Source organism: Salvelinus alpinus, chromosome 18, assembly GCF_045679555.1.
Source record: "Salvelinus alpinus chromosome 18, SLU_Salpinus.1, whole genome shotgun sequence".
In the NCBI taxonomy this organism is placed as follows: Eukaryota; Metazoa; Chordata; class Actinopteri; order Salmoniformes; family Salmonidae; genus Salvelinus; species Salvelinus alpinus.
Genome location: NC_092103.1, coordinates 19,262,533 through 19,406,711, shown reverse-complemented (window position 1 = coordinate 19,406,711; position 144,179 = coordinate 19,262,533). Strand labels below are relative to the sequence as shown.

The 144,179-nt window shown below is 44.5% G+C and overlaps 4 protein-coding genes and 1 long non-coding RNA gene across 5 annotated transcripts in view; 2 read left to right on the top strand and 3 right to left on the bottom strand.

The window, feature by feature from the left end:
* Positions 1-41,213: 41,213 nt before the first annotated feature.
* LOC139543417 (probable GH family 25 lysozyme 3) lies at positions 41,214-42,820 on the bottom strand. The gene is made up of 3 exons (XM_071349526.1): positions 42,675-42,820; positions 41,692-42,027; positions 41,214-41,487 (listed from the first exon to the last, which is right to left on the bottom strand). The coding sequence occupies exons 1-3, from the start codon at positions 42,818-42,820 to the stop codon at positions 41,214-41,216; spliced, it is 756 nt and encodes a 251-aa protein (XP_071205627.1).
* Positions 42,821-47,124: 4,304 nt separating this feature from the next.
* On the top strand, positions 47,125-78,726 carry LOC139543947 (stomatin-like). The gene is made up of 7 exons (XM_071350543.1): positions 47,125-47,296; positions 47,956-48,065; positions 60,263-60,335; positions 64,395-64,477; positions 64,664-64,867; positions 65,942-66,076; positions 77,127-78,726. Exons 1-7 carry the CDS (start codon positions 47,233-47,235, stop codon positions 77,316-77,318), a joined length of 861 nt encoding a protein of 286 aa, XP_071206644.1. The 5' UTR covers positions 47,125-47,232; the 3' UTR covers positions 77,319-78,726.
* Positions 78,727-78,733: 7 nt separating this feature from the next.
* Positions 78,734-95,535, bottom strand: LOC139543946 (gelsolin-like). Its single transcript, XM_071350542.1, has 16 exons — positions 95,398-95,535; positions 88,621-88,818; positions 87,999-88,153; positions 87,597-87,758; positions 87,192-87,341; positions 86,908-86,997; positions 86,627-86,759; positions 85,384-85,688; positions 84,695-84,828; positions 84,519-84,609; positions 81,141-81,311; positions 80,847-81,021; positions 80,625-80,752; positions 80,458-80,535; positions 80,066-80,126; positions 78,734-79,878 (listed from the first exon to the last, which is right to left on the bottom strand). The coding sequence occupies exons 2-16, from the start codon at positions 88,811-88,813 to the stop codon at positions 79,709-79,711; spliced, it is 2,196 nt and encodes a 731-aa protein (XP_071206643.1). The 5' UTR covers positions 88,814-88,818; positions 95,398-95,535; the 3' UTR covers positions 78,734-79,708.
* Positions 95,536-119,906: 24,371 nt separating this feature from the next.
* LOC139543945 (uncharacterized) lies at positions 119,907-122,009 on the top strand. Its single transcript, XR_011668775.1, has 3 exons — positions 119,907-120,046; positions 121,114-121,249; positions 121,511-122,009. It is a non-coding gene; the product is annotated as an uncharacterized lncRNA (long non-coding RNA).
* Positions 122,010-127,970: 5,961 nt separating this feature from the next.
* The window catches only part of LOC139543416 (polysialoglycoprotein-like), a 104,446-nt gene continuing 88,237 nt past the window's right edge, over positions 127,971-144,179 (bottom strand). The window contains exons 3-4 of the mRNA XM_071349525.1: positions 133,480-135,211; positions 127,971-128,002 (exon numbers count right to left, since the gene is read on the bottom strand). Coding sequence (XP_071205626.1) covers positions 127,971-128,002; positions 133,480-135,211 — 1,764 coding nt within the window. The remainder of the gene's footprint in view (positions 128,003-133,479; positions 135,212-144,179) is intronic.

Sequence of the window (144,179 nt, the reverse complement as noted above, 5' to 3'; positions counted from 1 at the left end):
CAGGCCAAACACATAGAAAAGGACAACATAGAACAAAACATAGAATGCCCACCCCAACTCACGCCCTGACCAAACCAAAATAGAGACATAAACAAGGAACTAAGGTCAGGGCGTGACACCATCCATGTTCCTGAACACAGGCCCTCCTGGCCTCCTCACTCCGGGTCCTCCTGCTCTGTATGCCCAGTGTGCCTCTACAAGCCAGTGGTTTATTATTCTTGACAGAGTTCAATGAACACATCTGGTCTGAGGCAGAGAGGGGATGGAGAGAAGGTGCCAACAGGGAAGAGATGAGCGAGAGGATGGAGGCCGAGGATGGAGGAGAGTCTGGAGGACGAGGTGCTCCAACCATCCATCATATCAGCCTCTAGTGAAGAAAGCCAACTCCCCTAAACTATCCCTGACCCTCCTTTCCGTTACTCTTGACCCCACAGTCATGAGGCCAAGGTCTGAGCCAGCACCATCACAGAGCTCATTACCACATAGAAACTACAGCTTTTACTTTGATCGAGAAGGATTGTTGAGATGGTGAACAATTAGAGTCGTCAGCTTCAAAGAGTGGTGTAGGTATACGGGGCATGATTGTAATATGGGACATTATTGCATACAATATTTACAATGAACCTAATTAACCCCAATGAGTACCTCTCTTGTAAATGGCTATCGCACAGTAGAATGGAAATACAAAGCTGAGGCGATTTGGAGGTAGAGAGTGAGGACATTTTTTCTGTAAGGTGCCATAGTTCAGTGTTAGCTTGTCGTCCGAGTGGCGGTGGGTCGGTGAGTTCAGGATGGGCCGGAATCCCTTCCAGCTGCCACGGGGAGACGCACACAAGCTGGCGGACAGCAGAGATGCTGCCCCTCTAGCCCCCAGGCCTCCAGGGGGTAGAGAACCAGGGTTGCCCCCTAGCCTCTAACCCGCCATCGGAGACAGAGCCAGGGCTGCACCCTTACCCTCTTCCCTCCATGTGGGGGGTTGTGGCTAGGGAAGCTACTCTGATGTCAATGAATCACCGCATACGTGTCAGCAGACAGGACACATTCTCCTCACAAGACTAATGACTTATGTGTTCAGCTAGCTGGGTGAATGGATACCTTGGAAGTCTATACAGTATGTTGAATTTAATGACCTTGTTAGATGGATAACATTGGCTTAATGTCAACACAGTGATGTAGTCGTATATGTGAAATTCACCATCTTTTATATGTTTCTAGTCTATATATAATACGCTAAGCCTTCTAAGTGACGGGAGAGTCTACTCCTTTTTAGCGCCGAGGTTAAAAAGAAATGCATCGTCCTCTTACATGACAAGCCTACTGTCAACTTTATGTTCCGCTGTGTTTTGTATTTTAGTTTATTTTCCAGTTTTCTTGTGTTTGGAATGGCAGGGTTCGGCTACTACGGGAGAGTCAGCTGTCATAATGCAAATCATGTAAGAAGATCACTATTGTGTCATGTCAATGCCATTATGACGTAATTTCGCTCCCAAGGAAAAGCCTACAAAATCGCAGGTCCAGCTGCTCAGTGGGTAAATTCTATAAAAATAATAAAGTACGGGAAGATAATGAAATTCAGAATGACATATACTGTACAAACACATACACATACGTGACACACGCACACACACGACACACACACACACACACACACACACACACACACACACACACACACACACACACACACACACACACACACACACACACACACACACACACACACACACACACACACACACACACACACACACGTGCAGCTTGGCATTGGTTCCAGCATTCAGTTCTTCTCATAATGTGGCCAATATGCAGGTAATATGTGGGGTCGCAACATCTCAATTATCACACCTCCTGTCAGTGGTTAAACTGGGCTCCCAATCCTCCAGTTATATCCACAACCCCTCCCTCCCTCACATCCCACCCTCACTCTCGCCCCACCCGCCGTGACTTTTATTGCTTCATTAGTAGGCTCCACATGCTCCAGGGCACACCCACGCTCCACAAGCCTGCAAACCCTAACAAGTTTGGGCAGACTAGGGGACGATGAGCGGACCCTTGCCCACTGCACCACACGGCACTGTCCTGGCCCGCATTGCCTGCCTGCTCCTGGGATAAAGATGATGGGAGTAGTGGGGTGCATGGGGCTCTTTGACCAAGCCTTAGAACAGTCTACATGAATCCGTGCATATTATCCTGCCTGTACCCTCACAATCCTCTGTACTGTAATCTTTACATATGAGTAGAGATCGATGGATTGCTTTTCAATACGTTCATGTTTTCCATTGCAAAATACATTACACTGAGGAGGTACAGTACATGTATGCATGCCATAAGTGTTCGAATGTGTGCACACGTGTACCTATGTGTGCGTGTTAGGGGGGGTTGGAGAATAAGACCCCAGAAAATGCTCATTAGAGTTGACCTTGGCATTTCTGGTCGGCGTTTGATAGATGGGGTACAGGGCCAAACAAGCCCCTGGGGAGCCATGATCATATCTTATATTGTACACACACCTCCCTCCTACTGACCCCAACCCCCCGTCCCCCCGTCCCCACTCACTCACACTGCTCTGCTCTACACGCATCACAGGCAGAATAAATCTGTTTCTGACACACCGAGCAGAGAGAGAGAGAAGAAGGGGGAAAGGAGGGAGGGAAGACCAGAGGGAGTACGGTGAGACTGGATGGAGGGGGTCTTGGCGAGAGATGGAGGATTTTAAAGAGAGAGAGAGAGAGAGAGAGAGAGAGAGAGAGAGAGAGAGAGAGAGAGAGAGAGAGAGGAAGAGGGAGGGAGAGGTGATGGGCGAGAGAAGAAGACAAGAGTAGAAAAACACACAGAGGACCCAGAAAACCCAACAGCTCACTGAGGTGTCATTAGCTACATAAGTCAGCTGTGGTTTTCCACTGTAAGTGTCTGCAAGACACAAGGAGCGTAAAAGGGAAACTGAGGAAATGGCTGTGTGGGGAGGGAGAGAGGGAGGGGGAGAGGGACAGAGGGAGAGGGAGGGGGAGAGGGAGGAAGAGGGGCATCAGTGCTGGAGCAGTGATGATGATGAGTCTGAGATGAAAGACATTCATTCTCAGGCGTCTTAGTGGTGTGTGCGAGTTTGGTCTCTTTTACCTGTCCCCCCACCTCACAACACACACACACACACACACACACATGCACGCACACACACACGTTATGTTCTTCTGTCCTCTTGGGGACCTAAAACTAATTTCCATTCAAATCCCATTTTCCCTAACCCCTAATCCTGAACCTAACCTTAACCTGTAACCCTAACCCTAAACCTAAACAGAACTCCTAACCCTAACCCTAAACCTAACCACAAACCCCTTACCCTAATTCTAACTAACCCTCAACCTAACCCCTAAACATAAAATAGCCTTTGTCCTCAAGGGGAAATGGGAAATGTCCACACGAGATGGAATTTTCCTTGTTCTTCTATCCTTGTGGAGACTTTTGGGGATTTTAGGTCCCCACAAGGATAGAAGAACCCCCCCCCCCCTCACACACACACACACACACACCCTCCTGTATAACCCTAGTCCCAGTCGGGGGACCCACCAAACACAGAGGCATGAGGCAACATCCACCTCCAAGATGGAAAGTTTTCACCCTGTCTGGAAGCTCTATCCACAGGGGTGGCTTCACATACTTCTGGCTCTTTGCGTCATACTCCTCTCCACTCTCCATGGGGAGAGTCCCACTCCTAATTGAGCTTTACTCCAAAGTATGTTTACATGCACACCAATAATTAGATATTAACGTGATTATGGCAGTAGGCTGAGTATGGCATTGATCATGTAAACACCTAACTTATCTAAAATCGTGAAGGTTAAAATCTGAGGAAGCATACGCCGATTAAAACACCTGGTTTTCTGAGCAATCTTTCGAATGATCGAAAAATAACGTGTGGTAGAACGTTTGATTTTCTGCATTTATCAAAGTCCCATCAGGTAGCCTGATTTCAGATATGTCCATGTAAAAATGAATATTAGGGAAATTGTTCTTCTTGCAAAGCATGTGAATGTTTAAATCAAACTATTATATTAATCTGACTATTCACAATAATCATATTATTATGTGCTTGTAACCATACTGTTTCCTGGGTTGTTTGTGATACATTAGTCATAGCTCAATCGTCAATTTTACAAGGTCATACTCATAAGCCTATATTAAGGGTTTTACTTGAGGTATTGACAGCTTCAAACATTCACTTTTGACGTTTCGGCTGAGCATTTGATTGAATATCAGTGAATCTCTACTAGATGCTATCATCCTTAATGTCAGTCAACAACCCAAAGCCAAACCTCTAGATTGAAAAAAAACGGTGCACTCTGAAACAAAACAAAACAAAATATGGGTCAGAAAAGCACAATTTGCGGCGTCTTTGGAAATATTTTCAACACTTCCCCTGTAAAAGATAATATTTAGTTTCCCCTTCTCGATCCTCTCAGTCTGTCTATCTGTCTGCCTGTCCGTCTATCTGTGTGTGGAGGGCTGGGAGGGCCTGATGTCTTACCTGCTGTGTTCTGACAGTTACGGCAGCAGCACACAGCGCAAAGATGTTGCTGTAATTGCACCTGGTTGCGTCATGAAAAAGTAACAATTTGCTGTCAAGGACGTCAAGGTGTCAGTGTTCAGCAGGAGCTGATAATGTATTGACTGCCTCCAGTGCACACACACACACACACACACAGCACACACACACACACACACACACACACACACACACACACACACACACACACACACACACACACACACACACACACACACACACACACACACACACACACACACACACACACACACACACACACACACACACACACACACACACCCGCTTCTCAAAGTTCCAGAAGTAGAGTCAAAACGGTGAGAGAGGGTGGCGAAAGACAGAAGACGCCAAACTCTGAAATATGAATTGCCTTGTATCACCTCACAAATCTACATCATTTATTATACATGGTCTTAGTAAGTTAAATATTACACAATTACCACCTGGCTGCCTTTGATTTCTGTGACTGGTGTCATGACCATCTATTGGCTAGTAGTCCCAGGCTGGAATAACAGACGGCTGTTCCTGTTCTGAAGTGGACACGTCTAGACCCCTCTACTCCTGACTGACTCTGTCTGATGATGAACACAAGGCCTCAGGAGAGGGGCCAAACTTCTCTAGTCCGAACTGAAGGAATGCTATATACTTTGAGAGGGAGGGAGCGTGTGGGCAGAGGGAGCAATATCAAAGGGTGGAGGAGAGAGTAGCACGTATGACAAGGGCACTGGGGAGAGCACTGCACACACATCAGTGGAGCTCACCTTTGATCCAAAGCAGGCCCTCCAAAGCACGATGGACAGGGGCGTAGGAGCGACTCTGGCATTGGGGGGGGGCACACATTTTGCTGCGAGGGTCCGGGGACATGCTTACAAAAAATAAAAAAACATTTCTGGTGACTTTTGAGAAAATTCTTTAAAAAATGTTTTTACTTACAAATGGGCAAACTTACAAGGCTAAGGGGGCCTTGCAAGAGGGTGCTTACTCTGGTAGCCCAATCAGTCTAAAAGCCATGGCCTTCCATTCTGTACTAAATACCAGTGTGACTGTTAATGTGGATATATTCAAATAAACAAGCATGTTCTACTCTTTCTCTGCTACTGTATGATTCATTTCCTAGTATTTCTCTCACTGGTACTCGTAATATTTTCAATTTATAATACAGTCATTTTACTGTTACAATAACCAACAACATACACAATTAAACAGTTTATTTTATTTAAAAAAGGTAGGCATAAAGGTCAAACTGAAATGAATCAATTCCCATTCCATACAATTATCCAAAACGTAATACCATCATGGCTGCCGCTCTCCTGCATGAAGTTACCACATGCATTACATCCTCTAGACTTTTCATCAGACATCATATGATCATTCTGATTGTTTCACACTATTACAGATCATCAGTCTATGAACTCTATGGGCTTGGAGAGGCACCTCTGACTACATTACCTGTTGGTTTGTGTCGTCTCTCTCTCTCTCCCTCTCTGCCTGTCTATCTGTTCATAGCTGTCGCTCTCCTGCCATGATCATGATAGCACCAAACAAAGTCTTAACACATGGTGCTGACCTTCATGACCCATAATCACTGGGATGAAGTTAGACTAAGCTGAAAGCACTCAAATTTGCGGACTAGTTTGCCAGGGGTGGTGTGCACACCTTTGAACAAAAACGTTTATTTCCTATTTTTTTATCTTCTTGACTGGTGGCACATCCATTGCTAACTTGCTGACCCTATGTTGAAGACTAAAGACCTAGATTCAATTAGATCAAGCGTTAACCGGCGATAGCTGACACCCACATAGTTGATGTTTTGGCGGTGTCAGAGGTGTAACTGTGTTGGAGATGTCAAATCGGTGCAGCTGCTCTTGATCGTTGTCACAAAGCCACATCCCTCCCACTCACGTTAGAAGTTCAGAACGAGAAAGTGTAGGCTATATAGAAATAATGACGCTCCAACTGAAAATCATTAAACTAAATAATGAGGGTTTCTATCATTCTAATGGAGGAGTAGATTACATCTCACATCCCAAGGCTGCTTGCGATTTGTCTTAATGCGACACCATGCAGCCAATGGCAATGTCCGCTTTAGCTATAATGCCAGGAGCCACTTGTGGATTGGATTTGACAGCTCCAACGCAGTTCCACCTCCGACACAGCCAAAACAATAGCTATGCGGATGTCGGTAAAGCGCCCTAAGACAGTGATTTTGCAAGTAATCCTGTAGCTAGAAAGTATTCTTAGCTTCAAAACATTCACTATCAGTTTTTCACACAACCAGAACTACCCAGAGTTAGCTAGTAAGATAAAACAGACACAGCTAAAAATGACTAAACTGTTAATGTAAAGCTAACTAGCTACTAGCCAGGAGAAAGCTTATAGTTGCTCACATTCAATTTATTTCCATTCATACACTTTTTACTTAAACTTACTTTAACTTACACAGTGCTTTTTCTCTCACTCACACACTGCCACATTGCATGCAGCAGCCGAGAGTGAGAACAAAGCAGTCAGTGGGGGCAGGGGGAGTAACTCATGTTCCAGCAGCAGGGGCCTTTTCAAATGAAAAGTCCCTCGATGAATCTGGTGTCTCGTTTTTTTTTATTGGGGGGGAGGGCATTTTACCTGCCTCTAAAATTGGGGGAAACATGTCCCCCCTGTCCACCCCAGCTCTTACGCCCTTGAAATGAGTGCCCAGAAAGAAAGCCCCAGCTCAGGCATAATTTCCGGAACATCCCCCTTGCTCAGCTCCCTCTTCACAGCGTCCAACTATATGATTATCTGTGGGAGATTAAATGAAGGATGATGATGTGTCTGGTTCCATCAAGACTAGTCAAAGCACCTAAAGAGTTTTTTTACATCTAACTTGGAAGGGTGGGAATTGACTCCAAGAAAATACACTGATCTTAATATCTGTGGTTTTTAGTACTACAAAGACAAGGGAGAGAATGACAAGAGGCACACAATTCCTGTCTCAAATGGGAGATGAAGTAAGTTTAAAGCCTCCTAAAGTTAAACTAAAAACGTTCTATACTCCCATTCAGCAGTTATATGTTCTCATTGTTGTTTAATGAACCATCAATAGACCAGCCTGGAGCAGCTTAGAGGATGGGGATTGTTGTGGATGCGCTCCCAGGGTTGAGTCTCTGTGTAGGGGTCAGGGTTTGTAGAGCTCTAAGCTGGTTCCCTCCGATGGTTCCCAGAGTTCTAAAGGCATCCATCCTAATCTGCTCTCCTGTCATGATCTCCCTGGCTGATCATCTTCTCATGGGCCACCTCTATCATCCTTTACCAGCAGCTCCAAGCACTTTTGTTCCTTTCTCTGGCCGTGTGTGTGTTTGGGATTGGCCAAGTGGCCCAGATTAGCTGCCCTGACCTCAGAATGGTTCCACTCTTCTTCTACTCTCTCTCTTCATTAAATCTTTGTCTTTCACTCTCTCTGTCTCCACCCCCTTTATGCACATGCACACAAATGCTAATGTAAAGAATGCGTCCTATTTGTTCCCTCTTCACTACACATCATCATCCAATGTGTCATAGACATTTCAATAATCGACAGCGGCTCTTTAGGAGCCAATGGATCTCTCTAACCCAAACCCATAGGTTTAAAGTCGACTGGCCATGGACCGATTCACCCCATATAGGGATACAGTAATTAAGCCTGCTGTCCTTATTTCTCTTGATTCACCTTGCATGTATTTCCCCCCTGATGCCCCCTCCCCTCCCATCCCCCAGCCGCCTTCCCTCCCTAAACTGATTACCTCTCTCTCTCGCCCCCTCAGTGGCATTTAGCTATTCTCATTTCCATGTACATGCCCTTGCTGTGCGGCCTGCGAGCTGCTGAGATTGATCAAGAACGCCGCAGTGTGTTTTATTACACGTCAGTCGGAGGCTGCTACCAGACGCAGTGGGCACACACATGCACACCAGCCCACGCAGCCGGGTACACTAGTGGGTCAACATGTTTTCTTGATCATCCACGCACAAGCACATGCATATGCGCACGCACACAGGCACACAAAACATCCACACGTACTGCACAAACACTCATCTTACTGTAAATACACACGTTAAAGCCTGTGGATATGCTCACATTGCACAGATATACTTATGAGTCAGAAAAATGCATTTAAGCATTTGGTCTGTATATCTTCTTGTCCAGTGAGGGTAAAGGATGGTTAGCATGCAGATTGCTATCACTCAGAGGAATGGTGATTTTACTGTAAGATCTTGGCAGTGATCTATCCTTTCCTCTCTTAGGCCTACTGAGCTGACAGATATTAATATGCAAAATAGGAGGATGCTGAACAAAATGATGATAATTAAGCGAAGATGTTCTGGGTAGTGTCGCGCTTAAGAACGTGCACGTGGGACCCAGCACATGGTAAGCCATATGCCTCCGAGCAGTTAGTGCTGTGCTTTGGGGTGGGGGTGAAGGTCTGTTCTGCACAGGCACTGTCAAAATAGAACCTCAGAGAGTTTAACTGTATGCTTACGCCACTTTATAGAGTCATTAGGAGGGAAGGACTGCATCTTAGGTCTTTTTATTTAGGCTATACCAGGAAGCGAGGGAAGGGATCATGGATGACCCGAATCGAGTAATAGCTGCAAACTTATGGTAGGTAATGCAGTATGCGGGCATGAAACCACATATTCTTTGACACAGGTCAAAGGTTACAGTGCATTCTTCCCGTGCCAGGGTCCTTCCTCTCTTTAAGTAATATTCCTTCTATAGATAATGTCTTATAAAAATGTCTCCTCTAGATAAGGTTGGTTGCCTTAACCCTCTAGGTGGCAATCTCCTCTCTTTCCTCTCCCCCACCCCCAGCTGATCTCACTCTGTCCCTGAGGAGGTGAGGCGAGCGGGAGGATTCCATGCTGCCGGGGGCGACAGGCAGGCTCTCTCTGCCATCCTCTTACACAAACGGCAGGATCAGTGCTCCACACAAGAATAATTAGAAGATAATGGGGAGTAATGCGGCCCGATCTGTCCCGATTATCTCCTGGCACCCACCAGGCACAGCGCCATCTGGTGCCTGATCTGGGGACAGCAGCTCCTGTGCTATCTGAAAAGAAGGCAGGCTTAGTATTAATCTCACCCCCCGCTCTGTTTATTGACTGTCTGTTTTGGTGTGTATGTGTATATATGTGTGTGTGTGTGTGTGTGTGTGTGTGTGTGTGTGTGTGTGTGTGTGTGTGTGTGTGTGTGTGTGTGTGTACGTGTGTACGTGTGTCACAGTCACAGATGAAAAGTGAGTTTGAATTTATGAATGTCTGTCAGAGTACCGTTGCTGAGAGACTGTCCCTATATGGACAAGTGTCCACCATGCTGCTTTCTCCCAGCTTAACTCACGCCCTGCTCTCTTCTTAACCAGACAGTCTCTCCCCCAGGCAGCATTGGGCCAATTCAATAAAGCACTCCATTGTATGGGCAGTGTGGCCTGTTGTTTAGAGAGTTAAGGCTCTTTGTGCCGTGTGTTTACAGATGCTTTACATACCCGTCAGAATTCAGGGCTCTCTTTCTCTCACCCACCGTCACACACACTCAGCAGTCTAATCCCCATAATGCCAAAGCCATTACAGATATTAGATCCCACAGAGAGACGCTGGTTTACCGTAAGACATAAAAAAGATTGCCGTCTGTAATGTCAAGTATATAGAAAGGAGTTATGTGTATCAATATCATCTGAAGAATGGTATGCTTTGTAATAAATGTTATTATGCAGCCGGGGATGGACAACCAATTTGCTTCAACCTCACATCAAAATACACCTTGTAAAATCCACTGACAAAGGAGATCTTTAGTAACACACATATACACACGATCTTCAGAACTTCCAGCCACAACATTCTGCCTGTTTCTACTGTATATGCCACCCCCTCCCCACCAACTCCCCCATTCCATAGCCACCACTTCCACCTCTAGTCTACAACCCCCTCATACACCCCTCATCTCTCCTCCTGTCCCACTAATTTGCTCTCCATGCACAACCTGGCTGTTTATTGAGATGCTAACTCTCTTTATGAGCACCTAATCCCGGAGCAGGGGGGATAATTTATGAAGCATTTACATGAAGAAGGCCAGCTAATTGGGAGCATGTGTCTGAGTAAGCCTTGGCGACGCCTCCATACTGCAGATGAGCAGGCCAGGATTCTGACTCTTTGCCTGCCATACCGTACAGTATAGCCTCATAATCACCATCTCTTTCTGGTTATGATACGTCATATCCATCCTTCTTCAATATATCACTCCCCTCAACAATTTAGCCCTTAAAACGTCATCTCTGTGATATATTGGTGTAACAATTGAAACATTTTTATTGTGTGTTTTCAGAGTGGTAGCTAGTCAGTCATGGTAGGTCTACAGCAGCAGCATACAGGGACTCCAAATCCTCCCTTTGTTTGCTTGGACACGTACGGTAGCCACTCTGCAAGCAGCTGTCTTCTCCGACTAACTTGCTCCATTCAGCGCCCAAATGACCCGCCCAAGAGATACTCAGCCATGACTTTCAAGGCCTGACCTCCAACCTGCCGTGTCCAGAGGGTCAAAGGCCAGGGCGGACAGTTCTCTCCCCGCCAGCCGAGAGAGCAGTGGCCATTTTTATGTCAGATAACACATATCTCACATAACTTCCACAGTTTTTACGTTCCTCTTCGCTCCATCCACCGCCTTCCTCATTTACATCAGGTCGTTTGTTATTACTTTATGGTTATATATGGGGCTTTGTCTGGATGTGCATGTACCTTCACCACTCCCAGCTGGTCCCCATTAATAACTGGGCCCTGGCAGCGGGCGGCAGGCGGTGGGGAAAGGCAGGCAGAGGCAGGGAGACAGAGAAGCTTGTTAGCGTCATAGCCGAGCATAGAGGCCCAGCGTGGGAGAGGGGACGGGAGTGGATGGGTGAGTAGGACTAGAGAGGAAACAGGAGGGAGACGTACAGTCCAGTACACACACCAGGCAGAAGCCATACATATAAACACTACAAACACATTCCAGACCAACACACAACTCAACCACAGTCCCAAGGTTGATGTAATGTGTCAGCGATCAGCCCATTGCAATCACACAAAATGTATCGTCGTTGGCTACATCTCTGTGTAAACATGTTTGTGTTATTCCATATGTCTGGCCATAGTGTCTGTCTGTGAGCCACCAGTCAGACGTGTTGGGGTGAAAGCGTAATGAGGCTGCTGAGTGGACAGAGCAGGCCATACACGATGCAGACAGGCTCCATTGTGGGTCACACACAGCAGGCAGAAGAATCCCTCAAATCTGCCTGCCTGATCAGCGCTGTGGGAGCCAGCAGGGAATAAAGGCGTGGAAATAGGATTTATTTAGCACGGCTCATCAAAAGGGAATTAGCAGGGTTTGGAAGGGAAGACGGGGTCTGTTTAGGGCCAGGATGAATAGTAGGATGATCTCTATAATCCCAGACCCCCCTTTACTCCCTCCCCAAAAATCACTCTTTATGACTTAGCTCTTATGTAGCCTCACTCAATCAGTCAAACTAAATGCAGGCCAAAGTAACACATATTTACGAGATTAGATCTTCAGAGCAGATGTAAAGATCTAATCTCGTACATTTTTGTTACTTTGGCCTACATTTAGTTTGACTAAATGGCCCACATGGCCCAGATGTAAGGCTGTTGTGTCTGTTGTTCTGTTCTTTTTTGTAATTCTTCCTCCTCCCTCACAACATGGCTGTTGTGAGCTGTCAGCCTCGATCATGGCAGTGCTGATGGCATAGAGCTGGCTGCCGAACACGCCACAAACAACGAGTGGCAGTGTGTAAACTAAAGCAAACACAAGCCCTCTCCGCTCCTCCAAAGGCAGGATCCCTCCCAACTGCCACCTCGCCAACGCTGATGAAACACACTGAAACAGAGAACGTCCATTAAATAGGAAAGCAACGGGAAACACTGTACTGTAAAAGCCCGTATAATACAACGGAGCTTGTTCAGGCTTCCCCATCACACTTACTGTGGTTCATTATCCCTGGCAGGCACCGTTGAGTTTGTGTTGTGACTTCTCAGGCTGAGCATCAGACAGAGACACAGAGACACACGTGTGGCGGTGCTTATCACAAACAGCTGCAGAAGTGACAGGGTGACTGGCATTCTCACTCTGACAATGTGCTGACAGACAGAGGCTACAGTGCAGCATATCTTGCTGGAGTTTCTTCATCAATATTCACACTTTTACCATAATCAAATTCTTAAGTAATTAGTAATGCATAGCCAGTCTGACTGTCTCGAGTTGGCCTAAAGATGTAAGCTGTAAATGCTTACTGAGCAGCTTCGTTAAACGCTTCTCTTAATTTCCCTCTCTATACCAAGCCATCCTGGGCCTGTATCCACAAAGCCTCTCAGAGTAGGAGTTTTGATCTAGGATCAGTTATGCCTTTTAGATCATGATGAATACGATTATATGGAAAGATCCTATATCAGCACTTCTACTCTGAGACTCTTTGTGGATACGGGCACAGGGCTTAAATGAGGCTAAAATCCACAGATTTATACAAATGAAGTTTTAATTGTGTTTAATGTATTCAATGCTATTTACCTGCTTTTCCATCCCCCAGGGGCGATCTCCCTCCTCCACCCTCCTTCTTTCTCTCTCTCTCTCTCTCTCTCTGTTCTCTAGAGTAGTTCTATTAGAATGGCTTGGCCAGAATAAGCAATGCTGAGCCCATATTTTTCAGCGCAAAGGTAATTCCTGTCACCTCCCCCAGTTTATGTGTCTTGGAGGCTTCCTGTGTCCCCCACAGAACCATAACAGACCCATAGCTCCTTTATGTAACACCCGGGGGATGCTCACTCTACCCCCTGCACAGGTACAGCTCTGCCTCTGAGAAACCAACACCATCAGTAACCTGTCTGATGCACGCATGGCGCTGCACTGCATCGTGCCGGAGCCCACGCTTTCCCTGTCCCCCATCTCCTCCCTTCTTCCTGCTCCTCTCCGATCCATCTCTCTGCTCGCTCTCTAACTCTCTCTGCGCCCCGCAGCCCAATCATCGGCGGCCCCCATTTCCCGTGATTTATCGCTCCCTCCTCTGGTGAAAACCAATAGATCAGCCATGCAGCGGGGGGCCTTGGAGGCAGAGAGGGACCAGAGATGGGGGACAGGGATGGGGACAGGGACGGGGACAGGTAAGGGGACTGGGGACTCTGGGGGGGGGGGGGGGGGGGAGACCCCACCTATGATGAAGTGCTTTGAGAAGCAGAGGAAAAACCAACGGCAGCATTGTGCTCACAGCCGGCGTCCTGCTATCATAGAGTGTCCACTGAATACATGTCATACAGCACAACATACACACACCTCTCTGGCTTATCGCACTCTCTTTCACTCTCCCTAACTCCTACATCTCTGCAGCTATGATCCTTTTATCTTATCTTGTTTTTTATATCTTCAATTCTCCACCTATCCCTCTCTCCTTTATCCCTTACTCTATTAGGAATTCAACAACCAACTTGAGAGCTGTGATAGATCAGCTGTCCAAGATAGACAGGCAGACAAACAGCGAGCGGTGAGGGAGGCAGACGGACAGTGAGGGAGACAAACAGTGAGGGAGACAGATATACAATGAGGAAGACAGACAGACAGTGAGGGAGACAGACAGTGAGGGAGACAGACAGACAGTGAGGGAGACAGACGGACAGTGAGGGAGACAGACATACAACGAGGAAGACAGACAGACAGTGAGGGAGACAGACATACAATGAGGGAGACAGACAGACAGTGAGGGAGATAGACAGACAGACAGACAGACAGTGAGACAGACAGACAGACAGACAGACAGTGAGACAGACAGACAGACAGACAGACAGACAGACAGACAGACAGACAGACAGTGAGACAGACAGACAGACAGACAGACAGACAGACAGACAGACAGACAGACAGACAGACAGACAGACAGACAGACAGACAGACAGACAGACAGACAGACAGAAAGAAAGAAAGAAAGATAACTGATGTGGTGGTCATCAGATCATTGACATGAGGGAGCACATTGGAGGGATGTGTGACTGCTTGACCCTGACACGAAGCACCCCAAAAGAGCCCTGTCAAAATGGTAATTATGTTTTATAGAGACGTGTTCTCTCTCTCCTAATCTATTGGAAATCTTTTTCTACCTCTCATTCTACCTTCACCACCACTTCTTGGGGAGACAAAACAATGAAATTAAACTTTGCTATTGGGAGGGCAGTTGAAGAGTCACACAGGTATGACCAAACAGCTGACTCACTGGCTTACTGGACACATGGCCTCTTTTGCCAAAATGGAGCTGGGAGGTGGAGCTGGGAGTCCTTTGGGTGTTCATTTCACTGCAAGCATCAAATGGATTTAGGACAGACTGAGCGTGTCTAATCAGAGCAGTGAGGCTTTCAACATTCACCTTGGTCTGGACTGGAGAAGGGTGACACACACTTGAGTCCTTTGAGGAACTGAAATTGAGGGGGGGCAGAGGGAAATGAGAGAACAGAGAACGAAAAAATATTTCAGATAACATCCTTATTGCAACTAGGAGCAGGACAATGGCGCTTAGCAAAACTGCTAACAATGAGCGCAAGAGAAATCCCCTATCCTACAGGGGCCCGACAGCACGCTTTCTATTTCCATAGTCATTTAAATACAGTAATCTCATTTTCTGCATCAGCTGAAGGGGCATGCTAAATTTCCCTGTGTGAGGATGGGGGCAGGAGGTACGTGGGTGTAGGATTAGTGTATTTTTTTGTGTATCTCTGGGGTCGGTCAGATTCTGGGGGGGGAGTGTGTGTTGGGAGGAGAGAGGAGTGGGTAGCTACGGGGATGTCATATCAGAGATCTGACAACAAAGGGGGGAGAGGAACAAAAGCTGTTTCAAATCTTCTCCTCTTCCGGTCCAATGGAACAGTTGATGAAGTTTAAATGAAGCAGAATTAGGAGATCAAGCAGACAGCTAGTGTTGGTGGTATCTGTGAGGCCCCCTGGGCTCCAGGCCAGGGCTTGGGGAATTTGGCAGGGGTTAGCTGACCTGGATGGAATCGAGAGGGAGGATGGAGAGAGAGGGGAGGGGTAGGAGATAAGGGAATGAAGTATTCCCTAAATGTGATAATCTCCAATCACCTCAAACATCAATTCTGTCAAGGCTTCGGTTAATGAGCTCACAGCCGATCGAGCATGATGCTCCCCTTCCTCTCCTCCTTCCCCTCTGATTCTCTCTTTCTCTCCCTTGCCCTCTCTCATCATCACTGTTGTTCTTTTGATTTAATCCCTCTCACTTCAGCTGATTTGAGCAAGACGGTAAGGAGGGATGGAGGGATGGAGGGTAAAGCCTATTACCCAAGCCTCTCTGCTCTCGTCTATCTAAATGCTAACGATGTGAGGGAGCGAGTGAGAGAGAGAAAAGAGAAGGAGAGAGAGAGAGAGAGAGAGAGAGAGAGAGAGAGAGAGAGAGAGAGAGAGAGAGAGAGAGAGAGAGAGAGAGAGAGGGGGGATATGTTGGTGAGGGAGGACACGATGCGGCAGAGGGGGGCTAATCTGCAGTTGCCTGGGGTCCCAGAGAGGGGTTTGGTTATTTTGAAAGTGGGTTAGCTGAGGAGAATCACAACATCCTGTATGCTGACCCTTCATCCCCAGGGTCAAAGCACCTGATCTGTCCTCTTACTTCCACTCGAGCTGCTCTGACACACCGCAGCTGCCCAGAGCCCTGCTCCGCTCAGCCAGGCTCTCCACCAGGGCTTGGTGTGCTCATTTGTACCTACTTTAACGCCACTATTGATTAAAACCTGGGTATTCTTTTACTGCATGAAATTAGATGCTGCAGATTGATTCGGCTTTGGCTGGTGTAGTTGGTCGGAAAAGACTGGGGTAAAAGCTGTGGGTCACCTTGAACTGAGAGTAATGTCTGTTTCGATCTGCTTGGAGCGCTGCATCTTGGGACCAGAGGTATCTTCTATTGTTTGGTATGAGTTTTCCTGCTCCCTCTGTCTCTGGAATGTTTTTTTTCTAGTTAGTTTTTCGTTTTGCAGTGCCCTAAGACCCATGAAATGATAGATGAACACAAGACAACAATTTGAACTTAAATACCTGTAGTAGTTGCGTCCTGCAGCACCAATTTCAGCTGCAGCTGCTGTGCTTTGGTGGCTCTTTCAAGTGACAGTAGACCTGAATATAGATGACGCACAAATCTATACCTTAATAAACATACATTTTCAAATGCCATTTCACATGACATTTTAAGTCATATTTTAATTATATTTGATGTAGAGGCCACTACATCAATTTGATCTCTCACAACATAATTACCATCTAAGTACAATTAGTCCTCTGTTCTGCTTTAATGCACTGTTATTGTCCTTTTCATCTTGATTTGTTATCACTGGACCCAGCATTCAATTAATATTCAATACACAAGAAGAACAATGGTATGAATTTCCTGGAAACACACACAGGCCTACTAAGTCTGTCTTTACACTTGGCAGAGGTAGCCACTTGTTCTCTGCATTATTCTACCCTTCCAATTGCCTTGTTTCAAGAATCCCATTTGATTTCATATTGGCCAATGAAACAGCAGTGGGTGAGAGGCAAGTGAGCAATCAATCTTTGTAATGTGATACTCGGATGGAGTACGGTGAGTAAATGTTTGCGCAGGCAGCCATCCAAGCTCTGCAGTCAAACGAATTGAGGAGAAAGAGAATCTATCCATGGCAGGCCTCTCTCTTTATCTCTGCCTCTCTCCACAGCAGCAGGGTATCAAGAACATTATATTCCAGCGCTCTGTGCATTTTTTATATAGGCCCGGCTTTTATGTTTTATGTACGCCAGCTCAGGGGAGAACAGCTGTGTGGGCGCTGCATCCTCTGTAAGTTGAGAGAGAGAACTCATTTCACTGGAAGAAGTGGAGCAGAATGCCAAACACAGGCAGGCAGGCACCTCGCTTGTCAAGGCAGCAGCACACTACCTGGATACCAACAGGAACAATGGAAAGTAGAGGTTGCCTGGGCTATTACATTATCATAATGCTCAGGAACAGCAGTACACATAGTTGTATTGCAGGAAAAACACAAAATAGTACATGAAATGCAAAGGTTCTTGGGTTATCAAGTAGTGACTATATGATAGGGTGAACAGATGTGAGCGCTGAACGTGTTATGTACAAGCGATTATGTTAACACAGTGAGCATGTTTTTTTCATCCTGCTGATTTTTATATTTACAAAGACAGTACAGAATGTATTGCTGTAATAAGAGGAAACTGTACTCATTTAGTATACAGCATTTGAATTGAATACATGACATGTCTGATCTTCAGACTACAGTGAATACAAGTGGGGACTGTGTTAACACCTATTATATTATTCTATGTGTATTTAATACATGTGTATTTAATACATGGAGAACAGTGTGATCTTCAGACTACAGTGAATACAAATGTGAACTGTTTGAAGACATATTCTATGACTTACTTAGTCTTCTTTATTCCTATGTGGAACATAAGTGTCTGTTTCAAACCCTAAATGATGTAGAACAATTGTGCCCCATTAAAGGTTGAAATGTTTCCGCTGATATTTTTTGCAGGCATACCTCCTATAAAACGTGCTAATGGATTACTAGAGCTGTTAAATGTGTGTCCCAGCTTCCAGGCCCACTCTTTCCTCACTCTGCTCTGTCCATCTCCCAGTTGTTCTACATGGCATGCACCAAGCTGACATTATCTTGTTTGGAGAGCAACACTGCTCTCTAGTGTTCAGAACCTTTCACCAGTACAGGCTTCACAACTAAATCATCCACCAGCAGTGACACATATCACAGGCCTTGATACTGCTGCGACAGATTCACATAAAGAATAACCACATTTTTAACAAATTAGTCTGAGAATATCACCCAAAAGACAATGTTTGTATCCACCACTAATGTTCTAGTATTTCTACGAGGCTGCCCATAGGTTGCAATACTGCCATGATTGTCAGGTTTTGGCCAGGACTGTTCTTGTTTTTTGTCACTAGATGTCCCCATTGCACCTTTTTTGTACCTTTTGTTTTTGCCCTTGCTCTAATTATTGTTTGCACCTGTATGTCGTTCCCTTGTTAGTATTTAATCCCTGTGTGTTCCTCAGTTCCTTGCTCAGTGTTTGTATGTTAGCACCCAGCCCCAGCCCAAGCCTTGTTGTGAACATATATTTTTCTCTTGTTGGATTTTCCAGAGGTTCTCTGGTTTTGTTATTTTGTATTAGTCTTTTGAGGTTTGTTTTTCCCTTGCTGTTTTTACCACTTTGTGGATTTTCTTTGTATTTTGGAAGATATCTATTTTTTATTAAACCACCATCTCTAGTACTGCTGTGTCTGCCTCATCTTCTGGGTTCTGCCGATTTAGTGACTGTTTCTCGCACCGGGTCCTGACAGAAACACTGAGCCATTAAAATGAACCCAGAGGCAGCCAGTACCCAGGACTTTTTTCCCATGCTGTCCCACCACGAGGGGACTGTCCAACGTCACGAAGCTGCTCTGGTTCAGCAAGAGGCCTTAATGGCTGGACATTCTCAACTTCTGTCGGAGATGATGACTTCCATAAAGCAGATTTCTGATCAACTTTCTCCTGCAACCGCTTCTGCTCCAGTTCATCAGATTCAAGTGCCCGTGGCAGTTAACCCCCTGGCTGAACTTCGTCTGCCGCCTCCCCAACGGTTCTCAGGTGATCCGAGTGGTTGTAAGGGGTTTTTCACCCAATGTTCTCTCTCCTTCGAGCTGCAACCCTCGTCATTTCCCACCGACCGGTCCAAGATAGCATATATCATCACCCTGCTGTCGGAAAAAGCCCTAGCCTGGGCTACTGCTGTGTGGGATGCCCAAAGTCCCTGCTGTGCCAGCTACTCTACCTTTGCTGAAGAATTCAAGCGAGTGTTTCAAGGTCCTACCAGCGGTCCTGACTCAGCCAAACAGCTCCTGACTCTCCGCCAAGGTCGGCGCAGCGTGACGGACTATGCCATCCAGTTCCGCACGGTGGCAGCAGCGAGTGGCTGGAATGACGAGGCGCTCACAGTGTGCTTTTTGAAGGGTCTTTCCGACACCATCCAAGATGAACTGGTCACTCGGGAACCACCGGACAACCTCGAGTCCCTGATCAAGTTGGCTTCACGCATAGACCAGCGTCTGAGAGAGAGAGAGCTCAACCGTAGATCTCTCACCCTAGCTCCTATCGGTCCCAGCTCCGAGTCTCCACCTTTATCCCCGCTGACTCCACCGGAACCCATGCAGGTTGGACGCATCTCCCAGGCTGAGAGAGACCGCCGGATGAGGGAGCGATGCTGTCTATATTGCGGCAAACCGGGCCATTTCCTCTCCACGTGTCCCGGGCTCCAGGGAAAACGCACTCTCCTGTGCAGGCCTGGGAGGACGGTAACGGGAAACATAACCTCCTCTCATCCATCCAACTCCCGCCTGCTCATTCCAGTTACCCTTTCCTGGGACAACCACGAGCTTCCCCTTCAAGCCTTGGTAGACTCTGGAGCCGCAGGTAACTTCATGGATGGTGTCTGGGCGAAGGAGAATGGCGTTCCCTCTGAACCTCTAAGTGACCCCATAAGGGTTACTACGTTGGATGGAAGCCCTTTGGGATCTGGACTTGTCACTCGTGTCACTACCCCCTTGCGTCTTTCAGTTTCCCAACACCAGGAAGTGATGAACTTTCATCTGACCTCGTGTTCCGAGTTCCCTCTCGTCCTTGGATACCCCTGGCTTCACAGCCATAACCCTCACATCGACTGGTCTGTGGGCACTATCAAGCAGTGGGGTCCTACGTGCCAAGCCACTTGTATCTTCCCAAGTTCCCCGAGTTCCCCTCCCGAGTCTCTAAAATCCATCGACCTGTCCCGAGTTCCCGAGTGTTACCATGACCTCAAACCGGTATTTAGCAAACAGAGGGCCACCAAACTACCACCCCATAGACCTTACGATTGCCCCATCGACCTGTTTCCGGGCACCTGCCCCCCCAGGGGTCGGATCTTTTCCCTATCTCCTCCCGAACGAGCTGCTATGGATACCTACATCAAGGACGCTCTGGCAGCAGGCCTCATGCGTCCATCCACCTCGCCGGCGGGAGCAGGGTTTTTCTTTGTGGCCAAAAAAGACGGGGGATTACGTCCTTGCATCGACTACCGGGGACTTAATGCCATAACCGTCCGTAACCGCTACCCGCTACCCCTTATGGCCACAGCCTTTGAGCTGCTCCAGGAAGCAGTGGTCTTCACTAAGCTTGACCTGCGGAACGCATACCATCTTGTGCGGATCAAACCCGGTGACGAGTGGAAGACCGCTTTCAACACGCCTACTGGTCACTACGAATACTTGGTGATGCCCTTCGGCCTGACCAACGCCCCGGCTGTGTTCCAAGCGCTCATAAACGATGTGCTTAGGGATATGCTTAACATTTTCGTGTTTGTTTACTTGGATGACATCCTCATCTTTTCGAGCTCCCTTCAAGAACACACTAAGCATGTCAGACAAGTGCTCAAACGCCTCCTAGACAGCCATTTGTACGTTAAGCCGGAAAAGTGTGAATTCCATTCCTCTCGAGTACAGTTCCTGGCATTTGTAGTGGAACCCGGTCGAGTCCAGATGGACCCCAAGAAGGTAGGGGCGGTAGCAGATTGGCCCACCCCCAAGTCCGTTAAGGAAGTTCAGCGTTTCCTGGGCTTCACTAACTTCTACCGCAAGTTCATCAAGAACTTCAGCTCGGTGGCAGCCCCTCTCTCAGCTTTAACCAAGGGTGGCAACACAAGGTTTCTGTGGGGAAGAGAAGCTGAGACGGCCTTCCAAGGACTCAAGCAGCGCATCCTCTCTGCTCCCATCCTGACACTACCGACGGCGGATGAACCTTTTGTGGTGGAGGTAGACGCATCAGAGGTTGGTGTTGGAGCTGTCCTGTCTCAGAGGGGTGAAGACAAGAGGCTTCATCCTTGCGCCTTCTTCTCTCACCGGCTTACCCCGGCCGAGAGGAATTACGATGTGGGGGATCGTGAACTCCTAGCGGTTAAGATGGCATTGAAGGAATGGAGACACTGGCTCGAGGGGGCTTCTCAACCGTTTCAAGTGCTTACGGACCACAAAAATCTGGAGTATATCCAGCAGGCGAAGCGGTTGAACTCCAGACAAGCTCGATGGTCTCTTTTCTTCAGCCGATTCCAGTTTATTCTCACCTATAGACCCGGGTCGAAGAATCTCAAACCGGATGCATTGTCACGAGTCTACTCTCCTGCCATTCGAGAAGATACTGACATGACTGTTCTTCCTGCCGCTAAGATCGTGGCTCCGATCTCGTGGCAAGTGGAGGATACCGTGAAACAAGCTCAAGCCATCGAACCGGGCCCTGGAGGAGGTCCTGCTAATCGGTTGTTTGTTCCCAAGGCAGCAAGGTCCCAAGTCCTTCTGTGGGGGCACTCCTCTCGCCTCACCTGTCACCCGGGCGTAGGTCGCACCTTGGAGTTCATCCAGCGTAAGTTCTGGTGGCCCACCATAAAAGAAGACGTTGCCACTTTCGTCAAGGCCTGTTCCGTGTGCTGCCAGGGCAAATCTTCTCACCTCCGCCCTCAAGGACTCCTTCACCCTTTATCTATTCCCCACCGACCCTGGTCCCATATCTCGCTGGACTTTATTACTGGCCTTCCTCCGTCCCATGGTAATACTACGATCCTAGTCATCATCGACAGGTTTTCTAAGGCGGCCAGGTTTGTTCCCTTGACCAAATTACCTTCTGCCAAGGAAACAGCTGAGTTGGTGATTAACCATGTGTTCCGAGTCTTTGGCATCCCGCAAGATATGGTTTCCGACAGAGGTCCCCAGTTCGCCTCAAGGTTTTGGAAGGCCTTCTGCCAACTCATAGGGGCCACGGCCAGTTTATCTTCAGGGTACCATCCGGATTCCAACGGCCAAACTGAGAGGATGAATCAGGAGCTGGAAACCACCCTCAGATGTATGGTTTCCAACAACCCATCCACATGGTCATCCTTCATTGTTTGGGCTGAGTACGCGCACAACACCTTGTGCTCCTCCTCCACTGGTATATCCCCGCACGAGTGTCAGTTTGGCTATGCTCCTCTATTGTTCCCGGACCAGGAGGCAGAAGTCAGAGTGCCTTCAGCCTCGAGGTTCATCAGACGCTGTCGGCTTACGTGGAAGAAGGCCCGTCTTAATCTTCTGCGTTCCTCACAGCAGTACCAACGACAAGCCAACAGACGTCGCCGTCCCGGTCCTACCCTGTACCCCGGCCAGAGAGTATGGCTCTCAACAAAAAACTTACCGCTACGGGTGGAGTCTCGCAAGCTGTCCCAGAGATTCATCGGACCCTTTAAGATTGCCAGGAGAGTCAATCCCGTTACTTTTCGCCTGCACTTACCCAGATCCCTTAAAATCAATCCCACATTTCACATTTCTTTATTAAAACCTGTTGTTTTTTCTCCCCTTATTCCGGCAGGCAGACCTCCCCCTCCGCCCCGTGTCATCGGAGGCCAGTCGGCTTATACCGTCCACCGGATACTGGACTCCCGCCGGGTGCAGCGGTCCTGGCAGTATCTGGTGGACTGGGAAGGCTACGGTCCCGAGGAGCGCTCCTGGGTTCCTGCCAAGGACATACTGGACCCTGACCTCATTCGTCAGTTCAGGGCCCTCCACCCTGAGAAGGCTGGTAGGAACGTCAGGAGCCGTTCCTAGGAGGGGGATTCTGTCAGGTTTTGGCCAGGACTGTTCTGTTTTTTTGTCACTAGATGTCCCCATTGCACCTTTTTTGTACCTTTTGTTTTTGCCCTTGCTCTAATTATTGTTTGCACCTGTATGTCGTTCCCTTGTTAGTATTTAATCCCTGTGTGTTCCTCAGTTCCTTGCTCAGTGTTTGTATGTTAGCACCCAGCCCCAGCCCAAGCCTTGTTGTGAACATATATTTTTCTCTTGTTGGATTTTCCAGAGGTTCTCTGGTTTTGTTCTTTTGTATTTTGTATTAGTCTTTTGAGGTTTGTTTTTCCCTTGCTGTTTTTACCACTTTGTGGATTTTCTTTGTATTTTGGAAGATATCTATTTTTTATTAAACCACCATCTCTAGTACTGCTGTGTCTGCCTCATCTTCTGGGTTCTGCCGATTTAGTGACTGTTTCTCGCACCGGGTCCTGACAATGATGATATTTAGAGAACCAGAAGGGCCTTTTCTTTGTGGACATGTGATTGGTTCAAGCATCCTTTTGTCCTCAACCCCTTACTCTCATGAAGGGTTTCTCACCTCCATTATAACTGTACAGTGAAAACAAAGAAGGGCAGAAAAAAAGAGAAAGGGAGGAGGGGATGGGGAATTGAGGGGGAATTGAGTGGGATTTGGGAAATAGGAGAGTGAAAATAGAGTGAGAGAGTGACATGGGAATAGAAAGGGAGAGAATAATAGGGAGAGAGAGGGAGAACAGATAGACCAAGAGGGAGAAGGGGGGAGAGAGAGATATTGGAAAATGACTGAATCATATTCTGTAACTCATCCACCAGGCCCACCAGAGACCAAAGAACCTTTAGTATTAGAGGAAAAGGTCAAATCCCAGGTAGCCGCTGGGAGAGGGAAAAGCATTTTTTCACGCCTGAGTGGGCGTTGGCGGGCCCTAACTGGCCACTGCCAGCCAGTCCAGTGCACTGGTCCCAGCTTGGTGCTTTGTCAATGTGCTGTGACTAATCCAGGAGGGTTCCCAGATCCCATCTCCTTACCCTAATTAAAAGAGGATTAGCTGGCATGGAGTTTTCCCGGCCACTCCAACACACGCAGGCAGCCTCCATCCCCTTGCTTTCCCAGGATAATCACACCTTCAGGAATTGCAGGGCTTTTTTGCCTGGAAAAGGCAGGCCCAGTAGAATGGTTGGCAGTGGGCCCGGGTCACATTGAACACACAGCTGTAGTGTGCTGTGGACTGGGCTAGGTGAACTGGGTAGTTCACCTACCTCTGCCAGCCAGTGGGCTATTAATTTGTCAATAGGCATATCATTGACCAGGCAATTTTTGCTCATTTGCCTACCTGTGTGAAATAAGAGAGTGCTTCACATAAAGCACTTCCGTGTTCTCTGCGGACTCAGGGAAATCGAGAGGGGGTTTGCCTCTTCATCAACACCAAATGGTGTGCCGACTCGAGCGCAGTGGAAGTCTCGACCCATTGTTCACCCGTCTTGGAATACCTGGCGGTCAATTGCCAACCCTTCTACCTCCCGAGGGAGTTTTGAGCTGTTATCATGACTGTTGTATACATTCCACCTAAGGCCAAGCTGGCACTTAATTAACTATACGAGACTATGAACAAGCAGGAAAACTTGCACCCTGAGGCTTCTTTCCTTGTTGCCGGCGAATTTAACACGTGATGCCCAACTTCCATCAACACGTCTCTTTCGTCACTAGGGGCAATAAAATCCTAGACCAGTGTTACTCTACCCACAAGCAAGCATACAGGGGCCTCCCTCGTCCCCTCTTCAGCAAATCAGATCATGACTCCGTACTCATGCTTCCTGTTTACAAGCAGAAGTTCAAACATGAAGTTCCCGTGACTGACACCATTGAGAAATGGGCTGCAGTCCAAACACATTATTTTTACCACCTAAGCCCTTGTGCTATCCACTTTCCCTCGGGGAATCCCTGTCGAAACTGGATGCAGTTTGATTGCCATCTTAAATGGAGGTCCAATTCACTAACGTTGCCCCCTTGGCCCTCGATTTAGCTCCAAGGAGCGAGTGAACTTTGCTCACTTGCGGGTTGATATGACCCATGTCATGACGTGGCCCTTTCTGGGTATAGATTGTGGCTTCCCCCTCTCTCTCACTCTCTCCTACACCTAGGTTCTGTTCTCTGCTCTCAGCTGTTATCTCAGTTTCCTGGCGGAAACTCTCTCTCCCCTGGCCATGCAGTATATAGAGAGAGAGTTTCACAGTAGAAGAAAGGAACTTCTACTACATCACATCATTTGAGAACTGAACAATATCCATGTTTTGGAGATTGTGTAAATGGTCGGTGGAGAAGCCAGCTACGACCCGGTCCGTTTTGTTTCATGTTTGTGACGTCATGAAAGACAATACAGAAACATTACCATAACTCTGTTTATACAGGTGCCTCCGTGAGGTTTGCATCTAATTATTGTATAAAATGAATGAGTAAAGATGAAACTATTTGTGAAATGATGTAATGTGATGTTAAACCTTTAATGTGAGAGAATTGTTTTCCCTTTAGAGTTTAAGTCATTGGTCTGCACCGGTGAGCACAGACATGATCAGGCATCATAGAACTGCCTTTTCTATTGGTACGAATAAAACCCCCTCCTGAGGAAATCCTCTTCAGACCACGCATACCTCAGTGTAAACTGGGGTGGCACAGGTTTGAGTACCAAGACTGAGCAAACCCACAGCGTGAGCTGTGATTGCGAATAGTTTAGACTAAGCAAACCCACAGTGTGAGATGTGATTGCAAATAGTTATTGAATTCCTAACCATACCACGTGGAGCATTGCCTACCCGGCTGGAAAGGGTTCAACTCTGAGACTATCGATCCCTACAGAAGAAGAACATATCTTAGATACTAATTACTAGTCTGCAGCTAGAAATTATGTAAACCTGGGATGCAAATACAGACAACCGCCGAAACAACTATTATATGAGAACATTTCTGAATGGTACTCTGAAGTATCCATTCTAACCACGAAAGACTTTGATCTTCAGGGAAACAGAAAGAGAGAGAGAGACTCGGATGAACTCTCCAGCAGACGGACCGGATTCCAACAGAAAAGAGCACGACACATGGGCATAAAATATATATTGATTGCAATTATTCCCGAATGAATGAGCATTCATGTGCAAAGGATTAGCATTTCAGTTAATATAGTTGTCAACTGTGTGTAGTGATCCCTTTTGTCTTTCCCGCTCTTTCTCAGTCCACACCCACTTCCCTTTGTCCACCAAGCCGTCATATCAGCTTAGCCTACTAGGGAATCTTCCGAATCATTTGTTAGTAACATATCTACTGTTGTTTATGCATTTCTGTGATTATGTAGTTAGTTAGTAAATAAATGATTACGCCAATTGGTGTATGGATGATTTATAGTAAAGGTTGGGTTCGTGCAGATTGGGTTGGTGTCACGATCGTCTTCTTGTGAGAGATTGGACCAAGGCGCAGCGTGTGCAAAATACATCTCTTTATTGTGGAAGAGAGAAAAACACGAAAACGAACACTATACACAAACTAACAAAAAAACAACAAACGACCGTGAAGCTAAATAACGTAAGTGCACAGACAAGCAACAAACGTTCAACATAGACAATTACCCACAAACACATGATGCCCATGGCTGCCTTAAATATGGCTCCCAATTAGAGACAATAAACCACAGCTGTCTCTAATTGAGAACCAATCTAGGCAGCCATCGACATACAAACACCTAGACAAGACATTTCCCCATTTCCCCATAAACCTACAAACCCCTAGACAACCCAAAACACATACTTCCCCATGTCACACCCTGACCTAACTAAAATAATAATGAAAACAAAGATAACTAAGGCCAGGGTGTGACAGTTGGGTTCGTGCAGACCAACAATTTACGACGTTTGGTATGAGACTGATGTGAGGTAAAGAATAATTAATGAATAGAAGACTAACTAAGAGTTATACTCGGAAAATTATAACTTTGTAATCTGAAGATTTTCAGTGGTGCCCCGACTTCCTAGTTAATTACATTTACATCATTAGTTTAATCCCGTAATAATAATTACAGAGAATTGATTTGACACCCACAATTCAATGAAACCTGTAGTTACATGTCATACTCTGGTGGCCATGAAGTGTCAAATGTAATCAACAAGGCTGCAAAAAATATATATATATACATTGATTTTAGTGTTGGCAAATTGGCTTAGTCTCGTAGTGATAAGCCTATAAAACGTTGGTAGATTCATAAACAGACTTTTTGCAAATCTGAAATGTATTGGAATAAATCACCAAACTATTAAACCAGCTAGCCAGCTATGAGTAACTGTAGCTAGCTACCTGACAGGAGTGCTACCTAGATACGTTAGCTTATTAGGTACATCAATCAACATTTTATTTGTCACACACACCGAATACAACAGGTGTAGACCTTACAGTGAAATGCTTACTTACAAACCCTGAACCAACAATGCAGTTTTAAGAAAAATACATAAAAAAGTAACAAATAAAAGTAACAAATAATTAAAGAGCAGCAGTAAAATAACAACAGCGAGGCTATATACAGGGGGTACCGGTACAGAGTCAATGTGCAGGGGCACCAGTTAGTCGAGGTAATTGAGGTAATATGTACATGTAGGTAGAGTTATTAAAGTGACTATGCATAGATAATAACAGAGAGTAGCAGCAGCATAAAAGAGGAGGAGGCAATGCAAATAGTCTGGGTAGCCATTTGATTAGATGTTCAGGAGTCTTATGGCTTGGGGGTAGAAGTTGTTTAGAAGCCTCTTGGACCTAGACTTGGCGCTCCGGGACCGCTTGTCATGTGGTAGCAGAGAGAACAGTCTATGACTAGGGTGTCTGGAGTCTTTGACAATTTTTAGGGCCTTTCTCTGACACCGCCTGGTATAGAGGTCCTGGATGGCAGGAAGGTTGGCCCCGGTGATGTACTGGGCCGTACGCACTACCCTCTGTAGTGCCTTGCAGTCGGAGGCCGAGCAGTTGCTATACCACGCAGGGATGCAACCCATCAGGAAGCTCTCGATGGTGCAGCTGTAGAACCTTTTGAGGATCTGAGGACCCATGCCAAATCTTTTCAGTCTCCTGAGGGGGAATAGGTTTTGTCGTGCCCTCTTCAAGACTGTCTTGGTGTGCTTGGACCATGTTAGTTTGTTGGTGATGTGGACGCCAAGGAACTTGAAGCTCTCAACCTGCTCCACTGCAGCCCCATCAATGAGAATGGGGGCGTGCTCGGCCCTCCTTTTCCTGTAGTCCACAATCATCTCCTTTGTCTTGATCACGTTGAGGGAGAGGTTGTTGTCCTGGCACCACACGGCCAGGTCTCTGACCTCCTCCCTATAGGCTGTCTCGTCATTGACAGTGATCAGGCTTACCACTCCTCTGTTCCTCGGGGGATGTGGAGGTTAACCCAGGCCCTGCGTGTCCCCAGGCGCTCTCATTTGTTGACTTCTGTAACCGTAAAAGCCTTGATTTCATGCATGCTAACATCAGAACACTCCTCCCTATGTTTGTTTTACTCACTGCTTTAGCACACTCTGCCAACCCTGATGTCCTTGCCATGTCTGAATCCTGGCTTAGGAAGGCCACCAAAAATTCGGAGATTTCCATCCCCAACTACAACATTTTCCGTCAAGATAGAACTGCCAAAGGGGGAGGAGTTGCAATCTACTGCAGAGATAGCCTGCAAAGTTCTGTCATACTTTCCAGGTCTATGCCCAAACAATTCGAGCTTCTAATTTTTAAATTTAATCTCTCCAGAAATAAGTCTCTGTTGCCGCCTGTTATAGACCCCCCCTCAGCTCCCAGCTGTGCCCTGGACACCATATGTGAATTGATTTCCCCCCATCTATCTTCAGAGTTCGTTCTGTTAGGTGACCTAAACTGGGATATGCTTTACACCCCGGCAGTCCTACAATCTAAGCTAGATGCCCTCAGTCTCACACAAATTATCAAGGAACCCACCAGGTACAACTGCAAATCCGTAAACATGGGCACCCTCATAGATATTATCCTGACCAACTTGCCCTACAAATACACCTCTGCTGTTTTCAGTCAGGATCTCAGCGATCACTGCCTCATTGCCTGCATCCGCTATGGGTCCGCGGTCAAACGACCACCCCTCATCACTGTCAAACGCTCCCTAAAACACTTCTGCGAGCAGGCCTTTCTAATCGACCTGGCCCGGGTATCCTAGAAGGATATTGACCTCATCCCGTCAGTAGAGGATGCCTGGTCTTTCTTTAAAAGTAACTTCCTCACCATCTTAAATAAGCATGCCCCTTTCAAAAAATGTAAAACTATGAACAGATATAGCCCTTGGTTCACTCCAGACCTGACTGCTCTCGACCAGCACAAAAACATCCTGTGGCGGACTGCACTAGCATCGAATAGTCCCCACAATATGCAACTTTTCAGGGAAGTCAGGAACCAATACACGCAGTCCCTCTTCCTAGGGGGTGACACTCTTGACCCAAACGGTTACAGAAATATATCCATCCTGCCCTGCCTTTCTAATGTCTTCAAAAGCCAAGTTAACAAACAGATCACTGACCATTTTGAATCCCACCGCACCTTCTCCGCTGTGCAATCCGGATTCCGAGCTGGTCACGGGTGCACCTCAGCCACGCTCAAGGTCCTAAATAATATCATAACCGCCATCGATAAAAGACAGTACTGTGCAGCCGCCTTCATCGACCTGGCCACGGCTTTTGACTTTGTCAATCATCGTATTCTTATCGGCAGACTCAACAGTTTTGGTTTCTCAAATGACTGCCTCGCCTGGTTCACTACTTCTCAGATAGAGTTCAGTGTGTCAAATCGGAGGGCCTGTTGTCCAGACCTCTGGCAGTCTCTATGGGGGTACCACAGGGTTCAATTCTCGGGCCGACTCTTTTCTCTGTGTACATCAATTATGTCGCTCTTGCTGCGGGTGATTCCCTGATCCACCTGTATGCAGACGACACCATTCTGTATACGTCTGGCCCTTCTTTGGACACTGTGTTAACAAACTTCCAAACAAGCTTCAATGCCATACAACACTCTTTCCGTGGCCTCCAACTGCTCTTAAACGCTAGTAAAACTAAATGCATGCTTTTCAACCCTTCGCTGCCCGCACCCGCCCGCCCGACTAGCATTACTGCTCTGTACGGTTCTGACTTAGAATATGTGGACAACTACAAATACCTAGGTGTCTGGCTAGACTGTAAACTCTCCTTCCAAACTCATATTAAACATCTCCAATCCAAAATGAAATCTAGAATCGGCTTCCTATTTCGCAACAAAGCCTCCTTCACTCATGCTGCCAAACATACCCTTGTAAAACTGACTATCCTACTGGTCCTCGACTTCGGCGATGTCATTTACAAAATAGTCTTCAACACTCTACTCAGCAAACTGAATGCAGTCTATCACAGTGGCGTAAGTTTTGTCACCAAAGCCCCATATAACACCCACCACTGCGACCTGTATGCTCTCGTCGGCTGGCCTTCGCTACATATTCGTCGCCAGACCAACTGGCTTCAGGTCATCTATAAGTCTTTGCTAGGTAAAGCTCCGCCTTATCTCAGCTCACTGGTGACGATAACAACACCCACCCATAGCATGTGCTCCAGCAGGTATATCTCACTGGCCAACACCTACTTTGGCCACCTTTCCTTCCAGTTCTCTGCTGCCAATGACTAGAACGAATTGCAAAAATCATTGAAGTTGGAGACATATTTCCCTCGCTAACTTTAAACATCAGCTATCTGAGCAGCTAACTGATCGCTGCAGCTGTACATAGCCCATCTGTAAATAGCCCATCCAATCTACCTACCTCATCCCCATACAGTTTTTTTATTTACTTTTCCGTTGTTTTGCACACCAGTATGTCTATTTGCACATCATCATCTGCACATCTATCCCTCCAGTGTTCATTTGTTAAATTGTAATTACTTCGCTACTATGGCCTATTTATTGCCTTACCTCCTCACGTCATTTGCACACACTGTATATAGACGTATTTTTTTTATATTGTGTTATTGACTGTACGCTTGTTTATTCCATGTGTAACTGTGTTGTTGTTTGTGTCGCACTGCTTTGCTTTATCTTGGCCAGGTCACAGTTTTAAATGAGAACTTGTTCTCAACTGGCCTTCCTGGTTAATAAAGGTGAAATAAGAAAAAAATATATATATAAACCCACTGTTGTGTCATTGGCAAACTGAATGATGGTGTTGGAGTCGTGCCTGGCCCTGCAGTCATGAGTGGACAGGAAGTACAGGAGGGGGCTGAGCACGCACCCCTGATGGGCCCCTGTGATGAGGATCAGCGTGGCGGATGTGTTGTTACCACAGGCGGAAATCCCAGGGGGGACGGGGGGGACACGACCCCCTCATCCTGGGAAAAATATGATTTGTCCCCCCCAATATATCATTGGAAACATAACTATGTAATTTCAATAATATTAATAATACGCAATGAAAGCACTTGTGCTGATTATAGACACTTACTAGCATGTTTTTAAGTTTCAAAAGAGTGCGATCCCCGCCCTTTGCCTCACAATGGTTTGATCCACTGCCTCCAGCAGTGGCACATGATGCAGGTACTGTGCATGTGTGGGAATCTGACAGTGTCTGTCGTTGATGGCTGACCTCCAGTAAGTAGTTCAACAAAGGATATGTTAGACCTTTCTTTAACTTCTACCACTCAATACAAGAAAACACATTTAATAACCGTCACCAGTCTTCATTTTCGCTGCGTTAAATTACAGGTCACACTATGTTAGCTAGCGGTTAACTGATGTTTGCTAGCTAGCTACAGTAACATCAACCAGTGTTTGCAGCTATTTGAATTTGAGTCAATGAGAGAAACTAGCAATGCAATGTTGTGTGTTCCTTAACTGGCAAGGTAACAGAGGGTTTGTGTGTACCGTCTGAAAGGCACTCAATGCACGTAACTAACGTGAGGTTAATCCAGTCAATCGCACCACAACGATGTTGTTTTATGTTGGCAGGGTTCACACACAATAGCTGAATTTGCACAGCCAGCAAGCAAACTAGAGCAAACATTAACTAGCAAGCCAGCTAGTACCTATTCCATTTATGTGGAATCGTCAAATATGGAATATTTGCTATCGTCTGTTTATTCCAAGATCAGCATGCAGCTGTAGTGCTTCAAAGTCCCTGTGATAAGGTTAGCGATACACTGAACTCCAAACTGAACAGAACTACACTCTCTTCTACCAGTGTCTTAAATATCTTTAATGGTCTCGTTGCAAAGGCTAAATTGTTGCTAGGGGACTTTGAAGCACCTGTGTGCCAATCTTGGAGTAAACTGACGATAGCAAAGATTATACCAAACGCCACCGAAACGGAATTGGTGCAGGCTAGCTCTGCAAATTCAGCGATTTTTGGAAGCCAGCCAATATAAAACAAACTATAATACAATTTCAAAAGTTTGTAGCATACGTTGTGTAAATGGTGAACTCATACAGCTGTCAACCCTTGTCACTGCAATCCGTTTCACATTTGCTAGCTGACTAGCTAGCTACCTTTTAGATCAAGCCCTTCTAGAATGAAAGATGATAGAAGCCCATCTCCTACTGTAAATAACCTGCACACTGTGTGTAGCCAGCCAGGTAGAAAAATGGCATCAGAGTATTTTTCAGTACACCAAAACGCAAAGTAAGTAAGAACCCTATCAACTATCTCAAAGACTAGTTGATAAAATGTTCATAAGAAAGTTAAATGCTATTGGAAATGTTTCACAATGATGTTATTAGGCAGATCAGGCAACAGATGGCACACAGACAGCAGAGCTGGGGACAGATGGACAGGGAGTCTCAGGTAAGTTTGTTGAGTCTTTGTTTGGCAACATCATGAAAGGTTCTCTCTTTTTTAGACTTGTAAAATAGGGGCATAATTGGAAAATGCCATGGATACCCCCACTCTCAACTTAAACTGGTGACTGAACTAAAATGTGTTTAAGGCAATGGTATTGCTGTTGTGATTAATTGTGTAGTTTTGGGTACCGGTAGTTAGGAGTATGGCAAACACCTTATTTATTTTCTAGGAGACAGACTGTGAGTCAGTGAGGGTGGTGAAAGGGAAAGGGCCAGGGAGAGATACTTCAGTGTGTCACAGCCACGGCAGGACCAGGTTTCAACCTTGTTGCCAGCAGCACCAGTACAGGGGACAGTGGCACAGCATTGTCCAGTTACCTCAGTGATGGCACAAAACCATATCAGCCACACCCACAATTTATAGAACCGCAAACTCTTGCCAACAGAGTGTTGACATTTCAAGAGAGATGGTTTTGCAATTTCCCCTGGCTACATTATAATCCATCAATAAAAGGAGTGTTGTGTTTTCACTGTAGCCAAGGGTTATCAAGCTAGCCATCTATTGGCCAAAGTGCGGATGCTGCCTTCATTAGTGCAGGATTTAGGAATTGGAGAAAAGCCATTGTAAAATTCACAGCATATCAAAACTGCCAAACCCACCGCCACTTTATAACTGTAACAGCACACCAGCGAAATCCAATCAGTGCCCAGTTATCCAGTGCATGGGGTAAACAGCAGAAATGATGAAAGCTACCTTGCACTGTTTGAGAAAGCAACAACATTGATTGACTCCATTGAGACACACTCAAGACGATTTGCTGGCAAAGCAGTGGATCACTATAGGGCCGAATTTTTTAAAGTGTTGGATGGTGTGGAGGTACCGTTTGGCGACCGTTTTGACCAGGACAGTCTAAATGTCCTGCAAAAGTTGGAAAGAGCGCTTCTCACGGTGGAGTTGGATGAGTCCCTAGATCAGTACCCTGAGCTGAACATAGATACTCTTTCATTGCAGTTGCCTCTCTTTTTCAACAAATACCCCTGTAGCAGCAGTGGAGAGGCAGCAGAGGTCCTCATGAGGCTTCCAGTGGAGGTGTGGTGTTTGGTTGACCAAGTTGAGGTGCTGATCAGAATTTTTGGTTTGTGGTGCCAGTGTCTTCATGTGAGGCTGAGAGGAGTTTCAGTGCACTCTGCGGGTTAAAGACTTGGCTACGGCTAGCATGGGCCAAGAGAAACTGAATGGCGTAGTTGTCTCTAATGTACATAAAGACAGGCTGGACAGTCTCGAGGGAAAATATCTGCCAGCAATTTGTTGGATCCATTGAAACCCGCAAACATATGTTCGGTTCTTTTGTTCAGTAGTGTGTATAGCAGTGGTTCTCAACCTTTTTTGGGTACTGGAACCCCTGCATATTTTGAGGCAAGGCATGCAAGGTTTTGAGTGGTCCTCAGGGACCTCCACCCCCTCTATATTATATGTAAAGTTATTGGAATCCTTGTGGTGATGAATACGTTCATTAAACTTTTTTATTTCACGGACCCCTTGCAATTACACCAGGGACCAATAGGGGTCCACGGACCCCTGTTTGAGAACCTCAGGTGTATAGTATATTTGTTTAGTAGTTTTTAGTACATGACAGTACACTTACTAATTATTTATTTTGTTATTTAAAATTGCATACTTTGTGTGACATACTTGTCCATAGGTGCTGTTTGAAGAGTTGAGACACTGACTGAACAATAAATCTGTATTTTTTAAGGATATTTTGGTTTATTTTTTGGGGTTATTCATTGAAGTAGTTCTTTCACTTTTAGAACTGTACTTATTTTGAGCTTTTTGTTCTTGTACATCTATTGTAGTAGACTCGGGCCAGTGGCACATATTTAATGACTATATAAATGTATCAGAAAAAGTCCAAATTAAAGGTCAATTCAATACGGAGACCAACTTTGATGGTTCTCAATGGAGATTATTTTAGATGAGATCACACCATGTTCATTGTATTTACAAAAACTGCACCCATACACAGTGTACAGTACCATTGCCACCTACTGGCCTTTCTTGGTATTGCTGGTTGTAAATACAAATACCTGCATACATACTGGACTGATAAGGAACACTGCTATAACTATTATTATTATTAGTATTATAATGATTTGAACAAGTTGGGACAACCCTTCAGTTAACTACTATACCTATCAATTATCCAGTTGTAGTAATTATGGTTCCTCAATATACATTTAACATATTAAAAGGTAGGCTATGTGTTACAGCACTACTTTTGGTGTTCCCCTCTGGAATTGCTCTTGAGAAAATGTCACGTAATTGTCCCCTCCAAAGTTGATATCAGATTTTCGCCCCTGGTTGTTACCTACCCTTACGTGAGTGCTACGAGTGCTAACGATTGGTATTCATTTAGGCAGGTTACCTTAGTGTTCTTGGGCACAGGGACTATGGTGGTCTGCTTAAAACACTTTGGTTTTACAGACTCAGACAGGGAGAGGTTGAAAAATATCAGTGATAACACTTGCCAGTTGGTCAGCACATGCTCGCAGTACATGTCCTGGTAATCTTTCTGGCCCTGCGGCCTTGTGAAAGTTGACCTGTTTACTCACATCAGCTGCAGAGAGTGTGATCACACAGTCTTCCGGAACAGCTGGTGCTCTCATGCATGTTTCAGTGTTATTTGCCTTGAAGTGAGCATAGAAGTAGTTTAGCTCGTCTGGTAGGCTCATGTCACTGGGCAGCTCTCAGCTGTTCTTCCCTTTGTAGTCTGTAATGGTTTGCAAGCCCTTCCACATCAGACGAGCGTCAGAGCCGGTGTAGTAAGATTCAATCTTAGTCCTGTATTGATGCTTTGCCTGTTTGATGGTTCGTCGGAGGGCAAAGCGGGATTTCTTATAGGCTTCTGGGTTAGAGTCCCGCTCCTTGAAAGCAGCAGCTCTAGTCTTTAGGTCAGTGTGGATTTTGCCTGTAATCCATGGCTTCTGGTTGGGGTATGTATGCACGGTCACTGTGGGGACGACGTCATCGATGCACTTATTGATGAAGCCAATGACTGATGTGGTGTATTCCTCAATGCCATCGAAAGAATCCCTGAACATATTCCAGTTTGTGCTAGCAAAACATTCCTGTAGTTTAGCATCTGCTTCCTCTGACCAATTTTTTATTTGACGGAGTCACTGGTGCTTCCTGCTTTAATTTTTGCTTGTAAGCAGGAATCAGGTGTCATGCCCTGACCTTAGAGAGCCTTTTTATGTCTCTATTTGGTTTGGTCAGGGTGTGATTTGGGGTGGGCATTCTATGTTTTTGTTTTCTATGTTTTGACCGGGTATGATTCTCAATCAGGGACAGCTGTCTATCGTTGTCTCTGATTGGGAATCATACTTAGGTAGCCCTTTCCTTCCTTTCAGTGGGGGAAGTTAACTTTGTTTGTGGCACATAGCCCTTAAGCTTCACGGTTGTTTTGTATTGTTTGTTTTTGTTGGCGTCGCCTAAATAAAGGAATATGTATGCTCACCACGCTGCCCTTTGCTCCAGTTCTTTCGACAGCCGTGACAGAACTTCCCACCGCAAAAGGACCAAGCAGCGTGGCCAGGAGTATGAGACAACCTGGGAGGAGGTAGAGAGGTGGTCGGTCGACCCAGGGAGAGTGCCAGAGCCTGCCTGGGATTCAATTGAGCAGTGCGAGGAGGGATACCAGAGAATGGAGTCGGCGACACGTACACGGCTAGCGAGGAAGATCGAGAGGCAGCCCCAAAATATATTTTTTGGGGGAGGCACACGGGGAGTTTGGCTGAGTCAGGTTGGAGACCTGAGCCAACTCCCCGTGCTTACCGTGGCGAGCGTCGTACTGGTCAGGCACCGTGTTATGCGGTGGAGCGCATGGTGTCTCCTTACCATACTTAGGTAGCCCTTTTCCCTCCTTTCAGTGGGGGAAGTTAACTTTGTTTGTGGCACATAGCCCTTAAGCTTCACGGTTGTTTTGTATTGTTTGTTGTTTTTGTTGGCGTCACCTAAATAAAGGAATATGTACGCTTAACACCCTGCACTTTGGTCCAGTTCTTTCGACGGCCATGACATCAGGAGGATAGAACGATGGTCAGATTTGCCAAATGGAGGGCGAGGGAGAGCTTTGTATGCGTCTCTGTGTGTGGAGTATAGGTGGTCTAGAGTTTTTTCCCATCTGGTTGCACATTTAACATGCTGATAGAAATGAGGTAAAACGGATTTACGTTTCCCTGCATTAAAGTCACAAGGAGCGCCACCTCTGGATGAGCGTTTTCCTGTTTGCTTATGGCGGTATACAGCTAATTCAGTGCGATCTTAGTGCTAGCATCGGTCTGTGGTGGTATGTAGACAGCTACGAAAAATACAGATGAAAACTCTCTACTGTAGGTAGATACTGTGTTCTACAGCTTATCATGAGATACTGTACCTCAGGGGAGCAAAACCTCAAGACTTCCTTAGATATCGTGCACCAGCTGTTCTTTACAAATATAGTACATAGACCGCCACCCCTTGTCATGCCAGAGGCTGTGTTACGTCCGTCATTGAATGAATGAGACCAAAGCGCAGCGTGGAAAGTGTTCATGATATTTAATACTGAAACACCGACAAAACAACAAAATATAAACGAACGTAAAGTTCTGCAGAGCTAGACAGCAACAGTGCAAAAACAAGATCCCACAAACTAGAGTGGAAAACAGGCTGCTTAAGTATGATTCCCAATCAGAGATAACGATAGACAGCTGCCTCTGATTGGGAACCATACCCGACCAACAAAGAAATAGAAAACTAGAATGCCCACCCAAATCACACCCTGACCTAACCAAATAGAGAAATAAAAAGGCTCTTTAAGTTCAGGGCGTGACAGGCTGCTGTTCTATCCTGCCGATACAGTGTGTAACTCGTCAGCTGCATGTTATTCATGTCGTCGTTCAGCCACGACTCTGTGAAACATAAGATATTACAGTTTTTAATGTCCCGTTGGTAGGATATGCGTGCCTTTAGTTCGTCCAATTTATTATCCAGCAATTGTACGTTGGCCAATAGTACGGATGGCAAAGGCAGATTAGCCACTCGTCGCCTGATCCTCACAAGGCACCCCGGTCTCCTTCCGCAAAACCTCTGTCTCTTTCTCCTGCGAATGACGGGGATGAGGGCCTGTTCGGATGTCTTGAGGAAATCCCTTTCGTCTGACTCATTAAAGAAATATTCTTCATCCAATTCAAGGTGAGTAATTGCTGTTCTGATGTCCGGAAGCTCTTTTCGGTCATAAGAGACGGTAGCAGCAATATTATGTACAAAATAAGTTACAAACAACGGGAAAAAACCAACAAAATAGCACGGTTGGTTAAGAGCCAATAAAACGGTAGCCATCCTCTCCGGCGCCATTACATTACAATAGCTTTAGGTTGGTTGTTTTTAAGCTCAATTTAAAGATTTCCACTAAGGACGTTGCCTCTCTGATCATCACTCCCTCGCTTGGGCAAGGGACATTTAAGGTATGCTTGGATGTAACGATGTAAAATGTCATTCAAGGTTTGAGGGTTTAGGGCCGAGGGCAGCCAGAGGGCAGCCAGTGTCATCAAAATCAGAGATTATGCTACAGGACTGCTTTGCTAGAGCTGATTGGAATGTGTTCTGAGACTCTAACATTGACGAGCTAAACACCTCCGTCACTGGTTTCATTAGGAAATGCATCAGCGACGTTGTCCCCACAGTGAAGATTCGCTGCTTTCCCCCCCAAAAAAACCTGGATTAACACTGAGGTTGGCGCTAAACTAAAGGACAGGGCTACTGCACACAGGGCTATTGCAGACAACCCTGAGGCTATGGCTGAGGACAGGAACAAGTACAAGAAGTCACACTATGACCTCTGCACAGTCATCAAACAACCAAAAGGACAATATAAGAATAAGGTGGAATCATATTACACAGGTTCCGACGCCCGCCGCAAGTGGCAGGGGATACAGTCCATTATGGATTACAAAGGAATACCCAGCCGTGATCTGCCCAACGATACCACTCTTCCATGCCTCTCGAACGCAATGCATTTTACCAGACAAACTCAATGCATTTTATGCACGCTTCAACAATAACAACACCGTGCCATGCGTGAGGGCCCCTACCGACCCAGAGGACTCGTGATCTCGCTATCCAAGGCTGACGTGAGTAAGGTCTTTAATCAGGTCAACACTTGCAAGGCTGGGGGGCCAGACGGTATTCCTGGGCGCATTCTCATAGCATGCATAGAACAGCTGGCAGGCATATTCATGGTAATTTTCAACCTCTCCTTGTCTCAGTCTGTAAACCCCACATGTTTTAAGCTGACCACCATAATTACTGTTGCCAAGAATTCTAAGGCTTCATGCCACAATTATTACCACCCTGTAGCACTCACATCTGTAATCATGAAGTACTTTGAAAGGCTGGTTATGGCACACATCAAACTATACAAAGTTAAAAGGCAGACTCCTTTTGTCTATAAAAGTAGTGATGACCATACAGTGAGTGGGATTGACAGATCAGAAGAGATCAGTCAGGAAGATGCATTTGGTTGCTACTAAGCCCTTCATTCCATTTGTAGTAAAATACTATCTAGACAACAGTAAGGTATGTTTATGCTATAAAAAGTTTAGACACATTTCAGATGCTTGCCAGATATCTTGCTAAAGCAGGCTTCATAGTGTTCAATTGGAGTGGGTCACCCCAGACCCTAGACCCACTCCAATTTGCAGATCCATAGACAACACAATCTCAATTGCACTCCACACTGCCATCACCCACCTAGATAAAAGGATTACCTAAAGTATCAGTCAAAAGTTTGGACACACCTACTCATTGAAGGGTTTTTCTATATTTTTACTATTTTCTACATTGTAGAATAATAGTGAAGACATCTAAACTATGAAATAACACGTATGGAATCATGTAGTAACCCTAAAATATGTTATATTGTATATTCTTCAAAGTAGCCACCCTTTGCCTTGATGACAGCTTTGCACACGCCTGGCGTTCTCTCAGCCAGCTTCACCTGGAATGTTTTTTCAACAGTCTTGAAGAAGTTCCCACAAATGCTGAGCACTCGTTGGCTGCTTTTCCTTCACTCTACGGTCCAACTCATCCCAAAATACCTAAATTGGTTTGAGGTTGGGTGATTGTGGAGGCCAGGTTATCTGATGCAGCACTCCATCACTCTCCTTATTGGTCAAATAGCCCTTACACAGCCTGGAGGTGTGTTGGGTCATTGTCCTATTGAAAAACAAATGATAGTTCCACTAAGCGCAAACCAGATGGGATAGCGTATCGCTGCAGAATGCTGTAGTAGCCATGCTGGTTAAGTGTGCCTTGAATTCTAAATAAATCACTGACGTTGTCACCAGTAAAGCACTCCCACACCATCACACCTTCTCCATGCTTCACGGTGGGAACCACACATGCCGAGATCATCCACTCACCTACTGTACTCTATGTCTCAGAAAGACATGGCGGTTGGAACCAAAAATGTCTCATTTGGACTCATCAGACCAAATGACAGATTTCCACCGGTCTAATGTCCATTGCTCGTGTTTCTTGGCTCAAGCAAGTCTCTTCTTCTTATTGGTGTCACGCTCGTCATACAAAGGAGACCAAGGCGCAGCGTGATTATAATACATCTTCCTTTTAATAAAGAAGAATACTGAACAAACTATACAAAATAACAAAAACGAACGTGAACGCTATAAGCAACGACTACAGACATGCAACATCACATAGACAATAACCCACAAAACCAAAATGGAAAATGGCAACCTAAATAGGATCCCCAATCAGAGACAACGATAAACAGCTGTCTCTGATTGGGAACCAATTCCGGCCACCATAGACCTACATTACCTAGACAATACCAAAACCCCATAGATATACAAAAACCCCTAGACAAGACAAAAACAGCCATAACACCCTCGTCACACCCTGACCTAACCAAAATAATAAAGAAAACAAAGATAACTAAGGTCAGGGTGTGACAGTACCCCCCCCCCCAAAGGTGCGGACTCCCGGCCGCAAACCTAAACCTATATGGGAGGGTCTGGGTGGGCATCTAACCTCGGTGGCGGCTCCGGTTCTGGACGCCGCCCCCCTTCTTTACACTGAGTCCGCTCTTATAGCACAGACCCGTGGATCATCGTCGGAGGCTCTGGACTGCGGATCCTCGCCGTAGGCCCCGGGCTGAGGACCCTCGCTGCGTGGATCAACGCCGGATGTTCTGGACTGGGGACCGTTGCTGGAGACCCCGGGCTGGGGACCTTCGCTGGAGACCCCGGGCTGGGGACCTTCGCTGGAGACCTCGGGGTGGGGACCGTCGCTGGAGGCCCCGGGCTGTGGACCGTCGCTGGAGGCCCCGGACTGTGGATCGTCGCTGGAGGCCCCGGACTGTGGATCGTCGCTGGAGACCCCGGACTGGGGATCGTCGCTGGAGGCTCCGGACTGGACGGCGTCGCTGGAGGCTCCGTACTGAAGGGCGACGCTGGAGGCTCCGTACTGGAGGGCGACGCTGGAGGCTCCGTACTGGAGGGCGTCGCTGGAGGCTCCGGACTGGAGGGCGTCGCTGGAGGCTCCGGACTGGAGAACGTCTCTGGAGGCTCCGGACTGAAGGGTGTTGCTGGAGGCTCCGGACTGACGGGCGTCACTGGAAGCTCCATACTGGAGGGCGTCGCTGGAGGCTCCGGACTGGAGAACGTCTCTGGAGGCTCCGGACTGGAGGGCGTTGCTGGACGCTCCGGACTGGAGGGCATCGCTGGAGGCTCCGTACTGGAGGGCGTCGCTGGAGGCTCCGGACTGGAGAATGTCTCTGGAGGCTCCCGACTGGAGGGTGTTGCTGGAGGCTTCGGACTGACGGCCTTTGTTGGAGGCTTCGTGCCATGACTCCTCACTGGAGGCTTCGTGCCATGGATCAACACTGGAGGCTTCGTGCCATGGATCATCACTGGAGGCTTCCTGCCATGGATCAACACTGGTGGTACCGGGCTGGGGACACGCACCTCAGGGCGAGTTCGAGGAGGAGGAACAGGACGTACTGGACTCTGGAGGCGCACTGGAGGCCTGGTGCGTGGTGCCGGAAGTGGTAGTATCGGGCTGAGGACACGCACCTCAGGGCGAGTGCGGGGAGGAGGAACAGGACGTACTGGACTCTGGAGGCGCACTGGAGGCCTGGTGCGTGGTGCCGGAACTGGTGGTACCGGGTTGAGGACACGCACTTCAGGGCGAGTGCGGGGAGGAGGAACAGGATACACTGGGCCGTGGAGACGCATTGGAGATCCAGAACATAGAGCTGGCTCAATATGTCCTGGCTGGATGCCCATTCTAGCCCGGCAAACGTGAGGAGCTGGAATAGAGCGCACCGGGCTAAGAATGCGAACTGGAGACACCGTGCGCATCTCTGCATAACACGGTGTCTGACCAGTTACCCGCTCCCCACGGTAAGCACGAGGAGTTGGCTCAGGTCTCCTACCTGACTCAGCCAATCTCCTCGTGTGGCCCCCCCAAAAAAGATCTTGGGGCTGCCTCTCAGGCTTCCGTGCTAGCCGTGTACCTATATATCATTGCCGTTCCTCTATTCTCTGGTATTTCTCCTCGTAGTATCGCCGTTCCACTTTCGCTGCCTCTAACTCCTCCTTAAGACGGCGATACTCCCCCGGCTGTGTCCAGGGTCTTGCTCCATCTAATATCTCCTCCCAGGTCCATTTCCCCATTAAGCGCTTTTCCTCCTTTTCACGCTGCTTGGTCCTGTTATGGTGGGTTATTCTGTCACGTTCGTCATACGAAGGAGACCAAGGCGCAGCGTGATTATAATACATCTTCCTTTTAATAAAGAAGAATACTGAACAAACTATACAAAATAACAAAAACGAACGTGAACGCTATAAGCAACGACTGCAGACATGCAACATCACATAGACAATAACCCACAAAACCAATTGTGGTTCTCTGATTGGGTACCAATTCCGGCCACCATAGACCTACATTACCTAGACAATACCAAAACCCCATAGATATACAAAAAACCCTAGACAAGACAAAAACACCAATACCACCCTCGTCACACCCCGACCTAACCAAAATAATAAAGAAAACAAAGATTTCTTAGGTCAGGGCGTGACAATTGGTGTCCTTTAATAGTGGTTTCTTTGCAGCAATTTGACCACGAAGGCCTGATTCACGCAGTCTCCTCTGAACAGTTGATGTTGAGATGTGTCTGTTACTTGAACTCTGAAAAAATGTTTTGGGCTGCCATTTTTTGAGGCTGGAAACTCTAATGAACTTATCCTCTGCAGCAGAGGTAACTCTCTGTCTTCCTTTCCTGTGGCGGTCTTCATGAGAGCCAGTTTTATCATGGCGCTTGATGGTTTTTGAGACTGCACTTGAAGAAACTTTCAAAGTTCTGGAAATGTTCCGCATTGACTGACCTTCATGTCTTAAAGTAAGGATTGACTCTTGTTTCTCTTTGCTTATTTGAGCTGTTCTTGCCATAATACGGACTTGGTCTTTTACCAAATAGGGATATATTCAGTATAACCTTGTCACAACACAACTGATTGGCTCAAATGCATTCAGAAGGAAAGGAATTCCACAAATTAAATTTTATCAAGGCACACATGTTAATTGAAATAAAGATGGTTGAGAGAATGCCAAGAGCGTGCAAAGCTGTCATCAAGGCAAAGGGTGGCTACTTTGAAGAATCTCAAATATAACATATATTTTGATTTGTTTAACACTGTTACTACATTATTCCATATGTGTTATTTCATAGTTTTGATGTCTTCACTATCTACAATTTAAAAAATAGTCAAAATAAAGAAAAACCATGGAATGGGTAGATTGACTGGCACTGTATGTGAGAATGCTGTTCATTGACTACAGCTCAGTGTTCAACACCATTGTCCGCTCCAAGCTCGTCACCAATTTTAGGACGCTGGGACTGAACAAGTCCCTCTACAACTGGATCCTAGACTTCCTGATAGGCCGACCCCAGGTAGGGAGGGTAGACAACATCACCTCCGCCACACTGACCCTCAACACGGAGACCCCACAGGGGTGTGTGCTTAGTCCTCCCCTGTAATTCCTGTTCACCCATGACTGTGTGGCCACGCACAACTCCACCACCATCATCAAGTTTGCTGATGACACGACGGTGGTAGGCCTGATCACTGGTGAAGATGAGACAGCCTACAGGGAGGAGATCAGTGACCGGGCAGTGTGGTGCCAGGACAACAACCTCTCCCTCAACATCAGTAAGACCAAGGGGCTGATCGTGGACTACAGGAAACGGCTGGGCGAGCACGCCCCCATCCACATCGACGGGGCTGCAGTGGAACGGGTCGAGGAGCTGTCACACCTTCTTCACAGCACCTCTTCCCCCTCAGGAGGTTGAAAAGATTTGGCATGAGCCCTCAAATCCTCAAAATGCTGCACCGTTGAGAGCATATTGACAGGCTGCATCACTGCTTGTTATGGCAACAGCACCACCCTTAATTGCATGTGTCGTGCGGACAGCCCAGTATGTCACTGGGGCCGAGCTCCCTGCAATCCAGGGACCTGGCGGTGTAAAAGGAATTCGCGGAAAATCATTAAAGAATCCATCCAGCCAAGCCATAGAATGTTCTTTCTGCTTCCGCATGGCAAGCAGTACCGGTGCATCAAGCCTGACACCAACAGGCTCCTGAGCAGCTTATATCCCCAAGCCATAAGACTGCTAAATCACTAACAAAATAGCTACACTGACTATCACACACACACACTTAATTTAATCACACACACATAACGTGCATATACACATTTATACTGACTCTACACACAAGCACACACTCACATACAATCATCATATACTCTGGTAGTACTCTGTTTATCATATATCCCGAAGCCTGGTCACCTTACTCCTATACATATCTACCTCTACCACTCCATTTTAAATAGGGTATTGGAACTGACCCTGTTGAAGTCAAAAGTTTACATACACTTAGGTTGGAGTCATTAAAACTCGTTTTTCAACCACTCCACAAATTTCTTGTTAACAATATATAGTTTTGGCAAGTCGGTTAGGACATCTACTTTGTGCATGACATAAGTAATTTTTCCAACAATTGTTTACAGACAGATTATTTCACTTATAATTCACTGTATCACAATTCCAGTGGGTCAAAAATGTACATACACTAAGTTGACTGTGCCTTTAAACACCTTGGAAAATTCCAGAAAATGATGTCATGGCTTTAGAAGCTTCTGGTAGGCTAATTGATATCCTTTGAGTCAATTGGAGGTCTACCTGTGGATGTATTTCAAGGCCTACCTTCAAACTCAATGCCTCTTTGCTTGACATCATGGGAAAATCAAAAGAAATCAGCCAAGACCTCAGAAGAAAAATGTGGACCACCACAAGTCTGGTTCATCCTTGGGAGCAATTTCCAAATGCCTGAGGGTACCACGTTCATCTGTACAAACAATAGTACGCAAGTATAAACACCATGGGACCACGCAGCCGTCATACCGCTCAGGAAGGAGACGCGTTCTGTCTCCTAGATATGAACGTACTTTGGTGCGAAAAGTGCAAATCAATCCCAGAACAACAGCAAAGGACCTTGTGAAGATGCTGGAGGAAACAGGTACGAAAGTATCTATATCCACAGTAAAACGAGTCCTATATCAACATAACCTGAAAGGCCGCTCAGCAAGGAAGACGCCACTGCTCCAAAACCACAATAAAAAAGCCAGACTACGGTTTGCAACTGCACATGGGGACAAAGATCGTACTTTTTGGAGAAATATCGTCTGGTCTGATGAAACAAAAATAGAACTGTTTAGCGATAATGACCATCATTATGTTTGGAGGAAAAAGGGGGAGGCTTGCAAGCCAAAGAACACTATCCCAACCGTAAAGCACGGGGGAGGCAGCATCATGTTGTGGGGGTGCTTTGTTGCAGGAGGGACTGGTGTAGTTCACAAAATAGATGCATCATGAGGCAGGAAAATGATGTGGATATACTGAAGCAACATGCCAAGACATCAGTCAGGAAGTTAAAGCTTGGTCGCAAATGGGTCTTCCAAATGGACAATGACCCCAATCATACTTCCAAAGTTGTGGCAAAATGGCTTAAGGACAACAAAGTCAAGGTATTGGAGTGGCCATCACAAAGCCCTGACCTCAATCCTGTAGAACATTTGTGGGCAGAACTGAAAAAGTGTGTGCGAGGAAGGAGGCCTACAAACCTGACTCAGTTACACCAGTACTGTCAGGAGTAATGGGCCAAAATTCACCCAATTTATTGTGGGAAGCTTGTGGAAGGCTACCGGAAACGTTTGACCCAAGTTAAACAATTTAAAGGCAATGCTACCAAATACTAATTGAGTGTATGTACACTTCTGACCCACTGGGAATGTGATAAAAGAAATAAAAGCTGAAATAAATCACTCTCTACTATTATTCTGACATTTCACATTCTTAAAATAAAGTGGTGATCCTAACTGACCTAGGATAGGATATTTTTACTTGGATTAAATGTCAGGAATTGTGAAAACCAGAGTTTAAATGTATTTGGCTAAGTTGTATGTAAACTTCCGACTTCAACTGTAGCTTACTTACTTCTTTTGTTTTTCTTATTTTATTTATTGTGTGTTTTTGTTCTACCTTATGTTATTTTTAGTACTTCATTGCTGTTGATTACTGCATTGTTGGTTTTAACGCTTTCAAGAAAGGCAATTCACTGTACTTGCGCAAGTGACATTAAAACTTGAAACTTGATATATTAAAACCCTCCTAATTCTTCTGTGTGTAAAACCCAAATGAGGGACCGAAGCGCTTAAATTATGTTTTTTTAGCAACTGTCCTCCAAGAGTTGCCAAATAATGCAGCTGGGTCATTTTCCTTTTCAGTAAACCAAATTATCGGTCTACATCATTTGTTGTTATAAAGCCACGTCATCATAGATTTTTTTTGTGTGTGTGCTTGACCCAGTAGGGGGTGACAAAGTACATGAAAATTAAGTAAGATATGTCAGTACATCCCCCCAGAGTACGTCTTATCTTGTGACACAAACATGCTCATTTTCATCAACACACATACTCGACTGAAGCGACAGTACTGAGATCAGTGACTGAACTGTATTTTACAATGGAGGAAGACGGCAAAGAAACCATTTCAATTAGAGAGAGTAAAAGACGGGAACGTCAAGCAGGTAGGCCTAATCCAGTTTATTTACTTAAGTCTGCTGATATGGTTATTTTCATAGACAAAATATCTACATTTGGTCATCTTTAGTTGGTCAAATCAACACATGACCAAAGAAAGCAGTGGAACAGAGAGCCGCCCTACAAAACACCGTTATGGTGTGCGACGCACGCATTCTTATAGCAACGTATCAGACATAATGGTTAACTTACGTTTTTGCCACATTACAATTTTGCATTCAATACAGTTTGCCTGCAGTGTTGGGCATTTGCCTAGTTAGGCTATTTGCCCAACGTCGATTTGCCAGATCAAATTCAGAATTAAGTGTTATAGTTAGTATCATAGCCCAGCCTGGTCTCGTAGACTAGACTTAACATAGTAAACGTAAATCTGCCAAACACATGCATATCTGGGTATTACCAGTAGTTCTAAAACTATTTTCAGCCTAATTGTTTGTAGCCTAGGTATCTGATGCACAATTTAAGCTACATAAGCTAGTCTTGGCAGATCACAGAAGAATACGGATGAAACATTTTGAAGAATGACGCTACCAGAAATGCATGATGTGGAAGGGGCTGCTCTTGGGTTGGCTGGGATGTGAGAATGTACATTTTCTGGTTGCAGTTATATTTCATGCTGTTGGTATGTTTTTGTATTGTCTTTCAGCCTTGGAGAGCCCAGATATTGGTATTGGCTTATGTGGGTGGATCATTGTCGGATTATCCATCCTTCTGATGCTCGCGACTCTGCCTCTCTCCATATGGATGTGTATTAAGGTACAGTCATTACCTATACATCTACACAAGCTGGATGGTCTGTGAACTGTGAACTGGTTAGGGGTGTCATTGGTGTGAGTCTATTTATTCTGTGAATTGATCGCGAACCAGCATGCCTCGTTGCCCATCTAAATGGCCTTTCTCTCCTACTCGTGATGCAGCACCATCCGTCAAGGTTGTATTGTTAGATATTTACACACTTTAAACTAGGAACATATAGAAAAGGAACTGCCAGATGTGTCATAACGGCATGGAAGTAAAGCCGCAATGGGAGCCAAATTTGAAATGGAATACATTGAATACATGGAGCATGCTGGAAAGAAAACATGATTTAAATGGACTGTATTTTTGGAAGGGCTGGGTCACCATTCATGTAATACATTAAATATTTACATCTCATGGTAGTGGGAAGCTGCTTTATAGTTTTATGATGGGTCCATTCTTGGCAGCCCTGGTGTGAAGGGGAGGAATGGCAGAGCAGACCATCATATAACCCTAAATATCTTCATGTGCATCTTGGAACTACAATTTAAGAGGACCAGTGCTTCTATAGTGAAAGAAAATCTCACATCTGTGCCATTTGGGAGTGATGTGGTTAGACTAGCCTATATATCGTTGTTGCCTCTTCAGAGGGCAACAGTGGCGTGTATTCATGGATGCCAAGGGAAGCCAGGCTTCCCAAACTATTTGACCAAGATCATTTATCTTTTGTCTTTGTGTTTTCATAATTTCCCTTCAATTCACAAGTGGCTGAATCTCACCGGATAAATAATCTGAGCGAGGGAAACAGCGCCCCTATGTCTAAGTATGTGTAGCCCATGTATCTGACGCTATCTGGAAAAAAGAGTATGACATATTGCCACCGTAGCATTTGATTGATTGATTGATGCCAGCGAGCATTTTGCCTCCCTTGATTAAAAAAAGTATAAAATTATTAGCCAATCAGCGTTGAGTTGAGCTCAACTGTGGGTTGTCCAGGCACCGTAAAATGCCCCCCAAGGGAGGCCTTCACACCAATCAAATCACATCTAAAGCAAAATGTAATTCTTAGAAAAATGTGTCTGTTTCTAGTCTGCTTGTGTTGTTGTCCTGCAGTAGCTAGCTTGCTAAATTGGGCCTTTCTTAAGCCATTGATTTGAGATGGTGATTTGGACTTGTCGTTTTGACTAACAGTATCTATACAGGCCAATGATTATGATGGCGATTCTGATCTAACCATAAAGTCATATATTGTTCCACTGGCCTGAGATGATTCAATAAGTTCAATATGTAGCCTAGATGTAAAGTTGGTTTTACAGTCACACATTCGGACATTCAACAGACATTCAACAGATATTCAACAGACATTCAACAGACATTCAACAGACATTCAACAGGCATTCATCAGATATTCGCCAAAAGCCATTTAAAATTGTAAAAATCAATAACTAATTCATTGATTGTCACAAACATATAAATAGATATGGTTTATTCTATAAATGTCTAGAATACTTTTACAATCTTTGTTTTGAATAAAAATTCCAGTTTTGATTAGATGGAAATACATAAAATCTTTAAAATGCAATTTAAATCTTTATAAATCAATAAATACTTCACAGTTTGTCACAAACATCAAACTAGGTATGATATATTCTATAAGTGTCTAGCATACTTTTACAACCTTTTGCTTTGAGTAAACATTCCAGTTTTGATTTGATAGAGGGCATGTAGTTCGTCTAGAGGGCGTGTGGTCAAACTTCTAACGAGTCTGTTATACCCTATTAGAAGGGGCCTGGCATAAAATGCTGTATCTTCAGTCATATTAAATTAGATTACAGGAAAAAACTACGGGATTAAGGGGTCAGGCTTGACTAACAAAGAAGACAGGTGGATGGATCAAGAGGACCAAGACAACCAAGAGGATCAACATGAACATTCCACAGTGGAGATAAGGAAAACTAAGAGTGAACCGTAACACACACTACCGTTCAAAAGTTTGGGGTCACTTAGAAATGTCCTTGTTTTTGAAAGAAAAGGCATTTTTTTGTCCATTAAATAACATCAAATTTATCAGAAATACAGTGTAGACATTGTTAATGTTGTAAATCACTATTATAGCTGGAAATGGCTGATGTTTAATGGAATATCTACATAGGCGTACAGAGGCCCATTATCAGCAACCAACACTCCTGTGTTCCAATGGCACGTTGTGTTAGCTAATCCAAGTTTATCATTTTAAAATGCTAATTGATCATTAGAAAACCCTTTTGTAATTATGTTAGCACAGGTGAAAACTGATGTTCTGATTAAAGGAGCAATAAAACTGGCCTTCTTTAGACTAGTTGAGTATCTGGAACATCAGCATTTGTGGGTTCGATTACAGGTTCAAAAGGGCCAGAAACAAAGAACTTTCTTCTGAAACTCGTCAGTCTATTCTTGTTCTGAGAAACTCCGGGATGCTGGCCTTCTAGGCAGAGTTGCAAAGAAAAAGCCATATCTCAGACTGGCCAATAAAAATAAAAGATTAAGATGGGCAAAATAACACGGACACTGGACAGAGATATGGCTTTTTCTTTGCAACTCTGCCTAGAAGGCCAGCATCCCGGAGTCGCCTCTTCACTGTTGACATTGAGATTGGTGTTTTGCGGGTACTATTTAATGAAGCTGCCAGTTGAGGACTTGTGAGGCGTCTGTTTCTCAAACTAGACACTCTAATGTACTTGTCCTCTTGCTCAGTTGTGCACCGGGTCACTCTTTCTAAGTTACCCCAACATTTTTAATGGTAGTGTACGTATATACTGTGTAAATATATATATATATTAGCATCGGTATTGAAAGATACCAGGGGTGGATAACAAAACAAAACACAGATATAAGAAGTGGACGGTACATGTTTTGTTTTTTGGCTAATACATTATGATTTTCCTCTGAACTGTATGTGAACCCCTCCGCAATCTACTTGCACTAAGCATTAAAAACTAGGACAAAACCAAATTTTTTCATGAAACAAAATATCAACTGGCCAAATATCAACTCTACATAATTCAGCAGGCAGCTGTGCAACTACGACACATAATACCTATTATACCAGTGTATAAACTACGTCACCTACATAGGTATTACCAAATCTCTTTCAATTCACATTCCTTGCAGAAATAACTATTTGCAAACCTTATAAAAAGTCCAGAAAGACAGTGGTCTTAGAAGGGTATTTATACTTTAAAATACATATTTTATGTGAATGGATGTGGATGAAAGAATTCTGCCAGTGTTTTAATGTCCTAGTTGAATATTTTTTTCTTTACCTCCAACTCTATATATCCAAGTGAGCCTATGAGAACCTTGGGGATCAGATTTACCATTATACCCATTGATCAAACGTATAACAGACAGACACTGCTCAAAAGGAGATGTTTGTGATATTTACACTCAGTTGCCACTTTATTAGGTTCACCACCTTATTCACGAAAATAAATTGCTCCTACATACACCAAGTCCCGTGGTCTTGGCTTGCTAGACACTAAAGCATGCAGAGAAGTATTCAGGTATTCTGTTACTGTTTGTTTGGACTTTAGAATGTGCAAAATGACAGCACAGTCTGTGATGGTCTTTGGTAACTCAGAAAAGTTCAAAAACTTGTACTGACTGTAATAAACTCCAACTGGACTTAAAAACCTGAACAGTCTATCTCCTTTCCCAGTTTCATCAACTGGTTTGAATTCACACTGTTCCAGATGCAAAGGGGGGTTGTACCTAATAAAGTGACCACTGAATCTATAGACGTTCCAGAATGTGCTCTGGGAATACTCGGGGTATTAAACATTTGGCTGTAAGTGTTGAACAGTTGAATCTATTACCTCAGGAAATGGTACCATTTAGCTTGTCTGGGCATGACAAAGAAGGACTTCAACAAAGCCAAAGTAGAAAATGATTGGAAGGGGCCTCTTTGCTGTTAAATTAGAGAAGTATAAATAAATAAATGACTGTTGTGTCATGTAAGTGTTGCACTAAAAATGCAAACATTGATTTGGCATACACTTTAAGATTGTAAACGTTGTACAACTTTATGTAAACATTGTCTAACTTCATATAGAACAAATTGCACTTGAAATGAACATTTCTTTAAAGTTATTGCAAATAAATGCATATTTTCACATTTTTTCTGCGACAATCACTGAATTAGTTGTTGATTTCTTCATCTTTAAATGTAATTTTGGAGATTTTATGTATTTCTATCAAATCAAAAATTTAATTTCTACTCAAAGCAAAGGTTGTAAATGTATACTAGACATTTATAGAATAAATCATACCTATTTTGATGATTATGTTCATAATCAGTGAACACTTTATTGATTTATACCTGCTTTTAATGGCATTTTATAGATTTGATGTATTTCTATCAAATCAAAACTGGAATTTGTATTCAAAACAAAGGTTGCAAAAGTATGTTTGACATTTATAGAATAACTAGTTTGATGATTCTGTGACAAACGGTGAATTAGTTATTGATTTTTACATTTGTAAATGGCTTTTGCCGAATGTCTGTTCAATGTCTGAATGTCCGAATGTATGAATATAAAACCAACTTTACCTCGGTCCTAGATGTAGCCTAGTACGCTCACGTTGACTATCTTGCAAACTTAGCTGGTTCATTGTTGCCCATGGCAGGAAGTTAGGCTAGCAAACATTTTAGTTTAGTAGCCTATGACAACAAAAACTAAAAGCGTACTGTATGACAGAGCCATAGACCGTTTTGCCAACATGAAAGAGAGAATGGAATTAGCGTTCACAATTAGTGTGAGTCAAATGTTTTTACTCGTACGCACATACACAGACAGAAATCAGTACCATGGATAGCCACGTGAAATTTAGCAACATTGATTGGACTAAATTGTCTTTAAGTTAGTTTTCACTGTATTATAGCCTAATGGATTTGATGATGTTTAAATTGTGCCTGTGGTAACTCCGTGGTTCTAAATCAGTAGCTGTTTATAGAAAACAGTAACTTGCTGGACCATGCTGTAGGTCATGTAACTGTTTGTTACATGCAATATTTGCTTTGTGGACTTCGGACAGATGTTGTTCTCTGGGTCTGTGATGATACAAACGAATGTGTAATTTAATTTATTCCGCCACTGTATGACTGTTGTCTCTGCCTTATTGTATGTCACGGTGGTGTATTAATGATTGGGTTCTAGAGCAAACAACGCAATTATCACAACCTAGGTTGTAATATGGCTTTTTTTACTGACTTGGCTTGGCTTCCCCAGTAATTTTACCCAGCGCCGGTTCTGAAAGTTGAGTAGGCAAATATAGACAGATGTGTGCCTTTCCAAATCATATCCAATCAATTGAATTTACCACAGGTGGACTCCAATCAAGTTGTAGAAACATCTCCAGGATGATCAATGGAAACAGGATGCACCTGAGCTCAATTTCGAGTCTCATAGCAAAGGGTCTGAATACTTATGTAAATAACACATTCCTGTGTTTTTATTTTTAATCCATTCGCAAAAATCTAAAGAAAAACCTGTTATTGGGTATTGTGTGTAGATTGATGAGAATAAAATTATATTTAATACATTTTAGAATAAGGCTGTAACTTTAACAAAATATGGAAAAAGTCAAGGGGTCTGAATACTTTTCGACCCCCACAGTTGAAAGTGCATGTCAGAGCAGAAACTATTCCATGATGTTCAAGGGACTGTCCGTATCTCTGAGAGAGAATTCTGATGAGTCACATATCTGGGGAAGTGTATAAAACAATTTCTAGAGTGTTGAAAGTTTCCAAGAGCACAGTGGTGTCCATCATTGGGAATTGGCCAGACAGAAGCGACTCCTGAGAAAAAGGCACAGAACTGCACGCCTGCAGTTTGCAAAAAGGCATTTGAAAAATTCTGAGAGCATAAGGCAAAAGATTCTATGGTCTGATGAGACAAACATTCTACTATTTGGCCTCAATGCAAAGCGCTATGTCTGAAGAGAACCAGGCACAGCTCATCACCCGTCTAACACCATCCATACCGTGAAGCACGGTGGCAGCAGCATCATGTTATGGGGATGCTTTTCAGCAGCAGGGACTGAAAAATTAGCAAGGATAGAGGGAACAATGAATGGAGCCAAATATAGGGAAATCCTGAGAACCTGCTTCAGAGTGCAAACAACCTTAGACTGGGGCGAAGATTTACGTTCCAACAGGACAATGACCCCAAGCATACAGCCAAAGCAATGCTAGAATGGCTTCAGAACAAGAATGTGAAAGTCATTGAGTTGCGCAGCCAAAGCCCAGACTTGAATTCCATTGAACATTTGTGGAAAGACTTGATGATTGATGTTCATCGCTGCTCCCCCATCTAACTGACGAGTGTTTGAGAAAGTCTGCAAGGAAGAATGGGAGAAAATACCCATGTTGTGCAAAGCTGATACAGATACCCAAGACGATTCAAAGCTGTAATCGCCGCCAAAGTTGCTTCTACAAAGTATTGTCTCGGGTGTAAATTAGATTTCGGTATTTCATTTTCAATACATAAGCAAAAATGTATAAAACATTTTTTCACTTTGACATTATGGGGTATTGTGTGTAGATGGGTGAGAGAAAAAACAACTATATAATCCATTTTGAATTCAGGCTGTAACTACAAAATGTGGAATAAGTCAAGGGATATGAATACTTTCTGAAGGCACTGTAGTGCTAAACTTGAAGAACTTGGACGTCTTGGTGAAGTGAAATGATTTTGAACGATACAATGTAGCCTAACAACACTGCTCGGAAACAGCACAGATGTGAGATTTGCTTCACTGTAGAAGAACTGGTCCTCTTACATGTTTGTTCCAGGTTGCATATCAAAATATTTCAGGGCATATTGAATGTTTTGCTCTTCCTATAACAGTCACGCCAAGCACAGGGTTACTAAAGATGCAAGCACAGGGTTACTAAAGATGCAAGCACAGGGTTACTAAAGATGCATGCACAGGGTTACTAAAGATGCATGCACAGGGTTACTAAAGATGCATGCACAGGGTTACTAAAGATGCAAGCACAGGGTTACTAAAGATGCATGCACAGGGTTACTAAAGATGCAAGCACAGGGTTACTAAAGATGCATGCACAGGGTTACTAAAGATGCATGCACAGGGTTACTAAAGATGCATGCACAGATACTTAAAAAAGAATTGGGCCTAACAATGGGCCTCAGGATCTCATCACGGTATCTCTGTTCATTCAAATTGTGTTCATTGTTCGTAGCTTATGCCTGCCCATACCACAACCCCACCATGGGCAACTCGGTTCACAACGTTAACATCAGCAAACCACTCGCCCACACAAGGCCATACACGTGATCTGCAGTTGTGAGACCGGTTGGACATACTGCTAAATTCTCTAAAACAACGTTGGAGGCGGCTTATGGTAGAGAAATGAACATTCAATTATCTGGCAACATCTCTGGTGGACATTCCTGCAGTCACCATGCCACTTGCATGCTCCCTCAAAACTTGACACATCTGTGGCATTGTGTGACAACTGCAACTGCAAGTGTGACAACTGCACCTGTGTAATGTTCATGCTGTTTAATCAGTTTCTTGATATACCACACCTGTCAGGTGGATGGATTATCTTGGCAAAGGAGAAATGCTCACTAACAGGAATATAAACAATTTTGTGCACAACATTTTCAGCTCATGAAACATGGGAACAACTTGTTGCATTTATATTTTTGTTCAGTGTATATATTTAATGTAATTCATGAATTGTGACACAGACCTTCCCGAAAATGCATTTAAATTGCTATATTTATTTTTTCCACCCTGCTGCATGTATTAAATGTATTCCATTTCAAATTTGGCTCCAAATGCGGCTAGTTCAGGGGGTATTGTGACGCATCTGACAGTTCCTTCTCCGTATGTTCATAGACTTTAAATATGATATCTCAATTACCAGTGTAGGGAAAAGTTAGTCAAAAAGGGGAGAGGGGGCCTCCCAAGTGCCGCTAGAGATTCTGGATTTGAGTCCAGGCTCTGTCGCAGCCAGCCGTGACCGGGAGACCCATGGGGCGGCGCACAATTGTGCCAGCGCCGTCCGGGTTAGGGGAGGGTTTGGTCGGCAGGGATTCCTGTGGCGGGCCGGGCGCAGTGCACGCTGACACGGTCGCCAGGTGTACAGTGTTTCCTCTGACACATTGGTGCGGCTGGCTTCTGGGTTAAGTGGGCATTGTGTCAAGAAGCAGTGCGGCTTGGTTGGGTTGTGTTTCGGAGGACGCACGGCTCTCAAACTTCGCCTCTCCCGAGCTGTACGAGAGTTGCAGCGATGAGACAAGACTGTAACTACCAATTGGATACCACAGAATTGGGGAGGAAAAAGGGGTAAAAAAAACATATACACAATGCGTGGCAGGCTGACCAGCATCCCGGAGTCGCCTCTTCACTGTTGACGTTGAGACTGGTGTTTTGCGGGTACTATTTAATGAAGCTGCCAGTTGAGGACTTGTGAGATGTCTGTTTCTCAAACTGTACACGCTACTGTACTTGTCCTCTTGGTCAGTTGTGCACCGGGGCCTCCCACTCCTCTTTCTATTCTGGTTGTGCTGTTCTGTGAAGGGAGTAGTACACAGCGTTGTATGAGATCTTCAGTTTCTTGGCAATTTCTCGCATGGAATAGCCTTCCTCAGAACAAAAATAGACTGACGAGTTTCAGAAGACAGTTATTTGTTCTGGCCATTTTGAGCCTGTAATCGAACCCACAAATGCTGATGCTCTATGATGATGATCAACTAGTCTAAAGAAGGCTAGTTTTATTGCTTCTTTAATCAGGACAACAGTTTTCAGCTGTGCTAACATAATTGCAAAAGGGTTTTCTTATGATCAATTAGCCTTTTAAAATGATAAACTTGGATTAGCTAACACAACGTGCCATTGGAACCCAGGAGTGATGGTTGCTGATAATGGGCCTCTGTACTAGAGGTTGACCGATTAATCGGCTTGGCCGATTAATTAGGTCCAATTTCAAGTTTTCATAACAATCGGTAATCAGCCTTTTTGGATACCGATTATGGCAGATTACATTGCAATCCACGAGGAGACTGCGTGGCAGGCTGACCACCTGTTACGTGAGTGCAGCTAGCATTCAAATGATCTTATAAAAAACAATCAATCTTCACATAATCACTACTTAACTACACATGGTTGATGATATTACTAGGTTAACTAGCTTGTTCTGCGTTGCATATAATCAATGTGTTGCCTGTTAATTTATCATCGAATCACAGCCTACTTCCACTTCGCCAAACGGGTGATGATTTAACAAAAGCGCATTCGTTGCACAAATGTACCTAACCATAAACATTAAACATTAAGAACTACCAGCTTTCATATGTTCTCATGTCCTGAGCAAGGAACTTAAACATTAGCTTTTTTACATGGCACATATTGCACTTTTACTTTCTTCTCCAACACTGTGTTTTTGCATTATTTAAACCAAATTGAACATGTTTCACTATTTATTTGAGACTAGATTGATTTTCTTTATGTATTATGTTAAGTTTAAATAAACGTGTTCATTTTTCATTCAGTATTGTTGTAATTGTCATTCTTACAAGTATATATATATACTGTATATATATATAAAAATCGGCAGATTAATCGAAATCGGCTTTTTTTGGTCCTCCAATAATCGGTATCGGTATTGGCGTAAAAAATCCTAATCGGTCGACCTCTACTCTGTACGCCTATGTAGATATTCCATAAAAAATCTGCCGTTTCCAGCTACAATAGTCATTTACAACATTAACAATGTCTACACTGTATTTCTGATCAATTTGATGTTATTTTAATGGACATAAAATTAGCTTTTCTTTCAATAACAAGGACATTTCTAAGTGACCCCAAACTTTTAAACGGTTGTGTGTGTGTGTGTGTGTGTGTGTGTGTGTGTGTGTGTGTGTGTGTGTGTGTGTGTGTGTGTGTGTGTGTGTGTGTGTGTGTGTGTGTGTGTGTGTGTGTGTGTGTGTGTGTGTGTGTGTGTGTGTGTGTGTGTATTAGAGGTCGACTGATTAATCCGAATGGCCGATTAATTAGGGCCGATTTCAAGTTTTCATAACAATCGGAAATCGGTATTTTTGGACACCGATTTAAAATTGTTATATTTTAAGATTTTTTTTTACACCTTTATTTAACTAGGCAAGTCAGTTAAGAACACATTCTTATTTTCAATGACAGCCTAGGAACGGTGGGTTAACTGCCTTGTTCAGGGGCAGAACGACAGATTTTTACCTTGTCAGCTCGGGGATTCAATCTTGCAACCTTACGGTTAACTAGTCCAACGCTCTAACCACCTGCCTTACATTGCACTCCACGAGAAGCCTGCCTGTTACGAGAATGCAGTAAGAAGCCAAGGTAAGTTGCTAGCTAGCATTAAAATTATCTTATAAAAAACAATCAATCAATCAATCATAATCACTAGTTAAGTACACATGGTTGATGATATTACTAGTTTATCTAGCGTGTCCTGCATTGCATATAATCGATGCGGTGCGCATTCGCGAAAAAGGACTGTCGTTGCTCCAACGTGTACCTAACCATAAACATCAATGCCTTTCTTAAAATCAATACACAAGTATATATTTTTAAACCTGCATATTTAGTTAATATTGCCTGCTAACATGGATTTCTTTTAACTAGGGAAATTGTGTCACTTCTCTTGCAACAGAGTCTGGGTATATGCAGCAGTTTGGGCCGCCTGGCTCGTTGCGAACTGTGTGAAGACTATTTCTTCCTAACAAAGACAGCCAACTTCGCCAAACTGGGGATGGTTTAACAAAAGCGCATTTGCAAAAAAAGCACAATCGTTGCACGACTGTACCTAACCATAAACATCAATGGCTTTCTTAAAATCAATACACAGAAGTATATATTTTTAAATCTGCATATTTAGCTAAAAGAAATCCAGGTTAGCAGGCAATATTAACCAGGTGAAATTGTGTCACTTCTCTTGCGTTCATTGCACGCAGAGTCAGGGTATATGCAACAGTTTGGGCCGCCTGGCTCGTGGCGAACTAATTTGCCAGAATTTTACGTAATTATGACATAACATTGAAGGTTGTGCAATGTAACAGGAATATTTAGACTTATGGATGCCACCCGTTAGATAAAATACGGAACGGTTCCGTATTTCACTGAAATAATAAACGTTTTGTTTTTGAGATGATAGTTTCCGGATTCGACCATATTAATTACCTAAGGCTTGTATTTCTGTGTGTTATTATGTTATAATTAAGTCTATGATTTGATAGAACAGTCTGACTGAGCGATGGTAGGCAACAGCAGGCTCGTAAGCATTCATTCAAACAGCACTTTTGTGCATTTTGCCAGAGGCTTTTCGCAATGCTTCAAGCATTGCGCTGTTTATGACTTCAAGCCTATCAACTCCCGAGATTAGGCTGGTGTAACCGATGTGAAATGGCTAGCTAGTTAGCGGGGTGCGCGCTAATAGCGTTTCAAACGTCACTCGCTCTGAGACTTGGAGTAGTTGTTCCCCTTGCTCTGCATGGGTAACGCTGCTTCAAGGGTGGCTGTTGTCGATGTGTTCCTGGTTAGAGCCAAGGTAGGAGCGAGGAGAGGGACGGAAGCTATACTGTTACACTGGCAATACTAAAGTGCCTATAAGAACATCCAATAGTCAAAGGTATATGAAATACAAATCGTATAGAGAGAAATAGTCCTATAATTCCTATAATAACTACAACCTAAAACTTATTACCTGGGAATATTGAAGACTCATGTTAAAAGGAACCACCAGCTTTCATATGTTCTGAGGAAGGAACTTAAATGTAAGCTTTCTTACATGGCACATATTGCACTTTTACTCTCTTCTCCAACACTTTGTTTTTGCATTATTTAAACCAAATTGAACATGTTTCATTATTTATTTGAGGCTAAATTGATTTTATTGATGTATTATATTAAGTTAAAATAAGTGTTCATTCAGTATTGTTGTAATTGTCATTATTACAAATAAGTTTTAAAAATCGGCCGATTAATCGGTATCGGCTTTTTTTGGTCCTCCAATAATCGGTATCGGTATCGGCGTTGAAAAATCATAATCGGTCGATATCTAGTATGTATGTATGTGTGTGTGTGTATATATATATATATATATATATATATATTAAAAAAAAAAGAGGGGAGAACTATGACTACCCAGCCTGTGTTACTTTCTCTCCCAGATTGTGAAGGAGTATGAGAGGGCCATCATCTTTCGGCTGGGGCGGATCCTACGAGGAAGAGCTAAAGGGCCAGGTAACATACTCCCCATCATCACCTTCACACCCACCGTCCTTGGAGAAACTCTGTGCCTATTAGCTATGATTCTTGGATTCTTTCAATGTCCCATAATATTACATTTTAGTCTCTAAGAGTATGATATAGACGAAAATCGCAGTAAACAGGATGTGGGCCTGTCTTGAAACCACCTTAACTGTGAAAGTATGTTAGGAAGAGGAGTCAAGCCCCTACTTATTGTTAATGTGGTTAGGGGTAAATCTGCTTTGACCTATTTGTTTTACATTGTGGTGGGTTACCACACTATAATTGTTCTTCCGTTGAACCACTGTGATGGAGTTCACTGCAACGGATCTGTTCTGCACTTCCTGTGTCCTAGTTTAACCACTCCTGTCCTGCAGTAGCTTATGTTTAAACAGAATTCCAGAACATAAACCGAGTTCGAGGGTTCACACTGGAATACTTTCAGCAAGCACATTAATTAAAATAGTGCTGGTCTTTGTTTTCCGAAGCGTAGTTTGTGTGGTAGGATTTTTGCCTTGGTAACACTGTAAAATATGTCTGGGGTATATTTGGCATGACAAACTGAATATACCAATAGTTGGTCTTCAGATCGATGTTCATGGAATACTTTGAGAGGTCTCTATTTAACAATAAGTCACAGAATTTGGCAGCAATAGCAATCAATTAACTAATAAGCTTAAGAGACTTAAACTAAGTCTCTTGTCTAAATGAGTGATCTTAGAGCTCCACTGCTGTCCTGTACAAACTGATGACTTGATGAGAAGCAGTGGGCCTGAGTCATAGTACTGGACTGGTAGTGCAGAATAAACACCAACATCCCTCCTCAGCTCTCTCTGATCTTTTTTTTGCCTACTACCAACCACCTATTCGGAAGATTATTTTGTGCATTTCCTGTTTGTGTGTTTTCCTTTACTCTAATGATATTACCCTTTGATGCTAACTTTTTCCCTAATTGAGGCTCTCCTCATTTCTCTAATGGCCCGATTCAGACTTAGGAAATGTACGCTTTTCCTATGCACACCTTTCCTACACACTTCTCAGTAGTTGGTATTCAGACTTACCATATGCAGGTGCAAAATAAATGATATAAAGAATGATAGCAAAAAGCTTTGGAGCACCTTAAATTACATTTTGGGAAAAAAGGCTAACTCGGCTCCATCATTAATTGAATCAGATGGCTCATTCATCACAAAACCCACTGATATTGGCAACTACTTTAATTACTTTTTCATTGGCAAGATAAGAAAACTTAAGTATGACATGCCAGCAACAAACGCTGACACTAAACATTCAAGTATATCTGACCAAATTATGAAAGACAAGAATTATACTTTTGAATTCTGTAAAGTGAGTGTGGAAGTAGTGAAATAATTATTGTTGTCCGGTGTCTGGCAATCTGGATGGAAAATTACTGAGGATAATAGCGGACGATATTGCCACTCCTATTTGCCACATCTTCAATCTAAGCCTAATAGAAAGTGTGTGCCCTCAGGCCTGGAGGGAAGCTAAAGTAATTCCGCTACCCAAGAATAGTAAAGCCCTCTTTACTGGCTCAAATAGCCAACCAATCAGCCTGTTACCAACTCTTAGTAAACTTCTGAAAAAAATAGTTTGACCAGATACAATGCTATTTCACAGTAAACAAATTGACAACAGACATTCAGCATGCTTATAGGGAAGGACACTCAACAAGCACAGCACTTACACAAATGACTAGCTGGAAGAAATTGATGATAACATTATTGTGGGGGCTGTTTTGTTAGACTTAAGTGCAACTTTTGACATTATCAATCATAGTCTGCTGCTGGAAAAACGTATGTGTTATGCTTTACACCCCCTGCTATAATGTGGATAAAGAGTTATTTGTCTAACAGAACAACAGAGGGTGTTCTTTAATGGAAGCCTCTCAAACAAAATACAAATAGAATCAGGAATTCCCCATGGTAGCTGTTTAGGCCCCTTACTTTTTTCAGTCTTTACTAACGACATGCCACTGGCTTTTGAGCCAGTGTGTCTATGTATGCGGTTGACTCAAAACTATAAACGTCAGCTACTACAGCTGTTGCTAGTGGTCCTCAGGAACAACCACACAAATGTGACAGAGGAAAGAAAGGTAAACTAATGATGTAATGGAATGATGCAAAGTGTAAGGAAACTAACACTAAAATGACAGTTACAAATGTAAGGAAACTAACACTAGTTAGAAATGTATGTGGGTATAACTGACTGTGGCTACCGATAGTGAATAATATTTAAAAAGATACAAATTGCAAAAAATACAGTGTGAAGAAAAGTCTGGGCATAAAATTAAAACATTCTACAAATCAAAAATCAACTCGGTAGATTTGGCGCTATACTGTTATTTGCACATTTCTAAAGAAGTTTATAACTTCGGACTCCAAATGTCATACCTGCAAGTTATAGTGCCAGCATTTCGTAAACTTCACTGTTGAAAAGGTGATATGTTGATATGCTTCAGTTTACTGCCATATGACTGGTTTGACATTTGTCTCCAGTGATCATAAGGTAAAATGGATCTAAAACAATTGTCATTTATATTTACAATCCCCTTATCCAAATGGCTTGCTCATTTACCTAGCTCTTATCAATAGCTCTTATCAATAGCTCTTATCAATTAGTAAATTACAGTGCATGGATATTGGGGTTATTTCTTTTAGAAAAAAAAGAAAGTAGAGGTTGTTCCACTTGGAACCGACAGGTTACTCAACCTTATTCATTGTGCATAAAGGTGGTGGAATTATGAGGGAGTTAAGTCAAGGTTAGAATATGGTGTATCTGTAGACACACCTTTGCCACACCTTCATTTCTTTGCTCTCCACCTCAAAAGAATAGCGGGTTAATAGCATGCTATTCTCATGCTTAAGTTCAAGGTCAGAATACGCGTAGAGAGAAAAGTCTATAAAGGGAATTATGTTCCATTTACGCACTTCATTCGTGTTGGAATTCCCCCCTAGCTGAGCAGAGAGGCTAGATCAGAGGCATGCTATCTCTTTGTAGTTGGAGTGGAAGAGTGGTGCTGAGGGTTTGGTTGACATTTCACCCTCAGTAGATGGTGGCATTCTTAAGATAATTGATTAATTAGCTGTATTTACACTTTAACAATGTGCAAGATACGCTATTGCCATACAAATCTCCAACCTTCAGTGTAACTATAAAGTGGCCCCAGTAGTCTATCTGCCATAGCCAGGCTATGGACCTCAAACTCTCAAGCCTTGCTCTCCATGGGTGAAACATGATCTAGCAGGATTCCGGAACAGCCGCATGATCACAGCCTGGGGTAATAATAAACCGTGTCCATCTGTCACGAAGGGACCCTCAAGTTCCTCTGCTGCCCGGAGACACAAACACCAAACTTGAGTTTAATATTTGGTTTCGCCAACTAAACTCTGCTCATTATCTCTATGGTCTTTCCCCCTCCCTCCATAGTAAGTCTTGTCCAACTGCCAGAAAATATATTTTAACAGAATCAACTGTTATAAGTCAGGCTATGGGCTAGTCAGTAGTCATTGCATTTGCAAGTTTCCCTGATGCTTTATGCATTGGTGTTACTCTGCATTAGCCTTAAACCAAGTTGGTGTGGTGAGTGAACCAGTGCCATTTTTAGGGTGGGAATCCAAGGAATTTTCCATCATATCCCATGATGCTTTGCATAGCGAATTCAGAGCATACTCCTGTGTTGCAGACTTGCAGTACAGTACAACCAGGGCCAGCAGCTAGCATTTGGCTGTAGTCCCAGCTGGGAACAATTATTCTAGAAAAAGAAGGAGCTGTTTACATGAGTGAAAGTTGCACGGGGCAAATGCCTCTGTTAAAGGGATACTTCATGATTTTAGCAGCGAGGCCAAAATCCCAAAGTATCCTTTTAAGCCCCCTGTTTGGCCTAAGCTACAGTATCTTACACACCATCATGCCCATAACTCTGGGTTTGTACTGTACTGATTGTACAATAGTTGTGAGACTAATGGAACTGAGGCTTGATTTGTAGCTTTAGGCTTTGCTGTTAAACATGTGTGTGTGCACATCACCCCACAGGCCTGTTCTTCATCCTGCCGTGCACAGATAATTTCATCAATGTGGACATGCGCACCATCACCTTCGACATCCCCCCACAAGAGGTGAGCCCCGCGCCCCATTACCTTAATTACTCTTATCATGTAATACCAGTTATGATCAGTGCTTATCATGTAATACCAGTTATGATCAGTGCTTATCATGTAATACCAGTTATGATCAGTGCTTATCATGTAATACCAGTTATGATCAGTGGTGTCAGTAGTAACTGATTTTCCCCTTCTCCCTAGGTTCTGACCAAGGACTCAGTGACGGTCAGTGTTGATGGAGTGGTGTACTACCGTGTTCAGAATGCCACCCTGGCTGTGGCCAACATCACCAATGCTGACGCTGCCACCCGCTTGCTGGCACAGACCACCCTGAGAAACGTCCTGGGCACCAAGAACCTGGCTGAGATCCTGTCTGACCGCGAGGAGATAGCCCACAGCATGCAGGTACTGGACCACAGAATCCTACCAGTCACTCTGACCATAACCTGACCATACACACACCCCATACTCCACAGCATGCAGGTACTCTAATGCACTGTGGTCTGTTCTTTATTTAGTCTTGCTATAGCAACTTAATACCACACTTTGCAGCAAGCCATAATTGCCATAAAACAGGAGATGTTGCTAGAGTTCACTAAATGCCACTAGGTAGCAAAGGTGGAGGGGTATTCTCATGATTAACAACTCATGGTGTGATTGTGGAAGCGTAAAGGAACTCAAGTCCTTTTCTTCTCCCGATCTGGAATACCTCAACAATTACCTCCTGAGATCATTTTCTTTGGTTATTGTCACTGCCGTGTATATTCCACCCCTCAATGTTTTTAGCAGTGCGACTGCATCTAGGGTATTACGCAAGGTTAAGGTTAGGTGGTTAACAGATTTTTCTTACTCCGCCGCCCTTGGGTAGGTGGAGGGAGTCTGGAAGTGCAGCTAGGAATCTTTGGGTTATCCTAGAATTTATAGTGCGGCTTTGGATAATCCTTGGTTCGGGTCTGAGGGAATTATTTGTTCCGATTGCAAACCTAATAAGATGGTGATTCAATAGTCCATAATTATGAGGATAAACATTTAGATTTATTCCACGGGACAAAAATAGATCCAGGGTATGATTGTGGCAATGTGTATGTCCTGAGACATGTTGGTCAAAACCCACTAGTAATGGTGTGGGTAATTACCTTTCACCTGTTTGTGCCAGAAACAATGAGTTTTCTCTGTAGTAATGGTTCAGCCGTGACACTAACGAATCTGCACTCTGCTTTTTCTCTAGGGCACTCGGAAACAACGGTACAACGAAACCTAATCATTACAACAATTGTTAAGTGGGCACATTTTTTTTTCTAGGCGCACTGCTGCTCTTAAAATTGCATTTAATTTCAGGTCACACAGCAAAATATTTCGGAGCATATCCGACCAAAATGGTCGCACTTTTGAGCCCTGTCTGGGCCTGTTGTGACCTGAGGTTCCAAAAGGAGCGTGTTGGATGTAGAGTTCCGTGTCTTATCCCCTGTGTTTCCTCAGACTACCCTGGACGACGCTACAGATGACTGGGGTATCAAGGTGGAGCGGGTGGAGATCAAGGACGTCAAACTGCCCCAGCAGCTCCAGAGGGCCATGGCTGCAGAGGCCGAGGCTAGCCGCGAGGCCAGGGCAAAGGTACGGTACTGACACACATACAGACCAGGGTAACACACACACTCGAATATACAGGCATTGGTCTTTAGTCTATTTTTCAGTCCCTTGAGTTGAGCTAAATCCTTTTCCTCTGAGTGAAAAATCCCACTTGGCTTCTATTATATCGTTTGTTAATTTGATTGACTCCCAAAATAAATCATCCAGATGAAAATGTTTTCTTGACTGGTCAACACGTCATCTCCCTTGTTCCTTAGCAACCAGTGGTCATATCGTAAGAACCCGAGAGCATAGCAGGTCACAAGCTGGGGCTTCTCTGCCCGAGTCTCCTCCCATCGGCCATTACACTAATTGGATATTATCTTCAATCTGCTGGTTAAAGATAAGAGGGCTCTCTGGGATTGATTTATTTAATCATCCACTCACTATGGTTACTCTCTGTATGCTTACATTCACTTGATATGTGTCTGAAGAAGAAGCCGAATCGTATCGGACCGTGAGGAGACAGACAGGATGTTTTGGTGCTCACCTCTCGTAGAGGCTTTTTTTTTTACAATATTACCAGGTGCAGGACTAATTGGCCAGTAAAGTTTGTACAGAAAATAACAAACAGGGCGTTGACAAAGACTTTAATAAATCAAAAGTATTCTCAATTTAAACTATTCTGGCAACAACTCTTTGCCTCTAACAAAACTCAGGTATAACTCTACTCTAGCCAACCTGTTACCCGCCCAGCCTGCTCTCCCCCAGGTATAACTCTACTGTAGCCAAACCACATCAAATCAAATATAATTTTATTTGTCACATACACATGGTTACCAGATGTTAATGCGAGTGTAGCGAAATGCTTGTGCTTCTAGTTCCGACAATGCAGTAATAACCAACGAGTAATCTAACCTAACAATTCCACTACTACCTTATACACACAACTGTAAAGGGATAAAGAATATGTACATAAAGATATATGAATGAGTGATGGTATAGAACGGCATAGGCAAGATGCAGTAGATGGTATCGAGTACAGTATATACATATGAGATGAGTAATGTAGGGTATGTAAACATAAAAGTGCATAGTTTAAAGTGGCTAGTGATACATGTATTACATAAAGATGGCAAGATGCAGTAGATGATATAGAGTACAGTATATACATATTGTCACGTTCCTGACCTGATTTCCTTTGTTTTGTATTTGTTTTAGTTGGTCAGGGCGTGAGTTGGGTGGGTTGGTCTAGGTTGGATTTTCTATGTTGGGATTTTGTGTTCGGCCTGGTATGATTCTCAATCAGAGACAGCTGTCAATCGTTGTCCCTGATTGAGAATCATACTTAGGCAGCCTGGGTTTCTGTCACGATCGTGTGGAGGAGAGACGGACCAAGGCGCAGCGGGATATGAATACATCTTCTTTTATTAGAACGACGAAGATGAACACGAAACGAAACACTTAAACAAACTATACAAAAACAACAAACGACCGTGAAGCTACAAACGAAAGTGCACACACAAGCTACTTACGTTCAACATAGACAATTACCCACCAACACCTAAAGCCTATGGCTACCTTAAATATGGCTCCCAATCAGAGACAACAATAACCAGCTGTCTCTGATTGAGAACCAAATCAGGCAACCATAGACTTTCCTAAACACCTACACTCAACCATAGACATACCTAGACACATACACTCAACACAAACCCATACACTACAACCAACACCCCCTATACCATATAATCACCCAAAACACACACATACCCCATGTCACACCCTGACCTAACTAAAATAATAAAGAAAACAAATAATACTAAGGCCAGGGCGTGACAGTACCCCCCCCAAAAGGTGCGGACTCCGGCCGCAAAACCTGACATATAAAGGGAGGGTCCGGGGTGGGCCCTAATATGGCGGCGGCTCGGGTGCGGGACGTGGCCCCCACTCCAGCATTGTCAATATCCGCTTCGGTGTCTCTGGTAGATCCTGGCTGACTGGCGGATTCAGCCGATCCCGGCTGACTGGCGACTCTGGCCGCTCATGGCTGGCGGGCGACTCTGGCCGCCCATGGCTGGCGGGCGACTCTGGCCGCCCATGGCTGGCGGGCGACTCTGGCCGCCCATGGCTGGCGGGCGACTCTGGCCGCCCATGGCTGGCGGGCGACTCTGGCCGCCCATGGCTGGCGGGCGACTCTGGCCGCCCATGGCTGGCGGGCGACTCTGGCCGCCCATGGCTGGCGGGCGACTCTGGCCGCCCATGGCTGGCGGGCGACTCTGGCCGCCCATGGCTGGCTGACGGCTCTGGACGCCCATGGCTGGCTGACGGCTCTGGACGCTCATGGCAGGCTGACGGCTCTGGACGCTCATGGCAGGCTGACGGCTCTGGACGCTCATGGCAGGCTGACGGCTCTGGACGCTCATGGCAGGCTGACGGCTCTGGACGCTCATGGCAGGCTGACGGCTCTGGACGCTCATGGCAGGCTGACGGCTCTGGACGCTCATGGCAGGCTGACGGCTCTGGACGCTCATGGCTCGCTGGCGGCTCTGGATGCTCATGGCTCGCTGGCGGCTCTGGCAGATCCTGTCTGGTTGGCGGTTCTGGCAGATCCTGTCTGGTTGGCGGCTCTGGCAGATCCTGTCTGGTTGGCGGCTCTGGCAGATCCTGTCTGGTTGGCGGCTCTGGCAGATCCTGTCTGGTTGGCGGCTCTGGCAGATCCTGTCTGGTTGGCGGCTCTGGCAGATCCTGTCTGACGAATGGCTCTAGCAGCTCCTGACTGACGAACGGCTCTGACGGCTCGGGACAGACGGGCGGCTCTAATGGCTCGGGACAGACGGATGGCTCAGACGGCACTGGGCAGACGGATGGCTCAGATGGCGCTGGGGAGACGGATGGCTCAGATGGCGCTGGGGAAACGGATGGCTCAGATGGCGCTGGGGAGACGGATGGCTCAGATGGCGCTGGGGAGACGGATGGCTCAGATGGCACTGGGGAGACGGATGGCTCTGGCCGGATGAGGCGCACTGTAGGCCTGGTGCGTGGTGCCGGAACTGGTGGTACCGGGCTGGAGACACGCATCTCAAGGCTAGTGCGGGGAGAAGGAACAGGGCATACTGGACCCTGGATACGCACATTAGGCCTAGTGCGTGGTGCCGGCACTGGTGGTACCGGGCTGGGGACACGCACTTCAAGGCTAGTGCGGGGAGCAGCAACAGGATGCACAGGACTCTGGAGACGCACAGGAGACTTGGTGCGTGGCGTAGGCACCGGTGGTAATGGGCGGGAGACACGCACCATTGGACGAGTGCTTGGAGGAGGAACAGGGCTCTGGAGACACACTGGAAGCCTGGTGTGTGGTGTAGGCACTGGTGGAACTGGACTGGGGCGGGGAGGTGGCGCCGGAAATACCGGACCGTGCAGGCGTACTGACTCCCTTGAGCACCGAGCCTGCCCAACCTTACCTGGTTGAATGGTCCCCGTCGCCCGCCCAGTGCGGGGAGGTGGAATAACCCGCACCGGGCTATGTAGGCGAACCGGGGACACCATGCGTAAGGCTGGTGCCATGTAAGCCGGCCCGAGGAGACGCACTGGAGACCAGACGCGTTGAGCCGGCTTCATGGCACCTGGCTCAATGCCCAATCTAGCCCTACCAGTGCGGGGAGGTGGAATAACCCGCACCGGGCTATGAACACGTACAGGAGACACCGTGCGCTCTACTGCGTAACACGGTGTCCGCCCGTACTCCCGCTCTCCACGGTTAGCCTGGGAAGTGGGCGCAGGTCTCCTACCTGCCCTCGGCCCACTACCTCTAAGCCCCCCCCCAATAAATTTTTGGGTTGTACTTGCGGGCTTCCAGCCTTGCCTCCGTGCTGCCTCCTCATATCGCCTCCTCTCGGCTTTCGCTGCCTCCAGCTCTTCACGAGGGAGGCGATATTCTCCCGGTTGTGCCCAAGGTCCCTTTCCATCCAAAATCTCCTCCCATGTCCATGAATCCTTTGTTCCTTGCTCCTGTTGCCACTGATCACGCTGCTTGATCCTTGTTTGGTGGGTAATTCTGTCACGATCGTGTGGAGGAGAGACGGACCAAGGCGCAGCGGGATATGAATACATCTTCTTTTATTAGAACGACGAAGATGAACACGAAACGAAACACTTAAACAAACTATACAAAAACAACAAACGACCGTGAAGCTACAAACGAAAGTGCACACACAAGCTACTTACGTTCAACATAGACAATTACCCACCAACACCTAAAGCCTATGGCTACCTTAAATATGGCTCCCAATCAGAGACAACAATAACCAGCTGTCTCTGATTGAGAACCAAATCAGGCAACCATAGACTTTCCTAAACACCTACACTCAACCATAGACATACCTAGACACATACACTCAACACAAACCCATACACTACAACCAACACCCCCTATACCATATAATCACCCAAAACACACACATACCCCATGTCACACCCTGACCTAACTAAAATAATAAAGAAAACAAATAATACTAAGGCCAGGGCGTGACAGTACCCCCCCCAAAAGGTGCGGACTCCGGCCGCAAAACCTGACATATAAAGGGAGGGTCCGGGGTGGGCCCTAATATGGCGGCGGCTCGGGTGCGGGACGTGGCCCCCACTCCAGCATTGTCAATATCCGCTTCGGTGTCTCTGGTAGATCCTGGCTGACTGGCGGATTCAGCCGATCCCGGCTGACTGGCGACTCTGGCTGCTCATGGCTGGCGGGCGACTCTGGCTGCCCATGGCTGGCGGGCGACTCTGGCCGCCCGTGGCTGGCGGGCGACTCTGGCCGCCCGTGGCTGGCGGGCGACTCTGGCCGCCCGTGGCTGGCGGGCGACTCTGGCCGCCCATGGCTGGCGGGCGACTCTGGCCGCCCATGGCTGGCGGGCGACTCTGGCCGCCCATGGCTGGCGGGCGACTCTGGCCGCCCATGGCTGGCTGGCGGCTCTGGACGCTCATGGTTGGCTGACGGCTCTGGACGCTCATGGCAGGCTGACGGCTCTGGACGCTCATGGCAGGCTGACGGCTCTGGACGCTCATGGCAGGCTGACGGCTCTGGACGCTCATGGCAGGCTGACGGCTCTGGACGCTCATGGCTCGCTGGCGGCTCTGGATGCTCATGGCTCGCTGGCGGCTCTGGCAGATCCTGTCTGGTTGGCGGCTCTGGCAGATCCTGTCTGGTTGGCGGTTCTGGCAGATCCTGTCTGGTTAGCGGCTCTGGCAGATCCTGTCTGGTTGGCGGCTCTGGCAGATCCTGTCTGGTTGGCGGCTCTGGCAGATCCTGTCTGGTTGGCGGCTCTGGCAGATCCTGTCTGGTTGGCGGCTCTGGCAGATCCTGTCTGACGAATGGCTCTAGCAGCTCCTGACTGACGAACGGCTCTGACGGCTCGGGACAGACGGGCGGCTCTAATGGCTCGGGACAGACGGATGGCTCAGACGGCACTGGGCAGACGGATGGCTCAGATGGCGCTGGGGAGACGGATGGCTCAGATGGCGCTGGGGAAACGGATGGCTCAGATGGCGCTGGGGAGACGGATGGCTCAGATGGCGCTGGGGAGACGGATGGCTCAGATGGCACTGGGGAGACGGATGGCTCTGGCCGGATGAGGCGCACTGTAGGCCTGGTGCGTGGTGCCGGAACTGGTGGTACCGGGCTGGAGACACGCATCTCAAGGCTAGTGCGGGGAGAAGGAACAGGGCATACTGGACCCTGGATACGCACATTAGGCCTAGTGCGTGGTGCCGGCACTGGTGGTACCGGGCTGGGGACACGCACTTCAAGGCTAGTGCGGGGAGCAGCAACAGGATGCACAGGACTCTGGAGACGCACAGGAGACTTGGTGCGTGGCGTAGGCACCGGTGGTAATGGGCGGGAGACACGCACCATTGGACGAGTGCTTGGAGGAGGAACAGGGCTCTGGAGACACACTGGAAGCCTGGTGTGTGGTGTAGGCACTGGTGGAACTGGACTGGGGCGGGGAGGTGGCGCCGGAAATACCGGACCGTGCAGGCGTACTGACTCCCTTGAGCACCGAGCCTGCCCAACCTTACCTGGTTGAATGGTCCCCGTCGCCCGCCCAGTGCGGGGAGGTGGAATAACCCGCACCGGGCTATGTAGGCGAACCGGGGACACCATGCGTAAGGCTGGTGCCATGTAAGCCGGCCCGAGGAGACGCACTGGAGACCAGACGCGTTGAGCCGGCTTCATGGCACCTGGCTCAATGCCCAATCTAGCCCTACCAGTGCGGGGAGGTGGAATAACCCGCACCGGGCTATGAACACGTACAGGAGACACCGTGCGCTCTACTGCGTAACACGGTGTCCGCCCGTACTCCCGCTCTCCACGGTTAGCCTGGGAAGTGGGCGCAGGTCTCCTACCTGCCCTCGGCCCACTACCTCTAAGCCCCCCCCCCCAATAAATTTTTGGGTTGTACTTGCGGGCTTCCAGCCTTGCCTCCGTGCTGCCTCCTCATATCGCCTCCTCTCGGCTTTCGCTGCCTCCAGCTCTTCACGAGGGAGGCGATATTCTCCCGCTTGTGCCCAAGGTCCCTTTCCATCCAAAATCTCCTCCCATGTCCATGAATCCTTTGTTCCTTGCTCCTGTTGCCACTGATCACGCTGCTTGATCCTTGTTTGGTGGGTAATTCTGTCACGATCGTGTGGAGGAGAGACGGACCAAGGCGCAGCGGGATATGAATACATCTTCTTTTATTAGAACGACGAAGATGAACACGAAACGAAACACTTAAACAAACTATACAAAAACAACAAACGACCGTGAAGCTACAAACGAAAGTGCACACACAAGCTACTTACGTTCAACATAGACAATTACCCACCAACACCTAAAGCCTATGGCTACCTTAAATATGGCTCCCAATCAGAGACAACAATAACCAGCTGTCTCTGATTGAGAACCAAATCAGGCAACCATAGACTTTCCTAAACACCTACACTCAACCATAGACATACCTAGACACATACACTCAACACAAACCCATACACTACAACCAACACCCCCTATACCATATAATCACCCAAAACACACACATACCCCATGTCACACCCTGACCTAACTAAAATAATAAAGAAAACAAATAATACTAAGGCCAGGGCGTGACAGTTTCACTTGTGTTTGGGTGGGTGTTTGTTCCTGTGACTGTGTTTGGGCCACACAGGACTGTTTCGGGTTTGTCACGTTTGTTGGTGTTGTATTTTGAAGTGTTCTGTTGATTTTTCATTAAATAATGAACCCTAACTACTCTGCATCTTGGTCCGATCCATGCTCCTCCTCGTCTGAGGAGGAGAACGACTACGACAGCCGTTACAGAAACACCCACCAAAACAGGACCAAGCGGAGTGGAGAAGGAAGGCAAGAACAACAGCAATGGGGAAAAGAGGAATGGACATGGGAGGAAATCCTAGACGGGAAAGGACCCTGGGCAAAGGTTGGAGAGAATCGCCGCTCTCGGGAGGAGAAGGAGGCAGCCACAGCCCAGGAGCGGTGGATTGAGGAGGCAGCACGTAAGAGAGGCTGGAAGCCCGAGAGGCTCACCCCAAAAAATGTTTTGGGGGGGGTGGTGCTAAAGGGGAGTGTGGCGAAGCCGGGTTGGATACCTGAGCCAACTCCCCGGGCTTACCGTGGAGTGAGAGGGCGTCGTACTGGTCAGACACCGTGTTATGCGGTAAAGCGCACGGTGTGCCCAGTACGCGTGCTTAGTCCAGTGCGGGCTATTCCACCTTGCCGCACTGGCTGGGCTAGGTTGGGCATCGAGCCGGGTGTCATGAAGCCGGCCCAACATATCTGGCCTCCAGTACGTCTCCTCGGGCCGGCGTACATGGCACCAGCCTTACAGAGGGTATCCCCGGTTCGCCAGCATAGCCCAATGCGGGCTATTCCACCTCGCCGCACTGGCAGGGCTACGGGGACCATTCAACCTGGTAAGGTTGGGGAGGCTCGGTGCTCAAGAGCGCGTGTCCTCCTTCACGGTCCGGTATATCCGGCGCCACCTTCCCACCCCAGCCCAGTACCATCAGTGCCGACACCACGCACCAGGCTTCCAGTGCGTTTCCAGAGCCCTGTTCCTGCTCCTCGCACTCTCCCTGTGGTGCGTGTCTCCAGCCCAGTGCCTCCAGTTCCGGCACCACGCACCAGGCCTACAGTGCGCCTCAGCAGGTCAGAGTCGGCCGTCTGCCCAACACCGCCTGCGCTGCTTGCATGCTCAGCGCAGCCTGAGTCTGAACTGCCTGCCTTCCCAGCGCTGTCTGAACTGCCTGCCTTCCCAGCGCTGTCTGAACTGCCTGCCTTCCCAGCGCTGTCTGAACTGCCTGCCTTCCCAGCGCTGTCTGAACTGCCTGCCTGCCCAGCGCTGCCCGTCTGTCCGGAGCCTTCAGAGCCGTCCAGCCAGGACCAGCCAGAGCCGTCCAGCCAGGACCAGCCAGAGCCGTCCAGCCAGGACCAGCCAGAGCCGTCCAGCCAGGACCAGCCAGAGCCGTCCAGCCAGGATCAGCCAGAGCCGTCCAGCCAGGATCAGCCAGAGCCGTCCAGCCAGGACCAGCCAGAGCCAGCCAGCCAGGAGCTGCCAGCCAGCCAGGAGCTGCCGGAGCCAGCCAGCCAGGATCCGCCAGAGCCAGCCAGCCAGGATCCGCCAGAGCCAGCCAGCCAGCATCCGCCAGAGCCAGCCAGCCAGCATCCGCCAGAGCCAGCCAGCCAGCATCCGCCAGAGCCAGCCAGCCAGGATCCGCCAGAGCCTTCCGCCAGCCAGGATCCGCCAGAGCCAGCCAGCCAGGATCCGCCAGAGCCTTCCGCCAGCCAGGATCCGCTAGACCCTCCCCTAGACTTTGTGCTGGTGCGCCCGGAGTTCGCACCTTAAGGGGGGGGTCTCTCACGTTCCTGACCTGTTTTCCTTTGTTTTGTATTTGTTTTAGTTGGTCAGGGCGTGAGTTGGGTGGGTTGGTCTAGGTTTGATTTTCTATGTTGGGATTTTGTGTTCGGCCTGGTATGATTCTCAATCAGAGACAGCTGTCAATCGTTGTCCCTGATTGAGAATCATACTTAGGCAGCCTGGGTTTCACTTGTGTTTGGTGGGTGTTTGTTCCTGTGGAGGTTTCGTGGAGGTTCCCGACAGGATGCTCTGGGTGTTTGTTCCTGTGGAGGTCCTGTGGAGGTTCCCGACAGGATGCTCTCGATTGTGCATCTGTAGAAGTTTGTGAGTGCTTTTGGTGACAAGCCGAATTTCTTCAGCCTCCTGAGGTTGAAGAGGCGCTGCTGCGCCTTCTTCACAATGCTGTCTGTGTGGGTGGACCAATTCAGTTTGTCCGTGATGTGTACGCCGAGGAACTTAAAACTTACTACCCTCTCCACTACTGTCCCGTCGATGTGGATAGGGGGGTGCTCCCTCTGCTGTTTCCTGAAGTCCACAATCATCTCTGCCCAGCCTGCTCTCCCCCAGGTATAACTCTACTCTAGCCAACCTGTTACCCGCCCAGCCTGCTCTCCCCCAGGTATAACTCTACTCTAGCCAACCTGTTACCCGCCCAGCCTGCTCTCCCCCAGGTATAACTCTACTCTAGCCAACCTGTTACCCGCCCAGCCTGCTCTCCCCCAGGTATAACTCTACTCTAGCCAACCTGTTACCCGCCCAGCCTGCTCTCCCCCAGGTATAACTCTACTCTAGCCAACCTGTTACCCGCCCAGCCTGCTCTCCCCCAGGTATAACTCTACTCTAGCCAACCTGTTACCCGCCCAGCCTGCTCTCCCCCAGACAAAAGCCAACTGACCACCTAAGTATTCTTTCCAGGAACTCCTTTCAGCTAGGAATGTTCCATCCTGATAGCCCCTGTGAAACGAACGAACGACTAGTAAAAGCTCAAACCAAGGTTATTCACCCACTGGGTCACACAGCTGCATAAGACAAAGACATGTTTACACAAGTACATACCCTCTACTGGTGCAAGGAGTTGATTCCACCATCTAGACAGCCAATACATCTCTGTTGCTAGGCAGGAACTTAAGTGGTTCCTCTCATTGGGGTTGTCATGGCTCTGCCTCCTATGTGTGTATGTCATAGAACTGTTCCTCTTCACTTCTCTGACCTGACCTCACGCCACAGTCCTCACCTCTCCCTAACTCACTGCTGTCCCACCTTACCAGTGACTGAAAGCAGACTGTGGCTTATCACCTCTCCATAGGAGATTTAACAATAACATGTTCTGACAGAATTTAAACTTTCTGCTCTCCCCTTTCTCACTCCGTATATTTACCTACCCTCAGTTCTAAAATGGTAACATGAATAAGGATATTTCGACTTTAGAAGTTAGTACCCAACACCCCAAAACACATTTCTACCATAAATGTGTAATTTCCCATGTACATATAACATCCTAAACAACAGTTTTACATAAACAAACCCTTCGATTACTCAATACACATTCATGAAGTAATTCACCCCCGGGATAATTCATCACTTTGGTTATTCCCGTCAACCAATACATGTTCCTCGATGACTCGTAGACTAATTTGCGTTATGTGTAATGCACAGTAGCACTTCAACAAGGAAACATTGCGGCGCTTCAGACAAACACAATTTAGGTTAAACGATGTGATTTATACTCTACCAACACCTTGATCGTTATTCTAATAATATATATTTCACATGACTAGAGCATACACGTTTAAATAGGCAGCTTTATACACGGTAGAACCATGGTTCACAAGTTACATTGTTTTAGTAACTAGCGTGCACAACAAACACTCGACTTTGACGCCTTATGTCAAGGTATTGTTGGCAAACAGAATGTGCTACTCAATCCCACATATTCTCTTTTGTTTCAGGATTCTTGGCTATACCTTAAAGAGACACCAATAAAGAGTCTCTCCAACCAATCATTTGTTTCAGTGTCATGCGCTCCATGACAATGTGGAATTCTTGCTCTCTCTCTCTCTCTCTCTCTCTCCATTATCTGTCTTCATTACTTAATGGTCATTACCTAACCTCTTTCTCTTCCATCTCTCCCTTCTTCTATCTGTCCCCCTCTGCCCGGCCTCCTGTCCCCTGGGTCCTGTGTGTAGGTGATAGCAGCGGAGGGGGAGTTGAACGCTTCGCGGGCTCTGAAGGAGGCCTCTCTGGTGATCGCTGAGTCTCCATCGGGTCTGCAGCTGCGCTACCTGCAGACCCTCAACACCATAGCTGCCGAGAAGAACTCCACCATCATCTTCCCCCTGCCAATGGACATGATGCAGGCCTTCATGAAGAGAGACTGAGGGGAGCCTGTTGGGTGCTGTGTGAGTGCTGTTACACACGTACAGTACACACACACGAAACAAACATTCCCACATATATCATAGTGTGCTGCTTTCCCTTGTGCCAAACGTTATGTCAATGCCAGCTGGTGCAGAGGACGCTAGCTAAAGAGCTTGGTTGAGCTTTATGAGTCAAAGAACTTAATGTAAATGTTTTGTGTGTTAAGACTATATTCTGTATTGTAAGTTCCCATTGAATGGAACAGAGAAACAGGATTTGAACAAAAACAAGGGAAACTGAGTCGCCACTCGCCGGTACTACTGAGGTGTGGTGTTTCCCGCACTGCTATGAGACCAGGATGTACTAGGGACCCTGTCTGTCTGTCTGTCTCCATGGGAAGCAACCTCTTTACTATGGCCATGTAAACAGCTCAAAGCCTTAAATCATTGCCATGGAGTCGATGTACTCATCTCATACAGTTTCTATGCATACCTGGATGGAAATTGTAAGTGCATTTTAGTCTGTTTTAATAGCAATATTTATCATCAAGACTACACGCTCTTCAGATGCTGTTACAGTACCTATGCAGTATACATTACTTTACTGTATAAAACATGGTATGTGTTATACACTGAGTATACCAAACATTAGGAACACCTTCCTAATATTGAATTGCACCCCCTCAAAACAGACTCAGTTCGCCAGGGCATGGACTCTACAAGGTGTTGAAAGCGTTCCACAGGGATGCTGGCCCATGTTGACTCCAATGCTTCCCACAGTTGTGTCAAGTTGACTGGATGTCCACACGGGAAACTGTTGAGCGTGAAAAACCTAGCAGCGTTGCAGTTGACACAAACCGGTGTGCCTGGCAACTACCACCATACCCCGTTCAAAGGCACTTACATTTTTTGTCTTGCCCATTCACCCTCTGAATGGCACACATACACAATCCATGTCTCAAGGCTTAAAAATCCCTCTTTAACCCGTCTCCTCCCCTTCATCTACACTGATTTGAAGTGGATTTAACAAGTGACATCAATAAGGGACCGTAGCTTTCACCTGGTCAGTCTATGTCATGAAAAGAGCAGGTGTTCTTAATGTTTTGTATTGTCATTGTATTCTGGTGTATAGTGTTACTGTATGTGTGAAGGAGGACATAGTTACATTATTTCATGTTACTAAACCGCTCTGTTGTAAACTATTTTTCTCATATTGAAATTATTTCTTATCATGTTTATATTTTCATATCCTTATCATGCAAACTTGCTGTTGAACAGTTTCTATAAAAGTCCATGTTAATTATGATGAATTGTATATGCATTGACATACATTTGAAACTGAACGTTTCTCTTTCTCTTCAAAGCCATATTGTTATTTTCACCATGATTCAGCCTTTAAATAAAAAGGATATATATGATGGAGACAACACATCTAGTGTCGACGACATGAGGTTTTATTGAAACAATAGTAAGGCCTGGGGAAAACCATTCAACTTGACATTGACTGCTGTTACGTGATCCTTATACTCCTGACTGGCTGACACCAAACAAATACAATTTAAAGGCAGTGTTCCCACGTTGGTGGAGACTGCGTTCACGGTAAACACTGCATATATCGTCTCAATCGGAAAATGACCTTTAAATTGTTATTGCGAAATCTGTAGCGATACGGATTGATAACTAGTGAGGTTATGTCTGGCAGTGTGATTTCCTCAAAGCTTTGTCTCCCTGTGTCTGTTGGTTCAGATGATTGTAATATGCTAAGTTTCTTAATGGTGAGATACTGAATAGAAACAGCCTAATGTTGCTGACATCGTATAAAATATCTCATACATAAAATATATTTAGATTGTAGCAGGTGCAAAGCCTTATCTAAACCTGTGGTTCCATTAAAGCCCTTATTATTGGTCACTTGCATGCTTATTTGCATACATAAAAAAACAAATAAAGTCTCCAGTTTATTATCAGAAGACTGCATTGGGTCACTGCTCCTAAATATCCTTGGATGAATTTAGAAGCAGGGGTAGGCTGAAATAATGACACAACATTATCACAATACGAAAACATGAAATGAGAAACATATGTTTTACATGTGGTGGGGGAGTAGAGCTAGTCTATTACAGTACCTTATTGGCATGGCGATTGTGCACCAGTGCTCTATCAGATATACAGGGTTATGAAAGCCTCTTCTACTCTAATCAAAGCAACACATTCTAACCTAAAAGCTCAATATTATTTGACACATTTCCTTTTTCAAAATGTAAAAATTCAACAAAAAGCATCCTCCCACTGGCAGTCAGAAGAAAGGAGGTTGGCGGGGCATAGAGGGTTCCCCATTAAGTCTCATGACTGGAGCTGCTCAGTGCGTGCGGTAAAGTCAGGCGGCAGGGTTAGGGGTTAAAGGTGAGGGTTCACAGCTCCAGCTCAGCCATGGCCCGCTCCAGGGGGTCGCTGGTCCAGTACTCATGGTCCCAGCCCAGGAACCAGCCGGTGAACGTGGGTGGCTCGAACCCTTGCTTGATCTTCACGATGGGTGTCCTGAGGTCACGGTTGGCAGGGTCCGTCTCAATGTAACGCACAGCTGGGGGAGGAGGGGATTAAATTATAGTTCTATAGAGAGCAGTTTTCCCAGTGGGAAACTTCTCAATCAAATTATTTTAGTCATGAGTAATGCACTCAAAGACAAGGTGGCATGAACATTCTCTATGTAATACCGTCTACAAGATAATTCATAAATAATTTAAGCAGTTTTCCATTTTATTACTTACCGGAGGCCATCGCCTCAGTCTTCTCCTCTTCATGGGCTTCATTCCCGATCCAGACAAACACCTAGAAGAGGATATTCAACTTTCATTAGACTATGTACTGTAATTCATCTATTATCCACTGTGTTACTGTGCAGGTGTAAGATCTTAATTTGATCACTCTTGTTGCTGAGAATTGTCCTTTACCACAGGAAATGCAGATGAGCTTTGTGATTTACATAAATTCACTGACAACCCACACTAAGACAGGGTTATATTAAGAATATTGCACGTTTTATGTAGTTTACTTTAGTCAGTCTTATTTTGCTGTTACAATATAGGTCAAATTAAGATCCTATATCTGCATACTTAATAACATTCACATCTCAGAAAATACCACATGCTAATTTATCTACCTGATCCCATGTGTCCAGGATCATGACATCATCAGTGGCCAGATCTTCTTGGGTCATCTCCCCAGGCACCTCCTCAATCTGGGTGGAGAAGGCGACAAGGCATTAGAAAAAACAGGGTTAAATGTGTTTAACCATGAATGGCTTATGGTAATAATAATGGGACTCACAATGAAGTTTCCAGACTTGTTGGAGCAGGCAAAGAGCCTGGGTGGATGGGCGTCCATCTTGTCCTTGCTTCTGAGTCTGGAGGAGGTGCGGTACGCTGCCTTCCCTCCCAGAGCCTCCCAGAAATCATCTGCATAGACACACACAATAGTCAGTTGGTTACGACATGCCACAGCCAGCCACAGAGCAAAGGTAAGCCAATGTCATTGGCACAATGTACATACCGGTCTCTCCGCCCTCAGGCAGGTCTGAGGAGGACACCCCCAGGATAACACAGAGCTGCTGGGTGCCATTTTTCTCAGTGTCACTGGCCCCCTGGCCCATCCACACGAAGGAGGCGCCAGGAGTCACCAGGAGGAAGGCATCGTTGGAGTTCAGGTTGGAGGACACAGCATCAACCTAGAGGTGGATAAGACACGGTGGGTAGAAAATGACCACGAGTGTCATGCCTGTAAATATATTGCAGTTTAGTAGCTGATTTCAGAAAAAAAGAGAGGCATTGTCCTCATGTCACTCACCTCCACAGCTCTTGTGCACCCTGCAGAGTTGGAGCGCACCTGGAAGAGGCGGGTTTCTGCGGGGGCAGACTGGCCCCCATCTCTGGACGTACCTCCCTTGTACACCACCATGGGTTGCCCCCCGAACAGGCTCATGAGGTGAGCTGGCTCCTTGCCCTGGGCCACCCTCACCTGGACCACAGAGAGCAAACTAGTTAACAAACATTCACTGAATATACCAAACATTAAGAACACCTGCTCTTTCCATGACAGACTGACCAGGTGAAAGCTACGATCCCTTATTTATGTCACTTGTTAAATCCACTTCTATCATTGCAGATAAAGGGGAGGTGACAGGGCGGCAGGGTAGCCTAGTGGTTAGAGCGTTGGACTAGTAATCGAAAGGTTGCAAGATTGAATCCCCGAGATGACAAGGTACAAATCTGTTGTTCTGCCCCTGAACACGGCTCCTAGGCCATCATTGAAAATTAGAATTTGTTCTTAACTGACTTGCCTAGTTAAATAAATAAAAATAAGCAGTTTAATCATTGAGACATGGATTGTGTACGTGTGCCATTCAGAGGGTGAATGGGCAAGACAAAACATTTAAGTGCCTTTGAACGGGGTATGATAGTAGGTGACAGTCCCACCGGTTTGTGTCAAGAACTACAATGCTGCTGGGTTTTTCACACTCAACAGTTTCCCGTGTGTATTAAGAATGGTCCACCACCAAAAGGACATCCAGCCAACTTGACAACTGTGGGAAGCATTGGAGTCAACATGGGTCAGTGTGGTGAAATACAAAAAGTGGATCTTTGGAAGAACATAATTATATAATTATCTATTTTGGAAATCTATAGACATACTTGCAACGCAGCCTTGCGTGTGTCTGCAAAAATTTCCCACAGGGTGGCAGCAGTGAGCTCTGAACAACAAGGCATGAAAACACTAAGCACCAAGTGTTCTACAGCGCTCCCTACCCTACTCTCCCAGCATGCTGTGTATCTCGCCAAGGAAGTCCTGTTTAGTGGATGCAGCAAGCTTGTCTCGCCATCCACCATCACAAAGGGGCCTTCTCTCGCTCCTCCCCTTAAAGAGCAACTGCTCCTAAAAAGCACCTTCTTGATTAGAAAATGGCCAATGTGGCATCGATATGAGGCAGAAAAATGTATTTTCTGTAAAAATTAACTACAACGTGTAAATAGAATATTTTTTATCATAATGTCAGTCTCGTCCAAAACTGAGATTTGCGAGATGATAGGATAAATTGTACAGTATGTCACGGAATGACGAGTACCGTAACTGTTTTCAGTGGGTTGGGTTTATTTGAATTGTTCCCGCAGCTGGCAGCACCCAATCATCAATTCAGACCCAAACGTAATGCCCATGGTCAATTTGGTTTGACATTTCATATCCCTATCGGGGCTAGTTAGGGACCATCAGTAAATTACACAATGTACATGGGACAATATTTTAAAAGGTCCAAATTTCAATTACTTGATAACCTCAAACCAACTAAAATTGTATACAAATATTAAAAGCATTTAATGAGACAACTAAAAGATGTGCAACATGAAAATGTTATCCCACTTACATTGTGTAATTTATTGACGGTCCCTAACTATCCCAAGCGATGGGCTATCCAAAGTCTGACAGTGTGCCTTTCTCACTGTTTAGTCACTCGAGTGCGTTTGTTCTGCTCTTAACACCATTCCTGACATTTTGGGACCTGGGTGAGCCTGCACAAAGCCTTGTTCAGTTTTTTTTGTTTTCAAAATTGGAGACTACTAATCGGAGAAATAGAGATTAGGTGCATATTGCACAGAGTTAATGAAGAAGTCTACCTCTGTACTGAAAACATGTGTGAGGCAATGTTGCAATCTTGGATGTTTAGTGTGATGACTAATTTCCATGCACTGAGTTCCTCTAAATACTGTTTCTGTTGAATGACTATGAATCACACTGTTACAAATGTATGTATGATTGTATGTCAAATCAAATCAAATTGAATTTGTCACATGTGCCAAATTCAACAGGTGTAGACCTTACAGTGAAATGCTTATTTACAAGCCCTTAACCAACAATGCTTTAACACTTTTTTTTCTTAAAACTTAAGTAAAAAAAGATAAGTAAAAAATAGAAAATAAAAGTAACAAATAATTAAACAGCAGCAGTAAAATAACAATAGCAAGGCTATATACAGGGGTTACCGGTACAGAGTCAATGTGCGATGGCACCGGTTAGTTGAGGTAATATGTACATGTAGGTAGAGTTGTTAAAGTGACTATGCATAGATAATAAACAGAGAGGAGCAGCAGCGTAAAAGAGGGGTCTGGGTAGCCATCAGCTGTTAGACATCATGGACAGTTTGATGGAATATAAACGGGTTTGTGACTGACGTTTCCACCCTGGTGGGCTTCTCCACAAATGTAGGATCACTGTTAGTCATGCATTATAACAAATCAATTAGAAACCTACGTAGTGCAGGTCCCAATTTTTCACACTGGCTATAGACAGGAAGGTGAGACTGACAGGCACAAACAGATAGATACACAGAAAGAGATGGTTGCAGACATTCCCAGAGCATGGAACCTTATACAGAGCCAAGGCATGATCTAGCCAAATCATAATGAACTGCAGTATATAAGACAACCTACAACAGCGTTTCCCAAACTCGGTTCGGGGACCCCAAGGTGTGCATGTTTTGGTTGTTGCTTTAGCACTACACAGCTGATTCAATTCAAATAATCAAAGCTTGATGATGAGTTCCTTATTTGAATCAGCTGTGTACTGCTAGGGCAACAAACAAAACATAAACACCTTGGGGTCCCCGAACCGAGTTTGGGAAAAGCTGACCTAGAATCACTGGTGGCCTCTATATAACCTATGCAATGGTCCTTGCTTGAGCACATCTCACAAGGACGAGCAAGACAGCTCTTTGTCCCTACAACAGGTCAGGGAATTGGCTCGTCTGGGAACAGTAACTGTGTCAGAGTGATGAAGCAACAGAATCCGAGAGGATAAAGGGAACTCCCTCATAAACATGGCCCTGGAATGTCCTGTTTTGGGTCCCTGTTGATTTCAACCAGCTGATTTCTCTGTAAACACATTGAGCCATATCAGTTAATACACTGCTCTGTATTGAGTTATGCAGCCATGAGAGGGGAGTGCCAGGGTGGTAATAGGAGCACCTGAAACCTGGAGAGAGAAAGCAAATGAAGGACAGGAAACAATGAGAGGAAGAGGGAGAGTGACACACGGGGTTACACGGGGTTACTGATTCGAATATAGATGAGGCTAAGAGGAAACCATAGAAAAAAGGAATATGCGATGTGAAAAGAAAGCCTCTTCTATACACACACACACACACCCACCCACTCACAAACACACATTCATTACCTGCACAGGCCCACCACCAAGCTCATCGTCCAACTGGGCACCCAAGATGGCCGAAGCACCAATTTCGTCCTGGGAAGAGTCACTTCCTTGCCTGAGAGACATTCTAGTTAGCAATGTATCTCTTCTGATGGTCTCTCTACTGTTTCATTTTACTTTTACTTTAGTGTCTCTCTTACCACATGTAGATGATGTGCCCTTGGCGTCCTCCATGGTGGTAGTTATAGAGGATGATGTAACTGTCTCCGCCATAGAACTGTCCATGTGTGGAGGGGTCCACTTCCACCTTGTCTGATCCCTCAATACGCCAGATCTGTACATAAACATACGCATGATGTGACCCCTAGTGGTGGCAGGCTACCAAAACAGAGCTATATATGTAAATACAAATTCATGCCCCTTTCATTTGGTTGCTATCTGTTCATCAGAGATTTCCTACTTTAATATCCTTCCTCTATCGGCTACATTGGGCTGAAACCCTAGCATACCTCCCTCACAATCTACATAGATTAGCTCACAGAATGCTTTTCACTGTATAATAGCCCTAATACATAAAGTTGATAGTTACAGCAATACTGGGGCGGCAGGTAGCCTAGTGGTTAGAGCGTTGGACCAGTAACCGAAAGGTTGCTAGATCAAATCCCCGAGCTGAGAAGGTAAAAATCTGTTGTGCTGCCCATGAACACGGCAGTTAACTGTTCCTAGGCCATCATTGTAAATAAGAATTTGTTCTTAACTGACTTGCCTAGTTAAATAAAGGTTCATTTAAAAAGAAATACTCATCCTGATAGTTACTCTAAGAAAGATTACTGGGAAGACTTGTTGTACAATGTGGGCACAGGCCCAGCCATTTGTCTTGTCCACCCACCTGCTTCTCTCCGTTGCCGCCATCCACCATGCCGTGCTGGGCAGACATGGCAGGGGAGTCGTGGAGTGTGGCAGCATCAAATGGCACCTTCTCTATCTTGGCGATGCTGTTGGAGACATAGGCCACACCCAGACCCTCCGTCTGGTCCTTGTCACGCCAGTTCTTGAAGAACTGTTTGAAGAGAGGAGTCTCTCCCATCTCCGGCAGGATCTGCACCTGGGTGTGTTTGGGGTAGCCCATCTTCTTGATGAACTCATCTGCTGCCTTCATGGCTGCCTTACGCTCCTCCAGGTTGGCTTCTTTACCTGGGTAAGAGTGTGTGGAAGTTGGGTGAGAAATACAAAAAGTGGGTTTAATGAATTCAACCACTTAGAAACTATAAATAACGGAGGACAATTATATTTTGAATTAAGAACAACACCTTTCAGTTGCATCCAGGGGCATCAATTGTGTACGGTAGGGTATGGCGCTCGCCATACCTTAGCTCAACACCAAAAATGTAAAATAGGCTACTAAAATCATTCCAATCCTGATTAAAAGGCAAAAGTACTTTAGTGGTATTAGAAGGCTGACTTTAGAACTATGCAGACACCTGGGAGTGGGAGGGAAGGTTGTTTGTGTGGCTGGCTGGCTTTATGGGAGGCGCTTCGATGCAGCTGCAGGGAACAGCAAGACTTTTTCTCAAAACAGTGAAGAGCTAAAGATGGCTGTAGTAGATGGCTTTGGCTAGGTAACTGCTGTTTGACTTCACATGAAACTAAACTAGTTTCAATCCCGGTGCTGAGCTTGTGCATTGCAACTAATTACTGTATGACATGTGTTTGTAGAATGTTAAGTCCCCTATTGGCTGAGGTGATTGACGCTACAGCAACAAGGTGATAACGGCTGGAAGTTGTTTTTGCTGTTCTCCAAATTGCATTTTAGAGTTTTTAAATGGTGTTGAAATGCAGTAAATGAGCTTAAATTTTATACACATTTCTTGGAGGTTAAGCTGAAATGACACCCCTGGTTGCGTCATATGCTCTCTGTGGAAGTTTATCATGTGACACTGTCTCAGTCTCTAAATGTGGTCTGTAATGCTATGTGTTACCAAATGGACATGACAGCAGCCATACCATGCCAAAACAATTCCAGCTACAGTATTATGCTTTCATTGACTGGTTGAATTGGTGGAGAGTGTTGCAAACTGTGAAAAATCAGCTGATCATAAATATGTCTTTGATATTGGGTGACCCCAGCTGACCTTTCCAGATGAAGATCTTGCCATCGGAGCCGTGATCCAGGATGAAGCAGTCGCTGGACTCCAATGCACTCTGGGAGAATGGGTTCTCTGCTGCCACCATGGACATGGCCATGTCTCCACTGGCATTTGACACCTGGGGGAGAGGAGGAGTGACAGAGGAAGAATTGTAGAGAGATCGGAGACGTGTATGTGAAAAGTCCTCAGGGTCTATATGAGATGTTCTCATTATGCAGCTAGACCAGTTGATCTTGGTTTCAGTAGATTGTTCCCTGTATTCCCACCTTGTACAGTTTGGCCATCTTCCTGTTTGAGGCATCTGCTTTGATGTCATCAGAAGATCCTTCAGGAAAGTGGGGTTTATCTCCCAGAACCTGAAGACGCACAGAGAAGATCCCTTTCAGATATACTGTTGAAAATTAAACAATGCTTTAACCACAGCTGGAGTTTATTCAAAAGTCCATTATGCACCATTAAACACCATAATAAACGTCAACCAATCACAGACAGAACGAGCGATAAAGAGAGTAAGAAGACTCTCCTGTTCTTTAGTTGTTTATGATCTCACCTCTATCATCTTGTCTCTCTCTGCTCCCTCGTCACACACGTACACGCGGGCTCGCCCACTGCGCTCGTTGTCACGGATACCCTTGGCAACCTGAGTGGCCTTCAGCTTCTCAAAGTGGTTGCTCTGGGAGCCACACCACTGGTAGATCTCCTGTGGGAGGAGGGATACACAACAAACAGGATACGTGATGTGGTCAGCATCGACCAGGAATTTGTTTGCAAGAATTGTATGTGTATTTGGACAATCTCTCTATTAAACGTTTCTCTTTTCTCTTAAGCGAGACGTGAAACATACAATGTGCATGCTTCTCTGTTTATTTTATTGAAATGTGATGCCAATGTTTGATGACGCTACGTCCTATGAAATTAAAAGTACACCATCTCCCTCAGGCTGATTGTAACTCACGTTGCCCAGGTCCAGGATGAAGCAGTCTCCCTGGTTGAAGCTGTCCCAGCTGACAGGCACCTCCGTCGCCCTGACAACACGCCGACCTTTGACCTGTAGCACCCGCTGCATAACCACCTCGTTGGTAACAACATGTTTGAACCCAGATGCTACGCCTCCTTTCTAAAACAGTGACAAAAGATATGGTACGGTTAATATGGAGCCATTCACATTTCTAGGGAATATTTCCACCATTAGATTAGATTAACTTTATTATCACAACAAAAACCATTTAGGTATAGAGACTACTTTATAGTTTATAACAATACCCCTGCCTGAGGTATGAATGCAATATTATGTGTGTCATGGCCTGGATTTGTAGCAATAATGCCATAATTGTCATCTCAAATAACATCTCCTCACCAAGTACTTCAGTCCAGCCTTGAAGTAACCCAGGAATACTTTGGACTCATGTCCCTGGACCTCACGGTACTGGATGGGTTTACCTCCCAGATAGTCATCCATCTGGACTGTGAAGATGGCTGCTGCTCCACTCTCATCCTGGGTGCAGAAGTCGCCTGGAGCAGAAAAACCACAGAAGTTAAACTCAACCTCTGAATTGCAATGTTTTGCTCTCTTGTCTTTGTCAATGGAGGCCCAACCCCCAATGGCTACTTAGTCTGCTAGATTCCACAGACGTCATGGATGACTATTTCCCTAAAGCAAAACTCAATGGACACATACCGGTACATCGAATGAACCAAGTTTGAGTATCACTCACTTAGTCCATTTCCCATAACATTCTGCTAGGGTTCTATCTAACAGGCTGCCTAGAAGCAGGGATGATCAACAAAATGAAATGGGCCTGACTCTGTGCATTCTGTCTGTGCACATCAATCATAGAGATAGAATTACAGTACATACCCACCACAAGTCACAGTGACTTGAAAGAGGATGCCCATTCTAGTAAAAGTATTTCTATGACGTCAATCATATCCACCAGGGTTTGTAATGCAACCCATCCTGCTCCTGGTTCTGTCCTCACCCAGCCAGAAGTGCAGGTCATACTGCAGGTTCCCGGAGCGCTGCTTGATAGTGTTGAGGATGAGGTAGGCGTCTCCCGTGTAGAAGCTTCCATACAGATTCTCTGGCACTGCCACCAGGTCAAACTTCTCAATCCTCCACACCTGCAGGCCCGCCTGCTGGCCAGCCTTCTCAAACTCAGGATGGTACACCATGCTGCCTGCATGGAAAGATCACACACATGCTTTGATAGAAGATATTGATGATATGGAACACTATTAATTCACCAATTGCCAAGTTATACTGAGACAGTAAGATAAGAACAAATATGACCTCAAGACCAAGATCTAGTGAAAGACAAGAAAAGTCTGTCTCTACAATATATGGACAAAGTTTGCAGAAGGGAGCCACTCCCTTCACTGAGAGCTGTTGTCATGGATATAAAGATAACATTTAGAGTAGTGAGTTAATAATGTGTGATGCGGTGACTCATTGGTGCCCTGTGCTGTTGGTGTTTCCTCCTCTCTCTGATCGGAAAGTGCTGTGACTCAGTTTGAGACGGGCAGCCCCAGCACTGGTGCCACCACAGTATAAGTGTGTGTAGAGAAGAGAGGAGAGAGACCATAGATTAACTACTGCACAGTGCACACACTCAGCACACTCACAGTCAGGCACTCAGCCCAATGGGACAGGCCCACAAACAGTCATATCAGAAACCAAAATGAGGAACTGTATTAAAAGCATGGAGTGGATGCCTACGCTCAGTGAGATTATCACATATTATACTTGAGCTCATTTTGGCATGTGGGAATAGTTGAGATTTTTAAGACTTGAGAAGCATATCCTGTTAATGTCTAACTTAATGCCTATCCTCTTCGCAGATCACTATAGTGACCACAGAAAAGTGTGTCAAAATGTTCAGTCAGTGGTCTAGATGCCAGGTAATCATGCCTAAATTGGTTCCTGAACTTAGACAGTAGCCCTGCCACACACGGTTTCCACAGCAACCAAACACATAAGGTGATGCCCACTGAAAAGGAAGTGTCAGACATCTATATTTGCTCAGCTTTCGAAAGCAGTAACTGATCAAGATAAGATTACAAGGCCTCGTTTCTTATCCGTTTTCAAACACACAACAACAACAGTTCAAATAAAATGAGAAGTTAAATTACTGTTATGGTAGGCCTCCACCTACATAGCATAACACACCCTGAATGAATTCTATCCACACTTAACATTCCAGACAGAGCAAACAGGCCATGTTCTAGAGAGTAAACACTGTTTTCTGCACCGGGGCCCATCTGTGTGCCTCAGGACTCAAGTCTCCAACTAATATATTTAGGGAAAGACTGCAGTTTGGGGCTCCTTCTCAATTTGTGACTAACCCTCAGTGTCAGACCATGGAAAAAATCCACACGTGACCTTGTTTGGGAGAGAATTCAGGCAACCCTAACACTGAAAAATATGATGTTCCTTTTTCCTCTGTCTCTACTCTTTTGTAACCTATGACAAATTTCACAAGCAGCCACATACTTATTTTCCATCTCTTTTCTTACATGGTAGTAAGTCTTATAGCCATCATAATCTTCGTAAAGTTCAATATTGATGTATTGTAGTTTTCAATCACACGGGTATTTATCCTGTTAATTTCACAGGGGGAACAATCTGCCACTGGAGAGAGCAAACAGAGAACAAACCATTGGCCATAAACAACACATTGATTCCTGTTTCAGTTGAATATATAATAATTTGATAAACACCAGATGATGAAGTCAGATGTACAGCTCACAGGGATCTAAGGAACCTGGGACTAAACACCTCCCTCTGCAACTGGATCCTGGACTTCCTGACGGGCCGCCCCCAGGTGGTAAGGGTAGGTAACAACACATCAGCCATGCTGGTCCTCAACACGGGGGCCCCTCAGGGTGCGTGCTCAGTCCCCTCCTATACTCCCTGTTCACTCATGACTGTACGGCCAGGCACATTTTTAACATTTTACATTTTAGTCATTTAGCAGACGCTCTTATCCAGAGCGACTTACAGTAGAGTGCATACATTTTTTTATTTTATTACATTTTTACATACTGAGACAAGGATATCCCTACCGGCCAAGAGCAGACGCTCTTATCCAGAGCGACTTACAGTAGAGTGCATACATTTTATTTATTTATTATTATTATTTTTTTATACATACTGAGACAAGGATATCCCTACCGGCCAAACCCTCCCTAACCCGGACGACGCTATGCCAATTGTGCGGCGCCCCACGGATCTCCCGGTTGCGGCCGGCTGCGACAGAGCCTGGGCGCGAACCCAGCCCAGCCTGGGCGCGAACCCAGAGACTCTGGTGGCGCAGCTAGCACTGCGATGCAGTGCCCTAGACCCTAGACCACTGCGCCACCAGGCACAACTCCAACACCATCATTAAGTTTGCCAATGACACAACAGTCATATGCCTGACCACCGATAACGACGAGACAGCCTATAGGGAGGAGGTCACACAGCTGTGTGGTGCCAGGACAATCATCTCTCCCTCAATGTGATCAAGACAAAGGAGATGATTGTGGACTACAGGAAAAGGCGGGCCGAGCACTCCCCCATTCTCATCGATGGGGCTGTAGTGGAGCAGATTGAGAGCTTCAAGTTCCTTGGTGTTCACATCACCAACAAACTAACATGGTCCAATCACACCAAGACAGTCGTGAAGAGGGCACAACAACACCTATTCCCCCTCAGGAGACTGAAAAGATCTGTCATGGGTTCTCAAAAGGTTCTACAGCCGCACCATCGAGAGCATCCTGACTGGTTGCATCACTGCCTGGTATGGCAACTGCTCGGCCTCCGACGCAAGGTACTACAGAGGGTAGTGCGTACGGCACAGTACATCACTGGGGCCAACCTTCCTGCCATCCAGGACCTCTATACCAGGCAGTGTCAGAGGAAGGCCCTAAAAATTGTCAATGACTCCAGCCACCCTAGTCATAGACTGTTCTCTCTGCTACAGCACGGCAAGCGGTACCGGAGTGCCAAGTCCAAGAGACTTCTAAACAGCTTCTACCCCCTAGCCATAAGACTCCTGAACATCTAATCAAATGGCTACCCAGACTATTTGCATTGCCCCCCTCTTTTACGCTGCTGCTGCTCTCTGTTATTATCTATGCATAGTCACTTTAATAACTCTACCTACATGTACATATTACCTCAATTACCTTGACTAACTCGTGCCCCTGCACATTGACTCTGTACCGGTACTCCCTGTATATATCCTCGCTATTGTTATTTTACTGCTGCACTTTAATTATTTGTTACTTTTATTTCTTATTCTTATTTTTTTTTAGGTATTAAAAAAAAAAAAAAAAAATTAACTGCATTGTTGGTTAGGGCTTGTAAGTAAGCATTTCACTGTAAGGTTGTATTCGGCGCATGTGACAAATAACATTTGATTTGAACTACTGTATATTGACAGATCAGCCCAAGTCAGCTTTTACCTGAAACTCCGTCCAAAACCATGAACATTGACATGTCTCCAGATTGAGAGAACCATAGAAATAAATGATGAATGAATAGAATGGGCTTGACACCGCTAACCCTGGCAATTCGACTGGTAAACTCATCATGGGTACCCTCGCAATGGCTGCTTGGTATTGTGAGGTAATTCCCATGGTAACGTAGAATGTTCATTCAAATGATGCTAACTGATGTGGCTCATGCAATGGACTGCATTTTTTGTAATGTAATTTGAGTTAATTCAACAAATCACAGCACAGATTGCTGGGTACACTTCCTGCTTTTGCTTCCTGCTTTGCTCCTACGGGTACACTCGCAATGACCGTCAATCCACCCATTATGCCATCATTGACTTGAATGGGGACACCCGTTCTATTCATTCTTATTTCTATGGAGAGAACTACACCTGCAGCTCACTATGTTTCCATGCCTTGATCAATTTGTATTAAATGAAATCACATGATCAAGGGAAATGTACTCTCAGTAATTAATTCCAAACTTTTTGAAGTGCTTGCAGTATGAAGTATGATGTTACATGACCAAATACCTGTAACTGTGATCTCTACTCTGACAGAGAGGACTGTTCAGTCTGAGAGAACATCAAGGCCCCCAGTGCTGGATCACTACCAAGGTATTTACATATGAAACATCATCTGAACAAGAACCCTGCAGGAAGTTATCTTTCTTTGAGCGGGAAGCGAGCTCCTCTCAGCTCCCACTGTCACGTCTCATCAGAGAAAGCAGCTAATTAAGTTGCATTGCATATATGATTATTTTCTGGATATGATATGAATACATACATTCATCAAAAAAATATATTGCAGCAACCTGACAAGTGACACTGCTGCAACTTTACTTAGATACACGCAACAGTATCTTCCTCTGTAATTCCTTGTCTGCTTATGTGCTAGGAGAGGGGATGTCATTTGTTTACTGTAAATCATGTCCCTGGACCTCACAGTGTTGACTAGCAATGCTATACTAGCAGAAATGACTATATACTATATGCCTATGTTATGTGTCACTGTCAACACAAACTATACTCTAACTCAGTCACTTCTCTGATGATAATCTGCTCTGTGTTCTGGTCAGTGACTCAGAGGGGGTAGTTTGGTAGACTCCATACTCCACAGGAGGGAGAATAAATAGAACAGATCACATGACTGCTGGTCCCAGTCTCATTGGCACATGAGGATAACAGAGCTGCCCCATTTAAATCCTCAAGACTTCCGCAAGTCATAACCCGTCCCTCTTCCTCACAACCACATAAAAGTTAGTCAGTCATTCCAGTATTCCCGCCCCAGAGACTTGCTGCTGGCCTGTACGCTGCACCCCTCCCCCACCAACCAGCCCCTTTTTATTCCTCAGTATCAGATGAACTGGAAAAAAGCTTGGAATGTGTTCTGGGTTAGCTGCTACAAGGTCTTTACTGAGGCCCAGAGAAAGGAGGGATGCTGGATTTGAGAAACTGCAAAGTACTGAGAACTGTTGCTAGAAACCAATTACTTTATAGATGACATGAAATACACAATCATAACTTTTTGGTTTTCCTGTTAACTCGTTTTTTGCTCTCAGCAGTCTGATAGGGTTCAAGTGTTATGTCTAGTACTCAAATCAATGCATTGATGACGATCTTCACATCCATCCTTAGTTTCCTATAGTTCAGTTTGGAAGAGAGATTCCTCAGTACTAATTTAGGGGTGACTCATTTTCTCCACTCAGGCCTCTCCCTCAGCTGAGTGTGTATCATGTGCCTACACTCAACTCTACAGGCCTTCCCAGATATACATTCAGTTTGGCTCCTTTAACCCCTTCTCTCCATCTACATACTGCAGTGTTTACACAGAGTATAACATCACCTGGAGAGGAAGAGAATCAGAGCCAGACTGACTTTATGGCAGTGTAAACACATAACTCCGGTTATAAGGTCGGACATTAAACTTGTGCGTGGGCGGGTACCGTTTCTAAAAGGGTTCAAAGTCAAGCGCAAATAACATCTTATTTACCTGGCTTCGCTTTCATTCTCTCTCGCATAAAAGTAATGACGCACATAACACGCGCACAGCACTTATATATGGTTATTGCTCCAGCTAACACGGTGGATAAAGTGTGATAAAGTGAGACACAGAGGGATTAGGTGTGCTGTAATTTGTGGCGTCAGACAGCTTTCCCTGGTCTGGGCCCTCTCAAATCTGTGTGGGTAAGAATCAGACACTTCCCCTGCTGACTGAGCGCCAGGTTGCTCTGTCTCACACACACACACGCATGCACGCACACACACACACACACACACACATGTTATTCTTTACAAACAACCACAGGCGAACACGCAACACTGTAACTTCCTCTTATATTGGTTATTCATCATGCAAGGCCAGTGTTTGGAGTTGTGAGTGTTTCTATGGTGACAAAGGATGTCCATTTATAGATATGAAAATGCCCAACTGTTGATGGGATATGCACAGTAGGCATATAGACAAGCAGGCAATCATGTGTGCCATTTGATTGACACACACTTGCACACCCTTTCAAACAATATACATTTAGCAGGAATATTTTGATATTGTAAAATGATCATTCATATATTTGACAGTCACTGTGCATAGTGAAGCATGCATTCAGAAGCATCTCTCTCTCTGTCCTGCAAGACCTATAAACGCTTATACAACTTTAACAAAGTTATTATGTTATTACAAAGTTGTAACAGTTTCATTAACTATAATTTACAAAGGGGGGAATCATCAGTGTAAGATCTTCCTCATCAAAATGTAATCTGACATCTTGATGTTGGAGTCTTTTCTTTGTTCTCTTTTTATTGGCCAATGTCATTGGTTTTTCCTATGGTTTCATCCAAGTTGTTCACTGTCGGTCCATATATTACATGGCATCCTCAGATATAATCATTTGGCATAGCTCAATTTAAGTCATTGTCTCTTAACATTTTTGTAATTCATAATGATGGCTGTTTTACTCCAATTACGCACAAAAATCATCTTTCACCAAATATCGGATGCGTAAACAGAAAGGGAAAAAACACTCGAATCACCCCCACTAAAAGTTGCAGCAAATGGTATCAAAGCAGCGAAACATCGCCAGTAGAATAGGACTGAATGCATATTTAGTTTGTTTTAAATCGTAGCCTATGAGTTTAGCCTAATGATCATCGAAAGAATAACGGTCCGGTTCTGGTTAAATCAGCGCTGTCAGTGGCATCTATCTTGCTTCATTGATTTAATGCATCATTGTAACAGGCACCAGAGTGTCCGTACACAAATTCAAATTAATTGCTTACCGTATGCTGTGTGATTTAGACGTTTTCTAGGCCGCGGCGGGTGTTTTGGGGCTGCAGGAGAGGGCTTAATTTGTCAGGACAGTGTCGCTTGGCAGGGTGTGTTGGTGCGTCTGGCTTGGGCCGAGCAACTCCCTAAATGACACTCGCGCTACAGGGGGATCAAGCTGGCATGTAGTGCCGCGTTCAAGTGCTAGTCGTAACTACGGGTGTATAACCAGTTTGCAAGTTGGATATTTCAGAGTTCCGACTAGCACATGAACGCGGCATAACCCCTCCCTGTCTGGATGACAACCACAGATGACAACGGAGCATGATAGCCTATTACAGCCCACCACTTTTGTATGAATACCATACGGAGTACAACTGTGTCTTGCAAATTCTGTTTTTAATGGCTTGTTTGAAAGCACATAATAAAAATGTGCTCTCTTTCTCTCAATGTTATGCATTCAAAAGTGGCCATAAAACACTGAAAAACGATTAACTAAATACCGGAAAACATTGCCCACGCTTGCATTGCAGTTTATTTTGACAAAAGTTTCACACATTGGCACAACTTTGGTTTTAGAAGTGGGGGGATATAACTATTCTTATTTTGTCGGATAAACACTCCAAACAGCCTACCCGACTGCTCAGAGACATCCGCATGGTTCCAAAGTAAACCGTTGCCACGTTTTGTATCACATTCTAATGATACAACTGGGGAAGACATAAACGCAATTTCAGAATGTGGGGGGTCAAAGTCCCCAGTCAAAGTTGCGCCCCTGATAGACATATACAATATCCCGTTTTGATTTAGCTACCTCTTTGCTTCTAGGGTGAGTCCTTATGAGGGCATGTGAAGTCTATCTGTTGGAAAGGCCATGGCACTATCTGCTGGTAAGGCTAAAGTATGGTTGGACAAGTGATTGGAACCACACACAGTGATTGGAACCAAAAATCTCAAATTTGGAATCATCGGACCAAAGGACAGATTTCCACCGGTCTAATTACATTGCTCGTTTTTCTTGGCCCAAGCAAGTCTCTTCTTCTTATTGGTGTCCTTTAGTATTGGTTTCTTTGCAGCAATTCAACCATGAATGACTGATTCACGCAGTCTCCTCTGAACAGTTGATGTTGAGATATGTCTATTACTTGAACTGTGAAGCATTTAATTGGGCTGCAATTTCTGAGGCTGGTAACTCTAATGAACTTTTCCTCTGGAGCAGAGGTAACTCTGGGTCTTCCTTTCCTGTGGCGGTCCTCATGAGAGCCAGTTTCATCATAGCGCTTGATGGACTTTGCGACTACACTTGAAGAAACTTTAAAAAGTTCATGAAATTTTCCGGATTGACTGACCTTCATGTCTTAAAGTAATGATGGACTGTCGTTCTTTTTCAGTCTTCAACATAGAAATGCTACCAACGTTTTTTTATTGAAACTTGTTACTAATGATGGAGTCATTCATGATTCACCAAACAATATTTTGAAAGAGGAAGTAAAGTACTTTAAGAATATGTTTTCGTTAGAATCCCTCCACAGCCTCATAGAGGATCTATAAACTTTTTCTAACCTCTCTGGATTAAAACCAAATGATGATAAGTGTACTATATTACCTATTGGATCACTGCATGTTAACATTAGAAGCCTCCTCCCTAAGTTTGCTTTATTCACAGCCCTAGCACACTCTGCCAACCTGGATGTCCTAGCCGTGTCCGAATCCTGGCTCAGGAAGACTACCAAAAACCCTGAAATTTCCATCCCTAACTATAACATTTTCCGACAAGATGGAACTGCCAAAGGGGGCGGAGTTGAAATTACTGCAGAGATAGCCTGCAGTGTTCTGTCATACTATCCTGGTCTGTACCCAAACAATTCAAGCTTCTACTTTTAAAAATCCACATTTCCAGAAACAAGTCTCTCACTGTTGCCGCTTGCTATAGGCCACCCTCTGCCCCCAGCTGTGCCCTGGACACCATATGTGAACTGATTGCCCCCCATCTATCTTCAGAGCTCGTGCTGCTAGGTGACCTAAACTGGGACATGCTTAACACCCCGGCCATCCTACAATCTAAGCTTGTTGCCCTCAATCTCACACAAATTATCAATGAACCCACCAGGTACAACCCAAAATCTGTAAACACGGGCACCCTCATAGATATCATCCTAACCAACCTGCCCTCCAAATACACCGCTGCTGTTTTCAACCAAGATCTCAGTGATCACTGCCTCATTGCCTGCATCCGTAACGGGTCCGCGGTCAAACGACCACCCCTCATCACTGTCAAACGCTCCGTAAAACACTTCAGCGAGCAGGCCTTTCTAATCGACCTGGCCCGGGTATCCTGGAAGGATATTGACCTCACCCCGTCAGTAGAGGATGCCTGGTCTTTCTTTAAATGTGCCTCCCTCACCATCTTAAATAAGCATGCCCCTTTCAAAAAAAATTGAACCAGGAAAAGATATCGCCCTTGGTTCACTCCAGACCTGACTGCCCTTGACCAGCACAAAAACATCCTGTGGCGTTCTGTATTAGCATCGAATAGCACCCGTGATATGCAACTTTTCGGTGAAGTTAGGAACCAATACACACAGGCAGTTAGGAAAGCAAAGGCTAGCTTTTTCAAGCAGATATTTGCATCCTGTAGCACAAACTCAAAAGTTCTGGGACACTGTAAAGTCCATGGAGAATAAGAGCACCTCCTCCCAGCTGCCCACTGCACTGAGGCTAGGAAACACTGTCACCACCAATGAATCCACTATAATTGAGAATTTCAATAAGCATTTTTCTACGGCTGGCCATGCTTTCCACCTGGCTACCCCTACCCCGGTAAACAGCTCTGCACTCCCCACAGCAACTCGCCCAAGCCTCCCCGATTTCTCCTTCACCCAAATCCAGATAGCTGATGTTCTGAAGGAGCTGTAAAATCTGGACCCCTACAAATCAGCCGGGCTAGACAATCTGGACCCTCTCTTTCTAAAATTATCTGCCCAAATTGTTGCAACACCTATCACTAGCCTGTTCAACCTCTCTTTCGTATCTTCTGAGATTCCCAAAGATTGGAAAGCTGCAGCGGTCATCCCCCTCTTCAAAGGGGGAGACACTCTAGACCCAAACTGCTACAGACCTATATCTATCCTACCCTGCCTTTCTAAGGTCTTCGAATGCCAAGTTAACAAACAGATTACCGACCATTTCGAATCCAACCGTACCTTCTCCGCTATGCAATCTGGTTTCAGAGCTGGTCATGGGTGCACCTCAGCCACGCTCAAGGTCCATTACTGTGCAGCCGTATTCATCGACCTGGCCAAGGCTTTCGACTCTATCAATCACAACATTCTTATTGGCAGACTCAACAGCCTTGGTTTCTCAAATGATTGCCTTGCCTGGTTTACCAACTACTTCTCTGATAGAGTTCAGTGTGTCAAATCGGAGGGCCTGTTGTCCGGACCTCTGGCAGTCTCTATGGGGGTGCCACAGGGTTCAATTCTCGGGCCAACTCTTCTCTGTATACATCAATGATGTCGCTCTTGCTGCTTGTGATTCTCTGATCCACCTACATTTTACATTTACATTTTAGTCATTTAGCAGACGCTCTTATCCAGAGCGACTTACAGTAGAGTGCATACATTTTATTACATTTTTACATACTGAGACAAGGATATCCCTACCGGCCAAGAGCAGACGCTCTTATCCAGAGCGACTTACAGTAGAGTGCATACATTTTATTACATTTTTTTTTTTTTACATACTGAGACAAGGATATCCCTACCGGCCAAACCCTCCCTACCGGCCAAACCCTCCCTAACCCGGACGACGCTATGCCAATTGTGCGTCGCCCCACGTATCTCCCGGTTGCGGCCGGCTGCGACAGAGCCTGGGCGCGAACCCAGCCCAGCCTGGGCGCGAACCCAGAGACTCTGGTGGCGCAGCTAGCACTGCGATGCAGTGCCCTAGACCACTGCGCCACCCGGGAGACACCTCTACGCAGACGACACCATTCTGTATACTTCTGGCCCTTCTTTGGACACTGTGTTAACTAATCTCCAGACGAGCTTCAATGCCATACAACTCTCCATCCGTGGCCTCCAACTGCTCTTAAATGCAAGTAAAACTAAATGCATGCTCTGCAACCGATCACTGCCCGCACCTGCCTGCCCGTCCAGCATCACTACTCTGGATGGCTCTGACTTAGAATATGTGGATAACTACAAATACCTAGGTGTCTGGTTAGACTGTAAACTCTCCTTCCAGACTCACATTAATCATCTCAAATCCAAAATTAAATCTAGAATCGGCTTCCTATTTCGCAACAAAGCATCCTTCACTCATGCTGCCAAACATACCCTCGTAAAACTGACCATCCTACCGATCCTCGACTTCGGCGATGTCATTTATAAAATAGCCTCCAACACTCTACTCAACAAATTGGATGCAGTCTATCACAGTGCCATCCGTTTTGTCACCAAAGCCCCATATACTACCCACCACTGCGACCTGTACGCTCTCGTTGGCTGGCCCTCGCTGGCTGGCCCTCGCTTCACTCTCGTCGCCAAACCCACTGGCTCCAAGTCATCTACAAGTCTCTGCTAGGTAAAACCCTGCCTTATCTCAGCTCACTGGTCACCATAGCAGCACCCACTCGTATCACGCGCTCCAGCAGGTATATCTCACTGGTCACCCCCAAAGCCAATTCTTCCTTTGGCCGCCTTTCCTTCCAGTTCTCTGCTGCCAACGACTGGAACAAACTGCAAAAATCACTGAAGCTGGAGACTCATATCTCCCTCACTAGCTTTAAGCACCAGCTGTCAGTTCAGCTCACAGATCACTGCACCTGTACATAGCCAATCTGTAAACAGCCCATCCAACTACCTCATCCCCATACTGTATATATTTATTTATCTTGCTCCTTTGCACTCCAGTATCTCTACTTGCACATTCATCTTCTGCACATCTACCATTCCAGTGTTTAATTGCTATATTGTAATTACTTCGCCACCATGGCCTATTTATTGCCTTACCTCCCTTATCTTACCTCATTTGCACACACTGTATATAGACTTTTTCTACTGTATTATTGACTGTATGTTTTGTTTATTCCATGTGTAACTCTGCGTTGTTGTATGTGTCGAACTGCTATGCTTTATCTTGGCCAGGTCGCAGTTGCAAATGAGAACTTGTTCTCAACTAGCCTACCTGGTTAAATGAAGGTGAAATAAATAAATAAAAACTTAAAAATGCAACTTTTACATTACCGTGTAGTTTAACAATAAAATGGTCTGACGGGGATGTGGACATACTCGGTACATATCCCGAAAGAAAGAAATGATCTCACTCCAATACATTTTAATAGAAATTTTGCAAAAATAGATAAGATCTTGCTACCATGGAAAGGAAAATATCTGTCTCTTTGTGGAAAAATCACCCTGATTAACTCTTTAGTCATATACATAAAGTTTACCTATTTGTTTATGGTTTAGCCTACACCTAGTGACCTGCTTTTTAAATTATATGAACAAAAAAAGATTCAATTTTATTTGGAATGGCAAGCTAGACAAAATTAAAATGGGCCTGTTTATATAACAAATATGAATTTGGAGGGCAGAAATGATGAAATATTAAAGCATTCGACCTCTCACTAAAGTCATCAGTCATACAAAATGTATACTTAAATCCGAAATGGTTCTCTTGTAAATTAGTAAGAATGTCTCAACCCATGTTCAAGAAGGGCCTTTTTGCCTTTATTCAGATTACAACTGCTCACTTTCGGTTATTTGAAAACGAAATAATCTCCAAAATAATGTTCTTTTTTTAACAAGCCTTAGAAAGTTGGTTGTAATTTCAGTTTAATCCATCTGAAAAGACAGAACAAATAATACAATAAATATTGTGTTTAAACTCAAATATACGAATTGAAAAACATATTTTTCTTTGTAAAATTTTTCTTTGTAAATGATATCATAAATAGGATTGGTGGAGTTGTCACACACGCAGATAACAGACATATGGAAATGTCTGCTCCACCCAAAATTACAACCAACTAATTGCAGCATTACCACAAAAATGGAAGAGGCACGTGGAAGGTGGAAAAAGTAAGGAACGTGTCTGTCGGCCCTGCATTAAAGACCTAAAAAATTTAAAGAAAATTGTGATAAATAAAAATATATACCAGTTTCAATTAAGGACCAAAAAATTTACAGCTGTGTCATACAAATTGCAAAATAGTTGGAAAGAGATTTACAATGTACTGATTCCATGGCATATGGTTTATGAATTTACACGCAAAACGAGGCCGGATTCAAAACTTAGAGTTTTTCAATTTAAGTTATTATACAGAATTCTTGCGACCAATAGAATGTTATATACAGTGGCCTGAGAAAGTATTCACCCCCCTTGGCATTTTTCCTATTTTCTTGCCTTACAACCTGGAATTAAAATGGAGGGGTTTGAATCATTTGATTTACACAACATGCCTACCCCTTTGAAGATATTTTTTATTGTGAAGCAAACTAGAAATAAGACAAAAAAAAATGTTGAGCATGCATAACTATTCACTCCCCCCCAAAGTCAATACTTTGTAGAGCCACCTTTTGCAGCAATTACAGCTGTTAGTCTCTATAAGCTGGGCACATTTAGCCACTGGGTCTTTGCCCATTCTTCAAGGAAAAACTGCTCCAGCTCCTTCAAGTTGGATGGGTTCCGCTGGTGTACAGCAAACTTGAAGTTATACCACAGATTCTCAATTGGATTGAGGTCTGGGCTCTGACTAGGCCATTCCAAGACATTTAAATGTTTCCCCTTAAACCACTTGAGTGCTGTTTTAGCAGTATGCTTAGGGTCATTGTCATGCTGGAAGGTGAACCTCCGTCCCAGTCTCAAATCTCTGGAAGACTGAAACAGGTTTCCCTCAAGAATATCCCTGTATTTAGCCCCATCCATCATTCATTCAATTCTGACCAGTTTCTCAGTCCCTGCAGATGAAAAACATCCCCACAGCATGATTCTGCCACCACCATGCTTCACTGTGATGTTAGGTGTTGGGTTTGCGCCAGACATAGCGTTTTCCTTGATGGCCAAAAAGCGCAATTTTAGTCTCATCTGACCAGAGTACATTCTTCCATATGTTTGGGGAGTCTCCCACATGCCTTTTGGTGAACACCAAATGTGTTTGCCTATTTCTTTCTTTAAGCAATGGCTTTTTTTCTGGCAACTCTACCATAAAGCCCAGCTCTGTGGAGTGTACGGCTTAAAGTGGTCCTATGGACAGATACTCCAATCTCCGCTGTGGAGCTTTGCAGCTCCTTCAGGGTTATCTTTGGTCTCTTTGTTGCCTCTCTGATTAATGCCCTCTTTGCCTGGTCCGTGAGTTTTGGTGGGCGGCCCTCTCTTGGCAGGTTTTTTTGGTCTTCATAGTGCTTGGTGGTGCCCCTTGCTTAGTGGTGTTGCAGACTCTGGGGCCTTTCAGAACAGGTGTATATATACACTGAGATCATGTGACAGATCATGTGACACTTAGATTGCACACAGGTGGACTTTATTTAACTAATTATGTGACTTCTGAAGGTAATTGGTTGCACCAGATCTTATTTAGGGGCTTCATAGCAAAAGGGAGGAATACATATGCACGCACCACTTTTCCGTTTTTTTTTGTAAATTTCGCTTCACCAAGTTGGACTATTTTGTGTATGTCCCTTACATGAAATCAAAATAAATATCCATTTAAATTAGAGGTTGTAATACAATAAAATAGGAAAAACGCCAAGGGGGGTGAATACTTTTGCAAGGCACTATATGGGGTATACAATCTTCCCAGCTCTGCAGGTTTTGCTGCGAGGAGGCAGAGTCATTAGATCATTTATTTTGGTACTGTCCATACGTAGCTTGTTTTTGGTCACAGGTCCAGGAATGGCTGAAGAATTGCAACATTTACCTAGAACTAACGTTACAGATAGCAATACTGGGTGAATTGAAAAGTCATAGTCAATCGATCAATAATATAATAATTATTTTAGCAAAAATGTTTATCTTAATTTACAATCTGTAGACGCTATGAGAATAGAAAAGTTCAGTACTTCTGTGAAGCATCACAGCACAGTTGAAAAATGTATGGCAAATAGAAATCCAAAATGGATGGTGTTAAGAGATAGATGGGAGGGGTTGAATGGAGCTGAAGGGTGGGACACAACAAGATAAAATGTAAAACATATGGGGTCTATAAAATGTATATAGGTTCAGAAATTTTGCAAAATAGCACAGTTACAAATCAAACTGGATGGACATCAGAAATAGAGGAAGGACTAAAAACAAACAAAATATAACTATTGTAAAATAGATTGTGTCTGTAAAATGTGTATAGTATGTATAAACTGAGGGTAGAAGCCTAAGTGTTGTTATTTATTACTCCAATTGGGGGAGGGTGGTAGGGTTTGTGGGGAATAATAAAGGTATATACATTTTTTTAAAAGAGTGTATATGTATGTATGTACGCTACCATTCAAAAGTTTGGGGTCACTTAGAAATGTCCTTGTTTTTGAAAGAAAGGCAATTTTTTTGTCCATTAAAATAACATTCACCAGAGACTCTGGGTTTGAGCCCAGGCTCTGTCTCAGCCGGCCGCGACCGGGAGGTCCATGGGGCGACGCACAATTGGCCTAGCGTCGTCCGGGTTAGGGAGGGTTTGGCCGGTAGGGATATCCTTGTCTCATCGCGAACTAGCGACTCCTGTGGCGGGCCGGGCGCAGTGCACGCTAACCAGGTCGCCAGGTGCACAGTGTTTCCTCCGACGCATCGGTGCGGCTGGCTTCCGGGTTGGATGCGCGCTGTGTTAAGAAGCAGTGCGGCTTGGTTGGGTTGTGTTTCGGAGGACGCATGGCTTTCGACCTTCGTCTCTCCCGAGCCCGTATGGGAGTTGTAGCGATGAGACAAGATAGTAACTACTAACAATTGGATACCACGAAATTGGGGAGAAGGGGGTAAAAAAAAAAGAAGAAAAAAAAGAAATAACATCCAATTGATCACAAGTACAGTGTAGACATTGTTAATAGAAGACGACTGAACACGAAGAACACTAATAAACTATACAAAATAACAAACGAACGTGAACGCTATAAACATGGAGTGCAGACATGCAACATCAACATAGACAATAACCCACAAACCAAACTGGAAAATGGCTACGTAAATAGGATCCCCAATCAGAGACAACGATAAACAGCTGCCTCTGATTGGGAACCAATCTAGGCCACCATAGACCTACATAATGCCTAGACTACACACACACCTAGACATACCAGAACCCTAGACAAGACAAAAACACACATACCACCCTCGTCACACCCTGACCTAACCAAAATAATAAAGAAAACAAAGATAACTAAGGTCAGGGCGTGACATCCTTTGTCTGCACGTTGAACGAGTGGATTACTGAAGTCGATGGCGCCAACTAAACTGACTTTTTGGGGTATAAATTAGGATTTTATCTAACAAAACGACCATTCATGTTGTAGCTGGGACCCTTGGGATTGCAAACAGAGGAAGATTTTCAAAAGTAAGTGATTTATTTAATAATTTGAAAGAGTTTACTTTTTTTGTAGTCAACTTATGTCTCTGCTGTTTAGTGATCTTGTATATGAAACAGTAATTTCCGGGTGGTAGGTGTGCCTCAGTATAAGTAAAGAGCTGTGAACACTACGAGTGACAAGAAACCTCAAGCGAGATAAACCAGAAGACTATAAAGAAGAAAGAAATAAAACATGGCTCCTAGACCAATTGTCGGTGTATTGTGTCCTTTGTGTCATGAACATAATGACAAAACCATCGAAGCCATTCTTTGTGAGGCCCCTGATTGTTTTAATGGTGTGCTGGATATGAGTGACGGACATATGAGTTATATTTTCCAACCGGACGATTCAACGGTGAAGATTTTCACAAACGGCTGCCTCAACACCCTTTCTCCAACTAAAACCAGGGAGTTTTTCTCCTGCGTTGCGGATGAGAGAATGGCTTAAGGTAAGACTTGCTCTATGTCAGATCAAACGGGCCCTGAGTGGAACATCCCTGCTGGAGTACGCATTGGAAGAGGAAGTCTGCGGGCGAGATGATTTAAAAGCCATAAGAATCTCTTCAGTGGCATATAGTCCAGACTCCAAAGTGACAATTTTAGGTTGTGCCGAATTCAATAATTCAAATGCAACCAAATCCGTTAGTTCGTATGTATTTTCAAAAGCCTGCACAGAGGTCAACTATTTTGTGCCTGTCTTTAGCTTTAGGTGGGGAGATTACTTTAAAGTCCTTGAAATGATGAAACAAGTGGAAAATCTTTTCCAACATCGTGAACATTTACAGCGATGGGCCCTTCTGTCTTCAAGACATACCATGGGCCCTTCTGTCTTCAAGACATACCATGGGCCCTTCTGTCTTCAAGACATACCATGGGCCCTTCTGTCTTCAAGACATACCATGGGCCCTTCTGTCTTCAAGACATACCATGGGCCCTTCTGTCTTCAAGACATACCATGGGCCCTTCTGTCTTCAAGACATACCATGGGCCTAAAGGCAAGAAGGTTCATCTATCATGGAAGAGAATACACACGAAACCTGGAATCACTGGAGATCAAGGGGGGAAGAGACAGTGTCTGAACCGGTCACATCTTGACGATGGGGATTTAGAGACGGATGGTAGTGTTCGTCTTTTTCGCTAAGAAAGGAATTAAAATAATAATTACGTATAAACATGTATATGTAGTATTGTTCAATAATAACGTGTAATATGTCTGCATTTCGATGGAAAATAAAAGGGGTTTAAAAATTGTATTTACCTTCAATGAAATATTAGTCTCTCTCTCTCTCTCTGTGTGTGTAAGGTCTTTGAAACAACGGGCTGAAAACAGTGGGGGTCCTGTGGTGGCCGAGCATCTCATGACCTCTGTCACCCCCTCGTGTGTGTGTGTGTGGTTGTGTTTAAACCAATGGTTTTTCTCATCAATTCAACAGGTGTGCCAGTACATAAAAACAATTGCTTTTTTCCTGAGGATGTCAGGCTCTCTGTATATCCCCCGTGGGGGGGGGGGGGGGGGCATGTGGCTGTGTGTGTGTCTCTTTATGTGCATAGGAACCAATGGTTTTTAAACCCGTCTAACCTCTGACCTTCCAAAAGACTTCTCGGTATATCCCTATGAAGGGTCAACAAGTGTTTGCAACCCTTACATCTCAGTCAATCCCAGCCATTCACGTACTACCTATCCATACAGCCTACAAGCAGAGAGTTCTTACATTTTCTCATTTTAGGACACAGTAGCTTTGCAGCTCTGAAGACAGAACAGCTAAAAGATTATCTGGGAATCTTTTATCCCCCATGGAGAATTTTGAAGGTGAGTTGAAATTACAATATAATGAATGCTTTTTATATCTAAATATATGCCTGATTATAAATATGTATATATTGAATATTATAAAATGAATGTTTTTAATAAGGTATTATATAACCATATACATTTATATATATTGAATGAGAGGGGTTATTGATACATGTTTTATTTATTTATTTGTTATACAAGAACTAGGGCCTACACAGGTATTTATCCCAAAATGTTTGGGATAAAGCATATATATCAGACGGTTAAATAGCCCTCACTAACTCAGAGGCTGCGGCCTACACTGAGACCCAATCACAGGACACTTTAATAAATGGATCACTAGTCACTTTAAACAATGACACTTTAAATAATGCCACTTTAATAATGTTTACATATCCTACTCATATCTCATATATTACTCATATCACATGTATATACACTGTATTTTACACCGTCTATTGCACCATGCCTATGCAGCTCGGCCATCGTTCATCTATATATTTATATGTACATATTCTCATTCACACTTTTTAGATTAGTGTGTATTAGGTAGTTGGTGGGGAATTGTTAGATTACTTGTTATATTTTGTGTGTATTAGGTAGTTGTTGGGAATTGTTAGATATTACTTGTTAGATATTACTGCACTGTTGGAACTAGAAGCACAAGCATTTTGCTACACATGCATTAACATCTGCTAACCCTGTGTATGTGACCAATAAAAATGTATATGATTTGTTCTCTGAACACATGCAAAGTAAAGATATACTCAAGAGTGGACCACTGCACCACCTAGTGGATGTTCAGTTACATAACCAAACATTACATGACTTCATTTTAGATGTGTGCATGTTGAATGAAGCTAAAATGTTAGAATAATAGCATAGATAAATATATATATAATTATATGTTTGATCATATTTACTACCTGCACACCCATTAAATAAAAGCAACTGTTTACCCTCCTCGGGGCTTGTTTCTGCCAGCGTTGACTTACATGGGACCTCAAGGAAAACTTCTCTTTCCCCTTTGTTGCACCTGCTGTGAAAACAACAACCAGGAAAACCCTTGTGATCATTCAGATCAAGAAAGAGCCTTGACCGGCGTATGGGTCACCGTTGAATTTTCTAAGGCTATAGAGAAAGGGTATCATGTGGCCAAAATCTTCGAAGTGTGGAACTTTCCCAGGAAATCAGACATCAAGACTTTCATCAAGACTTTCTTGAGATGCAAGCAAATGGCTTCAGGGTATCCAGCATCAGTCACAGATCAAAAGAGCAAAGACAGATACATTCAGGACTATCATGAAAAAGAAGGCATACGTCTTGACCCTGACAGAATAGAGGTCAACAAAACCAAAATAAATGTATTGAAATTATTTTTGAATGCCCTTTGGGGGCAAAATGGCCAAGGACGTAATATGTTAACATCAATCAATAATGATCCCGAAGAATTTATGGAATCTGTTTTTTTCAGACCAATATGAAATTTCACATTTCTCGTTCTTGAGGCAAGACATAGCCCTGGTGCAATGGACATTTAACATTTACATTTAAGTCATTTAGCAGACGCTCTTATCCAGAGCGACTTACAAATTGGAAAGTTCATACATATTCATCCTGGTCCCCCCGTGGGGAATGAACCCACAACCCTGGCATTGCAAGCGCCATGCTCTACCAACTGAGCCACACGGGACCACAATGGAGACGTAACAAGAAGTGGGTTCTGCCCCCTGGTAATGTAAACATGTTTCTTGCAGCATGTACCACCCCCTATGGGCAACTTGAACTATACACCCTCATGGAGCAGCTGCAGAGGAGGGTTCTTTACCATGACACAGACTCTGTGGTCTATGTAAGCAAACCTGGTGATTGGAACCCCCCTCTTATCAACTATCTGGGTGGTTTAACAAGTGAACTCGAAGATGGTGACCATATCCTAGAGTGGTCATCCTGTGGCCCCAAAAGCTATGCTTTTAGAACTAAAAACAATCACGTGGTGTTGAAAGCCAAAGGCGCGACACAAAACTATGAACATGCCCCGTGTGTAAACTTGGAATCAATCACACGCTTAGTCGAGGGGTTCATAAATGACCGGAATAGTGTATTAGAAATGTTGAACTCATACAAAAAGATTGTTAGGGATACAAAGGGGTTCCATCTGCGTAATGCCCCACTTACTAAAATATTCTGGGTAGTCTATGACAAGAGATTGCTTTTACCTGACGGGACCACCTTGCCCTTTGGTTACTGACTTTATGTTACAAGCCCTGTGTGTCTTAACCCTCAAGATATAATGGCTGCTGTAGAAGATTTTGATCCCAGGTTGCAACTACCATTTTCGGCCTTATTCGCAGGCCCATCCAATAGCGGTAAAACTTGTTTAGTAAAAAGTATTTTAGAGAATTCTGAAGATGTATTATCTCAGAAACCTGACAATATTGTGTGGTGCTGTTCATGTTATCAACCTTTGTATGATGAGTTGAAGGAATACCCACATCCCTGTCTGATGATGTGCTCTTACCTCCGCATATACCGGCCGGTTGGTGCCAGAATAACAACCTATCCCTCAACGTAACCAAGACTAAGGAGATGATTGTGGACTACAGGAACAGGAGCATACAACAGTCTGGGGGATTTCTTCTACCTTTACTAAATATAGCCGTGCCCTTCATCACCAGTCTTATTGCTGCCAGACGTGGTGGTTGAACATAGTGTGATGGCCAATAAAATGTACTTGGTGCCTCAACAAGAGTTGGATAGACTTAAACAGCAATTACAGGGTCCTGAAAATATCAGACAAACAGCAGACAATTATTTGGATATAGCCGTGAACAGAAAATGATTTTATCCCTATGATACGGTCCAATAATACACAAACCTCTTGCAAAGGTACTTGGCCTTGGTAAAACAAGGCGAGAGAGAGAGACCAACCATTTATCGCTTTCCCTACCAGAACCCTTAAAGGATGAAGAGGATAGAAGGAGCCCTGCCCCTGTAATGCCTGGACCGGAGATCAAATGCATGTTGAAGATAATGTTATGCATGACATGTTGACACATGTTCCAGCACGTAACAGGAAAAATGTTAGATACATTATGAACATTATGAACAAAATAAAAGACTCAAAGGGGGCTGCTACTTGGAATGACAAAGGAGAGTTTATCTTTCAGGGGGATGTTGTCAGGGGTTCTCATATGATGGACTTGCTTAAAAGTACCACTGCATCCCACAAGATTGCTGATGATAGAAGGCCTCCTGGGTGGCGTCAGTGTCTTAAAGCCCTGGCAGTCCTCAACATTCCACTCTCAAGTGTACCAAACTATAAACTTTGCCAACAGATTCAAACTTTAAAACAAAATCCTTCAAAGAGCTACAGCATTCCTAAAGATGTTCTTGGAACCCCTCTCCCTTTTGAAATGGTTAATAATAACTAATTTATGGATGAGTCCTCTCCCTTGAACGCCTCCGGACCATTTCCTAATCCTGATCTCTCAGGGTGACTAGACTTTTGAATGACTTTTGATTAAATAAAAAAAATATATAATAATTTTAATGATGCAATAAAACATTTGTGACATTCTTTAAACATTTGATGTGAGCATACACCTTGATTATAGGATCTTAAAGGTCACATACAGGACTTAAACACTTTTGATATTTTCTAACAAAACAATCTACGGTGCTATCATGTACTTCTTAAATCATCATTATAAAGAGACATAACATCTTCAAAAGAAACTCCACGGGCTCTTTGGCATAGGTAGAATACACAGTGTTGACCACAGGTAGAAGACACAGTGTTGACCACAGGTATAATACACAGTGTTGACCACAGTTATAATACACAGTGTTGACCACAGGTATACTACACAGTGTTGACCACATGTAGTGGAAAGGTTATCTTGTACTTGTTTGATGCTGTAGTAGATCTTTGATCCATTTTTGTTCAAAAACTGTTTAATAGATGGGGGGAAATGTGAAAATCTGGGGGGGAAAAGGTTTTTCTACCTCCTTCGTAGAGATTTTTCTACCTCCTTCGTCATCTTCTAATGTCACAGCTAGCCAATGTTCACCAGACATGTGTTTAGGATGGGTATTGACAATAAACATGGCCGATCGAGCCTGCCATTTCTCAATAGGTAGTTCATCACAAGCCCATACTCCACAAAATTGTTTTCCAATCAAGCTGCTCATGAGACCTTGTAGCTCTTGGGTATTCATGTTTTGCTCAATGATCCTTTATATCTTAATTAATAATAATCCACTAAGATCCACTAAGGCATTCACTTCCAAGATTGAATCAGAGCGTGCATAAACAATCATACTAACTGTACAAGCTAAAGGTGTACGGAAACGCATTTCCAGCCTGAGGTTACCTTGGGACACCGACAGATTTCATAGGTGTCATAGGTGTGATAAATTGAAATGTAGGTGTGATAAATTGAAAGCATAATGTGTGACCCTCTGTAAAATAATTTCTGTCAATAGGTAAAGAGAGATATTTTAGATGCCTCCCTGTAGCCAGGAATAGATTGTAAAATTCTCGCACAGATATGTTGTTATTGAATTGTGGTTGGAAGGCCTTAGCTGGGACCTGACGTCTGTACTGACAGAGAGCTACATACTCTGCATTGAAATGCTGAAAATTAAAGTTTTTTTAATGTAAGCTGCCTGTATTAGAGGCGTGATTAACGATGCCTATAACAATGTAGCAGGGTAATGGTCCTAAAAACAGGTTTTCTTGACTGCAGATTCTACTCCCCACAGGTATGCTGAATGTTTTCATGGTAATTCTTTGGAGAGTGTAAAGGGCATTTCCTTTCATCAAAGCCTGTGAATGACCCAGACTATCTATCTCCAAAATGCTGGAGATAGACACTTTTTTAATAAAAAGCGTAGCCCCCAACACTTTTAAACTAAAGTCACCGTCTTGGGCAGACATCAGACAAAACTCATCCTTGGCCCTTGTTAATTTTATCCTAAAATCAACCGAATTTAAGAGTAAACGTTCTTGAAGGAAAATGTCAGTGTGCATAGGCCCTAGCAGATGAAACTCTCGAGATTCCCACAGTAGCGAGCACGTGCCTCCAGTCCTTTGTTTTCACCCGTCATGGGGTCTATGTCTTCCATAGATGCTCCTGCAGTATCCTTGCTAAACAGCCCAGCACTGAATTGTGTCTTCAAAGTATCTTTAGAGTAGTTTAGTAAACATTCCAGGATACCTCTGTAAGGATATCTGGCACTGCTTTGACTCATAAGGCGTTCACCCAAATTCACATCCACTTGGGAGAAGATGGTCGCCAAGGGGTAATTAATGAGGCTCACCTTGGCATCATTTGCAATATTGGTACCATCTCTTTTGGTCACTTTGAGACGTAAATGTATAGGTCCATTGTCTGTAATGGCAGAGAGTGGGGCCACCTCCACATAACTAGACCTATCTATTGAAAATTGGGTTAAGGGGCCGTGAAAAGGTCGAGCTCTGTCTTTATAGCTTCAGATGACATGCGGTGTAAAAGAGCCATGTTGCTTGTTCTTTTTAGAAAATGCTTCTGAGTATTCTTTTTGCAGTTTTTGTTCGAGACCTCACTTTACTTTCATTTCACGTTTAACCTCCGCGTTTTAAGTGGTGGCCTGTGCCTTAACACCGGAGGTCTCTTTTTTGGTCTTCGAGACAACATCATAAGACCTGAGCCTTCTTGATGTTCAGGATCTGATGACACACGTCTAGTCATAGCATTAGCCACCACCTCACTTACTATATTTTTGGCTGATGATTTTAAAATGAGGTTTGGCTATGCTAAGGCCTTTCGTCATAAAATGGTAAAACCATCCTAAAGAGGTTACGAAATATACACCATAGAGGTTTTTATTCTCTATTTTGGTTAGGCCAGGGTCTTACTAGGGTGGGCATTCTAGTTTCTTTATTTCTATGTTTTCTTTTTCTTTGCGTTTGGCCTGGTGTGGTTCTCAATCAGAGGCAGCTGTCTATCGTTATCTCTGATTGAGAACCGTACTTAGGTAGCTCTTTTTTCCACCTGTGTTTGTGGGAAGTTGACTTTGTTTAGGGCACTTTGCCTTTGAGCTTCACGGTTTGTTTTTGTAGTGTTTATTGGTTTTTTTGGCTTGGCGTCATTTTGATTAATTAAAGAAAATGTACGCTCACAACGCTGCACCTTGGTCCTCTCCTTTCAACAGCCGTGACAATACCTCCTATCCCCGAACCATACATGGTAGGGGTTCCATGACAACCGGGTAATCCATTACCCACTTGATCAACATAATATAAGACATATCGGTTAGGATCGAGATGGTGGTTGTATACCATAACCACTTTAATTTATTTGTCTTTATATATATATACACTGCTCAAAAAAATAAAGGGAACACTAAAATAACACATCCTAGATCTGAATGAATGAAATATTCTTATTAAATACTTTTTTCGTTACATAGTTGAATGTGCTGACAACAAAATCACACAAAAATTATCAATGGAAATCAAATTTATCAACCCATGGAGGTCTGGATTTGGAGTCACCTCGGGTGCCCAACACCATCATTAAATTTGCCGATGACACAGTGGTAGGCCTGATCACCGACAACAACGAGACAGCCTATAAGGAGGAGGTCAGAGACCTGGCCGTGTGGTGCCAGGACAACAACCTCTCCCTCAACATGTCCAAGTCAAAGGAGATGATTGTGGACGACAGGAAAAAGAGGACTGAGCACGTCTCCATTCTCATTGACGGGGCAGCAGTGGAGCAGGGTGAGAGCTTCAAGTTCCTTGGTGTCCACATCACCAACAAACTAACATGGTCCAAGCACACAATGACAGTCGTGAAGCAAATGACTAACCAGACTATTCACATTGCCCAGCTCCCCTCTCCACACCACTGCCACTCTCTGTTGTCATCTATGCATAGTCACTTCAATTAACTCTACCTACATGTACATACTACCTCAACTAACCGGTGCCCCCGCACATTGACTCTGTACCGGCACCCCCCTCTATATATCGTTATTTTTTACTGCTCCTCTTTAATTACTTGTTACTTTTATCTCTTAGAAACTGCACTTTCTGTTAGGGGCTCATAAGTAAGCATTTCACTGTAAGGTCTGTTGTATTCAGCGCATGTGACTTGCTTTGATCTTAGCTACCGTTGCATCAATATGTTCACACCATGACAGTTTACAATTCAGGGTTACACCAAGCACTTTAGTCTCTGATTCAGAGGGATTGAGTTAAATGCAGAAGACACATTTTGGTTGAATGCCTCAGTTGTGTAACTGACTAGGTATGCCCTTTCCTTTCCTTCCTCAACTTGCTCAATTTCCATTCATTACAATATTTAGTTGAGGTTTAGGGTTTCATGAATGATTTGTCCCAAATACAATGCTTTGAGTCTTTGAAATATTTAGGACTAACTTATTACTTGCCACCCATTCTTAAACGGTCTGCAGATCTTTGTTAAGTGTTGCAGTGATTTCACTTGCTGTGGTAGCTGATGTGTATAGTGTTGCGTCATCAGAATTCATAGACACACAGGCTTTACTCAGTGCCAGGTCATTAGTAAAGATTGAAAAAACGAAGGGGCCTAAAGAGCCGCCATAGGGAATGCCAGACTACCTGGATAATGTTGGAGAGGCTTCCATTAAAAAATACCCTCAGCTTTCTGTTTGACAGAACTCTCGATCCACGCTATAGCAGGGGATGTAAAGCCATAAAACAAGTTTGTCCAGCAGCAGATTATGATCGATAATGTCAAAAGCTACACTGAAGTCTAACAGAACATTATCAATTTATTTCAGCCAATCATCAGTCATTTATGTAAGTGCCATGCATGTTGAGTGCCCTTCCCTGTAAGCTTGCTGAAAGTCGATAATTTGTTTACTGTGAAATAGCATTGTCTCTGGTCCCAAAAATAGTCATCTTAAACTTTTTCCATTTCAACTGAGCTGGCCCCAGCTGAAATGCAGATATATTTTGACTCCCTATATGATTACACAGAGGCAGGTGATCCCTGTGGATTTGATATGGCCCCTTTTCATTAAATGAACCTACACCTAATAGTGGACTCGTTCAGCTCCCTCTTGCTGTGTGTCATTGCCTAGATATTCTAGTTTTGTTTGGCAAAAATAATGTATGCAGTGAAATATATAGTTTAGGTCTATGCTAATTTTGTTAATGTATTTTAGCAACAACAAAAACACATTTGCAAACGCGAGGGCCAGCTCCAGGCATAAGTGACAAGGTTTCCCTTAGTCGGGGTCTCAACTTACTGTTGAGTTGGATTAGTAGAATACACAAGGTGCAATTTCTAAATGTGGTTGTGCATCAGCAGTTTCTCTCTTATTAGGTCAGTCTCTGACAATCAAATCAAATTTTATTGGTCACATACACATGGTTAGCAGATATTAATGCGAGTGTGGTGAAATGCTTGTGCTTCTAGTTCCGTCAGTGCAGTAATATATAACAAGCAATGTAACAATTCCCCAACTACACACAAATCTAAAGGGATGGAATAAGAATATGTACATATAAATATATAGATGAACGATGGCCGAGCAGCATAGGCAAAGTGCAAAGATGGTATAAGATACAGTATATACATATGAGATGAGTAATGTAAGATATGTAAACATTATTAAAAAGTGGCATTGTTTAAAGTGACTAGTGATCCATTTATTAAAGTGGCCAGTGATTTGAGTCTCTATGTAGGCAGCAGCCTCTCTGAGTTAGTGATTACTGTTTAGCAGTCTGATGGCCTTGAGGTAGAAGCTGTTTTTCAGTCTATCGGTCCCAGCTTTGATGCACCTGTACTGACCTCGCCTTCTGGATGATAGCGGGGTGAACAGGCAGTGGCTCGGGTGGTTGTTGTCCTTGATGATCTTTTTGGCCTTCCTGTGACATCGGGTGGTGTAGGTGTCCTGGATGGCAGGTAGTTTGCCCCCAGTGATGCGTTGTTCAGACTGCACAACTTTCTGGAGAGCCTTGTGGTTGAGGGCGTTGCAGTTGCCGTACCAGGCGGTGATACAGCCTGACAGGATGCTCTCAATTGTGCATCTGTAAAAGTTTGTCAGCGTTTTAGGTGACAAGACAAATTTCTTCAGCCTCCTGTCTCTGTGTGTTGACCATTTCAGTTTGTCTGTGCTGTGTACGCCGAGGAACTTAACTTTCCACCTTCACTACTGTCCCTTCAATATGGATAGGGGGGTGCTCCCTCTGCTCTTTCCTGAAGTCCACGTTCATCTCCTTTGTTTTGTTGATGTTGAGTGAGAGGTTGTTTTCCTGATACCACACTCCGAATGCCCTCACCTCCTCCCTGTAGGCTGTCTCGTCGTTGTTGGTAATCAAGCCCACTACTGTTGTGTCGTCTGCAAACTTGATGATTGAGATGGAGGCGTGCATGGCCACACAGTCATGGGTGAACAGGGAGTACAGGAGGGGGCTGAGCACCCACCCTGGTGGGGCCCCAATGTTAAGGGTCAGCGAAGTGGAGATGTTTCCTACCTTTACCACCTGGGGGCGGCTCATCAAAAAGTCCAGGACCCAATTGCACAGGGCGGGGTTGAGACCCAGGAACTCCAGCTTAATGATGAGCTTGGAGGGTACTATGGTGTTGAATGCTGAGCTGTAGTCAATGAACAGCATTCTTACATAGGTATTCCTCTTGTCCAGATGGAATTAACCATATTATCTAACAATGTTTCGATTGGTAAATTAGTCTAACCAGCTATGTAAACTTGCAGTAATCATGGCCAAAAACAGACCGGCACACAGGTTATGTGCCCAGGGACCCTGACCTCCAGGGGGGGCCCATTGATTTACAGTACCAGTTAAAAGTTTGGACACCTACTCATTCCAGGGTTTCTTTATTTTTACTATTTTCTACATTGCAGAATAATAGTGAAGACAGCAAAACTATGCAATAACACATGGAATCATGTAGTAACCAATAAAGTGTTAAACAAATCTAAATATATGTTATATTTGAGATTCTTCAAAGTAGCCACCCTTTGCCTTGATGACATCTTTGCACACCCTTGGCATTCTCTCAACCAGCTTTATGAGTTAGACACCTGCAATGGATTTCAATTAACAGGTGTGCCTTAAAAATGAATGTGGAACTTCTTTCCTTCTTAATGCATTTGAGTCAGTTGTGTTGTGACAAAGTAGGGGTGATATACAGAAGATAGCCCTATTTGGTAAAAGACCGAGTCCATATTATGGCAAGATCAGCTCAAATAAGCAAAGAAAAACAGTCCTTCCTTACTTTAAGACATGAAGGTCAGGCAATGTCACTGGTGTAGGTCACACTGCAGGAGAAACCCCCTACAATGAGCTGGGGTGCCATCAAACTGCTCCGGGAGGGGAAGGTGGACATTGCTAATCGGACCGGATGATGTAGATTGTGGTGGGGTGGCTGAAACGACCACAGGGAGCTGGGAAGGTGGTGGTGTAGCCTGCAGTTGGCGTACGGCCCGAAGCACCTTGTCCATGGCAGTCCCGAAGCGCTCCACGCACGAGTTATGGTGGTGGAACTTCGCTCCTACAGCGGGGAGGTCGGGATCTCCTGCTGCTTCCTGTTTTCTTGGGTCGGTCATTCTGTCACTGGTGTAGAGAGGAGTAGGCAGGAGGCAGCCGCAGGTTTACAACTACTGAATTTATTTAAGCACCATAGATCAAAGCGGGATGAAACCCAAACGCTCCCAATATATCTTCATAAACAAAAAGGCACAGGGCGAACCCAAAGTGCAAAATATAAAGGACTCAGGAAATAGTAGGAGCGATTCCTCTCAGGAAAACAAGTAACATTTACAATGACCAACAAAGACAAATGGCAGAGGGAGTATATATACAATTATAGAGTGGGGATTGGAACCAGGTGTGTGTAATGATGACGAGACAAGTCCGGGGTTGATGAGTGAAGGGCGTTTGCCAGCAGTAGGTTCGGCAGCAGCTAGAAGGCCGGCGACGCCGAACGCCTGAGCTGGACAGGAGGTGGAGCCAAAGCAAAGACTGGTGTGACAGTCAATCTGGAAAATGTCAAGAACTTTGAAAGTTTCTTCGATTGCAGTCGCAAAACCCATCACGCACTATGATGAAACTGCCTCTCATGAGGACCGCCACAGGAAAGGAAGACCCAGAGTTACCTCTGCTGCCTAGGATAAATTCATTCGAGTTACCAGCCTCAGAAATTGCAGTCCAATTAAATGCTTCACAGAGTGAAGAGTGACCGACACATTTCAACAACAACTGGAGGATCAGGCCTTCATGGTCGAATTGCTGCAAAGAAACCACTACTAAAGGACAACAATAAGTAGAAGAGACTTGCTTTGGCCAAGAAACACAAAAAATGGACATTAGACCAGTGGAAGTTCAAATTTGAGATTTTTGGTTCCAACCGCCTTGTCTTTGTGAGATGCAGAGTAGGGGAACGGTCGCTCTCCGCATGTATGGTTCCCACTGTGAAGCATGGAGGAGGAGGAGGTGTGATGTGCTTTGCTGGTGTCACTGTCTGTTATTTATTTAGAATTCAAGGCACACTTAACCAGCATGGTTACCACAGCATTCTGCAGCGATATGCCATCCCATCTGGTTTGCGCTTAATGGGACTATCATTTGTTTTTCAACAGGACAACAGACCTCCAGGCTGTGCAAGGGCTATTTGACCAATAAGGAGAGTGATGGAGTGCTGCATCAGATGACTTGGCCTCCACAATCACCCGACCTCAACCCAATTGAGATGGTTTGGGATGAGTTGGACTGCAGAGTGAAGGAAAAGCAGCCAACAAGTGCTCAGCATATGTGGGAACTCCAAGACTGTTAGAAAAGCATTCCAGGTGAAGCTGGTTGAGAGAATGCCAAGAGTGTGGCTACTTTAAAGAATCTCAAATAGTAAATATATTTTGATTTGTTTAACACTTTTTTTGGTTACTACATGATTCCATTTGTGTTATTTCATAGTTTATGTCTTCACTATAATTCTACAATGTAGAAAATAGTAAAAATAAAGAAAAACCCTTGAATGAGTAGGTGTGTCCAAACCTTTGACAGGTACTGTACATCTAAGTACAATAAGTGCTGCTCTGTTCTGGACCAACTGCAATTTGCCTATGTCGTTCTTTGCCGCACCTGACCACACAACTGGGCAGTAGTCCAGGTGTGACAAAACTAAGGCCTGTAGATCCTGTCTGGTTGACTGAGATGTCAGGGGGGGGGGATAAGTATGTGTGGTGATTTGAGAGAGAACATTCAACAACCAACGGTACTGGGCACTTATCTTTCTACAAGAACATGTAAATTATGTATTCATGCATCTGAGACTGTTGGAAAAGCATTCCAAGAGAAGCTGGTTGAGGGAATGCCAAGAGTGTGCAAAGCTGTCATCAAGGCAAAGGGTGGCTACTTTGAAGAAGCACTTTTGTGGTTACTACATGATTCAATATGCTTTTATTTCATAGTTTGGATGTCTTCACTATTATTCTACAATGTAGAAAATAGTAAAAATAAAGAAAAACCCTTGACTGGTACTTTAAGTCTTGGCAAAATGTGTTGAATTGCAGGAAACTAGCTAAAAAACTGCTCAACTCCTCTCCGCACTATAACAAAATATAAAGATTTGCAGAAAGCTTCCTTTAAAATTGCAACATTTTCTCTAATCCACAAGGGAAAATGTGTAGAATTGCAGGAAAGGAACTTACAATTTTTTTTCTCTGTGGTGAAGAGGAGGTTCACTAAAACGTTTTGCCCTCTAAATCTAGTTTAGGGCCCTCAAAGGCAATAAATGAGGTTAGTTCAGTGATTTGTGAAGGACATGCAACTTAGACTGTCGAAATTGAATGCATATCTCGTTTTTTAGTTCTTATTAATAACCATATGTGGTTGTATTCCTGTATAGGTTTACAACAACAACTGCCAGCACTGGTAGGCTCACGCCTCGATCACACCGATCACACCAATAACGTTCCAGCATCATCTGGATATGTGTGCATCAACAGTTCAAAATTCACCTTCTGCTACCATTTCTGTCAAGCCATATACACGTAGTTCGACGAATACGTTCCATAAATCCAACGAACGCACCACACACAACTGCCTCTGCAATGCAATGCTGCAAGGCAAACACAGCGTTCCATTTGAAACATATACCAAAACGCCAAGAGCTGTCGGTGTGATCGAAACGTAATGCATCAGAAAGCGAAAGTGAAAATAGTCTTCTGTAGTTTCCTTCTAAAGTGTTGTAACTTTAAAAGAGGAGAGAACATTCAAACAAAGGTAGCCTACACCTCCCGAGCTAGAATATCAACCTTGGTAAGACGATGTTTGAGATATTTTCCAATAGATTGTGTTAATTTGTGTGCGATTTGAATTCGTTTTGAATATAATCAGAATACAATCGAAAGTCTGAGGAGTTGGATGGCTTTTTCCTGACCTTGTAAACTGGCATAATGCAATGAACAGTGTGTAATTTGACAAATACATGTCTGTTTGACTTGCATTGTATATTTATGTTCTTAACGGCATTTAGCAGTTATGCAATGGCCTATACTGTAATCTGTAGAGAGACACAACCTGGTTTCAGAGCATTTCATATTATTCTGAACGTATAAATCCGAGGGAATTAATTTACTGTGATATGTTATGTTTGGTATGGTTACATAAGACAGATGGTTACTTAAGGCAAAAACTTAACCCGTTTAGATAACCCTTCACCTAATCCTAACCATAACCCTTTAACCTAACTCCTAAACTTTAAAACATTTATTTATTTATTTCACCTTTATTTAACTAGGCAAGTCAGTTAAGAACACGTTCTTATTTGCAATGACGGCCTACCCCGGCCAAACCCGGACAATGCTGGGCCAAATGTGATACAGCCTGGATTTAGTTACAAAATTACAATTTAACCCTAACCTTAACTCCTAGTCTAGCTAATGTTCGCAAACTAGCTAATATTAGCCACCTAGCTAGAATTCGTAACATATCATACGTTTTGGAAATTTGTAACATATTATAAGTTTAGCAAATTCATAACATATAATTCAAATTGTATTTCGTAACATATAATACGAAATGGACATACACAAATGAATACATACCATACAAAACATAACATATCATACTAAATGGAGTGTCTTGGTTTACATACAGAATCATACAAAATGCTCTGAGACCAGGTTGAGAGACAATGCTTAACATAGGCTGAGTAGATGTTTGTAGATCAAATCAGCAATCATATTCTGTCTACATGAGACGTGACTCAAATTGGCAGTATGCTGTCTCCATATCTGTATTCCTTGATAAGTCAAGGTCTTCAGTTAACTTTACAAAATGAAATAGATAATGGTTTCCCTCATATTCAAATTTTCTGTGTCTAGTGACCTAGAATGGCATCTGGTCCGGAATCTGGGTCTTCTTCTGGCCAACCCTTCACCATCTCAGCCAATAATGGGTCCAGTGTCAACGCTCCCATAATCACTGGTAACACCATTGGAACAATCCATTATAATACAGGTGATGACGGGTAGTGTCAAATCTACACTTTTAACACAATGATTTAGCACAAAATAAGTAAACTGAGAATTGCACTCATATGAGACAAAAGTTCAATTATTGACTAATATTGACATAAAACATTATCACACTCAATCATACCAATCGTTCGAGCTTGCGCATACGGCAGCTAGAATGATTTCCATTTGACTCATCTCGATGGATAGATGTAAGTTGGTAGGCCTAATATTTATTATAAGAGTGAGTCCTCTTCTCTTGCAGTCCCTTCGTCTGCAGCACCCCAGCACACCAGCCCCCGGATGTCATCAGTTCATGATTTCCTGAAAACACACAAGAAGGATCTGGAGACCAGGATGGGCAACCTTCGTCCCATCCTCAGCGATCTCAGGCACCTTGGGGTTCTGAGTGAGGAGGATAGAGAGGAGATAGACATCAAAACCACACCGACCAAGAGAAATGAAGCTCTGCTGACCATGGTTATTAAGAAGGGGAAAACTGCACAGGAACAGTTTTACCAGGCCCTGAAAAAAGCAGACCCTTACTTGGTGAAAGACCTAGAGGGATAAATTACCTCCTAATACACTGCCATATCCATAATTGCCTATTCCATTCCGTTATGAAATAAGACCAAATGTTTACGAATATTTATCCAAATTAGGATAGTTTATTTAAATTCCAATATAACATGAATTAGAAAGGTAATTCCAATGACATTATCTTATCTGTCATACCATAAATCAATAAACAAGTTTGTTTTTTACCTTTGTATGTTCTTGTGTCTAGGGTTGAGGTGGCCCTAGCTGCACTGTAGATATATTTTGATTTGGTGTTACACTTTTTCATTACATGAACCTAGGCCTAATAGTGGACTCTTTCAGCTCCCTCTTGCTGTGTGTCGTTGATTACATTTTCTTGTCTTATTTGGCAATAATAATGTATGCTGTAGAAAGTATTCACACCGCTTGACTTTTTCCACATTATCTTGTGTTCAAAAGTGGAATTAAAATGGATTTAATTGTAATTTTTGGTCAACGATCTACACAAAAGGCCAGGCAACAACTCTCAGTTTAGAAACCTATATGTTTGTGTGGGCTCTGGTATGATTTCCAAACCGTAGGGATCAATGTAAGGATCATCTTTGGTGACAAACAACCCCACTCTGTATAGAATTGGTCCCCATTTCAACACTTTAATAATGCCACTTTAATAATGTTTACATATCTTGCACCACTCATCTCATATGTATATACTGTATTTTATACCATCTATTGCATCTTGCCTATGCCGCTCTGTTATTGCTCATCCATATATTTATATGTATATATTGTTATCCCATTCCTTTACTTAGATTTGTGTGTATTAGGTAGTTGTTGTGGAATTGTTAAATTACATGTTAGATATTGCTGCACTGTCGGAACTAGAAGCACAAGCATTTCACTACACTCGCAATAACATCTGCGAACCATGTGTATGTGACCAATAAAATTGGATATGATTTGATTTGAAATCAATATCAGTGAAAAAGAGCCATCTGCTAACCATGTGTATGATCTTTTTCACTGATATTGATTTCAAATCAAATCATATCCAATTTTATTGACCTGTTTACCGGATGTGCTACCTGTCCCAGACCTGCTGTTTTCAACTCTCTAGAGACCGCAGAAGCGGTAGAGATACTCTTAATGATCGGCTATGAAAAGCCAACTGACATTTACTCCTGAGGTGCTGACTTGCTGCACCCTCGACAACTACTGTGATTATTATTATTTGACCATGCTGGTCATTTATGAACATTTGAACATCTTGGCCATGTTCTGTTATAATCTCCACCCGGCACAGCCAGAAGAGGTCTGGCTACCCCTCATAGCCTGGTTCCTCTCTAGGTTTCTTCCTAGGTTTTGGCCTTTCTAGGGAGTTTTTCCTAGCCACCGTGCTTTACACCTGCATTGCTTGCTGTTTGGGGTTTTAGGCTGGGTTTCTGTACAGCACTTTGAGATATCAGCTGATGTACAAAGGGCTATATAAATACATTTGATTTGATTTGATTTGTAGTGAAATGCTTGTGCTTCTAGTTCCCGACAGTGCAGCAATATCTAACATGTAATTCCACAACAACTACCTAATACACACAAATCTAAGTAAAGGAATGGATATTGTTTTTGACTGAGATGATGACCTGTAGTTACTAAATTGTCCACTAGATGGAAGGCTTTACCACCATGTTGAGCTTGGTAGTAGCGAATGCTCCAGTATCAGCAACTTCCGATGTTATTTGCTGACTATTGAGATGATGAACTGTAGTTACTAAATTATCCACTAGATGGAGGGCTTTACCACCATGTTGAGCTTGGCTGTAGCGAATGCTCCAGTATCAGCAACTTCCGATGTTATTTGCTGACTATTGAGATGATGAATTTAGTGACCTTTGAGTGATGATCTCTCCTAACTGGCCACATTGATTACCCATGGGCACCTTTGAGGGCCTGGTCCATCATAGACGTGGCAGGAGCAGGCAGAGAAACATGGCACCCATTCAAAATGGGATGATATGCTTACATTTTCACATTCAGCACATGCACATGGTGTAGTGACGTCCTAACCTGGCACTTTAGTGAACCCACTGTTTTCCCTTATCTGTTAAAATACTACATAGAGAGGGTGTACATTTGATGGACATATAGGCTTTTGAGAATAGTATAGCTATTATAATCAACAGGCTACTGCAGGCGTGAGAGTGTAGTCAGCTGTTTTGCCTCTCCTGATGATAACCTGGTGACAGACTACGGTGACCTCCAGTTTTTCTGCCTGCCTTTGTGGGAAGATGTTGGCCTGTTCAGTACGAGGGAGAGGGAAGGCAGGAGTGGAGAGAGAGAGGGTGAAAGAAGCAGAAAGAGGGTGGGGGAATGAGAGAGAGAGATTATTCATCAATGTTTTATATATTTCTATACGAGGCATAAAGTGGAGAGCAACTCCCCTGGCAGCAGCAGGAGAAGAGAGGATCCTGGGAGACTTGCAACAATAATATAAATCTCAGGGCCATGTGGGGAATGTATCAATAGAAATGGCCGTAAAGAAATGACGGCGAGTGCGTTATCGTAAACTTTTCAAGCTTCCATTCCCGGGGAAGGCATTATACGTCGGTGGGCGGACGGTAACGGTGGTGAACGGCGAAGCTGCTGCTCAGCCCGCCCCTGTGTAATCACTTTTACGTGCACGTCGTCCGCAAGTCGTTCTCTCCCTGTTTATTGGAGCCGGACAACGAGTCTGTGGCGCCACACTCACAACTCAGCTTAATACTGCTTCAACAATGGGTTTAGTGGACTGGGTAAAAAGAAAATGTATTTTATATGGCTTCCTTTGAGAAGGCTTTGCTGTGCTGTCATCCTCGTCTTGTGTCAGATTTGCCTGTCTAATGATGGTTAATAATAGAATGGGGTACAGCATGCTAGGAGCGCTGCTCACCATCCACAGCCCCTGCCAACTGCCTCCATTACTCTAATACAGGTACTATGTGCAGTGACACACACTGGACAGTTACCACTCTCATTCAGTGTTGTGCTGAGTCAGCTCAGTACTGTACCCTCTTTTATAGTTCCTCTGTTTGCATTGCCTTCACATACAGTGGTGATTATATAGATTACATTTTACTATTACGATTCTCTATGATGGACTTTCTGTCTGTGACTGAGGTTAAACAGTGTGTGTGTGTGTGTGTGTGTGTGTGTGTGTGTGTGTGTGTGTGTGTGTGTGTGTGTGTGTGTGTGTGTGTGTGTGTGTGTGTGTGTGTGTGTGTGTGTGTGTGTGTGTGTGTGTGTGCGACTGTGTGTGCGACTGTGTGTGCGACTGTGTGTGCGACTGTGTTCGCCTGCACGTGTGTCGTATGTGTTTCTGAGTAACGTACATGTGAGTACACCTGTGTGTATGATATAATGTGTGTGTGTGTGTCAGAATGAGGGAGCACATGTGAATTCATGCCCCTCAACACTCACACAGTTGGTTCTTTCATTGTGCACAGCTTGCGTCACAGCCCATACAAACCCCTCACTTCTCTCTCTGCCATGACCACAGGCAAGAGCAGAGTTACAGTTGAAGCCTTTTAATTAAGCTTGTCAGTGTGTGTGTGTGTGTTACCTGGGATCAGGCCTGCCTGCCTGTTTCTATATTAATCACGTTGCTCTCAACTGACTCCAGACCAGTGCTATGTTGTGTAAAAATCTAGCTTTACATAAGACAGGAAGTTGGGAGACAGGTATAGCTTCCGCATCAAAATATTGCTTTTGGCACTTGAGTGCACTGTACACAAAAGCCTTTTTGTCTTTCCCCCAGAGCTTCTATTCAGTGGTGTTTACTTTAGAGGCAATAATAATTTTGTATCTTTACCTGACGACTCAAACTGAATTCTTCTGCTGCTCTATCGTTTGCTACATACTTCAGTCTGAGACTGACATCAATAAAGTTGTTTGTGGTGATGTCAAAATGAGGGGTGTTGTACAGAACAAAGTAATTGGATCATATCTTACCAATCAGAGTATCAATGCCCGCTTTACCCACATGTATTTCTGGCTCTGGCCCAACTCATCGGTTTCTGCGACCAATCAGACGGTCTAGAACGGATTTCCAGATTTCCAATAGTATCTGTGCTTTTCTAAGAAGCTAAATAATATGTTAAGAGGAATTTTCCCCCAGTATGAACTTCTCCATTCAACCTAATGTAGTTCATGTCTTTCCTTTCAATGGGATTTTTATGGAAAACCATTTGAGGGAAGCTACAGCGACCAGTATCAAAATCTACCACAGACAATGTCTGTCCTCATACGTTCTCATACTGTGATGCAGGGAGTCGACCCCATAGACGCTCACCCCCATGTGACTGTGCTATAGAGTTGAGGCAAGGAGTAGACCCATGCTGCTATTCTCTCTCTATATATCTCCTGGAACTGGCTGGTGGCACTCCGTGTGTGCAAGCATGTGTGTGTACATGTATGTGTGGTGTGTGTGTGGCAGGTAGCCTGGCAGGCCCCACCACCGCAGGTAGTGTTACTACCAACCAGCTCACCTGTGATACAAGTCAATATTTGACGTCCATCCATGTCTGAGGATGTTGGGAGATGACGTGGAAACCGTCCACTAGCGGCAACAGTTAGCACTGTTACCTTCATGTAGGTTTTGGTTTTGCTGGACGGGGATGGCGGAGGATGCAAGCATCTGCCTCAGATGTTTTTATTTTCCCAAAACTTAACCCTTAACTTAACCATTCGGAGTTAATAATTAACCTTTCATAATTTGGAGTTAATGCCTAAACTTAACATTAAACACTTTGAAATTTGATGTTTGGAACAACTTCAAAATTTTAAGTCTAATTCTGACGTGGGACTGTGAGAGCTGGTAGGTTCCTACTGCACTCAGGGCAGATTTATCTGTGGTGTACAGGTGGCAGATAGCTGTTAGCACCGCGGCCATGTCAAGAATGGAGCCTGACGGGTGAGAACAAAATGTCTGAATTTGGCAACAGTGTTAGAATTTCAGCCACAGATCAAAGGAGAATGCTTTCTACTGACATCAAAGTTTTTTTCTTTCAAGTCAAATCACTCAATACCAGTTTTAACATGGAGCAGGGAATGGAACGTTTTTCAATAGCTATATATTACTTTCAACAGGATTTACTGCAATGGTGTTTGAGAGACAGACTAAAGCTGTCGCATAATGCAAATTCCAGACATAGATTTGAGGCAGGAAGGCAGGCTACCTCTCCAAAGTCAACTCCTGGATGTTGACTTTTCTTTCAAGCCCAGAACATGAACACGGTCCATAACATTTATAGGATTACAGTATGCTGTTATAAATTATGAAAATGTAAGGAAATGCACATTTCCCAGACAGTCTACGAAGTCCTCATTCAAAAGGGCCATGATACAATCTCTTGAATAAACATTCCTGTGCACCTCTCTGTACCCCACCCCCACCCCCCACAGGTCTGAGTGTTGATGAATGGGCTGCTGACAGATGTTCACATGGCTCAGCAGGGCCTATCCCACAGCGTTATCTGCACCAGTGGATCTGGTAGTCATTGATTTTCTCTCAGGTTGAACGACAGGACCGGGTCCTAGTAGGCTGGGAGGCCCATCATCACCCCTCCTGAAGTAAGGACAGACCAACAACACCCAGACTGAGAACCAGCAGCCTCGCTGTAAGAAGTGAAACTGTCCTCCAAAGAACAACGAAAAGCAACGGGGATCAGCCTGTTTATCGGTTTCATAAGGTGGTTGTCACTTTCTTCCTCACAGATATACTCATAGAGCTAAGCATGTTACCGTCTTATGTTCCTTGCTTCTCTGTCATGGTGATCACAGAAGCAGTGACTATTGTACTGTATTTGACTATGCCAGAAATAGTTTATCGATGGGTACATAAAATCTTTCCTTTTTTTGTTTATCTTGATCTAAAAGGTCACAGTATGGAAGGAATACAAGGACAGCAAAAAAGAATAGGTCTCTTTGTTCAGTGGAGAAAATGTTTCTCTCGTGAAGATTTATGATGTTCCGGGGGGGGGGGGGGGGACGCCTCGCTTTCTGGAATAGGGAACATGTTTAAGGATGAAGACTTATTACATGGTTTTGATGTTCTCTCAATACCAATGTCTTGACACATGGGCCACAATGATTTAGCAACACGTGTGAGGAGAAGAAACAGAATTTAGCAATGCAGCTCGTCCTCGTATTTATTAAGCGCCAGGGCAGTCTGGGTTCACATCGCCTGGCAACAGAAAACAGACTCAGAGGAGCTCATGTAAATTACATTATACCAAGTGCAGCAGAGAATTGGCTTTTGTGCTCGGTAGCGAGGCTACTTTGAATTTCTGAATGTTTCAAACACAACGGAATCCTGTCCTATCCTCAGTCCGTCAGTGAGTTTTTCTGGTCTGTTTGCCCATGCGACAGCCAAGAAATCTATGACGGATATACCCTCATTTCTTCTGCTGGCTCCTTGGCCAGGCTTGGAGAGAAATCCCTAAACCTTGGTATGTTTGAATGTTCCAGGCATTTCCGGGCAGTATCAGAGGGAATGCCAAAACGTAATCATTTTTAGGACTCCCAGTTCACAGCCGGGATGGAATGTGTATGTTTGATAGAATAATAATCGAATGGATATTGATTTTGTTTTGCAAGCCCTGATTCAGTACTTGTGTTTTGTTTATCTGGTCCTGAAAAATGACCCGATAGTTGCTCAATTCAGCAACTGCATTTGATGAAAAGCATGTTTACTCTGTGAGTCCCACCAGCTGGCCTCCTTACACAACGTTTCTTTTATGAAAACTCAATGTATGGTTTCCTAGGCTGCGGTGAGTGGTTGCATCGACTGGTTGCATTACTTGATTTGGTAACATAAAGGCTGGCTTATGTAAAACCTCTGGGTCCAGCGAGGCCTCAGCTCTCCTCAGTGCTCTCTCACCCTCCCTCCCTCTCCCTCCCTCTCCCTCCCTCTTTCTCTTTCTCTCTATCACTCTCCCTCCTTCTCTTTCTCTCTCCCTCCCTCTCGTTCTCTCTCCCTCCCCCTCGTTCTCTCTCCCTCCCTCCCTCTCTTTCTCTCCCTCCCTCCCTCTCTTTCTCTCTCTCCCTCCCTCTCTTTCTCTCTCTCTCTATCTCCCTCCCTCTCTTTCGCTCTCTCACTCTCCCCCCTCTCTTTCTCTCTATCACTCTCTCACTCACTCACTCTCCCTCCCTCTCTATCTCACTCTCCCTCCCTCTCTTTCTCTCTCTCCCTCCCTCTCTTTCACTCTCTCTCTCTCCCTCCTTCTCTTTCACTCTCACTCTCCTTCCCTCTCTTTTTCTCTCCCCCTCCCTCTTTCTCTCTCCCTCCCTCTTTCTCTCTCCTTCCCTCTCTCACTCTCCCTCCCTCCCTCTCTCTCCCTCCCAATCTTTCTCTCATTCACACTCCCTCCCTCTCTTTCTCTCCCTCACTCTCCCTCACTCTCTTTCTCTCTCTCTCCCTCTCTTTCTCTCTTTCTCTCTCTATCCCAACTGATTAATTGTCATGCTGCAGATTATTTAGAGGCGCATGCTGGTCAAAGTTGTTTATGTGAATTCCAAGTTGCCACAATATGTTTCTGGAGCTCCACCATGGCATCACTGGAAAATAAGGATAATTCTTGACAGTCATTCACGGAACGGCTGATGTACAAAGGGCTTCATAAATACATTTGATTGATTGATTGTAATTTTGTGGCATTGTCTGGATTAAATCAATGTTTTATTTGTTTGTTTTTGGATCAAATTAAACCGAGTACAGTCGTGGCCAAAAATGTTGAGAATGACACAGATATTAATTTTCACAAAGTCTGCTGCCTCAGTTTGTATGATGGCAATTTGCATATAATCCAGAATGTTATGTAGAGTGATCAGATGAATTGCAAATCATTGCAAAGTCCTTCTTTGTCATGCAAATGAACTGACTCCCCCAAAAAACATTTCCACTGCATTTCAGCCCTGCCACAAAAGGACCAGCTAACATCATGTCAGTGATTCTCTCGTTAACACAGGTGTGAGTGTTGACAAGGACAAGGCTGGAGATCACTCTGTCATGCTGATTGAGTTCGAATAACAGACTGGAAGCTTCAAAAGGAGGGTGGTGCTTGGAATCATTGTTCTTCCTCTGTCATCCATGGTTACCTGCAAAGAAACACGTGCTGTCATCATTGCTTTGCACAAAAAGGGCTTCACAGGCAAGGATATTGCTGCCAGTAAGATTGCACCTAAATCAACCATTTATCGGATCATCAAGAACTTCAAGGAGAGCGGTTCAATTGCTGTGAAGAAGGCTTCAGGGTGCCCAAGAAAGTCCAGCAAAGGCCAGGACCATCTCCTAAAGTTGATTCAGCTGTGGGATCGGGGCACCACCAGTACAGAGCTTGCTCAGGAATGGCAGCAGGCAGGTGTGAGTGCATCTGCACGCACAGTGAGGCGAAGACTTTTGGAGGATGGCCTGGTGTCAAGAAGGGCAGCAAAGAAGCCCCTTCTCTCCAGGAAAAACATAAGGGGCAGACTAATATTCTGCAAAAGGTACAGGGATTGGACTGCTGAGGACTGGGGTAAAGTCATTTTCTCTGATGAATCCCCTTTCCGATTGTTTGGGGCATCCGGAGAAAAGCTTGTCCGGAGAAGACAAGGTGAGTGCTACCATCAGTCCTGTGTCATGCCAACAGTAAAGCATCCTGAGACCATTTATGTGTGGGGTTGCTTCTCAGCGAAGGGAGTGGGCTCACTCCCAATTTTGCCTAAGAACACAGCCATGAATAAAGAATGGTACCAACACATCCTCCGAGAGCAACTTCTCCCAACCATTCAGGAACAGTTTGGTGACGAACAATGCCTTTTCCAGCATGATGGAACACCTTGCCATAAGGCAAAAGTGATAACTAAGTGACTCGGGGAACAAAACATCGATATTTTGGGTCCATGGCCAGGAAACTCCCCAGACCTTAATCCCATTGAGAACTTGTGGTCAATCCTCAAGAGGCGGGTGGACAAACAAAACCCCACAAATTCTGACAGACTCCAAGCGTTGATTCGTTGATTATGCAAGAATGGGCTGCCATCAGTCAGGATGTGGCCCAGAAGTTAATTGACAGCATGCCAGGGCGGATGGCATAGGTCTTGAAAAAGAAGGGTCAACACTGCAAATATTGACTCTTTGCATCAACTTCATGTAATTGTCAATAAAAGCCTTTGACACGTATGAAATGCTTGTAATTATACTTCAGTATTTCATAGTAACATCTGACAAAAATATCTAAAGACACTGAAGCAGCAAACTTTGTGAAAATTAATATTTGTGTCATTCTCAAAACTTTTGGCCACAACTGTATATTCATTTGGATGTCGGTACGGAGAATGAGGAGAGAGGAAGTGGCATGTCCAAGGAGTGTTGCAGTTCTTGACACACTCTAACCGGTGCGCCTGGTACCTACTACCATACCCCATTCAAAGGAACTTAAATATTTGATCTTGCCCATCCACCCTCTGAATGGCACACATACTGTATACAATCCACGTCTCTATTGTCTCAAGGGTTAAACATTGTTCTTTAACCCGTCTCCTCCCCTTCATCTACACTAATTGAAATGGATTTAGCCGGTGACATCAATAAGGGATCATAGCTTTCACCTGGATACACCTGGTCAGTCTATGTCATATCCATTGTTTAGCCTGAATGGAATATTGGTATGTTGTATATTTAACATATACATTCAACATCAGAAATCTATCCTCATGCTATAATGTTTGCCTTTTGTGAACTAACACTTGCGCTTGACTTTTGTCTCCCTTACTAGCTCTGACTTGGCTGATAGCTACTTTATTGAGGAGAAATGTACTTACTATGACTGTGATATGTGGTTGTCCCACCTAGCTATCTTTGATGAATGCACTAACTGTAAGTCACTCTGGATAAGAGCATCTGCTAAATGACTAAAATGTCAAATGTAAATGTAAAATGTTAGGCCTTGTCCCAAGTGGCACCCTATTCCCTATATAGTGCACTTTGTTCTTTATTAAAAAAGTATTGATTTGTCACATTTGACTGTGTAAAACCTCGCAGTGCTACTTTTTTCTCTGCGAGAGGTGGATATATCTTGTTTTGCAACAAAATGTTATTGTCTCTCTGAAATGTAACCATCTAGTGATATGTTTCAAACAAATACATGTCTGTCATTGAACAACCCCATGTCATGATTAGATGGGGAGGGGGGGACACCAATCAGTTTCGTAAGTTCATTATTAAACATTAAAAGATCATTTACCAACATTTCAAAAAATGTGTATATAGCATTTTGGAATGAAACCCTTCATAAGACCTGTGACACCTTGTCAAAGCTTGTCAAAGGTGGTTTCCTCTCTCAGACTAACCCGCCACCTGCCTTCCTAGCTGTCTGTCTGCCTGGCTGTCTCTCTCTCTCTCGCTGTCTCATAAACACACACACACACACACACACCTACTCTCTCTCACACACCCTAACCTTCTCCCTCCCTCCCTGTCCTCTCATCTCATTCCTACTGTATGTTGAAATACAAAAACTATTGGCTATAATGATAGATGTAATCACATTGTCAAAACGGTCTTTCGGAATGATGTGCCTTAATCTTTGCTAGTAACATAAAATCGTTGTATTGTTTTCCAATGTCTGGCACACATCGCTTAGGGGTAACATTTCTGTTACAGTTTCACCTTGAGTACATAAGGTGTTCTTCCCAACACTAGAGGAGGTGAGAGAGTAAGGAGATGAGGCGCAGACTCTCAGTATGATAATCCAACCGTGTGCTCCTGTGGCAGGGAGATCAAAGGAAGGGCTCCCGAGTGGCGCAGCGGTCTAAGGCACTGCATCTCAGTGCTAGAGGCGTCACGACAGACACCCTGGTTCGAATCCAGTTTGTATCCCAACCAGAAGAGAATGGGCGTCACACAATTGGCCCAGCGTCATTCAGGTTAGGCTGGTGTAGGCTGTCATTGTAAATAAGAATTTGTTCTTAACTGACTTGCCTAGTTAAATATATGTCTTTTTTAAATATCCCCAGATTCATATTGTAGTAGATGGAGTCTAACCCAATGAACAGCTTTCAGCCTCAATACTGCAAGTGAGAAACCCATCGATTACACCACTAGAATTCTACTACTGCTGAAACTCAATATCCACTTTTCAAAATTTTCCACAAATGAACTGTTACAAACTACCCTAAAATACCTCTTTATGGAGGCATCACATATTGACTACCTGACTGAATAAATATATAAATAAAAATAGTACACACTGGTATGTACATACACACACACACACTGATGCATGTTGTCACGCTGGCATGAAGGATCGGGAGAAAAATTACGCCCAAAGGCACGGGGACGAAGACCAAACAAAAACGTAACAAAAACATAGGGTTGAAACCTAAACAAAAGAGCGAGGAGTACCTTGAATAAATAACACACGGGACGAGACCCGTAATCATCTGCGCAATCCACAAGGGCACGAAAGCCCAAAACACACAGCACAGGTACTCACACGCACCAACGGACATAGTAACAATAATCGACAGGACACTGGTAAACCAAGGGCACACTTATACAATTACTAATCACTGGGAATAGGGGCCAGGTGTGCGTAATGAAAGTTCCAGAGGAATCCGTGACAGTACCCCCCCCCCCCCCCCCCGACGCGCTGCACGTGTCAGTGCTACGACACCGGCCTTGAGGACGATCACAGGAACGAAGTGCGGGTCGATCAGGACCCGATGCAGCTGCCGAAGTTGCGTCGTCGTCAGACGGGCCAGTAGCAGTGGCGTCGGACTGATGGATTGTGGCAGCGTTGGAAGGGCCAGTAGCAGTGGCGTCGGACTGACGGGTTGTGGCAGCGTTGGAAGGGCCAGTAGCAGTGGCGTCGGACTGACGGGTTGCGTCGTCGTCAGACGGGCCAGTAGCAGTGGCTTCGGACTGACGGGTTGTGGCAGCGTAGGAAGGGCCAGTAGCAGTGGCGTCGGACTGATGGGTTGCGTCGTCGTCAGACGGGCCAGTAGCAGTGGCGTCGGACTGACGGGTTGCGTCGTCGTCAGACGGGCCAGTAGCAGTGGCGTCGGACTGATGGATTGCGTCGTCGTCAGACGGGCCAGTAGCAGTGGCTTCGGACTGACGGGTTGTGGCAGCGTTGGAAGGGCCAGTAGCAGTGGTGTCGGACTGATGGGTTGCGTCGTCGTCAGACGGGCCAGTAGCAGTGGCGTCGGACTGACGGGTTGTGGCAGCGTTGGAAGGGCCAGTAGCAGTGGCGTCGGACTGATGGGTTGCGTCGTCGTCAGACGGGCCAGTAGCAGTGGCGTCGGACTGACGGGTTGTGGCAGCGTTGGAAGGGCCAGTAGCAGTGGCGTCGGACTGATGGGTTGCGTCGTCGTCAGACGGGCCAGTAGCAGTGGCTTCGGACTGACGGGTTGTGGCAGCGTTGGAAGGGTCAGTAGCAGTGGCGTCGGACTGATGGGTTGCGTCGTCGTCAGACGGGCCAGTAGCAGTGGCTTCGGACTGACGGGTTGTGGCAGCGTTGGAAGGGTCAGTAGCAGTGGCGTCGGACTGATGGGTTGCGTCGTCGTCAGACGGGCCAGTAGCAGTGGCTTCGGACTGACGGGTTGTGGCAGCGTTGGAAGGGCCAGTAGCAGTGGCTTCGGACTGACGGGTTGTGGCAGCGTTGGAAGGGCCAGTAGCAGTGGCGTCGGATTGACGGGTTGTGGCAGCGTTGGAAGGGCCAGTAGCAGTGGCTTCGGACTGACGGGTTGTGGCAGCGTTGGAAGGGCCAGTAGCAGTGGCTTCGGACTGACGGGTTGTGGCAGCGTTGGTAGGGCCAGTAGCAGTGGCGTCGGACTGACGGGTTGTGGCAGCGTTGGAAGGGCCAGTATCAGTGGCGTCGGACTGATGTGTTGCGTCGTCGTCAGACGGGCCAGTAGCAGTGGCGTCGGACTGACGGGTTGTGGCAGTGTTGGAAGGGCCAGTAGCAGTGGCGTCGGACTGACGGGTTGTGGCAGCGTTGGAAGGGCCAGTAGCAGTGGCGTCGGACTGACGGGTTGTGGCAGCGTTGGAAGGGCCAGTAGCAGTGGCGTCGGACTGACGGGTTGTGGCAGCGTTGGAAGGGCCAGTAGCAGTGGCGTCGGACTGACGGGTTGTGGCAGCGTTGGAAGGGCCAGTAGCAGTGGCGTCGGACTGACGGGTTGTGGCAGCGTTGGAAGGGCCAGTAGCAGTGGCGTCGGACTGACGGGTTGTGGCAGCGTTGGAAGGGCCAGTAGCAGTGGCGTCGGACTGACGGGTTGTGGCAGCATTGGAAGGGCCAGTAGCAGTGACTTCGGACTGACGGGTTGTGGCAGCGTTGGAAGGGCCAGTAGCAGTGGCTTCGGACTGACGGGTTGTGGCAGCGTTGGAAGGGCCAGTAGCAGTGGCGTCGGACTGACGGGTTGTGGCAGCGTTGGAAGGGCCAGTTGTAGCTGCCGAAGTTGCGTCGTCTCACCGACCCGTTGTCGCGACGTCGGAAAGGCCCTGTTGCAGCTGCCGAAGTTGCGGTGGCGCCGGGCGGACCAGTCGCAGCGTCGTCGGACAATTACTAATCACTGGGAATAGTAGTCAGGTGTGCGTAATGAAGGTTCCGAATGGATCTGTGACACATGTATTAATAGTGTACATGCACACCAATGCATGTACAGCATGTAAGCATGCACACACACATGTACATACACATGTACACACATATACACACATACACACAAACATACACTTTGCCTTTGTTATCATAATGCACTACCCTTCTTTTTTTAATCTTGGCATTTTCTTTAATCTTGTTAAATTATTGTATTTGTTTATGTTTGTGCGCTGACAGCTTTTGTTATCCACTCTTATGTGGAGAAACAACACAAACGGTAACAATATTGGCTTACTGAGGAACAGACCTTGTCAGAAGTATAACCTCAAAGCTTGTTACTCTTCTGCTGATACTGTGTGTGTTCAGTCAAACATGTTCAATATAAGAGCAGTGCACTGGGTGATTCATTATTCTGCTACTGATAAGTAAGAGCCCTTTCCTTTCTCTATGAAGAATGCATGTCTATCTCCGAATGTTTATTCAATAATTGAAATATATGGTCTTGGAGAGGATACACTGGCCATTGTTCAGCTAAACAGTTCCACATGTTTAGAAGAACGGCAAAGGGGATTCATTGTTCTGCTGATGTATGACTTGTATTGCAGACGGCACAGGTCCTTGAACACTCATATGATGCTGGTGTTACTGACGTTTATTTGCTTTAGACTCATTTAACACTATAGCTGGAATTTAGGAGGCACTTATGTCTTACTACACCTGAAGTTCTCAAAGTTTCAGGTTTCTCTGTTAGTTACTTTGGATTTAAAATGTGCTTGTTGGAGGAAGGGACACTTTTATGGACAGGGTCATTTAATCTGCCTATTGATTCATTTGGGAACTGAACAAGCCTTCTTTGTTACATTTACTTCAATACACTGTGCAATAAACCGTTTATTTACCATAGATTATCAGTTACAGATGTACTTGATAAACAACTTATTTCTCAGATATGCACAAGACGTTGTTAAAAATGTTATGGAAGTATGCAATTTTCACATAATCCCAAGCATCTTGGGTAATAACAGTGTAAGTATCAGTGTAAGAGGGACATGAAAAATAGTTTTTCAATGCGGCCATTTTCTCTATCCAGTGATGTTAAATATTGTAGCCCACCAGTCTGCCTAATGGTGCTATAGCTGAACGCCATCTGTTCTTTCAGGCGCCTTGCCCACTCCCTCGCTCAGCCAAGCCTGGAATAAACAAGCCATGAAGCTCTTCAAAACGTTTTGGGGTATCATCTTGACTCATCTTCACAGACACATCTCCGATAAACACTGTCCTGTCTCATGAGTCCACTAACTGGCCTTGTTACCGAGACTGCACACTCACACAGATGATCAAAAACACTGGTTGTACATAATGCCTGGATCTGAACGATTAAATCATCCAACCTCACCATAAGGTTCTCTATAAGAGAGAAAAATACAATCCATATTGGCTTTTGATAGATTGATGGTCATTTTGTTTAATGTTCCTGACACATCACATTGGGACTGTAGGATCTAATGGAGAATGTTTCAATATGGAGGCTGACATCACCACAACACTGAGACTGTTGTTCGTTAGGGGACTGAGTTTGTCTGGATAATAACAGTCTGTCTCATCATGGAGCCTTGCCCCTCTCATTGTCCTCCCTCCCTGGAGCAGAGCAGACATAAAGGGGAGGCAAGAGGAGGCAGGACGCAGCAGCTGGGTCTGGTTTGGCTCTGGCTCGCTTCACTTTGGGTCTGAGTCTACGCTCAGGCATGGTTCCTCGGCAGGCTATGGGGTGAAACAGAGGTGGCAGGCGGCCAACCGCTCTGGGGGGGGTTCAAGTTTAGGCTCTGTGACCCCAAAATGATAAGGTGAGGGGTCGTAAAGAAGTCAGGAAGCCATTGTTTTTAGAAATTCCAATAATTTGGTTATTTAAGCTGACCGAGCTGTGCAGGCAGGGCCCCCCTTACTGCACTGAGAGGCCTGCACACCATCATCCTATTAACCACATCTGTGCTGGCCAGAAGTGAACCGCTACTGAGAGAGGGGGAGAAGTAGAGAGTAATGGGGGGGGGGGGGGGTATGAATGTGTGTGGGTAGTGCTATTCTGGGAGAAGGTATAGAGAATGAATGTGCAAGATAAAGCTCAGCCCTGAAACTGAAACCCCAGTTACACAACACACCCCAGGAAATCCAGTATTTGAGGCTCCATTAATGGCTGATGATAGTGATGTCATGACAACCAAGTTTTGCCTTTATTAAGATGTATTTTGCTGTTTTTTACACAAGGACAAACTAAAGTGTGCTGTTTTATTCTCCAATAGTTTGTTGCTATGTTTGACCTTGTAAACAAACTACTGCAGAGGGAGTACTTGTGTAAGTAGGGCGGTGTAAATGAAACCTGTAGAGTGAGCTTTAATATAACACCAGAGAAAGCTGCCTGTGTTGTTTCAGTTTACATTATGACGCTTTCCTGTTATTGATGAAGTGGTTCGGGGTATTTCTTTTAGGCGTAAAAGCACTCATGGGAATCCATTATCTCCACTAATGAGCCGTTTTAGAGGATTTAGCCTCTCCCTGACCACATGCTATTGGCCAGGAATGTGAGAAGGCATCTTCTTATAGTAACACGAGACTTATGTATTATCTGCTCTAAAGGCTGAAGGAATGTTTGGTGTACATTGGATGCCAGACATTCATTGACACTTTGCTTCATTTGAATCAGATTTCACATTTTAGTGTTCCCAGTGTTCCTATGGTTAAAATGTTATCTAATCTTTACACGACTACTTAATAAAAGTGAATAAAGCAATGATGAGACCCACTAACTCCACACTACCTTTCTCCCCATGCTCAACCCTATCTGTGTCTGCACAAACTTTGGGACACACCAACAGTCATTGTCTAATCAACATAATGATCTCTGTGTGATTTAACTTCGATGGCTCATCTTCCTCTGTTTGTTCTAGCAGAGGAGACAGACTCATTAGCACCATAAAATTGCAAAAATCTAAAAACCAAAACACAGAATAAAAGATGAGGTGTTTTTGAAAAACTACTGAGAGGAAACTCTCGCAAACATTTCAAATGGCTTCAAATCAAACGTGGAAATGAAATGAAAGGCAGATGTGATGCCATACCGTGGAACTAAAACAAACAATGTGCAAACACACATCTACAAAAGCTCCACAATTACACAATACATTATTTACCATTCATTTCTATTGGGCACAAAATAATCTGAAACACAACCAAAACAAACAGCAAATGCATCCAACATATTTGTAGAGTCACAAGCTTGATTTAGTCATTGTGTGCTTTGAATATGGGACCAAATACTTAACTTTCTATTACTTTAATACAATACACATAAGTGAATTTGTCCCAATACTTTTGGTCCCCTAAAGTGGTAGGACTATGTACAAAAAGTGCTGTAATTTCTAAACGGTTCACCCAATATGGATGAAAATACCCTCAACTGAATGTATCATTTCAAATTCAGTGCTGGAGTACAGAGCCAAAACAACAAAAAATGTGTCACTGTCCCAATACTTTTGGAACTCACTGTACATTCTAATCAATATGTGACGGCATGGGAGAGGGGGCAGGATGTCTGTCTCTCTAGCTCTCTCTCTCTCTCCTCGCACACTCATGTGTGAAGTGTGTAAGTGCTATGAACCAATATCATCCGTCACAGAAAAACACCCCTCTATTTTAGCCCACTGGAAAATTCAACAGAAAACATGTTATAAATCATACTCTATTTCATAGGAAATGTATGACACAATATACAGCACTACAACTAAAGTTCAATATCCTTGCAATTGTGCCTATTTAATTGCCATTTTGTAATGTAGAATTAAACTAACCTTCACAAACACTGTCACACACACACACGCACACACAGAAAGACGGAGACAGACACAGTCACATAGAGAGTTTACACACACACATACCATCACGTACATACTGTAGGGAGCGAGTTCACTTCATAGAGACCATGCTGCAGCGTTGCAGTTCCAGCTCTGTTGTGTTGTGTGACACTCCAGCTTCTGTTTATGCTGTTAACACACACGTACACCAGAGTTGACAGGGCATTTGATCTGTTTTGATACATTCTCGGGCCGTGCTCCGCTGGCACTATCGGAAATGACATTTTCTCACTTGAGGAAGATTATAAATATACAAAGAAACATGTTTTGTCTTCACAATACACATGTCAATTGTAAACGGCTCCATTGTCAGAACAAGACATTCCTTCATCTGACTTCACAGCATGACTGATGACAGCAGTGAGCAGCAAACTAGCTCGCGTTAGCATCTGAACCAACGTTGGCAGTAAGCAGATGTTCCTATTCCAGACAACTCAGAGGATCATCTCTTTATGCTAATTACCCACAATCCTCCTAAAGTGCTTTAATTGTAGCGGTACATCGGTGGATGCAGACAGACATCCAGGTTCTGTGGTGTTGCATGTTCTGATACCCTGCTTGTGAGTTCAAATCCTCAATGCTATTTGTTACACTGAGGGGGCAATGTCAGCCCCATCCTCACCATGTTGCACTACATTCAGGGTGGCAGGTAGCCTAGTGGTTAGAGCATTGGACTAGTAACCGAAAGGTTCCAAGATTGAATCCCCGAGCTGACAAGATCATTTAAAAAAAATCTGTCGTTCTGCCCCTGAACAAGTTAACCCACTGTTCCTAGGCCAGCATTGAAAATAAGAATTTGTTCTTAAAACCTGTCTAGGACAGGGGTTCCGCTAGCGGAACTCCGCCCACATTCCACTGAAAAGGCAGCGTGCGAAATTCAAAAAATATTTTGTAGAAATATTAAACTTTCACACATTAACAAGTCCAATACAGCAAATGAAAGATAAACATCTTGTGAATCCAGCCAACATGTCCGATTTTTAAAATGTTTTACAGCGAAAACACCACGTATATTTATGTTAACTCACCACCAAATACAAAAAAGCACAGACATTTCTTTCACAGCACAGGTAGCTTGCACAAAACCAACCAAACTAACCAAGAACCAACCAAACTAACCAAGAAACAACTTCATCAGATGACAGTCTTATAACATGTTATACAATAAATCTATGTTTTGTTCGAAAAATTTGCATATTTGAGGTATAAATCATAGTTTTACATTGCAGCTACCATCACAAATAGCACCGAAGCAGCCAGAGTAATTACAGAGACCAACGTGAAATACCTAAATACTCATCATAAAACATTTATGAAAAATACGTGGTGTACAGCAAATGAAAGACAAACATCTTGTGAATCCAGCCAATATTTCAGATTTTTTAAGTGTTTTACAGCGAAAACACAATATAGCATTATATTAGCTTACCACAATAGCCAAAAACACAACCCATTTATCAGCAGCAAAAGTTAGCGATCGTAAAAAAACAGCAAAAGATATATCATTTTTCACTAACCTTGATAAGCTTCATCAGATGACAGTCCTATAACATCAGGTTATACAATACACTTATGTTTTGTTCGAAAATGTGCATATTTAGAGCTGAAATCCGTGGTTATACATTGTGAAAACGTAGCAACTTTTTTCCAGAATCTCCGGATATATTTCTGACACTCACCTATTCTGACCAAATAACTCATAATAAACTTTACTAAAAAATACATGTTGTACAGCAAATGATAGATACACTAGTTCTTAATGCAATCGCCGTGTTAGAATTCTAAAAATAACTTTAGTACGACATACAGCTTACGTTATAGCGAGACAGCGCCCAAAATCTGGGCGGAAAATAATACTAAACATTTTCGACAGAAATACGAAATAACATCATAAATGGGTCCTACTTTTGCTGAGCTTCCATCAGAATCTTGTACAAGGGGTCCTTTGTCCAGAATAATCGTTGTTTGGATTTAGAATGTCCTCCTCGTCTGTTGAATTAGCAACCAAAACTAGCCAAGTGGCGCGAAGCTGTCCATCGTCACCAATCGCAGAGAACGGAACACGCCAAAACTCCCGAAAAACTTTCAATAATCTGATAAAACTATATTGAAAAAACATACTTTACGATGATATTATCACATTTATCAAATAAAATCAAAGCCGGAGATATTAGCCGTCTATAACGAAAGCTTTTCAGAAGCCAATGCTGATGTCCTTCCCGCGCCTTCCTGAACAAAGGAAATTGGGGTCATGTCATTCCAAGACCTCTCTTTTGACCTTAGATAAAGCTAGACACCCCATTTCACCGCTCACTGCCTATTGACATCTAGTGGAAGGCGTATGAAGTGCATGTATAGTCATAAATTTCAAGCAAATTAATAGGGAGGCCCTGGAACAGAGCCTCGATTTCAGATTTTTCACTTTCTGACAGGAAGTTTGCTGCAAAATGAGTTCTGTTTTACTCACAGATATAATTCAAACGGTTTTAGAAACTTGAGAGTGTTTTCTATCCAATAGTAATAATAATATGCATATTGTACGAGCAAGAATAGAGTACGAGGCTGTTTAAATTGGGCACAATTTTTTCCCAAAGTGAAAATAGCGCCCTCTATCCTCAACAGGTTTTAACTGACTTGCCTAGTCAAATAAAGGTAAAATAAATGTTAAAACAACATTTGGTGGGGGTACATAAACATTTAAAGAGGGGTGTTTGTCTGTGTGTGTTGCTGTGGTTGTTGGGGTCTCATGAGGTGAGGGTGGTTGAACTGAAATGACAAAATAACTGATCGCTGTAGAGGGAGGGTGTGTGTTGTATATTTTCGGGGGAGGTTGGCTGAAGAGCCAGCCACTGTTGTGCTGCTGTGTTCTTGTACCGCTGAGGACCCAGGGGAAGCGCTGTCTCTATGACATCTCTCTCCTTCTCTGATATCGTTCTCTCTCTCTTCCTCTATCTTGCTCTCCCTTCTCTTATTCTCTCTCTCTCTCTCCCTCGTTCTCTCTCTCCCTCTCCCCCCTTCTCAGTATCCTCTGTTCTTTGATCTGCTCCTCTGTTTGGCACCAGCTATTTGCCTCCTTCTGTGAGAAGATCCCTGCACACGTTGGAGAAATTACAGAATTAAAGCTGAAGAACAAACAAAGTAACAAAGCCCAAACAGCCTTGCAATCCATGAAATAGTTATTCATCTGAAAACCGAGATAAAACGATAAACAGCCAGCAAAACAGAAAAAAATGAAGATCACACAGAAATCTGTTCAAGACAATCAAACACTGAGACATTAAATCCATACTTTTAATCCAGTTGATGTAGCTATGTTTTAACAGAGCATCGCAATAGAGCTTGCATATATTCCTCTGGTTTAAATAATGTATTATGGTGCCATGTTTCTGCATGCCCTTTTCAACACACACACACACACACACACACACACACACACACACACACACACACACACACACACACACACACACACACACACACACACACACACACACACACACACACACACACACACACACACACACACACACACACACACACACACACACACACACACACACACACACACACACACACATGCGTACACACACTCAAGGAGGTGACATGACAGAGTGGGCAGTATAGAATACATCAGCACCTCAACCTAAGAGGAGAGGAGGGGAGGGGAACGGAGAAGGAGAGATTTGGCACCCATGTGATTTGTTAGCTCCTGGGGTGTATTTCTCCCTCTATCTATCCCTCACCCTCTCTGTTTTTTTACTATTCTCCTGAGCACTCAGCCCCTCACAGTGGCACCATGACAGGAAGTTTTTTTTCTTGGCAGCCTCTTTCCTCCCTCTCAGCAAAACAGGCTTCAGTCCTCTGCACTGGCCTGCTAGCACAAGCCTGTCTGAGGTCCCCCTCTCCCTCTCCCTCTGTCCCCCTTCTCACTCCCTCTCAATCTCCCTCTCAATCGGTCTCTCTTGTCGTCTTTTATACTTCCTCTTTGCTCAGTCTTTCCCTACCATTCAGCTTCTCTCTCATTCCATCTATCCGGATCTGTGTTCCTTACACCCATCATCACATCACAAGAATCACAACATGGTCACTTTCTGTGGGAGCGTTCTGCGCTTTGTCTTTTTTTGTTGCAAGTCACCAGATTCACAATGAACCTACTCTTTAATATCCCTTTTTCCTCCTCTTCCTCTGTCTCTCTCTCTCTCTCTCTCTCTGTGCCTGTAGTGGTGTGTTTGTCTGCTCTCTCCAACTGCAATGCTCCGTGCTGGAGTGAGCCGTTCAGAGAGGCTCCTCTCCTGTCTGACTCAGAGAATTGTCTGGGAGGGTGTTGAGAAAACAGCTAACTGCTGATGGATTAGGAGATTTGCGATGTAATCTTCCCATAGTGGAAGAGCCCCCAGTCATGGATATGCTGTCATCGCCATTATTAATAAAGATATAAGGGATTAAATCAGCTAAATGAGTGAAAGTTCTCTCCCATTTTACAAAGCAAGCGTTTGTCCAACATCGCCCCTCCCCTAAACCTGGGAAACACTATGCTATTATATGTTTTTCTTCCAAAAAGATGGATTGTTTTTACCTGACAGATCAAATCCAAGCTAGGTTGTAACAAGGGATGATAAAAGCCCACTGGGCAAAAAGTGGTTGAATCAACATTGTTTCCACATCATTTCAACAAAAACATTATATGTGATGAGGTTGAATCAACATGGAAAACTGATGGGATTTGAAAAAAGTAATCAACTTAACTTTTACTGCCTCAGAAACCCGGATCCGGGAGCACCCCCCACCCCCCACACACTGATTAGCATAGATAGCATAGCTTCAGAAGTAGATAGTAGCATCTAAATATCATTAAATCACAAGTCCAAGACAC

Coding starts and splice junctions, on each gene's coding strand:
- LOC139543947 (XM_071350543.1), top strand. CDS start 47,233: ATGGAGGAAGACGGCAAAGAAACCATTTCAATTAGAGAGAGTAAAAGA. Junction 47,297..47,955: donor AAGACGGGAACGTCAAGCAG/GTAGGCCTAATC, acceptor ATTGTCTTTCAG/CCTTGGAGAGCCCAGATATT. Junction 64,478..64,663: donor TCGACATCCCCCCACAAGAG/GTGAGCCCCGCG, acceptor CCTTCTCCCTAG/GTTCTGACCAAGGACTCAGT.
- LOC139543946 (XM_071350542.1), bottom strand. CDS start 88,813: ATGGTGTACCATCCTGAGTTTGAGAAGGCTGGCCAGCAGGCGGGCCTG. Junction 85,689..86,626: donor CAAGATCTTCATCTGGAAAG/GTCAGCTGGGGT, acceptor ACTCTTACCCAG/GTAAAGAAGCCAACCTGGAG. Junction 80,753..80,846: donor GCCTGAGGGCGGAGAGACCG/GTATGTACATTG, acceptor GTGTCTATGCAG/ATGATTTCTGGGAGGCTCTG.
- LOC139543417 (XM_071349526.1), bottom strand. CDS start 42,820: ATGGGGAAATGGACCTGGGAGGAGATATTAGATGGAGCAAGACCCTGG. Junction 42,028..42,674: donor TACCAGAGAATAGAGGAACG/GCAATGATATAT, acceptor CGAAGCCTCCAG/TGTTGATCCATGGCACGAAG. Junction 41,488..41,691: donor GCCTCCAGAGACGTTCTCCA/GTCCGGAGCCTC, acceptor CGGGGCCTCCAG/CGACGATCCACAGTCCGGGG.